Below are 109,213 nucleotides of genomic sequence, written 5' to 3'. Positions count from 1 at the left end.
TACTTTCATTTCAGTTAGCCAGTGTTGCCATTTTAGTGATTTTGTCGACAGATTTGGCAACCTTTCGCTCTGTTTAGCAACAAATTCTTCTATTCAGCGACCGGACACTTTTTCTAATGACGTGGCAGAATAGCTGGCGACATGTTAGCGATGTTGATATTATAAAACTTCCTTCCTTGCCTTCCAACATGCCTTCTAGAGCCCACTTTATTATTCAAAAGCAGCAAACTAGCGGCAAAATAGAATTTACCATGGGTGGGCTCCATGACCATTTTGATGCAACTGTGATCTGTTATACGCATGCCGTTAATCCAACCGATGCAAACAGTTTTCATATTGTGGCACGAACATGCACGTTCTTTTATATATATATTTTAATAAGAACCTCTGGAAGAGATCTTAAAGCCGTGGTGGTACAGTTTCAAAAAGCACAAAGCACATTCGATCGATCAACGATTCACAAGCGTACCATTAAATTAGCATACCATGGTTATCGCAATAAATTTTTGCTAAACTTCGAACGCACCAGGTCAAAAATAGGAACGGTAAACTGCAGAAAGGCGTAGATATCGGACGGGTTGGGCTCCTTCATGTGAATGTGAAGGAAACATCTCCGTTTTTTTCACGGCTTTCGGACGTATCAAATACAGCACGAAGCTTTCAGGTAGTAGATCAGGGGCTGGAAGTGTAGTATTCAACGCGTATAAAGGTCACATAAATCGCATCGTCATGTTAACAACAAGACCAGTATCGTGTCGCATAATTTATTTCTGATATCGCGAGCGCTGAAAACTAGAATATTTTCCGGCTACGGCGGCCGCATTTCGAAGGGGGCGAAATGCGAGAACACCCGTGTACTTAGATATAGGTGCACGTTAAAGAACCCCAGATGGCCAAATTTCCGAGTCCCCACTACGGCGTGCCTCATATTCAGATGCTGGTTTTTACACGTAAAGCCCCGTAATTTAATTTTACGGGGCTTTACATAGCGAGGATAACGAGGGCCAAGGTTGTCTTTGTGCTAGAAAAATTTGGTGACCCGCGTCTTTTTCAGCGCAATAAATTTGTAAGCTTAGACACTGAAGGTAAACGCAGGAATTCAGCTGTTATCATTAATTGATATTTTTAATAGATTAGTAAATTAGAAGACCTCTACACAGCGTTAGTGAATTCCCTGTTTGTTCCTTACCTACATGAAAACCAGACGAACGCGAAATACTCCTTAACATGTCTTAAGTCAAGTTATCCTTTATTATGTTGTTTCAAAAGCGTCTATACTATATAAAATTCAATCAACCCATTTAGCGACATTTCAGCGACTTTTAAGCACACCCTACCAAAATTTTCACATCTTTGTCGCAGTTTAGCGACACCCTCAAAAAAAGTTAGGAAAATTTCAATACCTTAGCTGCTTGTAATAGCTTACTTGTGGTATATATTATTTGTTTATAGGTCAAGGGTCCCAAAGTGACATTGCATCAGTGCTATATTATATTATTGCGTAATTGTATTGTACGTGGGCAAAACTATTATAATATGGCATTATTTAATACTTAATTTGGAAGAGAAGGACATCTAAAAATCCACAAAGCACACCACGTGTTTTTGCCATGCGTGGTGTTTCACGTCCGGCATGTTTATTCCATAATATGGGCCGACTTAAGAAGACGCTCAGTTTCCTTCCGCTGCAACTGCTATCGTTATAGTGCCAATAAAAATCTGAAAATCATGGACTATGTTGTTCTGGAGGAGTGGGAAATAGACAACCCGATATATACTAATGCGTGGGTGCGTTTGTGTGTGTAATGAGTTTGTATCTTTCTAGAAATTTGAATCTTTTTCTGATATCGTTGCTCCCGTGCTTAAGAGTAATTGCCTGTTTTGATCGTACACTCGGTCTCGCTTGTAATTTTTGTGCCAACAAGTTGACGTAAGTGTTTTAATCTCCATAAGCCGGTAAAGTAGGATGACCTACCTTAAGTCATCGAGTTCATGGCTTCGGTTTGCTCCGCCACGTATGTGCTCCTTTCTGATTTACGATGCGCTATTTTATTTAGTGACGTCAAGCTCGCGAAGGTCATTTTGACTTTTTGATATGAAGACAGGCGAGCAGAATTTCCAGATGGAAACATGCAGACTTTTTCAAGTATTTCTCTTGAATAAGATGAGCGATAATTGTTAAAGCGCGCGATGCACCTCAAAGGTCAATGCGGTTAAGGTTAGGTCAAGAGATAAGTAGCAGATGGTAAATGACTCGACTACAGTGTGTGCCTGAACTATAGTGTGAGTTGATCGGTCATTTCTACAGCTGTAGGACCTGCTGGGAAGGAGGGAGAAAAAGACAAATTCTGTCTCTGTGTGTCGCTTCTGTTATGCCAAAAACTCATACTTAAAAGGCAACAACAACAACACAGGAAAATCTGATGTTTGTTCAGCGAATATTTAATAGGGCGTCGTAGTTATTTTACGTTGCCGTGTTCGCATCAGTTCTCACTGCAATCTTTTCATTTGAAGCATTCGATGGGGATTACCGTTGTCACTTAACTGGAAGTGCCGTTGAGACGTCGATGGCAGCAAGAACTGCGTGGTTCATGGCTAGATTAGATGAAGCAGTTCGCGCATCTTGCTTTGTGCGTCTTGTCTACTAGTTATTTTCAGGCTAACGTAATTTCTTCTGTCTCTCGCCCAGGGACTTTTGTTAGTCCCAGCTAAATCACAGGCGAGCGTTTCACCAGATTTTTATTCTATCCCTCGTCCGTTATCTGCGGCTCTACGTTTGCGCTATACCGCCGCCAGTGAACATAATAGACCCCATAGTTTATACGAGTACTACTTCCCAAACCTAATTTGCAGCCTTATTGTTCTTATTGTCCTTTACAATAAAACTAGTTCTTATTGTGTTATTTAACAACTGCTCAGAAACTCGAAGCTATATCCGGCTCCATCATGTGCGGCTATCCCAACTTACAGTCATCAAATTGAGGCTAGCGCTTTCCCCTTAGGCAGCGCAAACACATACCGCAGACACAGAAACGTACTAAGCCGTAAGTGTGGTAAAAAAAAGATGTAAGTATCGGCAAGGCAAAAAAAAGTGTTTAAAGCATCCCACACGCATACGCGTTAGTTAATGAAAGTTCAAGTTCAATGCCCAATAAAAACAGTATTCTACGCACCCCGACGCATGTCACGTTATTTTAGTAGTCGTAAGAGCAAACACTGAATGTGAGTACATTTCTCTAAAATCTGCAAATCAAACCCAATTATTTAGGTTGCTGTCATCAAGAAAAACCGCTAGGGCTGTTGAGGCACATCTTTGTTTAGCAGGGCGTGATTGAACACTGAGTTTAGGCAAGGTAAAAACCTTTTTGTATTGCGCAATTTGTAGGAAGGAAAGAAGAAAGCGACAGGACCAAATGCACTGAGCTCTGGCTTCTCGCCTCCTTCCTTCCTTCCTTCCTTCTTATGAACTGCGCAATAAAAAGATTGTTTGTTTTTTTCATGTCTAAACAATATCTCACCAACCAGCCCAAACAGCCAGTCTTTTGTACACTGAGTATTTTGGCTGGAAAAAATAAGATCTAGTACCTTCAAGCGGCTCAACTAATTGGGCAAACGGACTCGCTGTTGATGATATTACGGGAATTTCATGAGAAATTGCTCGACAAAAACGTATGAACTGTCACAGGAGGAGCAACTAGACATTGACTGTTTCTGATGTCGTACAAAAAGCGAGGCATGTAGGCCAGTTAGTGTCGTACGTAAGTAGACCTCTAGTAATAATTTGCAAATTCACAGCGCATGTCTGAAATCAAGTAGAGTGACGCACACTATACCGAGGTCTGAAAGAGACTAAAGGTTTCGCACTTGCCGAGGTAACATTTGTCAGTTACCCTTTCCCGGTGTCGTATTCGAATAGCGTAGGAACAGGTCAAATTTTAGAACATTATAGCACACATCTCTCTACTGCCAAAAAAAGAAGAAAAACAACGAGAAGGAGCAAAAGAACATCACTGGAGACACGATACAGGTATTCCCGCGGGATACAAGCCTCATCGAAACTCTGTAAATAACTTTTGCGTTAGTGTATGCGGATGGAATAAAAATTTTAGGCTTTTAATTGCCAAAGCCGCGATCCGATTATGAGGCACACCGTAAGGGACTCCTAAGTAATTTTGAGCACCTGGGGTTCTGTGACGTGCACCTAAATCCAATTACACGAATGATTTTACATTTCATCCCTATCGAAGTGCAGGTCTCAACCATAGCCCCTAAGCTACCGCTGTAGGTTTATGTGTATGTATGCAAGTATGTAGTGCTGTCGTGCCTGTATGTATGTATAGGCCTGTTTATTTCCCTTCACTGTATTTTCTGTCACTATGTTAGCCCCTTACCAAATTTTCTTTATTGGGCCGTTAAAGTACGATAAATACATATCTAGGGCATTCGTGCTTGCGGGCTTTTTTTGTCGTCATTGTTGTCGGTTCTTTTCTTCGTTCTCTTTCTTTCATCCCTCACCAGCTTACCTGGTTAGCGTGTCGCAATACGCTAACCTCTCTACCTATTGTTACAGCGACGCTGTTCGCCTATAGTTGGTCACTATTTTTAGTGTCCGCGCCCATTAGCAAACATGTGGGCCGATCCTGGTGGCAGTGCAGGGCCAGGCGCAGTGGCTCGTACCGCGGTAAGGCTGAGGCTTCAAGCACTTATCAAGGTGGAACGAACAGGGCATACATTCTTTGGTAGAATGCATACAACGTACAGAACAGCGTACGTTTTAATAAAGAACAAGCACAAAACAAGCACCCAAACTACATAACTGACAATAAGGCGCTGCTAAAAACAATGCCACCGTTCACCTTGAAGAAGATCTTGGGACCATGGCCTCGCATATCGCAGCTACAAAAGGCCACAAAAGCTCTGCTACGATACTTGAAGGCCACTGGATTGAGTGAGCGTCTGTGATCCGAACTGAGTGACCGAACGATATACCCAGTAGACTTTCTCTTCTTCTTTTAATCTTTCCGTCCCTTTTTCTCTTTCCCCAGTGTAGGGTAGCCAACCGGGTTCAGTCCTGGTTAACCTCCCTACCTTTCCTTTTATCATTTGCTCTCTCTCTCTCTCAAAACAATGCCAAGCACCTAGCGCTACCCGCATGCGTTTCCCAGTAAAAGTACTGTCGCGAAAGCTGCCGCGGCGACGGCAGCTTGCGACGTGGGGAGTGACGTACTTAGCATTTCGTATATAAAATATCTAGACTAGCATCTGATTTCATTGTTGATGCAGGACCACTATGGGTGACGGTGTGCTGTAAAACATTACCATTAATACCATTACTATGAAGCAATGAAACATTCCATAACCCCCTCAACAATTGTCGTGGTAGTTTTCAACACCTTCGCTGGATATCCACTTTTGAAGGGCCGGGATAGCGAGTAAATTTTTAAACATTTCTAAATCTTTTTCTTGGGAATGCTCGTATAGAGAAATTATCCATAGAACTATTGTGACAAGTGCAGTTGTTCAGCAGGTGCTGATTTAATCACTCGTATGCCTTGCAATACGACATCCAATAACCTTGAAGTGTTTATCTTCATTGCGTAGCTTTTACTTCACTTTCCTATCACACTTTCACTTGACACAACCTTTCGCAAACGAGAGAAAATATGAGTTAGAGTCTCTGCGTATTTAAAAGGGCATGCTTAATGATCGGTGAATAGTTTGACAATTTCTGAACTACTGTATTTTACCATTATCGTAGTACAAATAAAACAGTAGGAATTGAGCATGCAAAGTACAAGAGCTTAGGTTTAACTTTACACACTTACGTTCTGGTCTTAGTTATGCGGATGTCGACGTATACATAGATGTCACTGAAAATGTGAGCCACGTAGTAAACATGTGACAAATATTCAGGCTACTAGAGAAGGCACCCTACTTCCTTCTCAGCCTAACGTTGCAATTGAATGCACCACAGTGACGTCTGCAAACTCCATGCGCCAAAAGGCTATAACCGACACAAGCAAGTTATTGCTTCAGCGAAATAAATAAATAAATAAACAATTAAAAAGAGAAAATTGCAACAGCATTTACTTTAGCAATAACGTTTATTAGAGTGCTTTGTTCCTATTATTTTCGACATTTGTTTACTTTTTTTTGTTACGAGGTCGTTACAAAATAAATGAAGTTTCCTCCGTAGCTCTTTTACTACAGCCCTGATAAGCGTCCCTTTTATTCACCGTACTGCTCAACTCCGTACCTATAAGGAGAAAGGTCAACTGTTATATATTCCGTTAGCCCGTATATTCTTAATATGTTTTGATCACCAGACAGGGTGTGGACCTTTACTATAGCACCACAATTACTCCACTTGAGGCAGTCATCTATCACCATTGCTTGCAGACACCTTCCTTGCATTTCTGAAAAAGTGAAAATAGAAACAGAGCTAACGTGGGCAGGTTAGTGCGCATTATAGATAAAACAAGTCACAGCGCATAATGTAGGGCAAACTCAAGGAACAGACAAGCGTCCACTGTCAAGCAAACTAGATGGCACAGAGTGTACACCAAAATTTACAATTTATTACGTTTGGTCGTAATGTGTAAGTGTGCCGAACGGAGAGAGGGGTAGACAAGCATGCAAAATAGAAAGCACAAACGCAAGAAAAGTAACTAAAGCAACCATGACAAAGCTATACAAACGTCTATGATTAGGGCCTATCTTTCGCTTTTTCTTCTTTCTATTCAATAGATATTTAGAATAGGGGCCCCAAACGATTTGGGGCCCCAAAGAAATAGCGTCGAAGCCACTGCGCATGCGCCACACGCAAACTGCGTTTGGGTTTTGAGTTGGGAACGCTATTTCACCGATTTAGCGGGAGCCCATAATAATAATATTTGGGGTTTTACGTGCCAAAACCACTTTCTGATTATGAGGCACGCCGTAGTGGAGGACTCCGGAAATTTTGACCACCTGGGGTTCTTTAACGTGCACCTAAATCTAAGCACACGGGTGTTTTCGCATTTCGCCCCCATCGAAATGCGGCCGCCGTGGCCGGGATTCGATCCCGCGACCTCGTGCTCAGCAGCCCAACACCATAGCCACTGAGCAACCACGGCGGGTACCGGGAGCCCAAATTGCGGCCCCAAAAGCTTTGCGTCAGCAAACATGGCGGCACCCATCGAAGCGACGGCTCTAACCTAGCACAAAACTGGGTTCGATTCGTGGTAACGCGTGAAGTTCGTAAGCTAGGAGTAGTGACTGCGATCATCGCTTTCTCTCAACTAGCGTGCGTTATGAAGATTGATTCACTAGGCGCCGCTGATTCCAAATTCGATTGTGGATTTTATGGCTCGTAGGCCTAACACGGCTAAGCTTGGCTCGTGAAGGCGCGTAAAGTTGGTTTGCTGAAAACTAAACGCAACTAATCGTTTGCTGCATACAGAATAACCTCTAAATTGTAATTAAATGCGAATACACGCAAGTCAAAATCTATTCCTATCATTAAATGGTATATTTTATTTAATTATTTCTAATAGCTTTCCTTTGACGCCGTAGTGGCGCTGTCAGCGCAAGACGATATCCGCAAACGCAAATCCCTATTCTAAAACTCTTCACTCCTGCGTGCCCCAACGCTAACACCCGCAAAGCTGTTTGGGGCCGCAAACTATTGGGGCCCCTGTTCTAAAACTCCCTAATAAGTATTTATGCATGAACAACGCGGCAAATTCTTTTGAGCTTCTTTGGACGCTGGCAAAGCAATACAAACCTTTTGTGTTACATGTAATAGTTCTGCGGAAACCCGCAAGGTGGAGAGAATTGATTAAGGGAAAATGAGACATCCACCTAATCGTAGCAATTCTCGTAGTAGTTCTGCGGGTTTCCGCAGAACTATTACGTGAAATCCTTACCTTCTCTTCGAGTTGTTGACAGATTCGACTTCGTCCTGCTATCTGCTAGCCGCGTGGTTAACTCAGATGGTAGAGCGGCGGCCCCGGAAAGGCGGTGGTCCCGGGTTCGAGTCCCGGACCAGGACAAATTTTTCTTCAATTGTGAGGCTTTCCTTTCGATGAGCACGTATGGGTTTCCTTTGTAGCAATTGCTACGATTAGGTGGATGTCTTATTTTCCCTTAACCTTTTGTGTTAGTGCGGAAACAAACTGAGACTAAGACAGACAACACTCAAGCGCTGAAAACTGGTTTTGTTTATCGCGTCGCGCGGCAAATAGGCTACATGTAGGTTCCCCGTAAACAAGTTCCGATTAATAACTTCCGTGGAACTTATTCTAATTCTACGGAACCCATCTATTGCGCGACGCTATAAACAAAAGCAGTTGTTATTAATCGCTCATATCGCGTCTGTCTCGGACTTCGTTTCTCTCCCTCTTTTGTCGCTATGGCGAGCAAACAGCGCAACGTCCCCGCTTTTAAGTTTGTGTGTTTGGAAGGCAAGGATGTGGCACTTCGTTGGAATTCCGAGGACAACGCGAAACGCAGTGGAAAGCAGATTTAAAGGTGTAGCGATTTAAAAATAAGTGAAGAAAATGCAACAGGGAACTCGTTGGGGTTTTCTGTATTGCAGCTAAGATTAAACGAGATCGATCATTTTGGACGTGGGTACGCATGTAAGGAAGATGACTGCCGGTTTAGTAAAACAACAGGGTTTTAAAGAAATGCACAGACACACTGCCACTAGCAACATAAATTGAATCTCAAATAGATGAGCCTGGGAAATAGGCCGAACTTGGGTGGGCGGAGCCAGCGTAGAATAGGGTTTTTTTGGCGAGAAAGGCCGAGGTGCCCATGTTTTTTATGTAGTTAAGTTTAGACTGCAGCTGAGATGATTATGATGGTGCTATGTAATTATAAAAGTAGCAGTTAAGGATATGGCACTTGCTAAAGAGCTAGCTTTCAATTTTTTTCTTGAACTGCTCTTATACTGCATATGATTAAACTAACAAAACATTATTATTATTATTATTATTATTATTATTATTATTATTATTATTATTATTATTATTATTATTATTATTATTATTATTATTATTATTATTATTATTATTATTATTATTATTGAAGGCCACAGACACCGAACACATCGTGGAGTGATTTATTATTCTTTTATGAAGTAGTGACGTGTGCGAGTACCACCGCATGGCAGACGGGAATTCCCCAATATTTACAACTTCACTGTGATCTACGTAATTATGAAAAGTAGATGAAACTCGGCGTAATGATCGAGTCGTCTTGCCGGCCAACTTGAGTGCGATTGATCGTTTCTGGATAATTTCGATAAAACACGAGTTACAGCCGTTTTCTGTTACCAGACTCCCTCCGTAGATGGCCATGTACTGACAGCAGATGGGAATTCTGTAACGTTTACAACTTCGCTGGGAACTAACTAATTATGACAAGTAAATGAAACTCGCCGTAATGATAGAGCCGTCCTAGCGGCCAATTACAGCATAATGTCTTTTCAAGATACCTGCACTAGATTGAGAGCTACAGAGCATTCAAGAGAAACTGGAGACGAAAACTTTTTTTCGTGTCGACGCTATGCGAAAACGGGCGGACACCGACTACCGCAGGAGGGTAGCTATGCGCAGTTTGGCTGTAAAAAGAGCTTGTTACCATTTCCGGGCGAGTACTGTCGCAAGGAGTCCCGTCGAGTGCGTCCTTAAATGTCTGAATTCGGGGTCCCAACTGACATCGTAACCTGCATCTACGAAGGTCAGAATCAAGCTGCAGGCAAAAGAGAAGAGGTCTTAACATTTAAAAAGAGAAACGTACGTGCTCGAAGCGGTTAATCTAAGAAAAGTTGTGCTACGAATGCCGTGACGACGAAATGACTATCGAGGCAAATAGTATGTCTTACCTTAACGTAGGCGACGTTCTTATATGTGGAGAAATACTTCTTGCAGAATTCTGCTCCGTTCAACAGCTCTCCCGGCAGTTTCGTATTTTTGCTAGGCAATACAACGACTTCAGGATTTGTATTAGTTTTCAGGCACGCAGAACCATTTAATCTGTGTATAGTTAAAAAGCGAGGCTACGTTATGTATTGGACGACCTCCAGAGTGGAAGTTCCAAATTCATAATAACATTCGAAACGAAGGGCAAACAATGAATTCGTCCTTCGCAAAAATTGATATTCAAAGAGCTTTATTTCGCTTGCAAGATGTCGTATACACCGGAACATTTCGTATTGTTTCTTTTTCTGTGTTTCCCCTGTTCAGACAATAGTAGGCGGTGTCGGTTCAAGTATGTTAATGGAAACAGCAGGCATGCGTCGGAAATAGCAATGTCAAGGTGGCTAATAAAAAAAGCTTCACTAATCGCTGATTTGTTCCCTTTAAGACACATCTTTCAAATGCGAAATTGAATCCCGCTTATCTTGATGCTTCCGCCACTTTCAAGATATCAAGCGTCTCCATGGTCTGCGTGAAGAATGCAGCGACGTTCCAGTTAAGATTGTCCGACGCTTCAAAAGGGACACTGTTAGGAAACTCTCACCTGGAGCGGCAGTGTATTTAGTAGAACATTTTAAGGACAAATATGCCGGAAGCGGTGCTACAGAGATTTGCAATTTCTGCCGAGTAGACGTGAAATCATTTCTGCTCAGCTTCGATTACCCGCGAGGGTGGCGACGCAGGCTCGTTGGTCGGTCCTCATTGAATGGTGTCTGAATATTGCAGCAAAACACGGTCTCAAGAAGAAACGAATAGACGAAGAGAAGCGCTAACTATCGACAACGATATTGTATTTGCGGGATTGGTCGTATACTTAAGCACACGCAAAAAAATATCCCTTGTACAGCGATGTCAACCTCGAAGATGCATACATGACGGCATAAAAACCGGTACGCCAAGAAAACACCAAGGAAACCTAAATGATACATTGCAAATGCGGTCAGCTTTCATGGCATGCGAAAATAATCCAGTTCTTTCGCGGGCAATGATGGTGACCGTTTGCTGATGCATTAATCAGCGGCCGAGAGGATTTGCGCAGTTTGTATTATTAATCTTGCACACTATATTGCGCTTATCCCTGTCTGTAATAGCGGTGTCTTTTAAAAGAGGGCGACATGCCCACGTTTTGCAATGAGACGCAAGAAAACCGACACCTGATACACTTTGTACCTTGTTTCCGTGCTCCTCTTAAGCGCTCATTGATGCATCTTCCAGTTTGGCCTATGTAGCATTTACCGCAAAACAGCGGGATACGATAGACCACCCCTGCATAGCGTCCGACAAACTGACCTTTGTGTTTCCTGCCACACACCCGCTTTTTCAGCTCCAAAGTACCTTGTGTAAAACCCCTAACCCAATGAGGGAAAAAGTTTTCATGCCGTCATGTATACGTACATCGAGGTTCATATCGCTGTGCACATGTGTGTGCGTGCGTGTGTGTGTGTGTGTGTGTGTGTGTGTGTGTGTGTGTGTGTGTGTGTGTGTGTGTGTGTGTGTGTGTTTCTCCAAGTACGGGATAGGAAATTAATTCTTGATAGCGCTTGTCTTCGTTCGCTCGTTCCTTCTCATGTCCGCGTTTTGCAGCACTATCTAGAACCACTCGATTTCCAGGTTACAACACCTGCCATAAGGTGAATAAGTGAATTATTTAAATAATGACTTTTTAATAAGCTGCCTAGACACTTGGATTTCTCCTTCAGGCAAGTGCTTTCTCTTGGAGCAGCCGACGGCACAAGCACGGGTAATTGCTAAAAAGATCTGCTCGGACTAAAAAGAAAGCAGGCGGTATACCGAAACGGCTCTGAGGTCACTTACCGCAGAAACGTACTAATTGCGTCCTTGCTGCACTTTGAGAACGAGAAGGAGCGTGCTCCTCCCCCTGTTGGGCTCATCAAGTAACCGTCTGTGGCGCTGCAGTTCCTCGAACTGCCACGCCCGTCGTGTGGTGAACCTAGCCTACGGGAGGAATATTTCTTCAATCCAGAGTTCTGCTATTCTACTACTTATCTTCAAATGTAAGCACTGGTAGCGAGAACCGGGCGAGTTGAAATACGTTCGCGATCTCTCTGCGCAACCACGGACGATGCGCAACCGTCTACGAACTGAAAGTTTAATGTATGCACGCGACCAGTATTCAGCGCGATCATTTTTTAAGCTTTGCGGAATATTTAGAAGTCGTCTGTGGCAGATAGCACTGCTCTTTAGGTGGATAACTCGAAGAGGTGGACATTACTATCGCAAGAATTTGAAAAAGATATTCAAGAAATTGACAAAATTTTCTCATTTTCTTAAATAATTAATATAGGCACGTATGCAATTGGCGAACTGCAGCGGGTGAGTTTCCAAGACGTATCCACTTGAAATGAATTTCAAGGATGACATCAGTTTCGAGATATTATTTCCCAAAGTACGGGGCGAAACACAGGGACGTTCCTGCTACTTTTTCGCTTGAGCGCATGAAAGATCGCTTTGTTAAAAATAAAAGTGGAACAATGCAAGTTTACGGCGAGTTTCAGGGTGCATACCTCCGAACTTGGGTCATCCTGGAAATTTATTCGAAGGGAGTACACCTAGAAAACTCACCGTAGCAAAGTAGGTAATTAAGACGTTAATTATTCAATTCTTGCTAATTCGTAGAAATTGTGTCTTGGTTCAGAATATCAGAAATATGATTAGCGCATTGCATCACCTGCTAAAGCTCTGACATATAACTACCAATCCAGTCAGCTACCGGCGGTTCATGCTGAAGCCAGCATTTTTCTTTTTTACGGGAAGCATAGTCAAACACCTTTGATGAATCCATAAATATTCCGTCACATTGGGACTGTTCATTTTTACTTTGAGTATGATCATGCAGCGTCTACGGAAATTGCACACAGTAGAAAAACAGCTCCAAAATTCATGTAGAACTGGATGAAGTGTACCATAGCTCTAAACAAACTTTGCAAAGAATTTAAGAACAATACGCTAGAGATGTTCCCTGCAGCTGCAGGTTAGTGACATCGGCCAACAAATTCGAGGGGGAGAATATCACTGTATTTGTGCGCTGAGTTTATTTTCTCAACCTTCACAACAAGTAGCTCACAATCGCGGATAGATTTTTTTTTCTTCCAAGGTGAAACTACTCGCTAACTGGCTGCGTATACCATTTGCCAAAACATTTCGGCATTTCATAAATACTACCAATATTTCAGGACAAAGTGTTCTTAATATACGCGGTTTCATAGGAATGTATGTGACAGTGTTACGTATATAGGTACAGATGTGTGGAAGATATGTGCGGAAGGTAAATACGTTGAGAACCTTTCCGAATACCTGTATCTACTGATATCTGGTAATTATCGCAAGATATTTTTTCACACAGAGTGGTTCAGAATCTCTTTCTTCTGGAAAACAACACAGTTGCGGTAGAGACTGCACCAGAATGCTGCAATTTTCAGTGGTCGAAGAAAGATCGAGAGATTCTTTTTAGGCTTTGTTAGACTAATGAGATACTATTGTCTGCTGTAATTTTCCCTGTATGCTAACAGCAAGTTTGCATTTTCTTGCTTTTTTGGGGTGTTTGATATTTCGCTACCTTTTGCACTTTAATGTGTTTGTCATGGTGCACGCATCTACTTTATGTCTGACCTCCCTCTGCAAATATATATATATATATATATATATATATATATATGCATAAATGCCACGCCACATTATTTAACCGTAGTTCCATATATCTAATACACTAAGTGGAACTTCCACCACTGGCAGTCACCTCCGCAAGCGAACCATTTTGCATGCTCGAGGAAGGTCCATCACCTCGTGAAGCAGTGTCAAGGACTCAAGACATTCCGGAATGTGCAACGGGCCAAGGAGGTGACATCGTTTAAGGACTGGGTCCACCACGCCGTAACGTCAGATACACTCAACTCTCTCTGGAGCTTAGCGTGCGGAGCTTCCATAGCCAGCCGAACTCAGCTCCCTTTCATTTTAACCACATGCCCAAATATGCCTAGAGCCATCATTTAAATATATTGTTCTCTCCCTTTCAAAACGTACGAGATTTAAATACAAGCAGCGACGTTCCATATAGAATAACCGATGTTCCGTGCAGCGCATTATGTGTGCCACTTTCTTTCTGTGTCCTTCGTCTGAGCGCAAGTACTCAAAACATTAAGCCATACTACACCGATCGGCCAAGGCTTCTGCCCTACTGCAGTCCATGCAGAAAACCACGATACCTGTTTTAAATAACTTCGTCGTTTGATGCACGTCATTTATACCATCCCATTATAGTTAATTCCGGGGTGACTCACAGATGACCGATCTCGTGAGCGACGTACTGCACTCCCGAAAACATTTCCGGCTTGTCCTCTGCGAGTCCGACCTTGTGACTCTTGCATGCGTAACCCGTGTATGCCAAACCTGCGCATAGACATGGAAACACGTTCCTGAAGCACCGTAATATGTTAGTCGAGGAATTATTTGGCGGAGTAAGTCGAAGCCCCTGGTCAAACTTGTTGTCGCACTAGTATCTATCTTCGCTTGTCCACCTACAACTGCAAGACTCCGCCTTCCAATGAACTTGTTGCCTCCTTTTGAGGCGAGGAATTAGCGACACATGGCTAGAAATTAGTCCCGCAGGACTGGCTAACTACCCGGTAGAAGAATGACGCCTTTTTCTTCCTTTCTTTTTTCTTTTCCTTTTTGTCGATGAATCTAAGGTTCTGGCGGTGGGAGTATTGATCTTGCATAAATACAGTTTCTCATCACGTTTTCGTATAAATTTTATTCACAAGTGCAACACCCTTTTTTCTTTACCTGGCCCACAGCATATGAAATTATTCATAAGAAGAGATCGTAAAATACCGCGTGCTTCAAATGAAGAGAGCAATGCGCCAAATATGGACCCCCGACGAGTTCACGATGAATGACCCAATAACTAATTTTACGTTTTCAATAATATCAGTAGTACAACCAAGCAATCGAACCACGTCCTAATTAATATTTTTAATTAAGTTTCGTAAGTTTATAATATGGTTTCGTAAGTTTAAAGCTTACGAAACTTCAGTGATGTGGTTTCCTTGTGTATCACCTCAGTACTTGCATGTGTTACAATATAATATAGTTTATTATGGGTATCAATATCCCATTACATACGAATGTACTAGACCTGTTGTGATTTTTCTGTTGTACCGACCTTTTACATATCTATGAGGGTTGTTCAATAAACTGAGGCTGAACTCTGAAATCTTGTGGAAATTATTCTTTAGCACCTTTATCTTTCCAGTAAGGGAAATGCACGCGTCCCGCAGTTTCTTCCCGGCCTACGTAACATTAGCCCCTCCATTTCTTGGCACCTACGTCAATATCGCCTATAATGTCTTAACTACACCATTATCAGCCTAAAGTATTTTTATGTCTACCGCAGGACGAAGGCATCTTCCTGCGATCTCCAATTACCCTTGTCTAGCGCCAACTGATTCCAAGTTGCGCCCACGAATTTCCTAATTTCGATGACCCACCTAGTTTTTGCCGTCCTTCTCTTCTCTTGGCACCCATTTTCTAACCCCATTAGCCCACCGGTTATCCATCCTATGCCTTACATGACCTGCCCAGCTCCATTTATTTATCTTAATGCCAATTAGAATATCGGCTATCCTCGTTTGCTCTGATCCACACCACTCTGTTCCTGTCTCTTAACGTTATGCCTAACATTTTTCGTTCCATCACTTTTTGCCCGGTCCTTACCTCTTCCCAAATTTCTTTGATAACGTCGAAGTTCCTGTACTGTATGTTAGCACTGGTAGAATGCAATGATTGTATACCGTTCTTTTCAATGATAGTGGTAAGCTTCCCGTCAGGATATGGCAACGCTTGCCGTATGCACTGCAACACATTTTTATTCTTCTGTAAATTTCCTTCTCATGATCAGGGTCCCTTGTGAGTATGTGACCTAGATAAACGTCCTCCCTTTACATACTCCAGAGGCTGACTGGCGATCCTGAACTCTTCTTCCTTTGCCAGGCTATTGAACATTGTTTTTGTTTTCTGCATATTAATCTTCAACCCTACTCTTATACTTTCTCTGCTAAGCTCCTCAATCATTTGCTGTGATTCTTCCCCAGTGTAGCTGAACAGGACAATGTCACCTGCTAACCGAACGTTGCTCAGATATTCGCCATTGATCCTCACTCATAAGCTTTACCAATTTAACAGTTCATATTTATACTTTTTGTGCGCAAACAAACAGGGACGAAGAATAGGGGCAACACAAGGACGAGCGCTGAATATGTTCCAACTAGGCCGACTCGCAGTTATGCTTCAATTTAACAGCTTGAATACTTCTTCCAAGCATGCCGTGAATAGCATTGGAGAGATTGTGTCTCCTTACCTGGCCCCTGTCTTGATAGGTAACTTTCTATTTGGGGAGAACGAAGGTAGCTATGGAATCTTTGTAGATATTTCCCAAGATTAATAAAGGGAAAATATGTTCTGGTATGTCTCCTGTGCTCCTTGATTACGCAATGCCTCTATAACTGCTGGTATCTCTACTGAATCTAATGCCTTTCCGTAATCTATGAAAGCCATATAGAAAGGTTGATTGTACTCTGCAGATTTCTCGATTACCTGATGGATGGCATGGACGGATCTATTGTAGAATATCCCATCCTGAAGCCAGCCTTATCTCGTGGTTGACTAAAGTGTTGCACTTTTTCTATTGGAAATTATCTTTGTGAATATTTATACAAAACTGAAAACAAGCTAATGGGCCTATCATTTCTCAGTTCTTTAACATCTGCCGTGTGTGGATTAGTATAACGTTGACATTCTTCCAGTTCTCTGGTACACTTGAAGTCGTGAAGCATTGCACATAAAGGGCGGCAAGCTTTTCAACTATAATATCTCCTCCGTCTTTGATTAAATCGACTTTTATTTCACCTTTTCTTGACGCTTTTCCCAGGGTGATGTCTTGCAAGGCCCTTCTAATTTCATCACTAGTTATAAAAGGAGCATCTGTATCCTGTTCATTACAACTTCAAATGAAGGTAGCGTGGCTCCTCTGGGTACTGTACAAGTCAGTATAGAATTCTTCCGCTGCTTTTACTACATCTTCGAGATTGCTGATGATATTACCCTGTCTATGTTTCAGTGCATACATCTTGGTTTGTCCGATGCCCAGTTTCCTTCTCACTCTTTTCAGGCTGCGTCCAATTTTTTACTGATTCCTCAATGTTTCTAACGTTGTTATTTCGAATGTCCCTTATTTTCTTCTTGTTGATTAGTTTTGACTGTTCGGCGAATTCTATCTGGTCTCTTCAATTGGGCACTTTCATGCTTTGTCCTTTTTTCTTAGGTCCTTTGTTGCTTGGGAGAGCTTACCTAATAGGTGCCTTGGTGTCTCACTACCCACTTCAATTGCTGCTTCTGAAATCAGCCTAGTTACGGTTCCATTCATTAGCTCTACGTCATCTTCATCTCTCTGCTTTAAAGCTGCATATTTCTTTGAAAGCACCAGCCTGAATTGGCCTGCTTTTAACTTTACGACGTCTAGGTTGGCCTGTTCTTGGTTAATTTTACGCTTTCTCTCTTCATATTGAGGGAAATCCTAGACATCACTAAGCTGTGATCACTGCCCTTTACCCTACCTAACAATTTCGCTTCCTGCAATATGCTGGGATCGGCAGAGAGTACGAAATCTATTTAATTTCTTGTTTCTCCATTAGGGTTTTTTACAGCTTCACTTCCTGTTGCTACCCTTCTTCAAGAAGGTATTTATTATTGGGAGCTGATTACTTCCCGCGAATTCTACCAACATCTCTCCTCTAGTGTTACTAGAATCGATGCCATAGTTGCGAATTGCTTGTTCACCAACCTGCTTTTTTCCCACTTTTGCATTGAATTGACCCATGACTACAGTATACTGAGTTTGCACTTTTCTCATGTCTAATTCAACGTCTTCATAAAACTGTTCTGTTTTTTCATCGTCGTGACTAGAGGCTGGAGCGTAGGTTTGTACTACCTTTATTCTATACCTGCTATTAAGCTTTATTTCGCCTACTGCTACCCTCTCATTAATGCTGTAGAATTCACCAACGTTGCCCGTTATGTCCTTATGGATTATAAATCCTATGTACCTGTATTGCCTCTTACCTGGCAGCCCTCTATAGCAGAGGACGTGGCCATTAGTCAGCACTGCATAAGCCTCGCGAGTTCTTCTAACCTCACTAAGGCCAATAATATCCCACGCAATCTCTGGTAACTCCTCAAAGAGTCGTGCTAAGTTAGCTCCACTCGAAAGGGTTCGCGTGTTGAACGTTGTATGCTGTCAAATTATTAATCTCTTTTTACCGTGAGATACATAAAGGAGCCGGAGAGTCCACATATGGACTGTAAAACGGGTAAGGGGATTGCTGTGGTGCTGCGGGAACACTAAAATAGGGCATTTCTTTGACATGGAACAAGACATGGAACCAGCCGTAGTTAACACATTGAAGCGGATTTTTAAAAAGCTGGAAGAGGATGACTTCACTCATGTTATCTATGCCTGATAGAAACGGCGCGATGCGTACATTTTACCCATTGAGATGCATCTAGAAGGAAATGAAAGCACCGATGAATAATTTTCATAACTCAAGATTTCAGAGCATCAGTCTCATTCTTTATTGAATCAAATTATGGCCACGTATGTGGACGGACAATTTGAAAGTGATGGTCCATGTGATTGCGTATGTGTGACGGGGCTGAGATGTGAGGCGCGCCATGAAGCGATGGTTAGTAAATATTATGGAACAGCGCCAGACTAGTAATGCGATGGCGATGGGACAGAGATAGGAGGTTAAACCTTGCTTTAAATGACGTAACACTTATATTATGAATCTAGAATATACTTGCGGTGAATCCGGCGGTCTGTGTTCTTTTTACGTGTGGTGGTGCATGCCGTAAATGACCTTTTTGGAACCCAAGCATTTGGTTAGCTGATGAAGTGACGGTACTAACCTGTGCACACCAAGACAAGTCAATATAGAAGATAACACTGAGATATTTAAACAGGCTTACTAGTTTCCCGTGCACGCTAGCAATTGAATAAGAAAATGTAAGAGGACTGTGGCGACGACTAACAAATGTTCACCCTTAGTCAAAGGCAAAAGGGGGACGCCGACCAAAAACATTAAAAGAAAAGGAAACCAAGACGTTTCGGCTCCCATACCGAGGCCGCCGTATGGGATCCGAAACGTCTTTGCTTCCTTTTCTTTTAATGTTTTGGCTCGGCGTCCGTTTTACCCTTCACTATGAGCAATCCCGACCAGACGAGCTTTCGTCAAACTCTAGATTTCAAATGTTAGCTCTATTCCTCTACATGATTAAAATCTGATTGAAGGGTGAAGTTGTCAGAAACATCACTGACAGTAAGGTAGATTACACAATTGCCCGCGAATATACAAATGGAACAAGATAAATCCAGCGCTAAATCGTCGATACAAATTAGCAGAAGAAGAGGACAACGAACAAAACCTTGTGGAACACCTTATGCTACCCGAAGGGAATTAGATGTTTGACCAGTGATCACCTATAACGACAGACTGGGAGCAGCTGGCTAGAATTGTCTTATTCTATTTATTCGGTTTGAAGGTCGCCATCGAGATTGGACTGTAGGTCATGCGTGAAGATGGTGATTTGCACTTCGCAGGACAGACCTTTGCGAAAGCCATGCTGTGATGGATGAAAAAAATAATTTTAATCACATTTGACGAATTGAGAACATATGACATGTTTCCACGATTTCGCAGAGCGCACTTGTTAAAAAAATACGGCGGAAGCTTAATAGGCTTTTCTTTGTTTTTTGTTACCGATTTGAATACTGGTATGGCTTTCTCGGTTGCCCATTCAAATGGAATAACACCATTATGGTTACAGGACGGTGCTCATCCGGTCCACCTATTCTGCACCCAACCCGCTAACAACATACTATACTGAACTATATATAACCAAGATCTGCTCCGTACCCACGTATTCAATGTATTCTAGTCATGCTTACCTGCCAATGAAGAACTTTTGTTGCCATTAACAACGCTAATCATATCTCGCCTGCAAACGTGAAAAGAAAATCCCGTTTATTTGTCTTAAATTGTCACACAGTTTATTTAGTGCATACTTTTGGACATATTATGTCAGATTTCAGGCAGAAAAGGAGCTGGTCAAGTTGTGTGCCAGGCTACGGCAAGCTAAAGGTAAGCAGTTAGATAAAGCCGAAGCGATTTGTCAAAGAGTGACACCGTATAAATTCAATTCAATTCAATTCAATTTATTTCCAGAATTACACTGGTGGATATCAAAGGCTAAAAGCTGTTGGAAAACAGCTTGACTGGGCCGATGGTCCGTTACAAGACATACATGATGGTTGCATCAACATCGTAACATCGTTAGACACTCAGAGTAAATTATTTACATAAATGCACGATAACAAGACTGAAAATAATATAGAGACTAAGAGAAAAAACATATTTGATAGATCAGAAAAATGGAAGTATGTGTGTAAGGGTTACTAACAGAGCTAATGCAATTCGCTCTGATATAGAGACGAGATAATACAGACTAAAAAATGAAGAAACATTCGATACACCAGAAGATAGAAACACATGTGTTTGGATTACAAAATCAGTAACACGTACAGTTGTCTCTGAAGAACGATAAACAATCGCTGATCACATGTTTACAAAATGCATTCGCAGTTCCTTGGATGAAGAAGTATATGTACCTTTATATTTATTTTAAATATGTGGTAGATTATGTTTTAATAACTGTAGGCTATATTTATTACGAAACCACGGAACCATACTACGTATCACTATTTCTTGTATTGGAAGAATTGAATCTTGGTGCCAAAGATGCACTAGACACTAGGAAGTTTTTGAAGGCAGTATTTGAGAAATAAAATGAATTATAGAAGGCGAAAAGTGTAGAAATATTCTATTTTTATAATTTTATTCTTTAAGAACGCAGCCCGCGTTGTTTCCAGATAACCCATGTTGTCAATGTGCCGAATCATTTTCTTTTGCAAAGAAAGGATTTTCGTAATATTTGTCTTTCCTGTAGTCGCCCACACTAATGTGTGGGCGACTACACACAGTAATTTAAATGTGGAAATAATAAGACATAATAAATGTTCAGTTTTGCTGTGGTTGGAAGAAGACGCCGACACCGAGACAGAACGCCTGTGATAGCAGACATTTTTGTGCAGATATTTTCAATATGTTTATCCCAAGTAAGGTGCGAAGAAAAAGTGACGCCTAATATTTTATGTTCATCCACAATTTGCAGTTCTTTACCAGCACACACTAAAGTTTAATTACTAGTAATATTCTTATTTTTTGCCCGACATAACATTGCTTTAGTTTTCGTAGGGTTTATTTTTAGGCAATTAGCGACTGACCATTCAGATAGCTTAGTGAGTAGATAGTTACATTTTTCCATTAATTCTGGTGAATTCGGACCAGAAATGAGAATATTAGTATCATCAAGGTACACGACAAATTTTACAGTTGTATCAATATTAATAATGTCATTAATGTAGAGGTTAAAAAGCATAGGACCTAGTACGCTCCCTTGTGGCACGCCATTTAGTAAAGGAACCCAACTTTACTTCTCGTGTTTTATGCACACTGATTGTTTTCGATTAGTAAAATAAGACTCAAATAATGCTAAAGAAGTAGCTGTAGTGCCGATTCTGTGACAACTTCCATAGCAAAATTTTATGATTTATGCAATCGAATGTCTTACTGAAATCAATGAATAGTGCCAATGTGAAGAGATTTCTTTGTATGTTTTTAGTACATGTTCCTTGAGTGTGAGCAAAGCAGTTTCTGTTGACCTGCCTTTACGAAAGCCGAACAGAGCAGTAGATAGAAGGTTTTGTCTGTCGAAAAAATTTGATAAGCGAAAATAATAATCTTTTCTAATCCTTTGGAAAATACTGGAATGATTGACATGGGTCTGTAATTTGACACGTCGTTTCTATTGCATCCTATAAAAAGTACAGTTACCCTACTCATTTTCATCTTTTCTGGAAACACCCCAGACTATGAGGGCACGTAGCTCGCAGAAAATGTCAAATATGCTGAAAGATAATGACTCGTAATTTTCTGAAAAGCGACGAACGTGATAGTCTGCTAAGCACACTCGAACATTAGGCTTTGTACATGTGTTTTTATACATGCGCAAGCACGCCGCAATGCTTCTGCGGCAGCAGCAGCCTAACTTCAGCTTCCAGGCTGCACGCGCTGTCAGACTGTGTTATGCAAGGTACAGTGAAAAGTATCCACTTACCCCGTCAGCATAAACACTATGTCCGACTGCAGCATTGCTTGGCTACTCTGAATATGCTGTTGTAGCAACTTCGATGTATTCGAGCCAATGAGGTCTTTTGCAAGCAACTGCACGTAGGGTTCCCTCATCTGAAAAGAAAAATTTGCTCAGACGCGGAGCATGGCCCCCTCCCCCCGTTTTTTGCATGGAATGTTTTTAGCTCCCGTCGTTGGTGACCTTCAAGTGACCTTCAGCCAAAAACCAGAGCCGTTATGGGGGCACTCAAACGACATCGTCAGGGCAAGTTGCGAGAACAAAGCAAGATCATCCAGGCAACCAGACACGACCACATTACATACGGCAGTTACTTCCCGAACAAATTACAAAAAATATTGCTTCCGAGTTTTCCCTAATTTTTCTTCACAATATCACTCAAGCTGCAATTTCTAGTACGCCGAAGTTTTATTTGTCATTTCCAATTGCGTCGTTCAAAAGGCCGATACGGTGCATTATACACTTGATTGCCTTCTTTTGTCGCTTAGTGCTCTTTTCAACGCCACCGGTCCGGGAGTTCCGCGGAGTGTCCGGCGCGCCGGCAGCGTGCGGCGCTCCACGAATGGCTGTTTTGCCGTAACAAGACTTGGAATGAGGTTCTGTCAGAGACGGGAAACTATTCGTCCACATGGACCAATGCACGGTATGGAATGTTGCACTGTGGTGCGCTGGTGGGGTGTGCAGTTGCGAACATGCACCACACCCATTTTAAGATTGTGGCTGTAGTATCCTCTCCAATCAATCTGCTTTGCCCGTAGCCATTTCATGCTTACGTCTACTGTCAATTATGGGAGATCCAGATCTTTTTTACTTACGGTAAATGATGCTTGGATCGCCGTTATAATTATGCTGCCAGGCGGATCAAGCTGCTGCATTCGAAGACTTACCTGCGCAAGGAAATTACCTTATGGCAAAATGACGTAATAAAGCGAGAAAAAATAACAGACGGACCAACAGATGGACAGAGAAAAGTGCATGAAGAATGCTTATCTAGTGCTAATGCTAAGAATGCTGATTGCCAGAAAATGCTCATGTACATAGACTTAGGGGGGTGTTAAAGAACCACATGTGAACAAGCTTAATCCGCAGTCAAACACTATGGCGTGCCTTATAATTAGATTTTTGTTTTGGCACGTAAAACTCAGAAATATCTTTTTTAGTCTTCTTGCTGAGGATGAGGCAGAATTAATGTCGCAAAAAAAAAAGAATGTTAAATTCATAGCCAAGAACAAGTCTGCTAATGGCAGTTCCAGCCTTTCATTTCGACATTTCGCTCGTTCAAGAAAATGCAATGACATTTTACTAGTTCACGACGAACATTGATTGTGGTTTCAACACATTTAGTATTTACGCACAAAAATAGCATATACGGTAGTTATAATGAACAAGTTCAAAAATTCCACATCACATTTAGTAAAAATGCAGCTACATTACACCCTCGTTTACTCTTGCATGCAGTATGACCTATTAGTTTTTGAAACCACTTGTGCTGCTACTAACCATTGGCTCATTTATAGTCTGCAGCCACGGGTGTTACATGTAGTTGAAGACAAGTTCTAGTAAGAATGGTAGACATGTATCCAAACAGTACCAATCGGACGTACGGCATACGTATAAAACGAAGCTAATTATTCGTACAATATTTTTTATGTAATAAACAGAAAATAGTGTTTGAACAAAAGTACATAGTCGTGCACGTTGCCTACAGCTTTTGGTACACATATCGTCAACCGTACAGACCACAGACGTGGTACGGCATATAAAAGCTCGCACTTAAAATACACAACTCGCACATAAAAACTACACTCTACACCGTTTTAAGAAGTGTCTTCATGGCATTGTAATTAAGAGCTTTAGCTTTAATGTGGTTCGTCGTAGCGGGGTTGTAAATTGGGCAAGTTGTAACAGGTCAGTCATGATGCCGAATAGCGCACTACGCTAACAATTGACAGAAGAAATACGAGGGTAACGAGGACGCAAGACAGGAAGACGGCACCATGCCCTCGTTCCCTTCGTGTTATTTCTGTCCTTTGCTTGCGCAGTGTACCATTAGCCATCAAGAATTAATGGCTTGCCTGCGTGTTTTTTGCTTGATGTTTCATTTATTTCCAGCTCTCGTTCGTAGTTTATGACACTTTGCCTTGCATGGGGGGGCTTGTACACTGCACTGCAGTCAATAAATGTATTTTTGAATTGATGCAAGCAGCACCGCTGCAAGAGACCTATTCGCCTTGATTTCTTTCTCTCTTTCTTTCTTTTTTTTTTTTTACTAGAAGGCCGGGGTGTTTGGTGGTGTAACACAGTTTGCCTCCTTTCTTCGGTTTGTAACAAAAAAATACAGAAGCAGATCGAAGTAAACCTATCTTTTGCCTTATCGCAGGCGCAGGATAGCAAAACGGACGCTCCTATAGTCAACCTCTCTCACCGTTTCCTCTCCTTGCTTTCTCTTTCTCTCTCTCTTTCGGGTGAACATCTCAAGCGCACCTCTTTATCGATTCCGTGTAATGACGCATCAATACTTGCCGAGTGCATGAGTGCTGCTGCATACCGAACTCTCTGTTTATCTCGTTTTCCAAATGGCCTTGTGTGCACGTAGTCAGTCATGAGGTACAATTCTATAGCAAAGCCTTTAGACAGAGTTCTGGCTTCTGTAATAAAAGCAACAGTTGTCGATAGTTCTCTTTTCCTTTTGCTTTGTGTTTCCTAAGAATAGGTTTCCTCGTTACGTACCTGTGCCAGAGTAGGCCTCCTCATAAAGCCGGCCTCCTAGACAAAACAAAAAATTTGATATTTAGAAAAAGCCTTCAAAAAGGATCTGGTAGCCCCCATTTCATCTGGGCTTAGTCACTTCCTGCAGCTTTGTTCCCAAAATAATCTGTTGTTATCATAAGCTATTTATACAACTATTTCCTATTTACGTGAATACTACCTGTGACCCACCCGAATTGAAAGCTAAAGTGTAATATTTCGTGTCACTCAGGGAGCCAGCCTGTTCAGGCTAAACCGCCAACATTCGGACTCACGAATGAGTCCTAACTTGGCTAATAGGCCGCTTGTTTACTCCTAATGCTCCACTTGTGCTTTTAATGAGCAATGCTTCATAACATGAAGTTTAATGACAGAAACTTGCTAACACTGTAAATGTGTTAGGATGACAAGACCGATGTTGAGAAGGGCATGTTCATTATTCGAAAAGGTTTACGATATTTGATTCGAATCGATTCACTTTTGGCACTGTTTGATTCGCATTTAACTGGGTCTCTACCGTTTTTGTACGCACGGCCTTAATGGCGAATACCTGTCTGCCCTGCAAGGCGCCACTTCTTGCGTAGACTCGCGAACTGCGTGATCCAAACGACCGCGCATTATACTGTCTCCGGTAACGGCTCAGTTTATACTCAGACGCTGGTCCTCTAGATCGATCAGGTCAATAATTTCATCATATCTGTGATAGGCTCAGTTTATGTTACGTCATGCCACCGACACGTCTATTAGATCAGCGTACATATGGCTATACGTCTTAGACATGTCGACCGCCCTGTCGTCAGCTCGGCGGGAAATATTACTTCTTTCCAAGCACCCTTAATTTATTATCACAGAAATTCGCCTAGTGGTAGATTAATATAGATGGTATAAAATCAGTCTGTATATATATATATATATATATATATATATATATATATATATATATATATATATATATATATATATATATATATATATACTTCTTTGATGGTCTATGGTGTTGTTTGCGTGGCAATACGCCTGGTATGAAACTCCAGATTACAAGGGTTGCGTACGAAGTGACTCGTTTATGCGCACATAGTAAACACCCATGCAACGTATACTACCGCACAGTGGGATCCTCACCAACTACGCCAATGGCATCGCATGTCCCATTGTTGCTAGCAAGCTGCGACACCCTGTGTACGGTTCTGCCAGATCTGTCCATTGGTGCTAGAGGTTCTATTCGGTGGGTATAATTCAGTAGGCCAACCTGTATAAAAATGTTTGCATAAAGTGAAACTGGCACAACCGAACAATTTGTCCCGTACAAGTATTTATCAATTCGTCAATGCCAGCGATCTCACTCACAATATGGTAATCTCCTCCTGGTAGAGGTTCAATGAGCAACGAAGCTTGCTTGCTTGTATCTTCGTATAAATTCGCTTCATAGAGGGCGCCATCAACCTTTCGTGAAAAAAAGATTCACGAGGTGCGCTTTTTCATGAGCCATTCTTTGCAACACACGCACGCACGCACGCGCACACACAATAACACACATTTTTGCCTTGAATGAAATCGTTTCATTCCCGTGCAAGCACGCCACACAATTCATACACGAAGACCGCACCGCTATAACGACACCGAAGTACCATACCCGCGACCCACTCTGACGTACGTAGTGCGATAGCTGTGACAGTGGCACAAATAAGTCGCCGTTACATGACGCGCACGAGTAATCACCACTTTAGGTGTCTTTTTAACTGTGCCTTACACCGATGCTTTCCCGCCCTCCACCACTGTGTTACTCTTATGGGAGTTCGTTTCTTCTTCCTGACGATCACCACGAGCCAGAGTACTGGATTAGCCGTGCGCATAAAAATATAACAGATCCAACGCAACAAGCACCACTTCTTAACTAATGGATACGCCCTTTTCAGAAGATGATAGTACGACCCAGTGTAGGTCAAATAACACATTTTTCGAAATGGCATCTTCCGCAGTATTTATTTATTTATTTATTTATTTATTTATTTATTTATTTATTTATTTATTTATTTATTTATATTCAACACTCGAGACCTTTCTCAAGCTCGGGCTTGAGAAAGGTAGCAAGTGGTGGTGCGAGTGGTGTGGAGTGGTGGTGCTTGAACTATGTTTTTTTTTATTTTAGAAACGACCCAGACAAAGCGTACGTAATCTTGAAAGCGCACGTGACATGATGGCATGAACAGAAGTACAGTTGCAAGTGAAGCATCATCACACTCTAAAAGATCTCCGGTGATGTTTAGTGAGATTTTGACAGCTGGTTGCAGACAGATGCTGTTCTAAGGGGAGAAAAAGTTAAAGATGTTAGTTAAAGGGGTAAAATGCATTATGAACGTGTTAACGATCGTGCGTGACGAGGGCCTTTGCTTTACTCGCGTTCTTAGTGGCCCCAGATATGGCTGAGAACTCGTTGAAAACAATTATTTTTAATGTAGAAAGGCGATTAAGCCTTATAACCGAGCTTCACAGACTGGTGTACCTTGCTTGCTCATCAGGGTGGCACTGGAGTGAGTTGTGTCACAATGACTCAGTTTTGTTTCAGCTATCACAACTACACATATTCAGCTGTACTGTATGTCCGTTAGTCACTCCTTTAACCCTAAGCACCTAGTTCATTGGATTGAAGGAAAAAGCTAACTGCATATAGTGTACAAAAGTCTACGAATGTTTACGACAACGCGCAATTTGAAAGAGAGAACTAAGCTACGTCAAAGTGGAATCAAACGATGGCACAAAGCGCTAGATTTATTTATAAATATCTGAAATGAACGCTTCAGTGCTTACATCATTTAGTTGTTCTTACAGAGTCAATGATTAGCACTCAATTAAAACACAAAGGCAGAAAACAAGTAAAGAAAAGTGAAATTGAGCGAAATTTACTTACATATTTGTCGTGAACGCCTTCTTCAGTTATGTCTCGAAGCAGAAGATTCTTAGCTAGCACAGAAGCCTTTCTTAGGTTCAGGGAGTGGCCATGTTCAACTATAAGCATTTTTTCGGGTTCGTCTTGCCTGCCTTCGTAAACTTGAGGGATGACTTCAATGCTGTTCTCAACTAGTTCTTCGTGGATGCAGGCAACTGCATTATTAACAATTCAACGATATAAATACGAGTTCTGGTATAAGCTCTCGTAAATAAAGGTACATCCCTTAAAAATGTTGCAAACTTAAGCAAAACAATTCTATATCATACCTCAGCCGACATATTGAACGTATCGATTCCACGCCTACATGCTAATTATGAATTTAAAACATTGACTTTCTGTCTTGGAACTGCACATAATGTAAATAACAGGGGGAAATAGGTTCCACGTGTCAAAAATTGCTTTACTCATGAGGTCCTCGTGAGTGGACAGTTCTCTTTTACTATTTTTGGCGATATTTTTCTTATATTTCATAATTTCCCATTTTGTATTGTACGTATATTTCATTGCGGTTTCCGCTTACCAACACGCCATCGTCATCATTCTGTCGTCATTTCGTCGCCTTCGTGGCACTGTCATCATTGCTTTGCTGTCATGTTATCGTAATCCTTTCGCCGTCTGCACTCTGTCCCTGTCTCTGCGTTGTCATATCCTCAGCATCACAGCTCAGAGGGCGCCCATTCGAGCTCGTTTACAAAGATAACACCGCGAGTACGCTAGACGTCATGCTGAAGGCTCACTCACCCTAGGCCGACCCAACACCGATTTCGGTCTGCCGACTGTGTCGGCGACAGCGTTTTTTTCCTTCGTGTCGGCGCCTCTGTCTCACTGTACCGACGCCGACCAATCGGCGGAGAGCTCGATGTCGGCACAGTCTGACAGAGACGCCCACACGGAGGTAAAAAACAGTGTCGCCGACAGTCGGCAGACCGAAATTGGTGTCCGGATGGCCTACTTAACGCGCGTGACCAACGCAGACAACCTCGTCGTCGCCGCCTGTCTCCAGCTCGCCCAAAAATCCCGACAGCTCGCCCGCGTGCGCATCATGAACCAGCAGGAAATCCACAACCGTCACGAATACTCTCGACGGCGCTGCGCGGAATGCCTGCCCGGTGACAGTGTTTAGCGTTGGACACCAATACGCCTACGTGGACTTGGCGAGAAACTCACAACGAAAATTTCGGACCGTGCAAGGTACTACGACGTATTAGGGCGCTGGACTATCTGGTCGTGCCCTATGGCATTTGCGCAATCACAGCGGCCCCGCTCTTGACTTTAAGTCAGCCATATTGTGCGCCTTAAGTCATTTTACGAGCGAATGAACTCTCAAATTATCATTCATTGATGACTTTGTTACCTTGTTCTTTTATTCTGTGTTCTTTTTGCAGCAGCGGGACGAAGCTTTTTAAGAGGGGAGCATTAACACGTGTATATTATGTACACTTCTTCCGATGACCGTTTTTCTCCTGCTAACAAATGTTAAAGTTAACGTGGAGGGCAAGGTGCGCTTGCATATATCGGAACTTGCGCGAATGTTGTCGCACCGAGCCTCCAGACTGTGAGCTGTGCAGTGTGAAAGAGACTATAGGTCACGTGCCGTGTGACTGCCTTCAGTGCGTGGAAGAGCGTCAAAAGTTGAACAATGTCCTTAGGCACCTCGGCCGGCCACCTCTGTCGGAGGGCGGTATTTTAGGCCCTGGGACAGACTTTAAACCGAGTTTTAAGGCTATCCGGACCTTACTTGTTTGTTTGAAGAGCACGGGCCTGGACTGTAGCCTTTAAGCTGTCCAAACAGCCTTCTGTGTGCTTTATACTTTTCCTCATCATCGTCACCCATCATGTGTCTTTTTCTTCCCTCTTTCTTTCCCTCTTCCCCTTCCCTAAACGCAGAGTAGCTCGCTAGATGAATGTACTTCAGGCCGACCACTCTGGATTTCGTATCTATAAACCTTTCTCTCTCTCATCATGAAACAATCTTGTCTAAATAGATCGCACGCGCGATGCGAAAAGTCGTGCACCTTCTAGAACCCACGCGATAGCCAGTGATTGCGCGGGAATCTACGACTAATCATACATCAAAGCTTGACGGACGTTTCACACATCGATCAGATTTTCAAGACCGACGATTGTGCTAGCCGCTATCGTTGCGTGCTGAGTGCTGCGTGTTCTTATGGGCACAAATTCGCCTATTAAAAAGGTGACTTCTTACGTCACTTCATTAGCAGCGCCTTATTATTTACAGTGGCTGTAACGTGATAATATTTAAAAAATTTATAGGCATAATATATTATCAACTGGCGCAAGACAAGGGTAATCAGAGATCTCTGGAAAAGGCCTTCGTCATATACATACATGAAACGGTATGTTCATTATTATTGTTGTTGTTGTTATTATTATTATTATTATTATTATTATTATTATTATTATTATTATTATTATTATTATTATTATTATTATTATTATTATTATTATTATTATTATTATTATTATTATTATTATTATTATTATTATTATTATTAGAACAGCTGCTCTCGGTGCTTTGATGATGAGCACATGCATGGGAAACGCTTGTCGTCCTGTCTGTTTATGCGAGTCGTTTGAATTGCGCTGACTATGACTCGTTAAACGTTTAACACATGTCTATTAGTTTGTTCGATTGTCTGTTGATTGTTTGTTTGCTTTGTTCGTTTCTTTGTTTTAAACAATACCTATGCGGCATTTAAAGCTAGCTAAATCAATTCTCACAGGCCCTTCTCGTGTAAAAAGTAAAGTCGGGTATTTCAAGTCTGGTCAGTTGCCTCTGTCAAACTCAGTTGCACATATTCGACGAAAATTCATCATCTCGGACAGGTGCTGAGAATGTAACTGTCCATGTCCAATATTAGGTCACAAAAATAAAGGCAGACAGTAAAAGACTGGAAAGCAAAAATGAAACTAAAATGGTAGTCACCCAAAGGAATGCTCCAAACGAGAACCTTGAGAAAATATTTTCCAATTTTTGTAGCCAGGGATTCTTTCAAAGAACGTTTTTGGGAAGACCTCAAGACATTTGAGTGAACTGCGAGCAGTCGCATCTTCTTGGTAAAACAAGGCAGCAATACTGCACTGACACATAAAGGCGCAAGCCATGAGATCCGTTTATAAATTGCATCCAGTGTATGTTTTTTGTGAATAGCCTGAAAAGGCAATGCCCCATCCCACCTTTCAAGTACAAAAAAAAAACGGCAACGACGCCATTTGTCTTGTCGTGCCATCTTCACGACGCGCTATGTTGTTTTTTCTCTGGTATTTTATGTATGTGGACCAGAATGTCGCACCCGTCGGACGCGACACATCCTCAAAATGTTTGTCGAAATATCACATTATTCCAGGTCGCAGACAATCTGTATACAGTGTGCGTACATTATTTTGTTTTGTTTACCAGTACGGCCCTGCCGAGATACCACTCACGGTTACGCATGGGCTGCCTTTTCATGACTTTTCTTTCTGTTCTCTCTGCCGGTGGTGTTTACCACGAGAGGGCCTGAAATGCCTTAGTAACAAAACCCCGAACACCCTTCTAAATTCAGGCAGGAATCTTCTCTTACGATAGCGCTTATAATTATTGCTACTCGAGTCCAATACTATTCTTCCTTCCAGTTCGCGTAAATAAGCAGCCACAGAACTACTGCCAGTGCACACACTCTCTGAAAAAAAAATTGAGATATGCAGAACCCACGCACTCTGCAAATTGGCGTATGCGCATATCGGTGAATTTTCGACATAGCTCCTGCGTTCATCTGTCCAACTTCTACGCAACGCACCTGCGTAACTGAATGGGCACCCTTTTGAATATTTATAGTTCAAAAGGCGCGGCAATTTCATCAAGTTTCAACTCGCAATGTCGAGAAGGTACGCCCTGCTAATGAGATGCGAACTTAGGGCACTTATTCGTAAGGGTCACGCTGCGTTATAGGAGTTGTTAATTAACCCTGACCAAAACGCTGCTATAACGCAGCAAAGATGCTATGACAAAGTGCCGTAAATACGCACGCTAGTACCCTCTCGACGTTACTAACTGAAAGTTCTTGAAATTCGGCCGGCCTCCTCAAATACCTTTTTCTTTATGTTGCCCAATGGGTTACGCTGATGTGCTGCGGTAAAGTTTGAGCGGTGTCCGAAGGGCCAGTGTAAAAATTCCTGGACATGAGACTTTCGTGAGCCAGCAAGACAAAATGGTGCATTACGACGTGAGGCGCACTGCAGATTTCAGCGATCAACGCTTCCCTCAGCCGCCATGGTGGGCCTTGTAAGAGCAAGCGGAAGGTTTCTTGTGTATTAAAACGGTGGTGAATCATTATACACTATATGCTCGACCATAGATAAACACACCGCAGTAGTGCAGCACAATTCAAGAAGCGTGGCAAATTTTTGGTAAGGAACGCGTCCGGTAACTTCTATAGAGCTTTTCAACGATAACGCCGCGAGCGTCGCCGCAGTGCCTTCTGAGCTGCGATAATTGCGCATGGGCACCCGCACCAGAGCATTGCAGACACTGCCGCGCGTGCCTGTGTAATCCAGTGCTCCAGTCGAGAGAGAACGCTATCGCTCAAAACTGCTATCTTAGCTGTCGTTTTCATGTTGCAGAAGATAGCGCTAGCTCTTCCTCTTCACAATAGCTATCTTCCTCCGTGTCGTTTTCATCGGTGAGAGCGATAACCTCCTTTCGGCACTTCGCCATACTCTCTCAGAGGTTGCAGAATCAAGCATCATTTCCTTCTTTAGATTGCTATCATAATCTCCTCGCCTGACTGGGGCGTGGTAGCACACATGCACGCGCGGCATACATCTGCAATGCTCAGGTACGGGTGTTCACGCGCGATTATCATAGCTCAGAAGGCGTTGTGGCATCGGCCACGGTGTTCTCATTGAAAAGGCCTATGAGAGGGGCGCGCTGTTTTTTATACATTCATTGTTGCTGTGTGACGCGACTGAAGCGTCAAGCGCCTCACAGCGCTCGCTTACACGAGGGAACTTCGTAGGGGTGTTTCATACCGTCTTTTAACGCGACAGCGTTAAGGAGCTGGTGTCGCAGAAAAGCCGGTGTCGTCGGCGTCGGTGTCCGCGGCGTTGGCCGTGAGCGATAAATCACGGCAGGCACTTCATAAATAAAAATTGGAGGACGCTTAAGCTTCGCCTTCAAGAGTGGAACGCGACAGCGTTCCCGTCGACCCGCCAAGGGGTATTGGGCTACGGTGCAGCGACAACGCGCCCCGCATCGGACGCGGTGAGCGTCAAGCAACGCAGCGTTCGGCGCGACAACGAAATGGGCGCCTCAGCAAGCGACGCACGCCTGAGCCTTCTAAGGTAACACCGCGTTCACTAGAGGCACTTTTGTACCGCTTTGAAGCATCGAACTCGTGGCTCAGTGGTAACGTCTCCGTCTCACACTCCGGAGACCCTGGTTCGATTCCCACCCAGCCCATCTTGGAAGTTGCTTTTTATTTATGAAGTGCCTGCCGTGATTTATCGCTCACGGCCAACGCCGCGGACGCCGACGACACCGGCTTTTCTGCGACACGAGCTCCTTAACGCTATCGCGTTAAAAAGCAACTTCCAAGATGGGCTGGGTGGGAATCGAACCAGGGTCTCCGGAGTGTGAGACGGAGACGTTACCACTGAGCCACGAGTTCAATGCTTCAGAGCGGTACAAAAGCGCCTATAGTGAACGCCGTATTGCCTTAGAAACGAGCTGTTTCTAAGGCTCAGGCGTGCGTCGCTTGCTCAGGCGCACATTTCGTTGTCGCACCGAACGCTGCGTTGCTCGACGCTCACCGCGTCCGATGCGGGGCGCGTAGTCGCTGCGCCGTAGCCCATTGTCTTCCACCCCTTGGCGGGTCGACGGGAACGCTGTCGCGTTCCACTCTTGAAGGCGAAGCTTAAGCGTCCTCCAATTTTTTAGGCATGCAGCCATGGCCTAATTGCTAAAGCATCAGGCTTCCCCGCTATAAGGAAACTGGGATCATAACCAGCCATTGGAATTATGTCGCGGTGCAATTTTCATGAGTTGTGGGGGCGTGGCGTTGTGACGTCAGCGTGCAGGTGCGCAGTCGGTAAAGGTTGGATTATTTACTTCCAAAGTGCAGGAAGGCGCTAAACAAAAATTATGTGTTCAACATCCCAAACTCCATAATGGGTTACGACAGACGTCGTATTGGAGGGCGCAACGCAATATTTTGACTGCCTAAGGTTCTTTAATGTGATCCTAAATATACGGTAAAGTACACTACTTATGTTTGATACTGAGGGACGCGAACACATGTAACAAGTGAACGTAAAGAGGAAGGCTTGTGTCTGTGAAATTTATTGTTAGTCCATGTGTCAACGAGTGCTCTGCTTTGACAGAACAGTAAAGAAGACGCCGGCAAGATTAAGCAACAAATTACCAACTGGCTTCCTTGGTATGTTCGCTAGTGCACGTGAAGATACGAGAGTTTTTGCATTTCACCCTCACATGAATGCAGCCGCCGCTGCTCCGAAACGAACCCACGACCTCGTGCTTAGAGCAGAACGCCATATCCAAGGAGCCACCTCGTCGGTTTGCTCTGAATGGCCCAATTTACTTCAACAACACCAAAGTTCCAGTGTCGAAGAAAAATTGAGAATAAATACGTACGTTTCCTCGCGGACATTTTATTGAACACACAAAAGACAGTACAGTGTCGAAGAGAAATTGAGAATAAATACGTACGTTTCCTCGCGGACATTTTATTGAACACACAAAAGACAGTACACATGCTAGTCTTTTTTTTTTGCAAGCGTGGACAGCAAGCAGCTGTAATGTTCACTCTGATGAAAAACAAAAAAGAAGCACCTAGGGTGGCCAGTTGCGCTATCTATGGCGTATAGCCAACAAAACTCCCGCCTTCTGTAGTGATATTCTGCTTGTGTTCAAAGCAGCACTAAATAATTTGCGTCACTATGATGATCTCGTATGTCATCGTCTGCCGTGAGCTACTGCACTATAGGGATCAAGAAGATGGTGTCATTGGACAGCTAAGATTGCCAACAAATCCTTTTGAGAGGTAGCATATCAATGAGTCCTCGTGTAGAAAAAAAATTAAAACTGGCGAGCTACGTATTTCTTCCGGGTTTGAATGAAATTCAATTATCCTTTTTTTTAATCATTAGTGGTTGCGTACTGTCGACAAAATGTGTCATCGCGAACCTCTTCTTGTCACAGAGGTAGCGGAAGTGTGTTTCGTTTTCTTGCTCAGAAGCCGTGTGTTATCGGTAAAATTGACGTTCTTGGGCATTAGTCTATCAATTTGAGTTCACATAATGTTTTCTTGTAGTTTAGCAATAATTACCTAACTTCATTTGGCACGTTTTGGTTTGAGTGCTCACGGGCTTAACAAAGGGGCTTTTGTACCACTGTTAGAGCTCCTAAATTTGCACCATCAAGAACAGGAAATGTCGCAGATTACGTGGTGGGTACTTCTCACTGCACGCAAATGACCTCTACGACATTACTGTAATCATTATTAGGAAACGCTGACATTCTCATCCGCGAAAAGTCAGCTTGTGCACATGTTCTTGACGTAAGCCCGAAAAGAACAGCACATGATCAATCGGTATATACCTCAGTTGGGAGCATTGCAAGTACATCATATTTGGGAAAACTTTTTGGGAGTGAAACAAACAATAGCAGAAAAGGTGCGTATTTTGCCCAATAAACCGCTGCATTTGACATTTAGCAGCTAGGAGGTGCGTGTCTCTACAAATCTAGAGAAGGGCGGGAAACTTCCGTGATAAAGAGCGACTGCAGTAGAAATTACTGCGAAGAAATAGGGTGATTATAAGGGCGAATATATGCTAAAGTATTGGAAATAACGCACCAAAAGAAAGTAGGGAACGGTAATTATGCACTTCGTCTAAGTAACAAAGCTAGCAATGGCTGCAAGGAGTACCACCAGCGGTCGTTGATTATACAAGGAAGAAAAAGAAGTTTTTCGTGTCTGCACCTTTTTCTAAATGCGTAATAGATGTCCATTCTTACGGTCACCTTTGTTTTTCATGTATCGCGAATTCACGACACTACCACACTGCACTGTGATGTCTGTATTCAAATGAAAGCCAATTATGGCAGCTGAATGGTGCCCCAATTCCCATGCCAGTCACGAATATACTTGCAAAGCAGCGTTGCCGACTGCATTCTCTGGGCGACGACCAAAGAGCATAAACTAAGGCAAAGTGTGCAGCATTTTTGTCCGGTATAGTAACAGGAGCATCAAATGCGCAGTGAATGGAGGAACACGACTAATTGACTGCAATTAAAATTCATATGCTCTTACGCCTGGAAATGGAGTTAGACACAAGGTGGGCCTACTATCGCGCTCAACATGAGCTACAACGGGAAAGCACTTGAGGTTGCTTGTTATAGGTTGCTTGTTATAGTTTCATAGTGAACGCGATGGCACATATTTAAATGTATTTAACACATATAAAATGTATTATAGGGAATTTTTTACATCTTAGCTGCTCTTTTTAACTGCCGTCGAGTCGTGTTCGATCCCTGATGACACGGTGGAAAATTACCTCGTCGTAAGACGTACCAAGTACGACTGAAATTGCGGTCACTAAGGCCGTAATTTCACCAGACGTTTGCCCCTTGACCTGGACAATCCCATTAATGGTTCTCGTGTATAATGGTAGCATTTTTTTCTTTGCCTTTCGCTTTAGCGAGCGTAAACTTACTTTCCGTTCAGTCGGAACCAGGCATGATATAGTGGCAAGAAGCATTTAGTTTCATTGCTCCGGCTTCAAGACAGAATTCGAGTTTAATGACATTGACGTCTGAAACAGAATAAAAGTTTTTGCAAAGGCCAGCGCAGAAGCTATGCAGAAAAAGGAGACGTGAACAGGAAAGACGCTCACTCGCAACTAAGTATATTTTCAGAGACAAACCGCCAGGAACGTTATTGCGCTTGCACTGCCATCGAGAATTTTGAAAAAGTTTACAATTTGTATTACATAATAAGTCGCCTAACAACAGGGCATGCATCACTACATCAATAATGGCACCTAGTGTAGGTGATGGCAACAACGGCACGTGCAAGTGGCCTGACAGAAATCATTCCAAAAAACCTTCGGGGGGGGAGGGGGGGCGACGGAGGAGGGGGCGTAGAAACTTTAGCGTGGCTGAAGTTTTCAGCCCAGCTGTTCAGCCAACTGTCCAAGCTGTCCTCCCCTGTCCTCAGCTTTTTCTCAACTTGATCTTATTTGTTTTAGGCGTTTTCCTCTTGCTTTACCTTCAAGCCTTCTTCACTTTCGTGAAATTCGTCGCGGAAAAGCTTTCTCTGCCTTTGTTTCATCCGCTTTGCATGACCCGCCTCCTGTGCGCGTGACCTTCAACATTCTTGGCTGCCAGAAGTAGTACTGGTCACATATTCAAACCCGAATATAACGGACCCCGATGGAGCAAATTATTCTCTATATCTAACACGCGAAACTTACTGAACGATACTCGCGTAAAATACATCCCTGATGAGAAACTGCGGGTTCCGTGAAATTAATTCGGTGCGTCCACTGCCAGCGCCATAAAGACACTTTCATGCCGCGAAGTTCAGGGAAGTTCTTCTAATTGATTTCTTCTTTATTTTATTTTTTATCATTCTTTTATATTTCTAGCACTGGTGTGATGCGTGCCGGTGCTGCCCCGACCTTTAGAGAAATTGATTGGAGAAGGTCTACACAGTCTCAGGCATCGTGAATACCATTTTGACTGACGCTGAGACAGTTCCGTTCGCAGGCGAAAATTACTGCATATACTATACGCGCAGTTTTATTTTCAGTAGGCGGAATCTTTCCTTCCTGCTTCCAGTGGAGATAACGTATCCCATTGGACGAATGCATCAGAGAAATTCGTTTTATTTTATTATAGGCGGCGCACATTTAGCGCATTAGACCGTTCGCTGAAACCACGTGCGAGTGTAGTTGTGGATACTGACTGCACATTTTTCAGCTTTCTGTTCATCATAGTCACAGATCTCCTTTGACACTTCTATTGCAGCGAAAATAATGGTTTATTCTGTCAAGCACTAGTCTAAACAATAGAAGTGCAAACATCAACAAGATCACAGCTCGGGTACTTGTGGCAGTTCATGTTATAGTTTATCTGTTGTAGAAGATACAATATTGTTCATAAGATGCCCGTAGAAGACTTGCAGTAAGCTCCGTGAATGTAAAAGACTCTTAATTTTTCACTTCACATCGTTTACTTCTGTTTCTTACCACAAATTCCTCGGATGCAAACCTGCGTAAATAAAACAAAATAAAACAATTAAGAACATACCATTCATCTATTCAGAAAGTTTTCATTCGAACACAATATCTTTTTACAATTTATTGATATGCCATAGTATATAATTTCTACATGTGCCAATAAAGTAAAGAAAAGAGTGGTGAACGATACGAGCTCGGGAAATGAGGCTAATTTTTTGCAGTACCATGGTGTAAAAACGCTTAACAATTTTTTACCGGTCCTTAAGTAATCAGCAGAATATGTGCAAGATACATTGCGTCAAACCAAGCTTTATAGAAATTCATATCGACGTTTATCAAGATGTGATGCCCCCACAGCAACCACTGCTTCATGAGCCAATTCCGCGTTTATATATCCTACTTGTTCATGGTCTTCGGGCCACAGGATCAGGGCTAGAGCTCTCTTAGACATATTACAAGTGCTGTGACTCAAATAAAAGTTAAGCACTACGTTTCCAACAGGTACTAGACAAAAAACGTACACACAATGCAGACCACATACTTGCTATGGCCAGACGCGAGAACTCCTTTGTAACAATCCATAAATAATTGACTCGCCATCCTGGCCCTGCACAAGTGGATACTGGCGAAGCTGTTGAATACCACTTTCTAGAACTGCTGAGGTCGTTATTCAATCTTTGATTGTATTAGAGTAATATTAGTAACGGTAATTTAGAGTAATTGTACGAATAGGAGCAGTTGTAATTTCGACAGCACGCCGCCGCCTATGCGGTGCTGTAACATTGAAATCAGTTGATATGCTGGTTTTTGTGTACAAAAGGCTAGGGACGTCACTCTTCACGTCGCAAGCTGCCGTCGCTGCAACAGCGGCGGTACGAGCCATTGCTCTTGGCCTGCACTGCCGCCGGGATCGGCCCATACTTTTGCTAACGGGCGGGAACACGAAAAATGCTGACCACCGAGAGGCCAAAAGCTTCGCTGTAATAAAGCGTGATATTAAAGAAGCTGTTAATCTGAATAACAATTTTCAGAATTGGAGGTGTCAGGTTCGATACCAGATTAGTTTTCTTTTCTTCTGGACTCAACATTATAATTTTAGCCGCGGCGCGGCCGCATTTTGATGAGGGTGAAATGCAAGAACGCCGGTGTCCTGGTGATCTCCTGCACACCGGCTCTCCTGGTGGGCAAAATTAATTCGGAGTCCCCAGCATGGCGTGCCTCATAATCAAGTCCTAGTTTTTGCGCGTAGAACTCCAGAATTCAATTCAATATTATAATTTTCATTGAAAATGTGAATAAACTAGGAGGGAGCATTACGTCATGCAGCCAGATTTTAAAAGCAAGCCCTTCCCTTTTACCTGCGACTGCAGCTTCGCGCGCGGCTTCAAAGGTCAGCCACTTTAACATCATCCTACCTTAGAGAACACGGACTTCGTATATCATACGAAAAGTGCGCAGCGGTGGCATTTACCAGGAAATCAATGTCTCCATACATGATATCCGTCGACAGACACATGATCTCGTACAACACGAGTCACAGATTTTTGGGGGTGGTCCTTGATAAAAATCTCTCCTGGACCCCTCATGTGAATTATGTGAAAAAGCGCCTGACAGGAATTTGTCATATGTTTAAGTTCCTTGCAGGAAAGACCTGGGGAGTACCAGTACACTCTATGCTGCAACTGTACAGGGTCCTCTTTATTGGATTCCTACGGTACAGTCTACCGGTCATGTCCAACACCTGCAGAACTAACCTGAATATAATTCAAAGCATCCAAGCCCAAGCCCTCAAGATATGTCTCGGTCTACCGCGGAGTGCGTCAACGACTGAGGTTATTGCAGTCGCTCAAGATTTCACTATTAAAACGCACATTATCATTGATACAATGCGTGTGCACATACGACACTTGGCCCGGACCCCTACCCACCACCTAGCAAGTCTCCCAGTAGATAGGCCCCACACGACATTCAGTGCGACTGTCTTCGCGCACTGTGCCTCTTTCAGGTCAGGTTACACACCTGCGGCAAGGCCTTCCATTCCTCCATGGTGTATGCGCCGTACTCAAGTGAACCTTACAATCCCAGGCCTTCAGAAGAAGTCGGACTTGTCATCATCAGCGCTCAAGCAACTAACTTTACTTCTCTTGTACGAGAAATACAGCGACTGCACACACGTCTACACTGATGGATCAACTACATCAACCAGTTCCGGCGGCGCTCTAGTTATACCAGCAATGAGAATAACCAAGCGGTTCAAGACTTCCCATGTCACTACGTCCACAGCTGCAGAGCTCGCGGCTCTCCGCGACGCGCTTCAAGTGATAAACGCTGAAAGTCCTAGAAAATGGGCAGTCTTCTGCGATTCAAGGCGGGCCTTGCAATGTGTGCAGTCGTTTCTCCGACATGGAACTCACGATCAGCTCACGTGCGAAGTCGCGGAACTTGTTCATCACTTAATAGCAAAAGGACATGATATCTCTTTTCAGTGGATACCAGGTCATTGCGGTATCCTTGGAAATGATGACGCCGATAAGGCAGCTCGGACGTCAAACCAAGAAGACCGCAGCGTCCCCATTCCTCTCTCAAGGACCGACGCCGCGAGGCAACTTGGCATTCTAGCACGCACGATCTCCTTGGCAGAGTGGAACACCGCACATACAAGGCGCACAAGACTGCACAGACTAAACCCGTCACTTCAACTCAAACCTCCAGCGGGTCTACACCGACGTGAAGCGTCTCTTCTGTGTCGGTTATGGCTTGGAGTTGCCTTCACGAATGCCTACTCAGCACTAATTGGCATGGCTAATACTCCTGCATGTGATGTTTGCGGATGCGAGGAGAACATTGCCCACTTATTGTGCCATTGTCCACAATTTCAAGCACAAAGACAGTTTTTGTCCAACACATTGAGGAAACTAGACGATCGCCCTCTGAGTGAACAGACCATATTAGAGCACCGTCCCGACCGATCATCGGCTCAGAAGGGAGTGAAGGCACTTTTGTGTTTTCTCAGAACTTCTGGTTTGCTCGAGCGACTCTAACTGAAGTGCTGTCCGTACGCGTATCTACACCTTCTCTCTCCCTTCTTTCTCTTCCCCTTCTCCCATCCCCCAGTGTAGGGTAGCCAACCAGACTATTGACTGGTTAACATCCCTGCCTTTCCTGATTTCTCCTCTCTCTCTCTCTCTCTCTCCCTTTTACCTCTTTTCCTTCTCAATATGTCAGGTCAGCACGTGACCCTGTGGTCGATAAGATCAGCACAGCGTGCTCAGTTTTTGGTAGGCTTTATTCAACGCGCCCTTGTTCGGCAGGTCGTTGCAATTTTGATCGTTGGTTGAAACGTACACATTTACCGCCTTCGTTGCAAAACGCCAGTGCGGCAGCTCCACGCTGTTGTCGCACCTGCTGCCTGTACAGAAAGGCGTGCGCCTAGCGCTTCTAATGCGGCGATGGTGGATACTAAAACTTGCCGCACCATGATCACGTGTTGTACCAACTTTCTAGGTTTCAATTTCGTTACGTAATGCCCATTTCTCGCTATTTCCTTCATCCGTGAGTACTGACGCGGCTCCGTGACGATGGCCGTTGTCGGGCGAGTTAGAAACGGCAGCAGCTACCTACTGCGATCACGCACGCAGCAAATGTCGCTGGAAACTTTCAATGAGACTTACCGCTGAAAATATGAAGTGATTGACTCATGCTCAGAAAGTTAGCACAACGGATGATAGCAAGGAGGAAATAATAAAAATGAAAGCAGCGTCAGCTTGTTCCAATGACGGAGCAGCACGCTGACATCTACCGCGGCGTCCACATTTCCTTCTCGTCGGCCGTCTCTTAAGCATGCTCCTTGAAGACAAATGCGTAGTAACTCGCCTTTTTATAGGACAAGTCACTCATATCAGCGCTTAGCGTCAAGCCACGGGGCTTTGCGCGTGGCCAGCAAGCTGACGGCGTCTTCATTGCACTTTAGCAGCCGCACGCTTGGGGCCAGTCATGTGGTTTTTAAAACCTACTGCTCACATGCACGTCGCTTATCAATGTTTTCCTCGGGCGCCTTTATTTGCGGAGCAAAGATTCGCACTATAGAGGGCTGTTCGGAGCAGCGAAAATTCCTTACCGTTCCGTTCCCGCAACTTGCATAGTCTGGTGCTTCGAACTCCAAATGCTCACGGGTCGCGTAGATTCTGCCGAAGAAGCCGCGCTGAGCTTTCGAGTACACGCACCGCACTTTGCAGCGCTTAACGACAGCAGGCGACTGAAAAAGAGAGCACAGAAAAGGGATCACGTTGTGCGCACCTAACCAGGCACAATTATCCCTTCGCTGTTTCGTCAACAGACATTGCTGATTTGAAAACTGATTAGAAACAAAACTTGATGCGCGTATGTCTGACGAACGATCATATAGCTATTAGTCATATCTCGTAGTTGCACGGTTCGCTGATTTGGCAATAAAAATAATTGTCTAAGCCAAGCTGTTCAGTTTCGTCTCTACTCTTCCTTAATTTTACAGATGTAAGCCAACACACTGTCTCTTCAGTTGCATAATCTATTAATGATTGGCATTTATTATTTCATGGTCACAAGCTTTAATTATCGTGTAACTCAAGAAAATGTCTGCATTTCAACTACCCACGTAGGTGAAGTTGTTTCGTATGCCGGTCAAGTGTTCCCGACAGCTGTGACCTTAGCGTACGTGTTGAAGTTATATTTTTTATTGATGTGCTATACTCTTGATCCTTAAGAACGCGCACTGAACGAAACAAGTAGAAATAAGGGCAAAATGTTACTGAGTGAAGCTTTAACAAAATCCAAAATAAAACACATCGCCTACCGTGTCTGCTGTCACGCTTGCTTGGCCAGCAAGTTTATATTTGCAGATATCCTGTGGTTTAACCAGCATTCCGGGATAGTAGCCATCCAATTTGTGCCCCTGCGACTTAAGCCACCAGCAGGACGGTCCTCTCAATCTGGTCAATGTTGTGGGGAAAAAATAACAGGACGGAGCTTTGTGAAAACTTGACGTAACCATTATGTACAACATTTTTTTGTATGGAGGCCTTGACGGTTAACTCCACAACCACAACGTCGAATCCCTTTTTCCCTGACAGCAATAAGAAACATTCCTATTGCTTAAACGCGGTGCACGGACCCCTTGCATGTTCATGGAGAGTGCTCACATCGTAAGTCTTCAAACTGCTCCATATAAGCTTATACTCAAACTCAGTTATTATGAATTTATTGAAGCTTGAGCTACACCTCCAACTCGTGTGCCTTCCTCAAGGGATGAATAAGGATTCCTTCGTCACTTCGTGGTGTGCGTTCTCTTTTCTTGTGTCGCCGTTTTATGCGCTGTTTTTGTCCCCTTTACCATGTTAAACCGACTAACCCAGCAATGCACACTTCTGCGATTTTTTCATTCTTTCATACAGTCATTGAAAGTGAATATCATATGCGTTAACTACCCAAGAATCCTCATCGACTTATGGTCCGTGATTATTTTCTGCGACTAGTATAAATAAATCACTTCCGCTTTCCTGACTGCCTAACGACCTCTTTATGTCTGCTCCAAGATCGCCATCCGACCACTCGCGGTAGCACAGCGACTCTGTCATTCCGCTGCACAGTACGAGGTCGCATGCAGGTTCTGCTCCCGTCAGCGACTACCGCACTTCGATTAGAGATAAATGAAAAATACAACAGTGGTATAGCCGTTTTGAGAGTTCACAAAACCGCCTCGTGTTGTCAAAATTAATCTAGTGCTACTCCACCTCACCCCCCAAACACACACTCAATTCCAGCGTCTAACGTAGCCATGTTGAGCCAGTTGATACGTCGACAGCTGCGTAATGTCGCCTACAAGAGATTAACTTCACCGTCAAGACCATCGCAACGTAAAGTACAAGAAGCGTGCGCTCGTGACAGTGACAAATATTAACCTCATGACGTATTGCATCTGAGTGACGCTGCACGGGGAAAAACGGTGGTAGTTTGGTCCGGTGTTGAGGTAACTCATGATGTACCCCTGGCTGAACGGGCACCCCGAGGCCCCTGGGTGACCCGGCACGATGTTAGTCATGGGCGGGTCCCCATCGTGCGCAGCTCCCAACCTGCAAGGGAGTGTACAACAGGCTTGCATGGACTGATGCATAGGAGAATGCATACATTCTATGCATACAGAGAGAGAGAGAGGGAGAGAAGCAATCGGAGGCAGGGAGATTAACCAGACGCGCGTCTGATTTGCTAGCCTGCACTAGGGAAATGAGCAGAGCGGTCAAAAGAGAGAGAAAAGGGAATAGATAGAGCAATAGTCACGCGCACACTTGAAGGAGCCCACCAAATCTACAAATGGTCGCAAGGACCTGTCGACTTCAAATACACGCTATAACGCCTTCGTTGGTTTCTGTGCCAGCGACGCTCACAGCCATGGTCCAAGGATATCGGCGTAGGAAATCGGTCTTTTGTGTTTCAATGCTCCTCTATTGACCCTGTTTGTCACGTCAACACGCATGCAACGACACCTGAGCATTTAAACTGAGATTCTTTGGCCATATCATTTCAAGGAGTCGAATATTCTCTACCAGTTTAACCGCTACGCGAACAAACACTCTCCCAGGAATTAGGAGGTCATGGCTTCAGTGAAAAGTTGGTTCAGGCTTAACGCCGCGTAGGCGAAGGCTGCAAAATACAAACTTGAAAACTTCGTGCAAAATTCATCACGATCACAGTTTGCCTAAAGTATTAGAAATTACCTCCTTCCACACAGCAACTATGAACTCCGGATTTAAAATGAAAGACGCAGCTCGATGGTACGCTTCGGTTGTTGCATTCACACTTTTATGACATTTTTACTTGATGAAGAGGTTCCATTTTTTAACACGTAGACGTTTGCGAGACTTAAACTCAGACAAAAAAACTTTCCTGTAATGTGATATTTACGTACTACCCAAAATTTGTTGTATGAAGGCAGTGCGCTATCTCTGAGAACAAAACGTACAAGTGATGTCTATATAAAGCCTTACAAGTGTGCCACTTCATGCGTCAGAGCGTGCATTCCGTCGTAGGAGCCAGGATTGTCTTCACCGATGCCCACAAGCGAACTGGTGCACACGCCACCTACGAAGGCCAGTCCTGAAAAATAAAATAGCAATGCAACAGTTTTAGTCAGTTGTAAATTTCGAAATTTTTTTGTACGCATATCCAGAAACTTCTGTCACTGTGCACAGTTCTTTTCCACGTGTTCTTCGGTGCTACTTGTACGGTGCTAAGTCTCAGTTCTGTACAACACCTGGTGCCTGTGTGCACTTGTCATCTTCACTGTATGTATTTTGTCACTTTGTGATGCTCTCCTGGAGCCTGAGGTAACATGAACAAATAAGTCGTAACAACAAGCTTCCCTTAAAATGCTAACGTAAGAAGACCTCCATATATATATTGGTGTACTTTCTCCACTCTTATTTCGTGCTGCACCCAATAAATGTATTCAGTTGTAAACAGGTCTGCTGAGACCGACGTGGCGGGTACAATACTCGGTCGCAGCGGCCGCGTTGCGATAAGGGCTAAATGCAAAAACGCTCGTGTTCTTAAATTTAGGTGCACTTTTAATTATCCTGAGTTATCAAAATTAATCCGGAATGCTGCCCTACTGTGTTTCTCATGATGTGCTATGCAGTTCCGGGACGTTAAACCCTGTGGCAGCTCCAACGCAGTCCTCTGTTAATGGTTCACCCGTACTTTCTACACTTCTTTGCTGTGTTTGTACTCTTGTACGCTCAATCCTTTCTAACATAGCCAGGCACCAACTAGCTAAGCTAGAAATTCTCCTAGACATCTTTTCTCCAATCTCATATATTGTGCCCCATTTTCTCCTGACCCAGTACAGGGTAGCCAGTCGGAGATTACCTCTGGTTAACCTCCACGTCTTTAATTTGCTTTTATCTATTATCCCTGAACACATTGAACGATGAACGCTTCATTATGTGATGTACCCGTGCAAAGTGTGAACTTCGCTCCTCCTTCTCATCTTTCCGTACCCTTTCACCCAGCGCAGGGTAGCCAACCGGACTCAGTCTGGCTAACCTCCGCACCCGTGCCATATACGGCTTCTCTCTCTTTGTCGGGGAGTCAAACACATATTGGTTGTCGCTGATGTCAACAGGTACACAGTTTCTAAAAGCTGCGGAGGAAACCACATGTTGCATTGTTAACCGGTTTTTAGACTATGTTGTTTTATTGTTGTTGTTGTTGTTATCATGACAATTCCGCACAGTTCAAGCCACGCGGCAATTTTGAATCCGCAGTCTTAGATGAAGTCGTCCCTTTGCCGTGCTCTCCTAATCTGCCTTGCTGGGCTTATTTTCACTTCGCGTAGTTATAGATGCCCGACTAAAGGATATGCTCCTGGTCAGATTCCGGATGTCTATGAGGTTCACTTCCTTTTTACAAGAAGTTAAAATTGGGGAAAACAATTTCATAAAGTGTTTTGGGTAGTCCTGCATTTGGATCTTACTTATTACGCTCTATAGCTATGATAAAAATCTAAACATATGCTTCAAAAACCTACCTCTGGAACCGGTGTACTTTTTCTTGCACAGAATAATATTGCCAAGGATTATAATTGCAGAAGCTAATGCTATTACGTGTACTTATGTACTTATCTATATACTAAATTTCCGCACTCTTTCCAAGAAGCGCAAGTTGCGAAATAACTAAAGCTCTAGAGATGCTGATGATAATGTAACTGCAGCAGTGACGGAAAAACAAAAGTTTAAGCCATGCATTCCACCATTCCTTCTTTCTTGTTCTTCTCATTGTTGATGGGCTATTTATTATTTTTTTCTTTCAGAGAATTTTTCCGGCCAGCTCGGCGCCTGTATTTCAACATTTTCCGCAACTTTTTACTTTTTCTCGGGAACTCTGACTCAGTAATGTCTTTATCCTATAGTCCAGGTACATAAACAAAATTATTCCTTTAATTTCCCTATTCACGTATCCTTTATTTCTTTTATTTATTTTTATGCTTGTGTGTTCTCAGTTATGACTGTTTGTCTATGCGAGAGACGCGCTGTGACAGCCTCAGACCATTATTGCGTCAGCTGAAGCCGTTTCGAATCCTTTTAAAAATTGCTGCAGGAATAACGTACATTCAGTACGCTCCAAAAGTACTGTGATTACCATCGGTTAGTTCAGCGCGTGGCGTAGCTTACGCGCCTATTAAAGGTTAAGGTCTTCGCTACATTTTCTCGCGCTCTATCTGCAGAGTCTGTACGAACAAAACCTGGTACGTGCCTTCAATTGCAGCATTGCGGTTCTTAACCAGAACAGCAACTTGGATATGTTAAGTCCATGAGTACAAACGGCGAAAACGCTCAAAATGCGCGGTGGAATGGAAATAACTAATCAAATACGCAAGCGCTGACTTTTAACTAGAACATCATCAAAGAAGGAACACCTTTAAATAAAAATAAATGCTGAGGGCATCATCAAACAAACATTTCATATGGTTTAGCCTGTGTAGGCTCGTCTAATTACTTCTTCTGGTGAAGACCACTTCTGCTGGTGACATGCACCCGCAAAGCAATGTTTGATAATCAAATCACGGTTTGAGTACAAATAAGTACGCTCCTCAGACGATAATATTCTGGTTTGGTTATCAGCGCCCGCGCCTGTAATTCCTTTGTTTTACTCTTCTTTTCTGCACTGCATGTTCTTTTTTAACATGGACCTATAAAGTTATCTGCTTTTAATATTTCTGTTAATAGTTTCGCATATCAGGCTTTTGCCTCTGGAATCCGTGAGACGTACAACTGCCAAATCATATCGCAACAGAAGTACCCGTCGCGGTAGCTCTGTGCCCATAGAATCCTGCTCCTGAGCTAGAGGTCGCGGGCTGGACTCACGGATGAGGTGGTCACATTTCGACGGGGGCGAAGTACAAAACTCTTGTGCACTGAGGGGCACGATAAAAAAAAACCAAGTGGTCAAAATTACTCCGGAGCCCTCCAGTACAATCTCTGTCACAGCCTGAAAGTTAGTTTGGACGTTCGAGCCTCTCAATTAGTCACTCAATAAATAAATAAATAAATAAATAAATAAATAAATAAATAAATAAATAAATAAATAAATAAATAAATCTATCAATCAACAAGAGCAACGCAATCTCACGCTATATGGACATGAATGTGCAGCAGTATTGAACACATTCTTTAGCTGCGTAAAATACGTTATTTGTGAAACCTCTGGCTTCACTGTCAGTTTGGAACAAGCGTCTCAGCGTTACCTTTACGCCTAGTATCTGGCACACCACTGTCCATACCATACATGTCACGTCTGAAAAAAAGAAAAGCAACCTTGTTCAACACTTCTTCTTAAACCAAAAATAGCGCTTGTGAACAGGCTTCTTTTCAAGATCGAGATATAATGCGTACATACCCCGTGGCTACGTAGACAACGTCGGGATCCCCGAATTGTCGCCTTTTCACTTTGACGTAGTTGACCAGTCGCGTGATCGTTGTTGTGTCGTCCATGTACTTGTCGTCTCCTTTAAAGTAGGGTTCGTCCCGCGCGCTCTGTAGAAAGCACGATGAACAAATTGCTTAAACTTCAACTCTATTTATTTTCCGAAAAATTGTTGAGGAACCTCCGCGCGAGAAAAGCAGGCAGCTTGGACGAACCCTGAAGGCAAGTACGTACTTCAGTGTTCATGCCAGCTCAACAAAACTGGACTGCATTTAACATTATTAATTAAGAAGTTACCTTGTATTAAATGTGAGTCGCAGATTTCTTTAAATCGACGAGGAATGTTGATTACACTCGCATAGCGTGCTTTCTTCTATTAAGTCCGCATATATTGGTCAGTTGCCTGATTCTAAGCTCACCTACTACGTGATGCGTGTGGTTAAATAGAGCGTTCCGCTCCTGCCGCCTTGACCGTGGACGGCGCTGGCTAACACTCCCAGGGCCAGTCTTGCCCACAAACACCTAATAAAATGGGCGAGATGATGGCCGCGGCGGTAGCTGCATCGGTAAAGCACCGCATGCGTGATGCGGAGAGTGTGTTTGCGACTCCCTCCCACCTGCTGCATGTTATCTTTCCGTCCACTTTCGTTTCGCTTCACCTGGTTATTTCTACATTTTAGTTAAACATAACAATTAGCTTAGCCGCCGTGTTGGCTTCGCGGTTATGGAGTTGCGCTGCTAAGCACAGGTCGCGGGACCAAAGCCCGGCCTCGCTGGCCGCGTTTCGATGGGGGCGAAATGCAAGAACGCTCGTATACCATGCAGTGGGTGCAGGGGAAAAAACCCCACATGGTCAAAATTATTTCGTTGTCTCCAACTATGGCGTGCCTCGTAATAAGATCGTGGTTTTGTCCCTTAAAGTCCCGAATTTAAATTTTACAAGAGTACTCAATTGAAATTAGGTGACAGGGCCTTAGTATCCTGCGTCCTATCTATCTATCTATCTATCTATCTATCTATCTATCTATCTATCTATCTATCTATCTATCTATCTATCTATCTATCTATCTGTCTATCTGTCTATCTATCTATCTATCTATCTATCTATCTATCTATCTATCTATCTATCTAATATTTCTGTATTTCAGTCTGCCTATCTGTGTGTCTGAAACCTGGCTGAATCTCAAAACCTCCCTCATTGCTGATACTTGCGACTTCGACATCATCTGGATACGGCTTTTGCAACTAGAGAACTTCCAACATGTGGCCTTGTTCGCAGCAAGGAATATCTTGCGGCTAAGACACCGCCGCGAATAAATAAACGTGCACGTACACGCGCGATGAATATACAAATTCGTGACAATCACCAGAACTCGCTCGAGTCCCGTCAGGAGCAGTTTTATCCTTGGAGCACTCGTGTCCTTGAAGCGTAAGTTGGCCTGAAAGAAAAGGACAACTTCAGAAGAGGATGTCCTTGCGACGATTGCAAATTAAATCATAGTTCGTCTCCTCTGAACTTGCTCGAGCCCTCACTGCGTAACTTTCCGCGCGTGTGCACCACGGAAAATGCGAAACACCAGTGAAATTAACCTACTGTCAGCTTGCTTATCAAGCGAAGTCTTATATACCAGCATCGCCTTCCGTACTTAAGCACTGGCCGTAAAATCCCGTTGTCCTTCTTTTTATATTCCAGAATTTTTTTTTTCATAATCGATAATTAACGCGCACAACTCACAAAAAACTTAGCAGTTACTCATAGCCTGTTTCTGTCGCTATAATTACTTACACCTCTGTCGTGCCTTATGTTCACAATGCCTTCAGTGTCCATGCCATTTACCGGTCGCGCCTCTGACATGTTTATAATGCTATTTCTTTTTTTTTCATGGGTACTGTGGTTATTCGTGTCCATTCTTCCTCTTTATAATAACCCGCAATGAAATTTTTATGGGGGGTAATAAACGATGATAGCGATATTGCAATCTTGCGAAAACTACCATTTTATTTACCAGATCGCCAATGTGCACCCATTGGTTTACTTTAGAGTCACCTTAGCCTCCCATGGCTTGGTCGGTGCAGGCATAGTTTTCTTTCACCCATGACATGACAAGAACTTTACTTGAGCCCTGAGAGACTGAGATCTAGGGGAGCCGAAGGCTCCCCAAGATCAAGTTGGTGGCTCCGCCCATGATGGGACCAGGAGACGAAGTCTCGCCGCAATGTCGTGGGCCCTCTGGACAGCCTGGAGATGAATTTGGAGATTGCTGCTCTTGATGGATTCCTCTCATTGTCCGTTCGTGATGGTTGGAGAGGCGTTAAGTGCTAGGCACAGCCAGAGCATGTGTTCAAAAGAGCGTGAGTCATGACCACATTTGGGGCACGACTGTGAGTGGTCAGGGACTACCCTGTTAAGGGACCGAGGAGTGGGATACAAACTGGTTTGCAGGAGTCTGAGTGTGGTAGCCTGAGGTTTGCTTAATCTGGGGTTGGGGGGGGGATGTCTTGATACTCAGTTGATAATGGGAAACAATTTCGTGGAAAGTACATAATGGATCTTTGTGGATGTTGACCTCATTCCAAGCCTAGCTACCCGCGACAGCGGGGTACGGGAAATAGCGCGTACTCCGGTGGGCTTGCTCGTTGAGATTATATCCGAACGGGTTATAAGCCATCTAGATGTGCTGGGAACTACGAGGTGTGGTATCCTTCACCCACTCCCCATTTTTTAGATATTTTTTATGAAGTTGTACGTTTGAAGTAAGTCAGTGCGGCCTGGCCTCGCCGCTGAATTGAGTGTAAAATCTGTTTGAGTGAATTAGTGCAGACTCTGCTTGAGATTTATCCTCATATTCTAGACGCCAGTTTACGATCATGGACTACAGGTATTCGGGCCACCGATTACACAAAGTACAATTTTTTTTCTGTCGTATATGCACATTCGTTTCCGACTGACTACGACTGAAGCAGTGCACAGCGTCAAAGCAAGGCAGTATGATAACTGAAATTCTGGCTCATTAGGGTTTGGCATTCTGGTACCGCCGTAAAGAAAGGCACTAGGGCGTTCGGCCATAATGTGATACGGCAATCCAGTGCCTCGCGCGTGCTACCTTTTTCCAGGCGGCTTCATTATCATCGTCATCACCTTCATCTTCATACTATTTATGCCTACTAGGGCCACTACAGTACGAAGGCCTATCCCAGCGATCTCCAATTGTGGTTTCATAAATGGTGTCTTATGATAAACTTCAAAAAGACATCAGTAAAACCTATTCGAACACATAGTTGGCTTATTTGGTGCATGCTTCTGACCAGGACTGTTGCGCGCCAATAGGGGCACCGACCATAAGTACGACGCGAATAGACGCACACATGGACAGACAACTGTGGTATAAAGTTTGTAAACAGGGATGAAGTGCCTCAGACAGGCTGGCCAACGTTTCGATAGGAGGACCTATCTTCGTCAAAGGCGGCCTCGTCATCCTCGGCGTGTCAGTTTTAAAGGGTTAGTGCAGTGACGTCACGTGCGGGTGTTGTCGCTGGCGGCTGGTTTTAAAGAGAGGGATTACAAGAGGAAACAAGCGGTGTCGTCCGACGTCTGTGAGCTTCATTCTCAAGACGAGGGGACAAGAGCGTGAGAGTGGGCACGCGGGGAGAAAAGAAAAGAAATAGAAGCAGAAAAAAAGGAAAAAAAAGGGAAAAAAAGGGGGGGGGGGAACCAGGGCGGCACCAAGACAGACAAAAAAGGGGGGAGTGAAAGAAAAAGAAAGAGAAAAGTGAAATCTTTAAGAAATACAGGGGCTTGGGAGCGTGTTGGGGATGCGAAAGGTTAAGAGGTATTCAGGGGGAGTCGTTGGCGGCATGTTTTTGAGGCATTAAAACGGTCAGTGTGAAGCCAGCCACTGCACAAGTGAAACAGTCAACACAAGAACAGTTGGAACACAGACAGTGGAATGTGAAAAGAACCAGAAGGCACACACAGCACCAAAAATGACATCAACCACCGTGCAAACCGACACAATGGCAACAGACAACAGAAAACCCACCACCGAAGTCTACACACAGACCCCCACACGCCTGCCTGCACACACACAAACTCAAACAGAGACCGAGATCGAATTAAGCCAGGCATACGATAATAAACCGGCCGAACAGAAAAACACCCCACGCAAATCTGCCCGCAAGAAGACAAGTAAATGACAGACATCGCAAAACAATAACTCTTCAATGCCACGAAGCACCGAATTCCTACAGGCTAGAAAACTTACCAAAAAACATGTGAGCTACACCTCCCATCTGAAAACCTACACAAGCTGCACAGAGAAAAATATAATTCCTAAAGGCCTAACACTCAAGGCTGTACCAGCTCTAGGAACACTCCCACCACACCATCGCGCAAACTGGCAAACAACATTACATAATGCCTCACTTTCACTTTTGAATATCCTCAAAGAACACTGCGAAGAGCAAATCGAAACTTTTAACCACAGACTTAGGAACATAACCCTGACACCAGATGAGAAGAGAGATTTAGAACATTACGGCGAAAAACAATCTAGAAAATTGGTTCAAAAACAAAGGAAAAAAGCAAATTTTAATCAAAAAACAACCTTCCAGCCAAACAGCCACCACTCCCAGACAAGAGGGACCTCGAGCTTAGAAGTACCAGACAGGAAGGAAATTTCCACAGAACTAAACCGCTCCAATGTTATAGACATTTCTAAAACATTAAGTCAAAAAGAAATAGCCGTACTCAGCAAGGGCTTAAACTTTTGCCCCACGAACAACACAATAAATGAATTCGAGCTTCACAAGGACCTCTCAGAATTCTCCCGACGAATGCGTATCCGACACTTTTTTGCAGACACACCAGACACCGGGACGACACCACTTAGAGCCCAATCCACTTGGACTCCCGAACCAGAACAAGCCATAGAACTTGACATATACCTTAAAACTATCACTAAAGAAATTATAAGCCAATCCAAGACATCTAAGCGACCTAAAAACATAACTGCGTCGGAGAGTCATATCATTTCAAATCTGAGCTGCCGGAATGACATTGTTATTAAGGAAGCAGATAAGGGTGGAAGTATAGTTATTTGGCCAACAGAAAAATACAAGCACGAGGCTTACAGACAACTAAACAACCCAGAACATTACCGCAAACTAGATAACGACCCGACATTGTCCTACACAGTGACAATTACCAACAGGCTGAAATCACTTTTGGCTGATGAATTGATAACACCATCAGAATACAAATTTCTTAAACCAAGCAACAAAACTGCCGGACGTTTTTACCTCCTTCCGAAAATTCATAAAATTCCATCCGCTGAACTATACACTGCTATTATCCCAGGCCGTCCGATAGTATCAAACAACAACACCCCGACAGAGAGTATCTCCACATTCCTTAACCACTACCTTGGTGACTTGCCAAAAGCACTTCCGTCATTTGTACAAGATACGCCCCACCTCCTGAGAATTATAGAAGACATTAATACTAAAGGCACACTACCCCACAACACAATTCTCGCAACACTAGACGTCACGGCGCTGTACACCAACATTCCAATCCCTGATGGTTTATCTTCGATAAAACAAACGCTGTCTAAACACAGTGCACAACACTCTACTGAAGTCTACCTGTCTCTCCTTGAATTAGTTCTCACACATAACTACTTCGAATTTGAAGAGAATTACTACCTACAGATACATGGTACAAGCATGGGTACGCCTTTTGCACCAACCTACGCGAACATATTTATGGGGATTCTAGAAACAGATTTCCTATCGCGCTGCACTACTAAGCCCCACACATACCTAAGATACATAGACGACATACTCATAATCTGGGGACATGGTCAAGACAGTCTAGATAAATATGTAGCCTTTCTAAATTCTGTTCACCCAACAATAAAATTCACATCAGTATCCTCAACTGAGCGCATAAACTTTCTGGACACAACAATATACATTGACAATGGTGAACTAAAGACAACGCTGTATAGGAAACCTTTCGACAAACAACAGTACCTAGAATATACCAGCCACCATCCCAGACATTGCAAACAAGGCATCTTTAAAGGCCAAGCCACACGACTACGTCGCATTTGCGTTGAAAACCAAGACTACATAGATAGACTCGATCACCTTAAAGAAACACTATCAAACAGGAACCACCCAAACAGTGACCTTCAAACAGCTTACATCGCTGCAACCAAACTTGATCGAGCCGAGGTCCTCAAGCCCCGCCCGAGGATCACAAGAACAACAACGCCTATTCTTACTACTAAATTCTCAAACGCACTCCCAAACGTGAATAACATCCTAAGTAAATACTACCCGATTCTCACCAGCAACCAGAAACTTAAGAAGATTTTTCCCGACCCTCCCAGAGTGGCCTACAGACGCAACACTAATTTTAAAGATGTTCTTGTGCACGCCAAACTACAGAAAAAGAAGAAGTTGGGAACCAATCCCTGTGGCCGCCCCAGGTGCTCTACATGCAAACACATTCAATCTACTACTACAGTAAAAAGTACAGCGTCGAATTACACACACAAGGTAACTTCGGCTTTCACCTGCACATCAAGCAACGTAGTCTACTGTCTAGAATGCGCCGCTTGTAGCAAACAATACATAGGTGAGACTGGACAACAAATTAATACAAGACTCAATGGTCACCGCGCGGACACAAAACACAATTTACCCAAAGCAGTAGCCAGCCACTTTAATGAACATGGACATATGTTTGACAAAGCAAGGCTCTATATACTACAAACAAATTTCCGTTCCCCTCGCGAAAGGAAGTATACGGAATCATACCTCATACACAAGTTTAATTGCCTACACCCGACAGGAATTAATTTGGCACGCGGCAACTTAGAATCTTTAAAAGCTGTAACTTAAATCTGAAACTCTCATATCATCAACCAATACACAAAACACATGTGGCCACCAGCCAACTTTAATTCTTTACCTCACCTACTCTTCCATTCCGAAAGAATTTTTTCCTGCCTACTACTCAATTTAATGTACTCTTTCAGGTTTTTACGTCTATACCAACTGTACGATCCCCTTCTTCCATGTACACTTGCCCCCTTCTGCGCGCGTCACCCTCCTGTTTGTTATACCGGTTTCAGCCCCCTCTCCCTTCCCTCCCCCCCTTTTTCTTTAATCTTTTTTTTTTCTTGAAATCCCCTCGACAACACATTCCGAAGTCAATATGCCTTTTTCGGCGCCTCAACACAGAGTATCGCCATCTCTGGATGCCGCCGTAACGACACCTACGTTAAGCGCGTGGGGCAGTGCCCCTTGAAAGACGATGCCGCTGCCTTTCAGTCACCCCATACATTGCACCGCAGACTCCTCGTCGCCACCTTAACTATTTCAAAGTTACTCGACGTATTACTACTATGCTACTCAAGTCACTTTCAACTCATGTTTTTTTTTTTTTGTGTCTGGGTTTTTCTCCTTTCTCTTTTTTTTGTTTTTTTGTCTTTTGTGTTACTCGCGCGCTGACCGCTTGACTGACCGTTTTAATGCCTCAAAAACATGCCGCCAACGACTCCCCCTGAATACCTCTTAACCTTTCGCATCCCCAACACGCTCCCAAGCCCCTGTATTTCTTAAAGATTTCACTTTTCTCTTTCTTTTTCTTTCACTCCCCCCTTTTTTGTCTGTCTTGGTGCCGCCCTGGTTCCCCCCCCCCTTTTTTTCCCTTTTTTTTCCTTTTTTTCTGCTTCTATTTCTTTTCTTTTCTCCCCGCGTGCCCACTCTCACGCTCTTGTCCCCTCGTCTTGAGAATGAAGCTCACAGACGTCGGACGACACCGCTTGTTTCCTCTTGTAATCCCTCTCTTTAAAACCAGCCGCCAGCGACAACACCCGCACGTGACGTCACTGCACTAACCCTTTAAAACTGACACGCCGAGGATGACGAGGCCGCCTTTGACGAAGATAGGTCCTCCTATCGAAACGTTGGCCAGCCTGTCTGAGGCACTTCATCCCTGTTTACAAACTTTATACCACAGTGTGCTCTTCCATCTGTCAGCCCCTTTCTTGTTTTTGGACTTACATGGACAGACAAGGATGTGTCCCTGTCCGTATTGTTTCTATATCGTTGTTATCCTCATTGCCGCGCCACAATTCTGGTCGGAAAAATAGCTCAGCTTTTAGCGAACCCATTCTACGGCTCATTCGACCTTCATTAAGAAACAATCCGACGATGAGAACGAATGAACTCACGCTGTTGATCATAACGCACATGTACCCAAGCAGGTGTTGCGTCTTAGCGAAGCGCCGCTGATGTATCTTATCGGAGATGACAAACACCTCTACGGTGACCTCCGTTGGAACCGTTTGGTAAAAGTTGTACTGCCTCTCGGTGAGTAGCGTGGCATTGTCTGAAAAATAAAAATTATGGGTAACCAGCGACGATGATGATCAATGTAAGAGAATAGCCGAACGTCTCTGGAAACCTACATTCGCTTTATTAAATGAGTAACGCACTTTTAGGCGTACATTTCCCGCAGGCAGAATATGGAGATAGCGTTTGTTGTTTCATTGTGTAACAGAGCCATTAGCAAGCGCACAACTGTCATACGTAGAAGCCAATTCGTCATACGCGTGACGTGTCCAGCGGCGCGAGCGCCGTTGTGCAAGGCGACTATCCTCCTTTCCCGCCACCCAAGCCCTCTCCCGCAGCTGAGGCGAGGGTGGCGGGAGAAGCGGAGGGATGTGCTACAGTGCAGCTGTACTCTCGATCGCGCTGCCACCGCAGCATTTGGACTTTCAGACGTCCCAAAGCTCTCGCGCGATAGCCACGTGCGTCTCAAAACAGCTGCGCAGCCGTTGGCGTTCGACTACGAACACGCCCCGCAATGCGGGCGCCCTTTCCATTGGCTCCTTTGTACCGCCGGTGAAAGTCCGACCTCCAGAAGAATGCACGCAAGAGCCAAAAAATGAATCAATTTGCTCTACAAGAAGCTGCATAAGCGTGGGTTTGCATATAGGTGCGGGTGTATGCCGCCCGCTTTCAGAGCGGACAGTCCTAGAGTGCCGGCCTATAAGGTCGTAAAATCAGTAGTCGGTCAAGGCGCTGTTAAGCTTTCTTCGTTCGAGTAGGCTATTACCATTGCTTCTTTTTATTTATTTCTTCGTTTCTTGCGGGCGTTTGCATTGTTTCTGCGCTTTTCCTTCCATCTTTATTTCCCCACTTGCCTTCCCTCCGTGTAGGGTAGGAAACCAAATCGTTCGCTCCCGTTTAAGCTCGCTGACTTTCCCATTTCATTTCATTTCTCTCTCTCTCTCTCTCTCTCTCTCTCTCTCTCTCTCTCTCTCTCTCTCTCTCTCTCTCTCTCGCTCTCGCTCTCATAATACCCAGGCTTAAAATTCGCGATCTGGACTTTGAAGGGCAGGGACGAACGCTTCAAATACTGCATCACCGTGAAACGAGACCTGCTTTCACATTGCAATGTTTGGCTGTGAATATTGGATATTTCATTAATGACAATATGAAACCGCTTCTTGCTGAGCCGGTAATGCTTGCCACACTCATGACTAATAAGCTGAAGCTGAAGACAAAAAATTCACAAAAAATATCTCATTTTGCATGGTTCGATGGCGTTTTCGTTTAATATGATTCACAGCTTCTCTTGGCAACATCAAGGTGTCGTAGTAAATTTTAAACATACTGACAGACATGTCGTGAACTTTAGGACTTAAATTGTACCCAACAGAAGACGCACGAAGCCGGTTCCATTACCGGCCACGGCTGCCACTTTCTAGGCAGGATGAAATGCAAGGACACTTTTGTGTGTCGTACTTTTGCGCGAACGTTAAAACGATCCAGATAGTCCAACTTACTATGGAGCCACTCCAGTGTGTCTTCTCTTGTTGCCCTTCATTGCTTTAGGATTTTAAGCCTATTCAATCAATCAACAGGAACACTATCACATTCCATCACAGTTCGCTGACATCATCGATCTACCGATGTCCCGTGGTATCTAATTTGCTTAGGTCACGTGCACAGCTGATTCATGCACTTCATTTTCGTGGCGGGCTAGTGGGCTAGTGTTTCTCTGCGTTTCACGGCGTCATCTGTTATCTAACACAAGCTAGTGTGCACACACACTCCAATAGACGTGACGCAGATTTAGTGTAAATATCGAACAGTGTTCGGCTAAATCCTAAAAGCCCTAAATTATGCCGAAAGTGGCAGTAACTGTGTTACCTGTGGCAATCTCTGAGAGTGAATGCAATATTTTCGAAGTATTGCCGCAGAGAGGCTAAAAAAACGGACTGGTCGAAATTCCATACTTGTCTGTGTTGATAGGAGGTCTGCTTTCGCTTTGGTTTCTATGAACGGAAATTTATTAATTAATAAATATACAGATATCCTTTAAATAGTTCCTGAGGCGCTTTTAAGATGATCGAATCTATTATTAAATGATCAAGCATTATTACAGTAAGCTATTCTTGAGCAAATTAACACAACGAACATCACGTGATATCTATTAGGGAAGTCATTAAGACTGCAGAAAAAAATTCAAATATTAAATAACGACGCTCACTGAAGTGCAACAAGAACGAAGTATCACGTCACGCGAGTTTTTCGGCAACAGCGATCGAGACAGCGCGACGAGGGGGATTTTCGTCACTTACAGTATCCCTGTTTTATTTTTATTTATTTGTTTTTCTTGTTCCGGGAGATTCACGGGGGACAAAGCCACGTCATTTCTCGCATTCCGTACAGTGCAGTAATGATGTGAGCAGTCAACACAAAGATGCTTATATGAACAAATGGCAAGACTCTCACCCGTTCCTCCTGGAATGAGAGTGTCGAACATGCCACTTGGCTCCTCTTTGATTTCGTAGATCATGTGAGCAACACTGCCATCCTTGGACCTTTCCGTCGCCGGCACTGGCGAAATCTTGTGCCGTGGTCCTACGACACCTTCCTGCAGTTTGAGCGACGAGGAATTAGAAGCCAGGACTTCATCTTACGCGGACAATGTACAACTCTCGTCACGTTGCACATCGCACAGTATATAGTTACAAACATGCAGCATTTGCACGGCTGGACTGAAAGAGCATAAGGTATGTTTTCATCTTCAAGCTATTTCCCCCAGTTATATTAGATTATGTTCCTAAACACTGCAAAGCATGCACGCAGCCATGGAATTCCCTGTGACCTTTTGCCTAGTTAGCGATGCATTACACCTAGCCATTTCCTGAATTCGTGCAAAAATCGTCTGGTGTACATGCGCCAGCAGCGAGGTTTTCAGCACATATGTGACCGTCATGCCTTAAGCTAGAGCGCATTACGTTTGAGAGAACCAATTAAAAGGCGAGGACTTCCCAATGGGAAAAACTTGCTCAGCCCAATGTCGGGCAAGTATATGGGTGCCAATCGTGACACCTGTGGCCCATGCTTGGCCATTTCAGTTGGGCCGTTCTTGGGGATTGACATCGGCCTTGCCTTACATCGGCCAATTATTAGGGTGCCGACCTAGGGCCGATCACTTCTGCCAACCTGGCCGGCTTCAAACCTAGCAAGTCCCATGACAATTTGTGGGTGGGCTCACTTCTGAGCCTACATCGAATGTAGCACGGCCCAGGGCAAGCTAAAGGCTGGCCCATGTCTGGGCCTACATGGAACCTACCATGTCCCATGAAAATTTGTAGGTCGGCTTACGTCTAGGCCTACATTGGACTTACATGGATTTCTAGCAAGGCTTATACTTTGGAAGCTGCCTATCCCTGGCCGATAACAAGCAGGCATGCATCCTTAATGTACACTATGCACAGTACAAAATGTGCTGCGCACCACTGAAATCATATTCATTTAAACATTTATTACAAAACAGTTATCTTACAAAAATCACAAAATGCTGAAGCTTGTGCTACATAATCCCGTGCACATAGACGAGAACAAATGGATCACTGAGACCACGTTATCAAAATATGAATACCATTTTAAAGAGACTGCGGTTGTGTCTGCCTTGCATTAAAAGGCCATTCTTGGTGTCATTAAAAATATCACAGTAGAGAATCAACAATACGAACTGAAAAATGACATGCAGAAAAAATATTTAAGAAAGAAGAATGTAGATACTTTTTGTGACACACTGGTTTCGGGAAGGCAATTCACTCAACTAAGCAAAGAAGAAAGTGCTTAGTCGTGTAAGAAAGTAGCAAAAAGCCCTTGTCGTTCCGCAAAAAAATTTCACAATAATTATTCACTCAAATTTTAAAGTTAGGCACTTGCGATAAAACCTTATGCTGGGGTCGAAAGGCACGAAATTTCTTTTGAATGCACCTGACATAGTACGTTGGCAACGTACTTCGGCACGACGTAGTTCACAATTCACTGTATACCAAACTGTCACAGGCGGCCCCCTCAGCAGTTTTCTTAACATCGGCCGTCAGCCATTTCCACTTGGACTTGGTTGTAAAAAAGAATGAAGAGATGAAACTGCTCGGCTTTCGTCCCTTTTGCCGTTTTTTTACTCAAATATGTGTGTAGCATTACTTTCAAACATTACGAAAAAGCCTGACGTACATTAAGCTCACGGTGGTAATAATGGCAGTCGGAAATCAAATCAACACTTTTTTTTTATTTGCGAACAAATTGGCAGCCATGTATTCTTACCTTCGCGTCTGCGGCCTACCTTCTAGTAGGGTCCTTCACTTCAAATAATATATACGTATATGTTGCAATGCTTGGAATTTCCTGTTATCGCTTAACTGAACATCAGTGTCAAATGCGGATGCATCAAGCTCTCAGTGGTATTTCAAGACTATAATAATCCTCGCGAGAACTCCCTCAGCTTGATAGAGCGTACTTGTTACACAGAACAACCCTTTAATTAGCTTTTAGTGTGTCTACGTCAAACGTAGTCCTCCGAAGCAAAACGGGTTCTGTATCGCCTGCTCTCTCATGACTGCAGCTTTCAAATAGGCAAGTTGTGTGCTCTTAAATATGGTTGCGGTGATGCATTGACACAGTGATGTTGACATAATGAGTACCGCACGAAAGCTGAATTGACGCATACCAGCTCAAGGCCGTTGTTGGTCTCTGTAACCATTACAGTGGCCAGCCGCCTTTCATCCTCGTAGAGGTTTCCGTCGATGTCATCTCCTCTGTACTGCAGATGAATCCAAACACGAGAGTTAGTATACACTTCTTTGAGTAAGCGGTCGTCATGGCTGTACATGAAACACAGTTCTAAGGGCATTTGCACACGTCAGTTAAAGTACTGCGCTAAGATCCATCCAAGACAAGCGCTCATCCTGCGCTTTGTAGCTCTCCGTGAAGCCTTATTCTTGAAAGAATCCTAACTCGACTGTCTCAAACAGTTCCGCTTCGTTTCGCTTTGGGCCATTTCATGTTAAAATTATGTGAACTCCTACATTTTGGCATTGCGTGATCGCAGATAGATAGTAATGAACAAACGCGATTACATTATCGTTGCTTTCGTCACTACCTGACTACGTCAGTGCTTGACGTAAACGCTTACCCTGAGCTGTCAAGTGACCCACGTGAACTTCAAGTTCTGAGTGCTTGTGTCTCCGACAATTGTTATGGCATGTATCGCTAAGTGCAGTGTTCGTCCGATATTACAGCGCTGTGTCGTTTTCGTTATCAAGTCTACAATTCTTTTCACACGTTAACATTTTGTAAAATTTTTATCAGGCTACACGGACTCACTTCAAATGTGCACTGTTTCCGGCTCTTTCTTCGCCGTATATTTCTTCGCCGTATAATTATACTTGGGAGGCGAAAAATAAAACGCAATTATTCCAAATTGCATAGTTAAGAGCATCGCTCTGCATGAGCGCGTTGTTCAGGTTTTCGCGACTGCTTTAGTGCTTTGCATCCATACAGTTACTCTAACGTCCCCCTTAAAACTTAAGACGTTCGTAGTTCGAGCTGCAAGCTTTTTTAGTACCTTGATGCAATGTTGACCGTCCACCATGCGCTGCAAAAGTGTTGATTATTTTCCTGCTGAACACTGGCCTCAACCGAAGGTTGTGCCTTACTTTTTGAGAGACGGTCTGTCTTGATCGTTTGATATGTGGACATGTTTTGTGCGTATGTGCGTCTTAGTTCATACGTCTCTGGATGTCTATAGCGAAGGCTAGACTTTAGTGATACGACCAACCTAGTGGCTAGCCTAGTAGTTAGTATAATCTAGTCTAGTCCAAATAGCTCTCTAGTAAAGACTAGCCTAGTGGCATGCTGGAATAGCATTCAGGTAAATCTCGCGACCATTTCATTAAAGTCTCACGGCTCTCTGTCTCTCTATGCTTGCTTTTGTATTAAAGGCTCTTGCAAAAGAAACAGAGCAAAAGCGCAAGAACTCCTCTTGGAATGTACTTACGAAATGAACAGTCGGTTTCCCGTTTTCGTGTTCATGGACTGCAAGCGTCGACGCTGCGACTGACGTCTTTCGCAAGTTGAGAACTAGGCCTTCGTGTACGCGAACGAGCTTCGCGCCGTCAACCTCGCGTTCTTCCAGCAGATGTGGGTAGACGAGCCTTTTCTCCTGAACGCCTACGTCAAAGACCAGAGAAAAGTGAGGAAATTACATTGACTAGTCTTCTGCACGCCGGTACATATTCAAATACGTATCTACGCGGAAACCTTTCCGGCATATTTTGTTCTGACACCTCCTGATGAAGGTGTCTTGCTGAATTGAGAGCAAGGGCAACTGACGCAAAGCAAGGGCATCGATATGATGTAAACAGCGTGATAAGTTGCAAACACATCTACTTTCTCACAAGGAAGAATGACTTTTCAGAGCTTTGATTGCTGCGAGGCTGTTCTTTTGCGGAAAACAAAGCAAATTATCTTTTTTTTTTTTTGTGGGCACAATTTCATTGTGTAAGTCGCTAAAAACTAGGCCCTGATCTATAGCTCGCAGGCACATGATAAGTGAGCTGTAGAGCCAACGTTGGTGGACGCAACCTATTCTTATGCGTATGCAAGATGCCCGCCGCCTCTTTGCTGAACTAATACTAAGGCGCGTTGTTCGCATTCCGTGAAAATAGGAAGGTAATGGGTAGGCAATGTTTAAAGTATATGTGCTTATTTATTGCGGCCTTTGTAGTTAAATTTACCAATACAGGAGCTGCAAACCGTTATAAGATGGCTTAACGAACGGCGCAGAACATAGCCAGCCGTCCTGGGAGCACCATAACACGGCGGAAATTAAATGTTGTGGAACTTGGGTGAGCATTACGTCTGATGGGCATGCGAAAGTAAATGAGTGTGAATAAATTACGGTGTTTGCAAAAAATATTTTAAGCAAATAGTCGAAAGCGTCGTGTGGCAGTTATCCTCAATGTTTCACAATGTCCCGAGGGAAGTATTCGTGACACCGAGTTAACGCTCTGTGAAATAGGGAATCAAGGAGAGGGACAGGGTTATGTTTAGGATAATTTGGTGAAAAAGTTCGTGACGTATTTATGCGATTTGGAAATAATTGCTTGAGTACTCTCCCTATTCTTCGTATTTTCACGTGTTCATACGAAGTGCTTACAAACACGAGACTGTCATCGAGTTCACATTTCATGGGGATACTGGGGCACTCTGTGTCATATGCGCGTGCGAAGTTTGATGTGCGCGCATTTTTCTCTACGTGTTTTCTGCGCCCCAGTTCTCAGGTGTTTTCTTTTACCGTTTAAGCAGTGTTGTAAACACAACTCTCTTGAATCACGTTATGACTGTAGCGCGTACAGCCACCACGTGGGTATGCTTGCGGCAAGGCCATTCTTCAGCAAGGCTTCCTCAGGCAATGTGGTATGAGACGTTATGGAACACTAATGTATTTCGTACCACGCCTTGAACGCGATTATTTCAAAACTGCTGGTACTCTCCCTATGCTGTTTAATTAGTAAGCTGTGGTCACTTATGTAGTTTACAATTATCGCACATGTTTATATCCCACCATAGCAATAGTGCCAGCAAAAGGATGTCTTGCTGGATATACGACATTGTTTTATTTCTTCAAATTACCTTAAAATGATTTCTGAAACACCTAATGCGCATGTTAGACAGGCAAAGGTACTGCATGAGCGTGCAGTAAGTATTGATTACACTCGCTGCAAGCCTTCGCTTGACTCAAAGGAGGGGACTGCACAGTAGTATGTGCTTAAGTACAAAAAAAACTTCGATCAAGCACCAGAACTGCGTGTCAACTCGATAAAGGGTTTAGCGCAAAATATTCGTGCGGTAGCGAATTTGCCTTACCTGTTACAACACTTGCCAACACGAGAAAGAGCAAACCGACTTGTACTGGCGAGTGCCTCATGGTGAGCGCTCTAGGCGGTACGCTGATCGTACACCAAGACGCCAAGGTGATGAGATGATGCGGGTACAGTATGGCAGTTATTTAAATGTACCACTCCGGTCAATGCACGTAGAACGACATCACGACGCTGACGTCGGGACGCATAGAGCGACTGTCTGCTTTCGTCATGTCGTTTCGTCGCCTGAACGCAATATCAGTGTCCCCGAAGAAATCACAGCATGTATGCTTTACTCGTGAGACGCCCGACTTAAATGTCGCCATAAGATGGGTTTCGCATTTTCCTTCACTGGACAGGCTATCAGACAACTACAACTCGGGAATCCATCTTAAGTCCGCACAAACGTCAGGCGGGCATCGTTCGGAAAAATAAGCACACTGCTGCGTGATTGAAGTCGTGGAAATTGTCGTGTGTTTCACGTGTTCTGCTAAAATAAATTAAATGTGCGGCAGCAACGTCTCTGACCAACATAAGTGGATAACCAGCACGCATTTCAAAGTTTAACGATCGTCTTCACAGATAAACTTTACGGTCACTGCAAGTAAAAAAGAGTTAAGGATATGTATATATTTTTTTTAATTCAACGTCATTCACTGCACGTCATAGGAGCAACGACCCCGTTTCAGTTAGAGCTGGCATGCCAGTTAAGCTGGGGCAGTGGCTAAACTGAAGCCTTGGCTGTGGACATTGGTCTTTCTCTATTGTTCTGTCGTTAAGATAATATTGATGTGTGAAACATATCTTAACGAACTGCCTTGACCGAAACGTCACGTTCTCCCAACACGTCAGTACTATACGTAGGTAGCAAAGTTATAGTCAACAAAAACGTGATGGCAGCGTAGGTTACACGGGTAAATTACGTGCTTCAAAACAGGAGCTCTTCAAAACTACGTCAGCAGAGCAGACGTAAGTAATCAAAGAGTTTCAGGTGTTTTCAGATACAAGGTTTTCTATACTCTGGCCAAATTTGTGGCAGAGAAAACTTCGCCGTCAAAGTCATTTCTTTCCTTGCAGAATCGCACAATTTCATTGGCAGCTGACGACTTATAAACTTATTTTGTTTTGTTGGTACGGCACCTTTAGGGCCGTTGGCATTACCAAGGGGATTGAATTATGAAAAAAGAAAAGCAAAATATGCAGCTTATACTAAGTTCTTGATCATACGATTCTAGGTTAAAAAAGTATGAGTCAAAAACAATAGAATAGTAAAGGTTCTGCAAAATGGGTAGGTTTAAGTTCTTGATCATATGATTCTTGATAAATAATCATGAGTTAAAAAACAATGAGATAGAATGTTTTGTTTCCCATGTGCAGTAACTGACAAGATGCAGATGAGGTTTGTAAAATGAAAAAGAAGAATACAACAGCAGTCAGAGTAGTCACCGGGTATACAATATTAGCAAAGGCTGCCCGGAAACCTGTATGGTATTAGCAGTCGATTTACTCGATTCTGAAGTGCGGCTACGAGGTATGTGAGATCAAAGTCTGCCGAGCGGTTTTTCTTTGGTATAATATTAGTAATTCCTGTTTCTTTCATATGATGTAACTTTATTCTTTATTTCATAAGGTGTTGTTTCCAATTACGATTGCATGACTCCACTGTGTCTAACTATACTATCAGTTATTTTGTATGATGTGCGATAGGATATAACGCTTCTATATGTATATATAAGAAGTATGAGTTAAAAACAATAAGATATAAAGTTTTGTTCTCTATATGCGGTAACTGGTAAGATTTAGATGACGTTTGCAAATCCGAGAGGCCTCCGAATCAATCATATACGGTCACGTGGAGTTCTTTAATGGGCACCTAGATCTGAGTACACGAACTTTTTTGCTTCCGACTTAGACTGGTGGTCACTGCGAGGCGAGTCACACGAAGCAAAAAAAGATTGCAGTGTTTCTTTGGGACTAGGTGGTGACATACTTTACGAAATAAACATATTCGGTAAAATGTATGACGAGTGACAACCGGGGTTTAGTTGTAACGACGTAGTTTGACGTCCCGAAGAAACGCTAGTGCTATGCGGGATTCCGTAACCGAAAGCTCCTGATTTCTGCTTAGTCATCGTGACAAGTTATTTGCAGATGGCTGCAGGCGCTACAAAAATGTTGCATATGTCTATCATCAAGCCAATGGCATAGATGGAAGCCTCTGATGATCACACTTTTTTGTTCTCAGTTTGACTTAAGGCGAAGGCATCATCAAGCTACTTTGTTTTTAAATGCTGTAGCATTTTCTCACATGCTTGTGCGGGAATATAGTTAGCTCCATTTATTTTCTAGAGCATTACCTATTCTGGTTCCGCTACCAAAACTTGCTGAGAAAAAAATAATACTATTATACAGGTTCTGACAATTCTGTGCAATGATAACTTCATTATGCCCGAGCTGTTTCTTCAATTCAAAGAGCCGGTTTTAAGGGCACATTCTCTGAATGATAACTTGCGCTGGTTCCGCGCTATTTTCGGACAAGCCATACAAATTTTTCTGTGCTCGTTTTCAAGCATTCCAATCGGCCAGTCATATTGCATTTAAGCTGTAATCATCTCAGAATGTAACTTTTTTATGTTTTCAACAGTACTTATTTATGTGGTAGCGTATCGAACCTGTGACCTTGCACTCAACAGCAGAACGTCATGGCCACACTGCGCCACAGCGGCGGGTAATTTAATATTCCTCCTTAATTTACCTTTAACATTCGAGGTTGTGTAGCAGTAATCATCTTGATCGTTCACATTACTAAGTTGCAGTCGGCATTACATACGAAAGTTGCAAACGATATCCTGTCAGAGTAGTCCATGAGTTAAAGCCAAGCGTTCGCCTCACTTGTAAAGAATATTTAAAACACTTTATACAAAGCATAGTCGCCTTAAAGGAAGTTAAATGTGGCCATTATGCATAAAATATTAAAGCTTGTCCGCTGGGCCAACGCTCTTAAATGGCCCGCCGTACTCCGGCTGGCCGTAACACCGGGAAAATATGGAAGAGAATTGAAGCCACGCTCGAAGCAACAGAAAACGCTACTTGCCGTCATCAATAAAGCCAGCACAAAAATAAAAGTGCATTAACATATAGCAGGTGTCCGTTGGCAGACCATCAGAATTTAGAAAGACACATGTCCAACAGGTGCTTTAACTCGCCCCAAAGTTTCTCCTGAGTAAAGCCGTACACAATAGGCATTGTGTATACCGGTCAAAGTCCTATAGGTTCACATTCTAAGATCTTCAAAGTTTTCCATGGATTTTTCCCGCGCAGATGATCAAGGAAAACTGGTCATGCACAAATGTAACTGTCTCTTCTTCGTGCCACTTAGCCGCAAAGGCAAGTCATACTGCCTCCTCTGCTTTAATGCGTTTTATCCAAGCACATTACAGCAACAAAGTGTGTTCTGACTTCCCTAAGATTCCTTTCCTTGCTCTCTATCTATTTCTCTCTCTCTCCCACTCAAACCTGAACACCTTAATAAAAAGTTTTCAACACTTCTTCTCTACGCACACTTACTTCTTAAGTAGTCATCAGTGAGCATGCATTTTACGGGAAAAACAGTACCGAAAAACCGATTGAAAAGCCAAGAGACGCGGCAAACTCAAGCATGTGGTAAATAGTTAACAATTAGACAAGCACATAGTTACAGCCTTTCTCAGAAATTACAAATAATGAAATAGGAGAATACACGAAATTGTAAAAAAAAAAGAAAGAGGAGACATGGGCATGCGATGCATCGCACGCGTAATGCGAAGACGTGGGATTGTTCCCCACCTGCAGCAAGTTATTTTTTCATCCACTTTCATTGCCTCTAATTTATTATTTCTTTACTTCTATTATTAAGTACAAGTCATTTCCCCTATGTTTTCCTTTGTGCCTTTGTTGTCTTCTCATGATAGGATTAATAAAAATCGGGCCCCTCGGTTAATCCCCTTTCTGCTTGTTCGTATACTTCACGGGTGATTTTCGTCGTCCGTGACGACGCAGTGTAGTCTAGTTCAAATGAGAATCTATGCTCGCAAAAGCTGACGGGAAGAACATGCTTAAAGCACGTCGAAACAGCTGCGTATGTATCCGGCTTCACATCCCAGATGAATATTTTACGTAATCACTTACGGGTTCGTTGGTAAGGGGGGTTTAAAGGCAATGTGGGCATTATAATGTCGCACGAGAATATACACAAATAAACTCCTTTAGCGTTCCCTAGGAACCCATGAAAACCAGTTTTAATAAATATTTCGTATCACTGTCCCATACAATATACGCCCCTTGATTGCGGTAGGCGTGACGACCTTCTCGTTCAATACAGATTGTGTTTGTCTCACACCACGCATCGGCTGGATCGGTCAGCGGGCCATGTCTACTTCGCAAGTCCGAACAGCTGTCACAAACGCTTCTGCGAGACAGGGTAAAGCTGTGACAACGTTGGCAAATACTATAATGCTAGATGTCAGCATGAGAACTGCGAATAACACGTCAAGGCGTAAACAAGTCCTCGCGCGGTTCGCTTTATTTGAAACGCCTGCTTGGAAAGCGCAGGGAGAAGTTTTCGGCGCCCAGGCAGGGCCCGATCATACGCGCAGCCATTTCTAATAATCCAAACAAAAGAGAAGTTTACAGAAAGATAGAGGCCTGAAGTCAACAGTGGTAGAACAAGGGAATGTCGTTCAAGCGAACGTTTCTGCAAATTGGAAGCGATTATCTTCATAGTTCTTGCTTTCTTAAAAATCCGGGCAGAGTGGATTGACAGCGCCTACATATACACGTAGATATTTTTCCGTGTTTGTTACCCCACTTCTTGGAAGGAGCCAACGACCCTACCGGCACCTGTTCGCCTTTACGTCACAACACCAAACCTCCGTCTTCCTTCCCCTTCTTTACCCGTCCTTTTTTTTTGAACGCTTTGACTTCAGAGGTAATACTCTATACGCACCGTCTTATTCTACTCCTCGTGCCCCGTTGAGGCACTAACGCAGGGACATATTCACAAAGGTACGATATGTGCGCGATGCAACTATAATGACACCGATTGTCGGTGCTGTTCCTATCACGTAGCGCAGAGCGAACGCAGACACAAAAAGGACCTATATACGACAGCACAAAGCGTTAACCTCCAACAAAGTTTTACTTCCACAGGCATGCATATAGGGTCGCTCAATATCACATGAGATGCGCGACAATGAATATTTCATGAGAAATGCAAGTTCCTTTTCACTGAGGTTACAGCACTCGAGGCCTATAGGCTAGAAATAGCTTCGGCTTCATTGATATGTCTAGTTAGCTTGTCATGCGTTTTTATAGCAGCGCAGGTGCTAAGCAGTGCTTCGCAACCATAGGACTTGCAATAATTAAACAGCAAGCCACGCGAAGCGCGCATATTTTAAATTGTAGCAACGCCCCCAACATTGCTGCCATAGAGCAAGTCCAATTTTCCACCATATAGTACCAAGGCTATACCCCACTCAGTGTCTATATCGTCACCACAATCAATGGCTGTATGACGACAGCCAGTTGTCGAAGAGAGTGATTTCCGTGTCATACAGCGTAACAGAAGGTATACCATCAAGAAGCCTCCTCGTAAGCTCACTTGGTACGTGACGCCAGCGGTTAGAATAATGTTATTACACTTCCGCCGCTCTGGCCGCCATCAGCGCTGGCTGACTCTCCCAGTGCTATAATCTTGCAGACGTGCACAAATACCCAAAAAAGTGGACGGGAGGAGGACCGCCAGGGTAGCTGAAAGACCTGCACGTGTAAAGCCGGAGGTATGGGCTTTGCTTCCACCGGCAGCAAGTCAACTTTTCGTCTACTTTCATTTCTTTTTCGTGTTGTTATTTCTGTATTTCAATTAAACATGAATAATTTCTTCAATGCCTTTTCCGGCTTCGTTGTCTGCTTCTGTTCACAATAGGACACGCATTTCACCCACGGTTTCCTAATTCTCAGTGAGGACGAACCTGTGTGCCGATAATGTGGAAGTATATCAAGTGTTCTACATATTTTGGTATCACGTCTCCGACTAAAAACAAAAAGAAAAGAAGAAAAGGTACTTGTATTTTCACAAGGTAAATAGAAAATATTGCGTTTATTTAGATGAAAATGGAGATGACAATGTCTTGTTATTCGAAAACAAAGAGAAGGTTGCGACAGTGAAAAGCCTATAGGGAAAGTAGGAGACGGAAAATTGCGCGTCGACGTTGGCACAAAGGCCCTACCCTTTCGCTTACATGGCTATGTCACTGCTTGTGTGTGGCTGACCGCAATGGCACAAATAGTTTTATGCATCGCAGTGCTGTGTGCTCCTACTTATAACGACCTGTCCGCATTTGCCATAACTTCAACCCATGATTTATGGACACCCTACTGCTGACAATCAATTTAATAGAGTGGCTTGGAATTTCTAGTCATATCATAAGAAGCCAACAAACACTGATACCAAGGACAACATAGGGGAAATTACTTGTGCTTAATATATGAAAATAAAGAAACTATAAGTTAATGAAAATTAAAGTGGATGAAAAAACAACTTGCCGCAGGTGGGAACCGAACCCACAACCTTCGCATTTCAAGGCACTTGTTCTCCAGCACACACCTACTCCCGATACTCGTTTTTTTTTTGGCATAATAGGAAATAGGAACTTAACTGACGCACCTGCAGAGTGCCCTTGGAGTTAACAGTATGAACCAGTTCGTGTGAACTGATTGTTCGAATTCGTTCAGGTTTGAAGGCCCGCGCGAAAATACAGGACGAAAGAAAGACAGTACGGCAGAAATTTCCAGAGTCGCCCACTACGGCGTGTCTCATAATCAGATCGCTGTACTGACGCGTAAAACTGTTCTCTTTTTTTTTTTTTTTTTTTTTTTACTGCAGGACTATAAGCCAAGTTTATTGTTCTATCACAGGTCGGGAAACTCGCGCTTGAGTCGACGCAGACTCGCCTATGCTGACACCAACCGGTGAGTACGAGTTTGAGTGAGTCTGAGTGCAGCCTCGATAGTTATGATTTTGGCGAACCTGGGTCCAAGTGAGCTTGGTGACTAGGATTTCCGATGTATCCGAGTCCGAATAAATTTACGCGGTGACCTTTTCCAAATTTTCCGGAATTTTCAAAGATACCCTGTGGCTGATAGCATATGTCTGGTCCTTGAGCAGGATCATTCGAAAATGCGAACATTACTAGCACGAGAAATCGAAACACATGTTTGAAGTTTGTTTATTTGAAGCTTTTTTTCTTTCTTTGTTACAGACAGAGAAAACAAGAGCTAAAGGCCATGTGGCCTGACAAAGGCTCTTGCTCCTAAGCGCGTTCGGCATACATGACAATTCAGTGCAGCAAAAAAGCATATATAGCACAAGAACAGGTGATTACGCTGTACAAAAATACAACTAAACAAGATAGTTTGTACACTATCCAATTACTACACAAAAAGACATCCTACGCTTCAAAATTTTTTCTTGTACATTCACCATAAAGCGTAGATTAAAACATACATATATAGTGCATAAAAATGTTAGTGCAATAGCATTTTATTCATAAGTAATTTAATAATGTAGGAGAAAGGTTTTTATGCATTGTTTAAAATGGAGTGCATAAAAATCAATTTTCTTGTTCAACTACGTGTAGTAGCCTAGGTATTTGATAGTTTAGATCCGGACGTCCGTAGTTAGTGCGCGTAAATAGTATCGTTCTGATTTGAATACGTAATGGCTATCGAGGAGGAGAAGAGGCTAGGCTAACAACATGGAGTGTGTTTTTTATATGTAAGATAATCCATAATAAAAAAAAATTGGTTTGCTCGGATCAATGAATGTTCGCCGAAAAGATTGTGTGTGGGTAAGTCACGTGGCCTACCATGGTAGCTTTCGAAAATTCGGAATACTAGTTTCTTGCGGGTTTAGCTGTCGTTGGTCCCTCAAATCAAGGTACAATAACTTAGCTTCGAGTAAAAAAGGTCATAGTATGTTGCTTTCTTTAGCCATAATGGTATCAGATCACCAATTTTATACATACCGCCGACTACTTTACTAAGATCACTGCTCAGCTTGTTGACATGATCGTCCCAGGAGAAGTTCTCCTGAAACCATACCCCCAAACACTTTTGCGTTGTTACTTGCTCTGGCCTCTTCGCGTGAAATAGAACAGTTACATTAACAGGCAATGGCTTATCTATCGGTTGGAACATTATATACTTGGTTTTTTTACATTCGATTGTAGTTTGTTTATTTACAGTCATTGAGATAATAAATTCAAGTAATAATTTATTTCTTTTTCTAAGCACTGCATGAAAGAATTTGCAAAGATTAGTATCATCCGCTTACATGATGTTATTAGGTGAGGAAGAAACGTTAGGAAGGTCATTAATATAAAGGTTAAATAATACAGGACCAAGTATGGATCCCTGTGGCACGCCAGTCTGTGTTTTGAGAAGTGAGGAAGTCGCCTGATGAAATGAAACATTAAGTTCCTCAATATATCTAATGCCGCACCACGTATACCGTAGCCATAAAGTATGGACTGAAGTACAACATGCTTTACACTGTCAAACGTCTTACGCAGGTCAGAAATAAGTGAATTTTTGTTAATTCCAAAAGGCGAATTGTTAATTGGAAACGATAATTCAGTGAATTACCAAAAGCTCAGTAATTACTGTCTTAATTAATTACTTTACGGCAAATATTGCAATATACGCATTGTAGCCGGTGAGTCTGGGTGACGTACACACTTCTGTTGAACCTTCAGGAAGACACCAATCCCGAGATATTGTTTCCCAAAGTGTGGGAAGAAGTCACTCTAGTGCTTCATGCATAAACGAGCGTTTTCTTTAAAGAGTAAGCTGAACAAAGTGCAGTTTTATGACGAGCTTCATGGTGCACATCTCCAAACTTGTGCCGTTATGGAAATTCATTCCAAGTGCATTTGCCTGGCAAGCTTACCGCCTAAAATTCGTAAATTGCAATATGTTCCGTAAAGTAATTAATTAAGAAGGTAATTAGTTAATTATTTTCATTAGTTGAATATGTGCTTCGTTTTCTCGAGCAAGTAATCTCCGCCTCTCGGAATAATCAATGTGAAGGACTAGGATTATCTGCAACAGGCTATCTTTAAAAATTCTGGGAAAACCTAAAAATTATTACCCCGTATATTTTGTGAGTCGTAGTGAGTCTGTTTTGCCGGCATGTGAGTCCAATACATTTGTATTACCTGCAGGTGGGCTTTCCTCTGATAGAGGAAGAATTTAAATTACATAACTTGCGTCCCGCGTAGCCGACCGGCAGCGACGGAAAAACCCGGACTCAAATTTCGCGCCGTTTTCGGTATTCCATGCTAACGATTAATTTGATTAACTGCAAAGCGATATCAAGTAGATCGGTTTAAGCAAAGACGGTTTATTGGCACTGTTCTGACCCTTATTTGCTGCTTTCGGCTTTCTTTTCGCGGAATGAGGCATTTTGCGGAAAACATGGTTTCATGATATGGCGACAGGCGTCACCATAGTCGTTTGCGAGTGGCGCGGGACAATGTAAACACAAGCTGGCAGCATGCGGCTACAGTTGCTGTACGTTCTACCTGTGGTTCTACTTCTTTAGATGCTCATTCGTGTGTCATTCGTTGCTTACGCAATGTAAAGTTAGTGGCTATAGTCCAGTGCCACCAATTTTTATGGCACAGCTTTTATTGTGGTAGTGCGATCATTGTAGCGGCGACGTTCGCGCCAACAACAGCCAGTACCGTCACGCGTCGTATGCACCATGGGGACGTCTAGCACGGACTGTCAGAGCTGCCGGAGTATGCTAAGCTTCAGGGACCTGAAAGAGTGCGGTCGCTCGTGCCGACCTGGCGTACCGAGCGGCGCGACGTTTTACTGCGGCCTTCGTGTCACTAAGGTCGTCTCCGTGGCCACGATACGATGTCGTAGGTACCTGGCGCACACAGACACTTGGCTCGTATCCCTAGACGACGACACCGACTCGATGGAGGCATATCTCGAGAATGGAGTGGCGAAAGCGGGCGGACTGTCGACGCTGGAATCCGGAATACGCGTAGTGGCTACTGGCGTCCTGCGTTGGACGCGTGCTGGGTTTCGATTGTCACTGAATGCCATCAGTTGCCTGACGGACTTGACCGAAGAGATACGACTGAGGCGGGCGCAGGTGGCGGCATACCGTCACTGTCTACTGGCCGCCAAGGAACGGTGGGCGCGCGAAGCGGCCAGAGTGATGTTGTCCACAGTGCTGTCGTACGGCAACCGCCATCGTTTCGAAATCACCGAACAGCACGTCAAGCTTGCCGTCGAGGCCGCCCTTACGCACCGGCGGCCTGATGAATTTCGGTCCTGTGCTGACACAATGTGACCGTGCATCAGTGACTTATTTCGGCTTTAACACACCTCGCCTGCCTTCCCGCCTTGCTGAAAAGGGGACATCGTATCTGCTACCATTGCAACGCACAGGTCGAGCCTGTCATAACGTAGATATTTACAGAATCTCTATTGCGTTATTGGCAGTTGTGCGGTTGCCTTGCCATCATTGAAGAGACGTGTATTAGTTTAGCTGCTTGATGCCAACTGTACCCTGTGTCAGGAAAGTCCAAGAACTGATTTGTAAGTTATGTTTCTATGATATTCAAGCGCAATAAATGGGCGTTATAGAGCAGCTTCGTGTGTGCTCAGAGTAGACGTAGACTTGCAAGAGCTATGTAAGCTCACCAGGCAGGAGAGAGCTGTGTTTAGCATCCCACTCTTCAATTTTAGGTACATTTAGTTAGATGTTGCATGATTGTAGTAACAGTCACAAATTCTAAGCAGAGGGTTGAGTTGTGCATGAGGCTAGCAACAACCCTGAGTACTACTTAAAAAGTAACTCAGCAAGTATGTACCGACAAAGCATCATCGAAAAGTTGTGCCTTTAAATGGCACCAAAGTTTTGGGGGTGCAGAAATTCCGTGAAAGACAATCTCGGAGTCAGTAGCCCGCTAACACCACATAAAGCCCAAACCCCATGAGAGCAATTTTGTGCACGACGGCGCAACGAAACGGGCCGTTGCTCGATCACTCAGTTCTGGAAACCTAGAATTCATAGCTTGTCGCCCGGCAGTGCTGGGAGCAACTAGTCAATAGTGTGAAGCTGGAACTGGATGTATGTGCTACCGATTGTCACACGGAACAAGAAAATGACTAAGTTTTGATACATGCAAGGATGAAAACCTACTTAAATATTTTATGGTGTTCTCTATACTAAGACACATCAACCTAACTAATAAAGCACGCATTACACCAGTTTCAACGTGTATCTGCTGCCCTCATACTGGCAACACCAGGGACACGTTGCTAAAAATTATCGCTCACGTGGGGTTTGACTAATAGGCGACGAGCCATCTCCAGTGCTTTGCTTGTCGTCATCATGTGCAAGGTCTCTCGTATGGGGTTTATACTTAACACTGCAAATTGGGAATGTGGGATGCAGTTACTGCGTGAAAATTACCATATTTCGGTGCACATGATATCAGAAGATGTTAAATTTAATGGGCATGTGTATTCCAGGTCTTGCATGATGATTTAAATAATGCAAACTGAACACAAAAGTTTTCCTTCACATATGAGCAAACAAACAGAAAGAAATGAAGCAAATGCTGGTAAACTTTTAAGAAGGGACAGAAGTGATTCTACATATGTGTGAAGCATCACTGTCGGAGATGAAACTTGATGCGCATGACCCTCGAATAAAGTGACAAAGAACCAAATATCGAGTTTGCTGTTCACCTCCCTCTAATATAGCATTTAGAATAGACAACGTTGATGGCATTTTTTATGCTGGATGCTTAGTGCACCAAGATATGTGTCTGAAAAACAAACACCAAGCCAAACTTTACATGTGTGCTAGAACATTTGTGCTAAGTAGTTCAGCAGTGCCAATCTGATGTGTTGTTGTCTAGACAGTGTTTATTGTTGCAAAGGCAATGCAGTGGTCCACAATGTGGCATCTGGGCAGGAATATTTGTCTAAGTGCTATATTGCTGCTCTACTACCTCTGCCATATTCACTCACCCAAGCTATTGCTCTCGATTTTTTTTTTTTTTTTTTTTTTTTGCTTATGTGAAATTGCTGCTAAATGGGAGTATCGTGAAGTGGCAGCAGTCGAAACGTCTGCAAATAATGTGCTGAGGAGCATTCCGGATGAAGCTTGTCCTGCTTGTTTCCATGGCGTCCATAAATGGTAACAGCTACATGTGGATAGCCAAAGGGGCTATCTACGTGCAGTCTCATTGGTTCTTTCTCTCTGTGTGTGTATTCAGACCGCATTGCAAACATGAACACAAGCTACCTACTTTGACAATACCTTGACTCATTAGTTTGTAAGTTGTGTAAATTATTCTTTATCAGATCAGCCATGCAACCTTTCTGACAAAGGTTGTGAAAGCCAAAGAAGGCCATCTAGCAGCAATGCTAAATGCTTTATCAGATGAAATCGATGATTAGACTAGGAGGGGCGTTCTGAAAGTAAGTTTCGTCATTTTTTTTTTAAGAGAATATGGTACACCACATGAGACAAGCAATCGCCACAAGAATCCATGCCCGTTGTTGGAGCATCAGCGGAGGAGGAATGATGCATGCGCAGAGTGGCGAAGAAATAGTAGCAGCAGACCGGCGTGCCCGAGGTTATTCGAGTACGAATCAAGATGGCAGACAGACGTGTGCTGACAGCATGGTCGCCAATGGGCGTACATGTTGTTATCTGGTACGAATGGGCAAGAGGGACTAGTGTGTCCATCATCTGTGAACGCCTACAGATCATGTATGGTGAATAGGTCATGTCTCAGGCCTTGCATCGCAGGGCACCAGGTTTTACCAGAATGGTTTCTTTAAACTGATTGCACACTATGACAAATGTCTCAGTGTCGGTGGCAACTATGTAAAAAAATAGTGCAAGGTGTATAGTTCATGATGCCACAGTATATTTTTCTTTTTCAGTAATGTTTCCATCTGAAAATAAATTCCGAAACTTACTTTTGGAATGTCCCTCGTACATCTCATTGGTCAGGAAGTATTCATACTAAGAAGAAAGGGGAGCAGAGCGCACCAGCCAAAATGGTGTGGTTGAAGGGATTAGAAGACTTCCACATGAAAGTCAAAATGTCTTCCAGCCCTTTTTACTACTCCACTTTGGTCAGTGTTCCACCTTTCTTAAAGGGTCCCTAAAGCAATTTTTGCCCTGCATAAAAGTTGTGTTTAAATATAGTCTCTGTCACGGAATGGAACCTCACATGAATTTTATGCCTGCGCGCTTTAGTAAAATAGCTACAACTGGTTAAGCATTGCCATCCTCTCAAGCCTGTGGTGTTCCTGCTCAACTTGTATTCCCTGTGGCCATGGCTATGCCCTGCCTTTTTGTTCACAACATCATGTGGCAATGTGCTGCCTACTTCTGGTTGATTTGAACCAAGTGTATTCCCGTGTCTATTTCCAATGCAGTTCTTTTCATTACTGTAGTGATTGGGTCCTGAAAGTGAAGTTTACATGCAGCGTTTGCGTCTTCTACTGAGCATTAAGAACAGTAGTTTACTCCTTGCAGGCAGCTTCAGTGCAAAAATACAAATGCTATATTACTAGCGAGTATAGCACTGATACCATTCATGTCTCTGCAGCCATGAGAAAACCCTTCCAAGTTGTGCTGTCAGCTTTTGCCAAATGCACTATTGATGGCCTTCCTCACATTCCTCTTCATCTTGTGTGTTACTTCATGCAGCCTTACAAGTCTACCACAAAGACCGGCTTTCTTTCCTTGCACATATGGCATAAGTGCCTTTGTACAGATGACAGCTACCGCAGATATATGCAATCTCAAGCCAAAGTATGCCATTGGCCTAAAGGAATGTTTGCATCTCTCACGTTTGTGTTCTTTTTTTAATTTATACAGGTATAGAAATGACTATATATTACATGTTTTAATAAGCTCAGTGGAGCGGCATGGTGGAAGTATACACAGTGATGTTACATAGGAAGCCACTCATGTTGCTCAATCAAGGTTACATCGGTCTCCTGTTTTAATTATAATGGGCAAAGGTGGTTGAAAACATGCGGAGTATCGCATTGCAATATGGTAGTGATGAAGATATTTGAAACCTCCTAGTAAAGTACATTCTCTATGCAGAGCACTTAAATTTGTTTCCTGACAATCCAAAGCACCTACCCTACCAACTCAGTGCATTTCTACACAACTGTCAAATTCATTTTTGGGCCCCTAAATGTTCTGTTGAATGATTCAAATAGAAAAAAAATGAAATCTTGTTGCAAAGTGTGAGTGAAATCAAGGCTGCTGTTAGTGCTAAATCCTCTTAAATGTTGCTGGACTGAAGACCCCTGAAGTCACTGTACCTTTCAAGTGCTTGATAAAACGTGTTGCACTTGAGTTGCCGATTGTAATTGAGGTGCAGGGGACAGCAACCTGAATCAAGGTACTTTCTTCGATGCTCTTGAATGGTAAAACAGCATTGCTTTCCATCAATTCTACTAAGTGCCATGGCATTTCAAGCGTGGCATTTTCTTAAAAATATTTAGCTAGCTTGTGCTATAAGATAACTTTTTGAATTTCTTTGTTCTGTCTTTATCATTTCCTTTATTCAGCATTATTATCGTATCACTATAAGAAGACTATAAAAAAGAGTTTTGGAGTTTTAAGTTCCACATCCACAATCTGATATGAGGGTCACCATAAGGGGGGTCACCGGAATATTAACCACCTGGAGTTCTTTGATGGGCACTCAATGCACTGCACACAGGCATTCTTGCATTTTGCCCCTGTTTAAATGTGGCCGCCATGGCTGGGATTTGATCCCGCAACTTCATGCATAGCAGCGCAACACCATAGCTACGCCACCACAGCGGCTATATCAGAAGCCCATGAATTTGCAAAAAGCCCCTGCTTTGTGACGTTAGGTATGTTGCTTCTTGCCACTACATCTGGTATGCATAAATGTGCCAAAAAATCAATGCGTTGGGCAGTTTCTCATGAAGGGCGAAACATTGAAAGCGATAGCAAGGTTTAGCACTGCACTGGATCTCCTTGCATACTGTTGAAACAATACGCAGAGGGGACATCTTGGCACAATGCAGCACGGAAGGCAACTTTTGTTGCTCAGCAGAAATGGGGCCCTGGCAGCTACCCAGCATCGCACAAAGCTACCCGGCATCGCATCCACTCAAACACTATGTGCATGCAGCTGCACTGCAAGGGCACATATGCTTGTCTGCAAAATGCTCATGCCAGCAGCAGAAGACGGAATGCTGCCCTGGCTCCAATGAAGAGCCAATTGAGTAGAATGTGGCTGTGCATCCACTTGGCTTAGTCACTTTCACAGCCCAACGCACTGTGCATCTGTTGCATCTCTGGGGGCCTCCTAACTGTCCACACTCAAGCCACACAACGACCATGACAGCACACCAATGGCAAAGGTGCACCTTGACCATCTGTATAATTTCTATTACAATAATTTGTATTGGGCTGTGCCAGTCAGCACAAAGCTCTCGAACCTTCCTAAATGCACAAACACACTCTGTTACAAGGTTGAAGAACGAAAAGGCACACATTAGCTCATGATTACAGCCACTTGACAAAGTGGCACAACCCAAACCTTGGCTATTTTAAGACAGTAGCATTACCATCTTTTCCTAGTGCTCTTACCAAGTGCAATAATCAAACAAAAGCGAAACTGCTGGCTTTTGATTTGCTTCGAAAGGTTAAATCAACTCTATGCTTCCAAATGCTGCTACCTGCCCTACCAGCTACAGTGAGAAGTACTTAGCAGTTAGAATTTCAATTATTAAATGCGACAACTGCTTAAGAAGATAGATCAACTCGAAGGCAAATTTTCTTTAGCAAACATGTGATTATGCCAGTTGTGCTTTAAGTGTGAATTGACGAACATCCAAACAGATATCACCATGACACTCTGAAGAGGGATCCTGTTGGAGGTTGGTTTTCATGTGGCATGCCTTGTTTTATATCTGCGTATTATGATGTCGGAAAATGAATTTTTCCACCAAGTGCGGTGCTATTTCACTGATAAAGAATGGGCAGAGAGGCCAGAGTTTACGAAGGTGCGGTAGCCAACATAGAGTGCAACTACGATGCTGTGTTTGAGATGGGCAAGAAAGCTGTAAAAGCTTCTTCTCCATTCCATGCGATGTCCGTGTCGCTAGGCTTGTCCATTTTTCTTTTTTTTTTTTACTTTTAACATTTCACATTTCAGGTCTTATACCGGTCATGCAGGAGCTTATGAAGCCCAAGCCAGTGGCACTGAAACCTGTGACCAAGAACGTTAATGCTTGTGAGTATTTTCTCTTATTCATGTACTTTGGAAATATGCATGAGCACCATCTAATTTCGTGCGGGTGATTACAGTTTGGCGCAAGTGCCTTCCAAGGATGATGGCACAATAATGCCTGTGGGGTATTATTAAATTTGTCCGCTGTGATTATAGGTTAATTTTTCTTTGCCAAGGCATTTTATTTTTGTTTATTTTGTTTCATGGAGAAAGCCGTATGGTATTGCATAGATTATTGCACTGCAATCTTGTTGGTGGCAGCCTATTGTCTCTCAAGTCAAGCACTACCATGCATATATATCCCCAGCACATGCACGTGCTTATAATATGGGTGCATATAGAAAAAAACGTTAAGCTATCCAACAAGACATGGCGAGGAATGGATAGTACTGACACCTCGACTTAAACTTGGACAAGAACGCCTTCACTATATTGTTCCATCTCTTCTTAATGGTTATAGTCTCATTAATTTCGATTTGTTTTCTTGTTCGCGCGAAGAGCTTCATACTATGTGTTTAAATAACATGGCTTGAGTTTACTTGTGTGTACGTATTGCTGTTTCGTGTATACTTTAGCGATTACTTGTTATGCTTATCTGTTTGTGTGTTTTTTAATTGTACAAGTTCCAGTACTGCCTCCCTGCTGAACATTAGGTTTGTAGACTTGTCAAGCTGCCCTGGTGTAGCTTTTTTCTGCAACTCCTCCCTCTGTATCATAAAATGGGAAAATAAAATTGAAATTGAAATATTTCGAACAGGTTGCAGCTTTAACCATTTGCACCATATTTCAAGAGAGTTCTAAGCTGGTCTACAGTTAGCTTTCGTTCAGTATGTGTTCTGCTCTATATCTATTGTCCTGTCAGCTGTGCTGTTCTCGATGTTACATCACATTCTGTTTACAGGGCGAATTTTGTGCAGGAAATGTCTGCAAGAATTTCAGTTGTTGTTTACTGCAGTATGCAAGTTTGATGCTTATTTGCAATAAAAGGGAGCAGACCTGGACCACATCATACCAAATTTTGTAATGTCACAAGGACGAAATGCAGAAATTTATTGGAACTTATCATCCCCATTTACGCTGCTTTCTGGCGTTCCAAGGACTGGCTGATAGGATGAGCAAATGGGCATGCCAGTAATCCATGATTGAAGACATGCAGTTCACGGTATAAACAACACAAGAACGAGACAGGATAAGTGCAGCTTTCAACAATGTTTAATATGTAGAGTAGATATATTAAAAGAGCCACGGAACATGCGATCCTGTGATAAGACCAAGTAACAGGAGCCAGAAATAAAACCAAGATGATATGTAAAAATGCCTGTGTAACATGCACACGTTAAAGAACCCTAGATGGTCAAAATTTATCCAAGGCTTTATGTAATCAGATTGTGGTTTTAGCATATAAAACCTCAGAATTACATTTTTTCAAATCAAGCTGGTACGTGTGAGTTTACAAATTGCCACCCTGAAAGCCATGCTGCCATGCACAATTAAAAGAATCATAAGCTTATTATCTGACATTTCAATGGAGGGCACACGCGATTCCAAAACATGGCGAACTCTGCGGCTTCAGTAATTTTCCTGGTGACCTTCCGAGTTGCTTCTGCCAATTACGATGCACGCTGGCATGCACTCACAGTTTCTGTAATAAAAACTGAGATGTCCAGGGGCAGTGTTGAGAGAATTAGTTGAATATTCACTAAGCTCCTTCCCTAAATGTTCCCTGCACTTGTTCAGACTTGTTTTTCTGTGTCCTTTCCCTATTGCACTGAATATATTCGATTAATACGGCTATCGGCCAGATCAAGTCACTTTTATATTATTCAGCCTCATGTAAACAACCAATCCAACAAATTTAACCTCTTTTTGTTTACGCTGTGGGTACACCTCACATATCTCCAGGTGCCCACACGTAAGTACAAAATTAACAAAAGAAAATTTGCGGCGTTATACCCAGCACAAATACCATCTGTGCTTTGTTGTGTCGTAAAACTGTTGTTAAGTCTTTTTTTTTTTTTGTGGCCTTTTGCAATTAACTGTTTGTGAGAACCTGGGTGTCAGCAGCCCTGTAAACTTTGTCCCTTTCCAAAAATATGCTCTTTCAACTTCATCACTAGAGAAAGCACTGGAAGCTGTGGAGATGGGTTCGCACAAGGCTCACCCTACAAGCGACGGTCAGGAAAGGGCACGACACTCCACAACGGCACTACGGCAGGGTTCGTCGACTCTCCGACACGGTGCAGAGAAGGCTCCAGAGTCAGATTGCCTACAAACACAGGTTTATTCACCCAAGATACACCACAGTGCAACAGTCACGGCGCTTACAGGCAAAGCCTCACCACAAGACCGATCGAGCATGCGCGCCTGCTGCGCTAGGGCTAACCGGTAAGCAGTCCACCAAGTGCAAGAACGAGGAGTCGTGGGAGCAAAGGTCCCATATAACGAACTTGTTGCGGGCCTGTGAACATCTGCCACGGTGATAAATCGCTCAGCAGAAGAGAGCTCGGGTGGAGAGGGCACCCAGGGGCCGCCACTTGGGAGGCCAATCAGGGCGCATCCCAGTGACACTAGCTCATGCGGTGATTTGACCCCGGGAGGGGGAAGCACGGTTTGCGTGGGAAATTAGCTCCAGCGCGCTAGCCATATCCGCCATGTTGCCGTTACGGCGGCGGTTCCCAGAGATCGAGCTGAGCACAACGCACGAGCTGGGGACGAGGTGTGGGAAGGCACCTCGATCCCCACAAAGGTTGAAAGGACAAGCTAAGGATGTATTCTCGGGTGGTAATTTTTGGAGATATCACTATCCAAGTGTGCTGATTGGCTGGTTAAGCAAAAGTGGTTGAGCTAAGTGGCTGGCTGAACAAAGCCAGTTTACTAATGCAACACACTGTGTGCTACATCACACGAAAGTTACAGTAGTGCCGATCAGTGATCATGCGAGATTATGCTCCCTCATTGACTTCCTCAGAAAAACCGAAAGCGGTACAGTAGAGTCATACGCATAGAATAAAAGGTGTATTTCATTGTTTATTTCACATCGCATGCATACTTTCGAGCCTCGTTGGTAGCTCAGGTGGCAGCGCAACTGCCACACAAAGGCGATGGTCTAACGTTTGCTGTTCAAAGTTGAGTGCGAACCAAAGTTCTTTGATAAGATGAAGAACACTTTGAAATAATTGTGCTGTTAGGTGGATGGCCATTCTCAGCTTGTAAGTTTCTGCAATATTATCATTCTTCAAATTTATTTAAATAATGGCTATAAACCAGGACAGACCAAACTGCAAGCTATGGGTAGCGTCAGCCAAGTAGAAGAAAGAACCATGCAGAAGAAGAGCACTGTTTCGTTGTCTGCACCCTTCGTGCGATGCCGACTGAATGCAAGCATGACAGCACGATTAGTAGCACACAATGGGCGAGCGCTTCTTTTCCTTCCTCCGAGACACGCAGCTGGCTCTCATTGCTGATAGGCTGGCAGGAGAGCTCTTGCATTAACTGTAGTGCATGGAGTTACTTGCTCAGGCAGCAGTGCACTGCCCACTACAACATAAACACATGCAATATTGTGTTTATTCACGCTGGGAATGGTGCATCTTTAGTTCTTGGCAACTAAAACAGTGCTTAGCGGGCAGGACAAGCAGTCAGAAGGCAGCCAGCAGTGTCATAATCTTGGAGACTGAACAAACTTTATTGAAAGAAAGGCACGGAAAGCTCCAGCAAAAGGAGCTTTGGCTCTTGCCTGCGCTATTCTGCTATTGCGATAAAAGGAAGTAGGAAAATGAAAGAGATTTACTTATTTGTTTATGTATTTATTTTTACAATACTGTATATCTCATTGACTGAGACAGGAGAGGGGAAAAAATTTGTATTTCAGCATACATAACAAATGGAAATCAGACTAAACTGGAACACATGCAAATGTAATAAGCTCACCAAGAATGTACACATTCTTTGGGTCAATGCTTGTTCGGCAAAACTGTACAGAGTGCAAAACAATAAGCTACACCAACATGTCATGTGGGCACACATGCCTTGCGGATTACCTAAATGCATACACTTGGCAACCGCCTCTCCTATGAGAGCTATACTTGGACATACCCATAATCAGTGCTAGACTGTAGATGCAACAGCATGAGAGCTTATATTACAGGATCTTTCTGTAATGAATATGAATATGACTGTCTTGCACCGCTACTGGCCTGTATTTTTCTTTCCATTTTAGGAAGACATCATGCATATACATTAATATGCAATACTGATGCTACTGTCAGTGTTTCTTCTCTCTGTTATTATAATAGTTCTTTTTTGCACTTGCAAACAGGAACACAAAGCGGGCAGAAAGAGCAAAGACAGCAGTGGTGAGGTGCAACTCCATGCAGGAAGACGAGGACAGCTCCCATCAAAAACTATGCCAATCCCCATGGAGAAGAAGCAGTTCGCCGATGGCGGCACTACTAACCGCAAGGGTACGTGTTCCCTTACCAACGGGTACATATTGGCACTTCTAAATGCCTTGTGTAGAGCGTTGCTTGCTGCGAAAGCACTTCGGGTATTATTAAATCCTTGAGGACCTAATGACAGTTTGCAAATACAGAGTGTGTTTCTACATGTCTATGGGCATATAGACTCGTGTGCTCGGGTACATGGTGTATGGGCTATATGTGTGTACACAAATAGTCCATACACCAGGTGACCCCGCAGGGGCCTCTGCGTAAGCAGGCGTTTGGTGTGCTGGGACACCATGTACCCGAGCACACGAGGGTTGGGCCCTCCCGCATGTAGCTATGCGTGGCTTAGCCATGTCTGGGGAAAGGGTGATCCTGGGGGTCGAGCCAATGCCAGGTGTTCGGACCTTTAAGGCCCCCCAGCGGAGACAACAGACCTCTTTGGCCTCTGCTTCACATAGACAGCACCTCCAGACCGATCCACCTGGAGAAAATAGGCAGTCACCTTTTCCTGTCTTCCTCTCCAATCTTAGTCATTCTCTCTCGCATTTTCGTCCTTCCTGTCTTCTTTTCACTTCTTCTTACTTCCGAATTTCCTGGTGGCAAGGGTCAACCATGTGTAAAATATTCAGTCTTGGGTATATACATTAGGTTATAGTGGCGGTATTATGGCAGTGCGTAGCTGGCATTTGCAGGTTTCTTGGAAGCTGTAGCGTCCCCTTGTTGGGCTCGGTGTGAGGTGGCTGCCACCGCCACCGAATTCTGAAACCATGTTACGGCAGAAGTGTTCCCCCAACTTCCAGATCGGCCTCTGAAAAACGGTCACACCGATGCACCTCTTCAATTTACCCGGCGAACTAGCCTAGACAACTTCCCACGATATCAATGTCCCACGATATCCCATGATGTCTTACATAGTGAAGGAACAACAAGTATGCGTAAGCTATCCCCTTTCTTAGTGGCGAAATGCCTTATAGAAAAAAATTGATAAATACAGAGCCTCGAAGCAACCAGTGGAGACCTCCTAATAGAATTGAGAAACAGAGAACAAGTGCAAAAGCTATATGATCTCGCCAGTATTGGTGAAATCAGTCACAATTTCCCTCCATTGCTCTCTAAACACCTGCAGGTGCATTACCTCAGAGGAAGATTTTCTCAGCTTGAGTGTCAAGAAACTCCTCAAGGGGTTCCAAGAACAAAATGTGATCAAAGTTCAAAAAACTACAATCCGAAAAAATGATGAACGACTCCCTGCCAAACATGTTTACTTTTGGTATTAGCATCCTTCCCTATCTTTCTACACAGGATATCTAATGATCAATGTCAGACCATACATACTGAACCCAATTTTTAATGTTCCAGAGGTTCAGCCATGCACCACAATCATGTAGAGGCAAAGAAATATGCGCGAAGTGCAGTGCCAATGACCAGCCGTCTGAAAACTGTAACACTCCCCCACGCTGTGTAAACTGCATAGGGGGTCATCCAGCATATTCACAATTGTGTCCCTGATGGAAGAAGGGGGTGATTGCCCTCACAGTAAAAGAAAAGATTTAATTTTTTGAAGCGAGGAAGAGGCTTTCACTGTTACCTCAATTAAGCTATGCCAATATGATGCAGCAGGAGGCAGCACCAAATCAGTCTCACGAGTCTACAGGGGTCGCAGTCAGTGGTCCCACAGCAACTCCATCCGCCCCCTTGGTGGCAGCAGCCAGTGCTGCTCCACCATCATCCAAGACGGCCCTGCAGCAGCTGTTCCGCAGGTCTCAAGACTAAACCGAACGGCAAGGCCCAAGACACATGTCTCGGCGCCCGGCTCTCGATCATCCAGCACCTCGGAGAAGGCGATGGAGGTCGATCCCAAAACCCTGGCGTCATCAACGCCAGAGGAACAGCATTCTTTTGAGCTCTCTAAGAAAGACAAGCTCCTTATAACTGTGCTGAAAAGGGGACTGAATGGTTACCGCCCATCAAACGAGTATTGTTCCCTAATACATGTCACCTTTAATTTTTAAGTTCACACACATCAGTACATGTTTCATTTTACAACCATGTCTTTTATTGTACACTGGAATTGCAGAGGTCTCATACACAACATACGTGGCATCAAAGACATCATCAACATCTTTTTGCCAGTTGCAGTGTGTCTTCAGGAAACGAATCTCGATCCAAAAAATAGTCAAATTCTCAAAGGTTTCGCCGTTGTCCAAAGGGACCATGAATACTCCAGCGGCTTGTCAGGAGTCGCTATAGTCATGCAGGGCGCCAATCCTACGCGAAATGTCCAATTGAATGCATTCTTTCGAGGCTGTAGCCGTCACCATTCTTTCTCACAAAACCATCACCACTTGTTTGCTGTATATCCCACCCCACACCCATTTTACTACTAAACACTTAGAAAATTTAACAGATCAATTAACGGAGCTATTTGTTTTAGTAGGGTATTTTAATGCTCATTGTACTCTTTGGGCGCAGTGTCAAAACTGACCAAACAGGGCAGCACATTGAAGATTTTATTCTGTCCAATGATATCTGCCTTTTAAACTCAGGTGCACCAACCTACTTTTCACTCACTTCCCGTACTTTTAGTTGTTTAGAGTTAGCTTTTTGCTCACCATCTTTTTTTAATGATCTTAAATGGGAAGCCCTCGACACGTCATATGGTAGTGATCACTTACTTGCAGTCATCAAACTCTTATCATCACCACCAACCTTAGGCACTAGGCCATGCCTCTGGAAATTACAGCTCACTGACTGGCCGGTTTTTATGGAGAATGCGAAACTGGAAGTTGTCTTTTCACCAGAACTAAGTGTTCACGAACTTAACAAAAAATTCACTGAGGTCAGAAAAGGCAATACCCCAGTCATCCGGTATTGTGCACAAGAATTTAAATCCCTGGTGAACAAACGAGTCTACTGAAGCTAAAAGATAACAAAGTAAGACCTGCAGAATCCTATGGAGATACCCCATCTATAGTAACCTATTAAACTTCAAGCAAGCAAAAGCAAAAGCACGGTTTATTCGACGACAGGAGGAGAAATCATCACGGCAAAAATACATGTCTTCATTTATTAGTAGAGGTGCATCAAAATGAATGTGGAACCAGGTGAGGATACTTAAAGGAGAGTACTCATCATACACAATGCCACTACTTACATGTCCAGGCACACAGACAACACTGCAAGACCCGGCCAAATTGTTAGGCAGACACTTTTGCAATGTCTCCAGCTCAGCAAACGACTCAAATACATTCTTAAAATATAAAGAGTCGGCGGAGAAACAGAGACTGCCCACCACTGGAGCTTCAATCAACTGTATAACCCCCTAACAATACAGGAATTGAACAGAGTTCTTTCTGCCACAAAAAAAAAAAAAATGGCAACAGCTCTTGACCATGTCCACTACACAATACTGGCACACCTATCTCAAGCATCGGTAGAGGCACTTTTTAAATTCCTAAACAATATATGGGAGTCTGGGGTAATGCCTACAGATTGGAAAAATGCAGTACAGTGAAAGCTCGTTAATTCGAACTGTATGATTTGGTCCGGCCAAGCTCCACAGAAGTCTGTGCATAAAAAAGCCCGTTAATTCGAACGCGAGAAGGTTCCGCCATGGATAATTCGAACTACGCGCCCGGCGGCTTGGCGCCTGGCACACGGCCAGAGAAACGCGCATACTGCCTACACACAAGGCTGCATCGCCTCTGTAACGGAGAGAACGGCGAGAGAAGGCAAAATCGGGAAAAATCGAACCGGCGCGGTGTCGGCCCGAAGGCAGCGGCGGCTGCCTTCTCTCCGTTCTACGTTGACCTCCGAGACTTCTTGCCCATCGCGAATCTCGGGGGCTTTGTAAATCTCCTTTGCTTACTATGTCGACGTGGACGAGGGTGCAGTGGTGTGTGGTGCACTGAAAGATGAGGACATCATTTCTCAGGTCAGAAGCGCTGAACCTGTCGCTGCCAGTGATGACGAGGAGGAGGAAGACGAAGCGCCAGTGTGGCCCTCCGCTGTGGAGGTCATGGCTGGATTGAATGCTGCTCGTCTCTTCTTCATTTTTGAAGAAGGCGAAGAGGAGGCCTTCCACCACATTCGCCCGTTAGAGCAAGAAGTGCTAGCTGTCGTCTTCAAGGAAAAAAGGCAGACTACGATCACGGACGTTTTCAAGCATTAAATTTCTGACATGCCCTACTGCTTCCAAATTGCAGTGTACTGTTGTTCTCTTTCACTTTCGTTAGTTTGAACTTTCGTTAATTCGAACTGAAGCGGCTTCCCCTTGCAGTTTGAATTAACGAGCTTTTACTGTAATAGTGCCTTTTCTAAAATCTTGTAAACCTACAACATCCCCTAGCAGCTACAGATCCAGTGCACTAACTAGTTGTCTAGCCAAATCCGATGAGAGCATCATAAACATAAGACTCACATTGATCGTTAAATCAAGAGGCCTAATAGATATGCACCAGTGTGGATGCAAAAAGGGCTGCTCCACCACTGACCATCTCATCTGACTAGAACATGAAATATGTGACGCGTTTCTACACAAACAACACTGTCTCGAAGTTTTCTTCAATTTAGAAATAGTGTGTGATATAACGTGGCGATATGGAATTTTGAGAGACGTGGCTGTCTTGGGAATCTGTGGCAGAGTGCTAAACTGTCTATCTGATTTCATGCCAAATAGAAGATTTCAGATGGGTCTCGGCACAATACTTTCATGCACAATTTCGCGAGAAGATGGCGTTCCACAAAGTTGCTTTCTGAGCACGACTCTCTTCATAGTGAAAATTAACCCTATTAATAATATCATCCCATCGTCTCTTATGCACTCTATATATGTCGACGATTTGCAAGTGGCTTGCTGTGCCTCAAATGTACCCACCTGTGAAAGACAACTACAAATAACAATAAATAATCTCACATAATGGGCTCGCAAATATGGTTTTCGTTTTTCAAACCACAAAACTGTTACAGTTCGGTTTTCACAGAAGTGAGGGTTACACTGTGATCCAGTTCTGACATTGGATGGCACAGCACTGCCGGTCAAAGAAGACTACAAATTTTTAGTCGTCAATTTTGACAAAAAACTTTACTTCCTGGCCCACATTAACACAACAAAAATTAAGGCAAATGAAGCAGTAAATATTCTCAAAGTATTATCGCGCAAGCACTGGGGATCTGACCGAACATGCCTACTACGTATGTACCGGTCCCTTGTACGTAGCATTCTGGATGACGGTAGTGTAGTTTATGGTGCATCAAGGCAATCTTACATTAAAAGACTTGATCTAATTCATAATCTCGGCCTACGACTGGCGAGCGGTGCCTACAGACTATCGTCTGTCCAAAGTTTGTAGGTTGACTGCAATGATCCTTCCTTATAGCACCGCAGAGCACTACTTACACTTTCCTATGTACTGAGAATTTGGTCGTTACCACAACATATATGCTACATTGTAACACAATGCAAATCATGAGTACACTGCACAAATAAAAGGAACATGATTCAGCCACTTATCTTACGACATGAGTAATATTGTCAGACTTGTGATATTCCTCATGGCGTCCTGCAGATTGCTGAGAGGCCACAAAGAGTGTGACCTTACACAGCTATGTGACTGGACACTAACACATCTAAAGAAAAAAGACACCCCACAAGAACACATCATGCAAGAGTTCTGCACTATTCGTGGCAAATATGAAAATCACGCAGAATTTGCACAGATGGTTCTAAAACACAAGAATACGTGGGTGTCGGAACCGTAACGAAAAATTGGGAAAATAGCATTCGGATAAATCATTTTGCTTCAGTCTTTACCGCCGAAGTTTATGCGATATAAACAGCAGTAAAAAAAAATTACCACCGACAAGCAGAAGAATGCTATCATTTGTACTGACTCGTTAAGTGCACTCAGAGCACTAAACTTGGACTCCACGTGTGAACTTCTGCTTGGCGATATCCTAAACATGGTGGCCTGTAATAAATACGGAAGAACCATACGATTCTGCTGGGTCCCAAGCCATGTTGGGATACCAGGGAATGAAGCAGCAGATAGATGCGCATCCATGGCAGCACACAAAGGCATAACGCACACAACACTTCCATACAAAGACAGTATCCCAGCAGTTTGTAAGGCCCTAGCATCAAAATGGCAACTAAAGTGGTATTCTTGGACAAAAACAAGTTACACGCAACAAAACCCCTGCTTGGCAAATGGAAGTAGTGCAGTCACCAGCAACGCTTCTATGAGGTGATTCTATGGCGACTCCAAATTGGGCATACACACCTGGATGCACAATTTTCTATTTAGAAAACAAAACCTGCCAACCTACAAGAAATGCCATGAACCACTTACAGTAATGCACATTATTATGACATGCCCACTAATTGAAACACAGAGACGGAATCTTTTACAAAATCTCTATAACTTACACATACCTTTACACCCCACCTCAGTATCGGGAGATATTCCACTAGTGCCTTTCACTGATTTGTCCAACCTTTTAGATGAAACAGTTTTTTTTTTTTCACAGACTATAAAGTAACGCAGCTTTCGCTGCCTTAGCATTTGATTTCTTAATATCTTGTGGCTGGCGCAGCATGGTCTTAGTTGTTTTGGGCCATTAAACCCGAATTAACTAACCATACACCAGGCGAGTGGCAAGAAAGACCACTTACATCACTAGCACCACGTGTCTGAGAGACATGGACTTACTTTGCACACTCTTTCACATGTGTACGCAAAGCACCCTCAATGGTCTGTCTAGTTTGATTATTTGGGTCATGTTTGGTCAGTCTGCATGCTAGCAGGGTTGGGATTTCATTCTCTCAACCTTATTTTCACATAACTTGTATATAGCAGTATACATTAGACCTCTGACTCAACTCTCAGGTGTATTGGGTTCAACGTGATTATGGCTGCAACCAGCAGCCAGAGATATCAGCAGTCACATAATGAGTTATCTCTGTGCAACGTTCTCAGAGGACAAACAGATGGAAATAAAAATTGTGCCAGAATCATTGACGCTGGCAGGCCACAGAAATGGATTGGACATGCTGTCAATAATTCCAACGTAGGCTGCTGATGTTGATTAGAGTGTTTTGTGATGGCAGCACAAGTTATCATCAACGTGTTTTGGCAGATGACATGAAAGCATCCAGACAAGGTTGTGGTGAGCCGGCAGCATGAAACAATGCACCTCAACAGATGGCGTCAAGCAAACTTTAGCAAGGAACATGCCTTGACACCATCACCTTAGGTGGTGGGAAAACAAAACACAGCACCATCATTAATCACAGCATATAAACCTTCTCACACAAAATAGCTCCTGTGCAAACAGCACGCATACATATGTATATCAAAGAGCCAGTTGGCATTCTGCTCTGAACACCAACTAGCTTTCTGGCCAACCTGTGAGCTCCAGAGACGTGGGAGCCTTTCCCTCTTCCCCGGTGATCTGCTTTTTGTCTGCTGGCTGCACTTCCATGGCAGCCCTCTCCTCTACCCTATGGCACTAACCTCTACTAATTCTATCACTGGAGAAGTTCTGATTGACTATGAAAATGGTAGAAAAGCCAACAAAAGCTATTCACTCTGAGTGTTGCAAAATCCACCTTTCATGACACCCATGCACGACTGCCCTGACAGAAACAAGTCCCTTTGTCGAAATTTGGCCTCCGGCCTGGGACATACCTTGTCCAACCACTTTTGAAAATTTCAAATTTGCATTCTTCTTGGGAACACTACGCCTGTAGTTGGAGGTTATAATGTGCGACGGTCCGCTCTGTACTAACACTACCTAAAGGTATTCTAGCAGACTGCTACCATCTCTGTCACCCATCAGGCTTGCGCAGCTAAACCTGCTACAAGTGCATCCTCAGTGCAACTAAGCTGGCATGCACAAAGCTGGCGTGCGGATGCTAGATGGTACCTGTAAAGGAAGAATCGTATATTGCCATGTTAAACCACTTTAAGTTTACCAGCAGTAAATCATTGCAAGTGTGCATGCTGTTTTAGGTGCCGACGCAAGCCATGCACACTACATCATCATCATCATCAGCCTGGTTACGCCCACTGCAGGGCAAAGGCCTCTCCCATACATCTCCAACTTAAACACTTACAACACTTAAACAACTCCAACACTTAAAAGAAGGTAAACTATGCTGAGTGCGATGGCAGTGAGCAAGAGTCGGCCAACAAACTATTCTGTGAGTGTGTGTGCTGAAGCGATACAACTTTGATGCCATATAATTGAATGATTAGTGGATTGGTTGATAGATTTAGCCTTACATCACAAAGCATCGCTATAAGCTACATGGGACGTCATTGTGGAGGGCTTCAGATTAATTTTGGCCACCTGGAGTTCATTAATGAGCCCCTAAAGCTATAAATAATCATTTTTTTTGCATTTTGTCTCAATCAGAATGCAGTGGCCTCAGCTGGTATTTAAATGCACAAACTGCTGTTCGATGTCTGTGAAGGACAGCTCATTACGTTGTGTGGGATGAAGAAAGATCACAGATACACAAGCCAGAAAGCTGTCATACCAGCTGCTTATTCTGGCATTTTAGGCAATAGAGGTAGTCCACATTTTGTCTGCGGCAAATACTGTATGGGAATGTAATCAATTCAATAAAATTAATTGAGACGAATGCCAGTTGAGGAACAAATAACAAGCAGTTGTTATGTAACAAGATATTTGCTAAGTCATCTACAAAGAATTAAGATACATATACCTACTGCAAATGTTGGCTTTAAGTCACTTTAAGACCTGTTAAATTTGAATAAATCTTTAGAATACCACGAATCATAGTTTTCAGCCACACGTGTGCAAAATGTTAGGCAAATACATTAGCGTCTCACACATTACTTTCCAGAAGAAGGCCCAACTTATGGACAAAGCTATGTGGAACGCCAACTTAATCCGTGGTAAATTGTGTGACAGATAGTTCAAATCGAGTGCTACACTGAAGATTCCTACTAAAATGAATATCTCTCTAGTCTGATTGGTTTCAACTGCATAGTTACAGCATAACATGCACCCTGAACCAATAAATTCAGCAGCTAGTTAGCAAGACTCTGCAAACTTACATTAGTTAACTCAAAGTGTGGTTTATTGTGGGAACAATGTGCATAAAAAACAATGAGAGCCTTCTCTTCGTATCGTTTACGTGTTTCCAAAAGTGATTCTTGATGTACACGTAGCTTAAGTTAGTAGTCTCATCGTAACCTGTTTCTACGTTCACGAGTGTCGCGGACTTCATTGCTGAACAGCGCAGCTGCCTGATGAGAGTCAGTATCGACGTGATACAATGGAAGGCTAGTGACATTGCTCGAGATATGGGAACACCCCGGGCAACGTTCACAGTGTCTCGTGGCTGGGCGCAAAGGTTTATGCAGAGGAATGGCATTTCCCTCCGGCAAACAACGTCTATACGACAGAAGCTGTTAGGAGATTTCGAATCAAAGCTACTAGAATTGCAGCGCTATGTGATTGACCTGTGCCGTTCGTCAAGCATGCCACTGGGGCATATTGGCAATGCAGGTCAAACGGCTGCGTACTTCAATATGCCGATGGCCAGGACTGTACATAGCATTGGTACCCCAGAAGTCTGCATTAAAACTACTGGTAATGAAAAGACAAGATTGACGGTAATGCTGGCATGCCTGCCGGATTTCTCATCGAAAGACAATTACGAAAGAAACCTTCCCCTGGAATGTGGTTGTCCGCTGCCAGGAAAAGGAGTGGATAGATGCATTAGCAGTTCTTATTGGGTTAAGACGGTGTGGTGTTGGCAACCAGGCACTCTTCACCCTGCTACAATTTTGGTATTGGACTTGTTTCGGCGGCACCTTACCTTTGAAGAGAAGAAGCAGGCGGAGACAAGGAGGCATCTTGTCGTCATTTCTGGTGGAATGAGATCCATTCGTCAATCACTGGACATGTGCCTAAACAAGCCTTTTAAGGACAGGATGCAGAAGATGTACACTGATTGGATCCATGTAGATCAAGCCCAGACACCATAGGGAATTCTCAAGTGCCCGACTGCATTGCGGATTGTTGAGTGTGCATCTGCCACATACGTGGTACGACCTCCCTCATGGTATGGTTGCTCGCGTGTTTCAAAAATGCTCCATATCAAACATGCTTGATGGCACCAGGGATGTCTGAAAGGGTGATAGCGATAAGGAGGATTCGATTTCGTCGAACTCACCCTCCAAAGATGATGACAATTAGCAAAAGCACCGCGTTTTACGAAAAGTGATAATCACTAGTTACATTGTTTACTGAATAAATGTTCCTTTGCCTTGGATGGCCTCATGTTCCTTTCATAGATTTATTTTTTTTTTTATGCTGCACACAATGAGGTCACCCCTCTTGTTACGGTTGCTGTCACATTACAATCGAGTAAATACGGTATGCGAAAACCCTATAAGATTAGTGAGATCATCATGTCCTCATCAGTGACCTGAGGTGGAAAATTCAGAATGACAGTTTGGCTTTCATTCTCTTGGTTAACAAGAACTTTTTCTCAGCCAAAGGCATTACAAGTACACTTTTTGATGAGATAAACAATCTGCTCTCCTGCTGAATTAGTGTGCCTGTTTAGTGTCCCTTTGATAATGGCACTGATGGGCTTCCCTTCAGGCCTCTCCGCGTAGTCGTATTGATCTGTCACCTTTTTCGAGTATTTAGATATCTGTAACACATTTGTACATGTTGTAGTATGCATCAATATCATTGACTATGTTGTAACAATAATTTTATTTGTATATGGACATCGCAGCTGATTAAAAAAAAAGGAGGATCCCATATGATGAAAAAAAAAATGTTGACATTGCCCAGGTGTAGGTAGTTTGATTTCACTGATGCCCTGCTCTGGCCTTATTAAATGCTTACAAATTTGGGTAGTACTTTTCTTAATAGAAACATATTTGTCAAATTAAACTGTTTACGAAATGGCTGCTCTTAAAGTGCCAAAAATGCATCCTGTGTGTAGTGTTAGCTCAGCATCACTTTGAAATTTTATTGCCAGTCTGCAATCACCATCACGGAGACTTCCTTGTGCACAGACCGTTGACGCATGTCAACTGGGGAGTGAAGCACGACTGTTGTAGAATCTTATTCCTGAATACCAGAGTTGGACGTCCATGAATTCCTATATGTACTCATGGTATTCTTGTCTTTAACATGTAAAATGGTGTGCCTGATGAATTGCTGTTGGAGTGTGAAGTAGAGTGCCATCCTGGGCATTCACCTGGGCCCACACTTACCACTATAGATAAAAGGTGGCAGCTATAGTTTCGATCCCATGAACTCCTGCAGTTAAATTGGGCGTTCAACTACAAAGCCACGACTGCAGTATAAGCAGTTGTTGAAGGAAAATGACATACGGGTACATTCCCTATACTTTGATTTTTCCCTTGCCGCGTATATATACTACTACATTGAAGGCGTAATTACCTCATTTTCTTGTTTTAGATTAATACTAAAAAACCCTCATGACAGCAAGAGTACACATTATAGTATATCTTTTTAATAGTGCTAAAGAGCTGTAAAAAAGACTCCAAGCGTCTGACATGTTACAGTTCATACTGACGATTTATGGGACCTAGATACATTCAAGCAATCTCATGTACACAGGTTCTCACTTCAGCATACACGTTAGCTTCGAATAGCATTTGATTCAGCATTATGATCATCATTCTCTTGAGCCTATTTTTTCTGCAATGCTGCCAGGAGGCAGCTATGTCCGGTACTATGTCCTATGGTACTATGTCCGGTACTATGTCCTACTATGGCAGCTATGTCCGGTCCGGTACGGTACTACTCATTATGTAGTAAAGCAGTGCTGTCTGGTGAAATCACATATCCAATGCAGGTTCCTATGGAAGTCCCCCAGCACACCAACAAGACAGTGCCTGGGAGTTTGTCTGTCTGCCATTCAACTATTGAGGATGCCCAGTACTGTGTTTTCACCCTGAAGCTGCTGCCGAAGAGGCTCTGCTTCAAGACATACAAGGGAGTTGGGCTGTACAACAGCATAGAAGATGGCTACATCTGAGAAGTGAGTGTTATTTGCGATCACAGGTCAACAGCGTACTGGGCCAATTACAGGCACCTGAAGGACTATGGTGCAGCGAGCTTGTCAACCATATATAAGAATTCATGACTGCGAAACAAGAAACATTATGAAAGGACAACACATATCACGAAGTGCCTCGTCCCTTCATGCTGTCTCTTGTCCAGCAATTCAGTCGTCAGTTGATAATAACTTGGTTGTGCTAAGTGGCTTGTATTCAGACACCCTTGTGCTATGCTACCTATCCCAGATCCGCCGTGGATGTGACATGTTCCTAGTCGACGGCCGCCTGCAGAACTGCTCATATTGGATGTGGTACATGAACTGTGCGACTGATGACACCTAGGAGAACATGGTTACCTTCTAATGCAAGGGGGCCATCTCCTACCTCATGTCCAGGGGGGTGAAAGCCAGAGAGCACCAGGAGGCCAACCTGAGAGTGGTGCAAGACATAGGACCAAGGTGTGTAGGAGTTTGTTAACATAGTATTACTTGATGTCAGGCTAGTTTGTGCTTGTCAAACAGTAATGATTTTAGTGCGAAAAGCACTATCACAGAAAGGGAAATACATTAAGATAGGATTAGTGCTTATATTCAACTGTTTATTTTTGCACACAGTGAGCTTTCTTCATTCTCTTAACATGTGCACACTGCACATGTGCTTGCATCTTGCTTCACATTAACAAAAACTTCCCAGATAACGCATTTCTTATTCACTTCACCGTTCTTTTTTGATGAAAAATGGCTTCCATGATTTTGCGAGTTACTTTGTTTTTTGCTCCTTCCTAGGATCCACATCTCAACAAACCATGGCTCCCAACCACATGAAGCCACATGCGTGCTTCAGTGTGCTCTCCTTATTCTTGACATTAAGCATATGGTCCCTTATTCAATTGTTGACGCAGCGCCTCATCTGGCCAGCATAGCTCCTTTTGCACGCTAACATTATTTCATAGACTACCTCTGTGGCACACTTTGTGGATGGCCGGGCATGCTTCCTTTTACAGCCTTTTGGCTGCTGAGCAAGTTTCTCCTTAAAGCGAGGACACAACTTTGTCAGTTTGTTTGGTGCCGTGAAAGCCATCAGTACACATGCCATCGTGCACCACTTTGTGAATATTAAGTCACCACTTTATGAATATCCAGACACCACTTCATGAATATTAAGGTGCCACTTCAGGCCGTTCTCTCACCCTTTGTGCTTGAGCCGTGCCATTTCTAACCTTCTGAAGAAGGCTTTCTGCCACTGCAGGCAATGAAGGAAGGAACTCGGGGCCCTTTCCTGAAGGGGGTCCCCAAGTTAGCATAAAAATTAGGAATGTGCTTGAGCATTTTCATGTTTACACACCCATCGTCATCCCTGGCGTTATTATTTATGCAAAGCACTGGCGCATTGTTATTGGAATAAAGCTCTTTGTAGCTCCATCGACCTACTGTAAACTTGTCTGCTAATATGGCAACATGTGCCACTTACAGATTTAATAAAAGCACAAGAAAGGTTTTCTTTAAGAAACGTGCAACGCTGCAATTTTTTATAAAGCTGTTACTTAGCAGGGCAGGTAGGAAACGTGTTAAGGAAAAAAAAGAGGAGAAAAAAGAAAAAAGAGCAAGAACACCAAGGGCAAAATTCACAAAGTACAACCGTACACAGTCAAGATCCCAGAAACACTTCACGCAGATTTTTTGCAGAACAAGTGAGCACATCGATATTGCATCTGGTGAGATCATTGAGTAAACTGGGCAGCCAGTGGCATAACATTTGCTGGCCATAATTAATATGAAGTTGAGGAACACACCAACACGATTAAAATAAACATGGTTAAGGTGATTTACCATGAATATGTTTTTCTTATGTATTTCTGAAGGGACAGGTAAGGACATTTCCACACCGCACGTGGTCTTCTCCTGTGAGAACTGCGTGCGATATGTTCTCTGGGCAAGAATTGCTCAATGACCACTGGCTATGAAAGCACCTGCAACGGTCTCAGAGAAAGCACATATGTATCCACTGCCTTTACTGCGGCAACAGAAAGTTAGCGAAGGTGAAGCACTTGCTTACTGCTTGTTTTGTGTTGCTCACCAGTTATTTGCTAGCTAATGAGAAAGGACTATTTGTTTCATTGTTCTTACATGTTTAGAATGCACAAATGTCATAAGCTGAAATTGTAGGATTGTTCTGGCATATGAAAGCAAAAAAAAGTATGCTTACGGATGGAATTAGTTAGGGAGTGCGAGGAACCAAAGTGAACTTGGAAACAATATTTGCATGTAGTTGAACAGAGACTGAGAAGTGGTGACAGTAATGCCTGAACAGGAACACTGGCATTTCTGCACACTACACATAATATTTGAGCAGAAGCTTTTGGAGCATTCCATGCATCAATAATTTCACACTGTGTTGTGAAATTTATGCACTGTCACATATTGTGCCTTAATTATGAAAACAGATATCTTTTCATATCAGCTTAGCTGCCGTAACACTTTTACTTGGAGGGAAATCCAAGAAACATATTTTGTTTGCTTTAAATAAAACTACAGTATTTAAACCTGGCACTTTACAATTTCGCACTGCCGTTAAATTTTGTGGTTTTCATACACGAAACGGAAATTAAACTTCTATTATACCCTTTATGGGAAACGACATATATCATCATGTAGATGCAGCAAATTTTGTTTGATTGGCTTAGATGTTCATAGAACAGAGGTATTTCTGAGTTTGAGCCTGAATAGACAAATCAAAGCTTGTCCGTATACTCACACACATTAAGTCTTGAACAGTTATACATACATTGGTTTTATGTTGTCATTTGTTCAACGATGCCCCCCTTACTCAATGCACCTCTTTGGGCCTGTAAGGTACTTTGAAATAAAATAAATTAATAATACATTATAGATAGGTGGCTCTCATTACCAGTCTTTCAGGCTTAGGTGTTTTGGTTATTTCTTCATTCGTTATAAAGGTAGCATTGATCATATTAAAGTTTGCTGAAGCAATATACACAGCTTCAGCACCAGGTGCCATTTTAACATGCTGTAGCGGGACACCTTGTGCCACAGTTACATACACTCCGGTAACTCTATTCCGATTGATGTACACTTTACACCTTACATTACTTTTCAAATGTTTACCTATTTAAATGTAATTGTGTGTATCTTTCTGAAAGCTACAACTTACTTAAAGTGTACTTGGAATAAAATATCTGTGTGCTACACTGTTCTACCTTTTCGACTTTGCAACAATTTTCTCTATGAAAGAAAGCTGTTAGGCTGTTTAGAATTTCCTGTTCTACATAACGGTTTAGTTTATTTATTTTTTTTCGACTGCGTAAAAGCCGGCGCACCTGTTGTAAAGTAGTAACATCTACATCTAATTGATGTCACCTTAAACGGTAATGTGAAATCTGGGGCAAAGGTGGCAGGATAACACCAGTGCCAGTGCTAAAACATTGTCCGTTTCTTTCCTCTAGTGCCTCCATCTTTGCAGAACTCATGTCACTGAGTACAAGAGGATTTACATGGGCAAGCAGCTGATTGCGCCCGTCTGCAACTACGGCTTCACACACTGGCCAAACCTCGACAGACACTAGTTCTCCACACAGCGGAGGGACCTCACAAGTGTCTAGGCAAGCAGCTAGCACTTTACTGATGTGTGACACATGGCGCGTGACTGGAGTCTGCACTCAGGCAGAAGCGTGCAATCCCACATGTGCCCCGACCATGCTAAGGGATTCACGTGGAGGTCTGGTCTCACCACACACCTGCCGATTCACACGGGTGAGAAACCGCATGGCAGCTGGGTCTGCTGGAAGATGTTCACACACTGCGTCAATGCCACGAAGCACAAGCTGGTCGTGCATGGCCGTCAGTATACCTGCTCCTCTGCCCACACTGCGGCAAAGGGCGCGAGAAAGTGAGCACCATAAGAAACCACACGCGCGCTTGTCACCGCGGCCACGACATTGAGAAAGAGAATGATGGTGATTGGAAGGAAAGCACCCACGTAGGAAAGGTTGGACAGCAAGCAACCTTGCGTTGGACAAAATCTAAAGAAACCATAAAACATGGTGAAGCTTGTGGGCATTCTTTGTAGTTTTTACGAAATTACTACAGCAATAATTTGCGAAGGGGAGGAATTGTTTTATAAATGGGAAAGATTGGCCACAAAATCAGCGCTGAAGGCATTTCCCCATTGTCAGATAAGGTTGACGCACTTCTCCAGGCACCAGAGCCGAAATCAAAGAAGCAGCTTCAATCTTTGTTGGGGGCTGTCTACTATTACAGCAAGTTCATGCCCCAGTTAGCAACAATAGCTCAACCATTTTCCAGACTTCTGCAAAAAAATGTAGCGTGGCACTGGGACGAGCATGCTAGAAAGGCCTTCAACCAAGGGAAAGCTGTATTGGCGCAACCACCTACGCTCGCACACATGACCCTGAAAGACAACTTAGGCTGTCGTGTGACGTGTCGCAGTATAGTGTAGGAGCACTCCTATTTCATGTCTATGATGACGGAAGGGCACGGCCCATTGCTTATGCTTCGAGAATGCTATCTGAAGTGGAAAATAAGTACGGTCAACTGGAGAAGGAAGCGTTAGCTATCATTTTCGGTGTAAAGAAGTTCTACTTCTATCTTTATGGGTGCTCATTCACCTTGGTCACAGACCATAAGCCTCCTCAAACAATATTGGGCGCGACAACCGGGATTCCCACCATCATGGCTGCTCCTTTGCAACGCTGGGTAATTACGTTGGCAGCGTACTCATACAATATTATCTCCAAGAAATCGAGCGAGGACGCAGAAGCCAATTTGTGCTCACGTCTGCTGCTGCCAGATCTTAAAGTGGAAACCAAAGAAACAGAAGAAGCATTTTATTCATTGCGGTTGGACTTGTTGCCTGTTTCTAGGCGAGATATCGCAGCTGCCACGAGTAAAGACCGAATTCTTTGTCAAATGAAGGAATTCACAAATGTGGGATGGCCCACGTCGATCACGGGTGAGCAGTTGAAACCTTTTTTTTCACAGGTGCAACGAACTGATGGTGCATCAGGGATGCGTCATGCTGGGCGCAAGAGCAGTTGTTCCTGCAAAGTTGCAAGGGTTCGTTCTGGATGAACTCCATGACGGCCATCCCGGCATCATGCGCAGCAAGGAACTAGCACGCAGCTACGTGTGGTGGCCAACTCTTGAGGCGAACCTCGAACTTCACATCAGAAGCTCCACTAGTTGTCAACACACATTCTAAATGGCCGGAGGTTTTTGAAATGCGATCGATAACTACAGAAAGCACGATTCATATTTTGACGGAGCTCTTTGCACGTTTTGATTTCCCTGAAACAATTGTTTCTGATTATGGACCGCAATTTGTTTCGCAGGAGTTCAAGCACTTCATGCAGGCAATGGGGGCGCGGCACATCTTCACGGCTCCCTACCACCCCAGCTCCAGTGGACTGGCAGAGCATTTCATTCAGACCTTAAAGAATGCGCTCCACAAAGACGGCACAGGAGAAACACTGCAGGTAAAGCAGCATAAATTTTTGCTGTTGTATCGCAACACGCCACATGTGATGACTCATGAATAACAAGCGGCATTGCTCCTGGGACGACGCTTACGCAGTCGGCTAGATGCCGTAAAGCCTTCCGTGGGAGAAAGAGTAGCACACAGACAGTGTACTCAGGCACTAAGTCCTTGTCGCGAACGTCATTTCTTGGTAGGCGACAGTGTGTTAGCACGTAATTATTCTGGAAAACCAAAGTGGGCTCCCACTGTGATTGTTGCTCAAACAGGACCTGTCTCTTTCCAAGTATTTGCAACCACCCCAAGGGGCACCTTCACCTGGCATCGCCACCAGGATCAGCTGCTACAGAGGCCTGCAGAGGACGTTACCCCTAGGCATGGAACAGCTGGCGAAGTTACGACCAGCAAGTTCCTGGTTTATCTTGAGACTGGCGGCGCACCAATTCGTTCCAGTCCACAACCATCCAGGGTAACTCCGGTTATACGACAGGCAACACCAGCACACGCTGAGGCAAGACGCTACCCCATGCGACATCGTCGCCCACCACACAGATTCTAAGCTGGACTCTGAATGACTGTGTGCTTTAATAAAAGGGAAGGTGGTGTTGTGTCGACTGGCGCTCATGTTGATAAGAGCACTCTGTGAAGTGCGCATGCGCCAGTAAGTGTTAAAAGCAGAGTGCCGCTTGCTAGTGGTGCCCTTTTTCTTGCCCGAGCCTGAACCCACAAGCATGGGCTAATAAACACCATTCACCCGGAACTTGTCTGCTCCTTTTGGCACGTTTGGCGCAAAACATAACAGTAGTACATACGACTACGACTACTATGCAGTCGGTGCGATTTCTCTAGAGCTCTTGGGTATGTTTGAAATCTTGGTCCAAGTTAGCTAGGACGCCCTGCATATACAATAGACTTCCATTAATTCGGCTCTGGTTAATTCGATCTTTAGGTTATCTTGATCCCAATCTAAAGTCTCGGCCAGTGTCTATGCATTTCTGTGGCCCAAACTTTTGTTTTTTGGATCCTACGTCCTTCTCCGGATAATTTAAACGTGACCAGTCAGCACACACGCGCAGAGCCCTATCCCTTATGGTGCCATATCCCTTATGGTGCCATATCCCTTATGGTGACCCCGATAGTGACCCCTTTGCAGTCAACGTCTGTCTCGACAGAGCTTAGGGCACAGAGAATGCATTGAAAATGCCTATTCTTGGTCTTCCTTAGGAAGACTTTCAAGCATTAATAGTAGCTCACAATGTCTCATTACGGTATTTACCCGATTCTAACATGTATCTTTCTTTTATTTTATCAATATAATTGGGTGGAAAACTTCCTGTTCAGTGCAGTGGAATAAAAACCACAGCCACCGAAGCTAACTTTAGAAAACCGGCCACCATCGAGCACCATGTATTAGACTCTTGCCCATTTTTTTTTGCATAAAGGATTGGATGCCCATTAATTAGATTTATGCTCTGATTACGAGGTTTAATGTCATTCCTCCATTACTTTTCTACTTTAGATACATACAAAGTGGACATGTGTTTGATTTGAGGGCATGTTAGAATCGAGCAAGTACTGCCAAATAAATCAGCATTGTGTCCTGGCGTTCTTTCTGCATTGCATAATACAACGTATCGTATAATTCTATCTATTTCACCAGTGCCGTCAGCGTCAAGTAACGGAACTGGACGATATAATGAAATGGTGAAATATGTTGGGGTGTCGAAATATTGATCGTTTCCAATTTCTGAAAAAAATATAAAGTATAAATGTTCCTTGAAATCGGCTTGGCAGCAAAAGGCTTATTCATGTTATTTGAATGCGTCTAATACTGTTCACTGGATGTCGGGTCAACTGAGAAGCATTTCAATGTGAAACAAAGGAAAGGTTATTCTATATTGTGCTCTGTACTATGACAGTAATGAGGTCACCAGATGCATGTAGTAGAGTGTAGTGCTCAGTGATCAAGTAAAGACAACACTTCAAAATAACATATTGTTTTGAAGAAACACAAACATGGTTAGACGGGCTACATGTAATAAATTTATTTGCATAAATCAAGACAACCATTTCTTAGGCAACTTAAGGGGCTACCTGCTTATTTAGCAACTGGTAACTACTGTGCATAAATGATACCGCCTACGCATTTGCTCAGGGACTGTTTCATCTGCACAATAACGGCTATTCTGCTATGGAATCATTTGGAAGAGTCTCCGCTTGCATCGGACCCTATAGAATGCAAGAACTGTTATCCCTATGCTATTCAAATTGAATGGCAATTCGACAACTTTGAGTAGTGAATCCTCAAATGAAATAGCAAGAGATTTGATTCGTATGTGACATTTGGAATATTTGCACACTCTGGGAAATACGTTTGCATAATGACAGAGTTCAACCCTCTTGAAGCTAATCAATTTTTCTCCTTGTTTTTTTCAGAAACTGTGAACTTTAAGGTAAAATTGTGTGTCTTACAGTTGGTAGGATTCAGCTTTCCTTCTTAAATAGAACAAATTTTATTCACATCTGTTCAGTGGTTTAATGAGTGTGTTGGTGTGTTCCACATGCATCTGGTTATGAAAGGCAGGGTTGGTAAAGCTTTCTTTTGAATAAACCAAAAAGAAAGCATGTGTGATACACATGCTAGGCTTTCCTGACCTTGCTGCCTGTTGCATACTTTCCAACGAAAGCGTGATTCGGCGTAGGTCAAACTCGATTTCTGTCAGCTCTTACAATATTTCCTCTACAGAGGGCTTGCAATACTGATCGTCCCGGAAGATTAAAAAGTATTACAAGATAACATGCAGGTGCAAGTGTTTATTTGGTGGCACTGCGTTTTACGTGCCAAAGATAAGACCTCATAATGTTACGATGTTTAAAACATGTTGCATACATTCTAACGGGCAACATCAACACAATTTTGGGTCAACTAAAACGCCTAAATTCTAATAGTACTGCAGCCACAAACCACATGCCACGCAAAATTTTATGTGTGAAATATGAATGGATGCATCACAGAAAGCATGCAACAATCAACAAGAAATGTCATTGCCACAAGCAGAAAATTATGAAGACCCAGGACATGGAGAATTCACATCCACCTTAGTACTATGTGGGCAGGTGAGACAGTGAGAATGGCACATGTGTGTGTTTTTACATTTTGCATCTGCTTACCACCACATTTTCATGTGCAGTTGGCAATGATGAATAACTGTAAATGTTGAATGCAAAGACCAACACACAGAGCACAGTGTTGTGTTTTGTCTTCATGTTGTTTCATCTGTGCTCAACAACATCCACAATGAAGATCACCAACTGCACCAATATGCAATGTCATACTAGCCATAACCAATGCTGCAACAAAGAACACCATACTGATTTTGTCTGCTCAAGGTTCTTTGTGTGTACCTAAATCTTAGTACACATACTTCATTCCTGTTCTTCCAAAAGGAGTCATCATGGTAGCTACAAGGGTTTAGAAACAGCAAGGCTGGGGAGCAGAGTGTGGCATAAGGTAACATTACTGCACACTGCATTGTTTGCAGTCCAAAGCCCAGCTGTAAGTTAATCCAAACACACTAAATATAAGTATCCTTAGTTTACACTTTGTTTTTTCAATGCGTACTACTTTCCAGTTGGTCTTATCTCAAACGCTTTGTTGCAATGTAATGTTAGCCTAACAAGACATGAACTTGCTTGCGAGCGCCTTCTATAACATGATAACAAAGTGCTACAAGTTTCTACCTTAGATTGGAGATGTGTCACAGTATTACAACTCCTTCTGTGCCCCCCAGAGTTTGTCTCCTATGTGCTGTGCAGTACTCCTGCGCCTTTGAAGTAACACATCTTGATGTTACAAAGAAGTGCATTGTTTCTTTTAGAGAAAAAGAAAAGACACTTTTAGGTCTCGGAACAAAAGTTATTTCAGTGTTTTTGCATGGCATTGACATACAAGTTCAGTGGAAAATGGCAGTCGCATCTCGTGAGGCGCTGTTCAAACAACTTTTTGCAAATTTATGACATCATATGTTCGGCTGCTGACAGGTTCCTGAAATAACTTGCACTTGTAAAGCATGATGTCCGGTTGCCCTCACGGATATTAAATGCAGGGAAATGAAGCTGACCGAGCAAGATCCCTGGCAAGGCTGAATAATTTTTTTTTTGTAGAATGGTTTTTTGATGCAATGAAGCTACTCTTTATTATGCAAATGCAAGTTGCTTGGTTTCTTTGCCTGTGCCTCGTGTCCTTGTGTAGCAAGTTGTCTTTTGCAGTCGGCCATGACTTCCTGCGTCTTCTGTGCATATTTGCTGCGAAGACAAAAGAGAGCAATTCATTTTTCCAACGTAATGTAATGTTGCTGCACATCTTAGAAATATATTACTAATAGATTCTTGCTTGAAAAGCTAGTCTAAATCAGTAGCTTCTTTATGCTGATAAAATAGGTATTCTCAAGATTAGTTGCTGCCGGAACGGATCTGGTATTATTGTTAGTTCAACAATGTGCCATAGGCAAATCAGTAACACTATACAGTCAACTCAGAAATTCTAGGCACAGTGGGTTGTTTGAAAACCCACACAGCGCACAGCCAATATTGAATACCATAATTACTGAATACAGTCAAGTACCTTTGTAATTAAGTTCTCGGGACCTCCAAAATTCTTTGGTTTACAGTCAATGCATTGTAAAGGTCTCACATTGTACCTCTCACAACAGTGCAGCCTAAGGATGTTCTAACATAAGAAAATTTTTATTTAACAGGAATTCGAGAGAGATTTAGTGAAATACTATATGTTGCTATTTTTCTTTGCACATTTTCTCTGACAAAATGTGCGACTGCAGCCAACATTATTGTGCCAAGGTTTACAGCATGCCCCGCAGCAAAACCCAGAAGCTATGCAAATTAGGACTGCAGATCACGGAACGCCTCTATTGCATCCCTTGCCTTTGAAATTCTCTGCTTGGTTATGACTGTTGACTTCATTGACTTTCGTATCTTCTCCACCTTAGATGGCTTCGAAGGTGTCGGGTCCTCAGTTATGATTACATGATCACGTCATCAGCTGAAATGTATTCGTCAGATGTCATACTCGTAGACACGTTGCATTAGCATCGTACCTATAAATTTGTTGCATTTGAGAGAGAAAGTTCAAATCTAGTGATTGTTTGAAGCCAAATTGTGATTAAGGGCCTGGATTTTTTAAAATTCAGCCCCTAAGTGGCTGTATACACACTTCAGGGCGGTTGTAAACACATGCCGCTTTGAGACCCGTTTTTTTGTTGTACGCGTAGGGACGGTCTTTCTATACAGAGACATCCCCCATGGCATTCAGAGCTGTGCGCTTTTATTTTCAGAACAAACGAACATTGTGGAAGGGATCAAGCAGTTTCGTTTCTTTTTGTTCTTTCTTTTCTAGTGTACAATGATTGCAGGTTAAGTTTGCAATCAACTTCACATTTCCTAATTGAATAAAATAATTCGTCTACAAGAAAAGACAATTTCTGCTGGTGGAACTAAAGATAAGCAAGCACTTTCTATGAACGCCGATTTGCACGCTTATTCTCACAAGAAACACTCTCACGTTCGAGTGCAGCTCATGCACACTTCGGTGAATCACAAACTCCTCTGAACACCTTAACTGAGTGATGCACAAGAGGAGGCTCTAGCTCGGGGCCTCCTAAAGACTTGAAAAAGGATAAATTGTTTTTCTCGGCAACCGCAGCACTAAATTTGGGGAGGTTTGTTACATTTAAGAATTTAAGATCTACCTAGTGACTGTTGGTTGCAAATTTTTTATTTAGGTTGTCATTGTTTCAATAAAAATTGACAGA

The 109,213-nt window shown here is 43.3% G+C and overlaps 3 protein-coding genes across 8 annotated transcripts; 1 reads left to right on the top strand and 2 right to left on the bottom strand.

Annotated features, from left to right (window-relative positions):
• Positions 1-6,101: 6,101 nt before the first annotated feature.
• LOC142564979 (venom metalloproteinase antarease TserMP_A-like) lies at positions 6,102-31,122 on the bottom strand. Of its 3 annotated transcripts, XM_075676213.1 has the most exons (15): positions 30,953-31,122; positions 27,964-28,157; positions 26,403-26,498; positions 26,178-26,304; positions 25,038-25,073; positions 24,831-24,955; positions 23,123-23,194; positions 22,275-22,402; positions 19,987-20,036; positions 14,264-14,372; positions 11,781-11,921; positions 9,872-10,022; positions 9,628-9,738; positions 6,340-6,416; positions 6,102-6,256 (listed from the first exon to the last, which is right to left on the bottom strand). In XM_075676213.1, the coding sequence occupies exons 1-14, from the start codon at positions 31,074-31,076 to the stop codon at positions 6,384-6,386; spliced, it is 1,497 nt and encodes a 498-aa protein (XP_075532328.1). In that variant the 5' UTR covers positions 31,077-31,122; the 3' UTR covers positions 6,102-6,256; positions 6,340-6,383. The 3 variants fall into 3 exon arrangements, with proteins under 3 accessions (XP_075532328.1, XP_075532327.1, XP_075532329.1); XM_075676212.1 differs by having other exon boundaries at positions 6,102-6,416; XM_075676214.1 differs by lacking the exon at positions 11,781-11,921 and having other exon boundaries at positions 6,102-6,416.
• A 6,895-nt stretch (positions 31,123-38,017) lies between these two features.
• On the bottom strand, positions 38,018-65,229 carry LOC142563105 (venom metalloproteinase antarease-like TtrivMP_A). The gene is made up of 13 exons (XM_075673632.1): positions 64,978-65,229; positions 63,107-63,279; positions 61,778-61,870; positions 59,539-59,680; positions 56,967-57,124; positions 50,088-50,159; positions 48,694-48,830; positions 48,542-48,591; positions 45,285-45,393; positions 44,202-44,372; positions 43,097-43,232; positions 42,383-42,520; positions 38,018-38,296 (listed from the first exon to the last, which is right to left on the bottom strand). Exons 1-13 carry the CDS (start codon positions 65,036-65,038, stop codon positions 38,258-38,260), a joined length of 1,479 nt encoding a protein of 492 aa, XP_075529747.1. The 5' UTR covers positions 65,039-65,229; the 3' UTR covers positions 38,018-38,257.
• A 6,680-nt stretch (positions 65,230-71,909) lies between these two features.
• On the top strand, positions 71,910-104,245 carry LOC142564721 (uncharacterized). Of its 4 annotated transcripts, XM_075675857.1 has the most exons (8): positions 71,923-71,981; positions 77,151-77,238; positions 81,272-81,349; positions 85,665-85,809; positions 97,670-97,855; positions 98,121-98,332; positions 103,243-103,386; positions 103,655-104,245. In XM_075675857.1, the coding sequence occupies exons 6-8, from the start codon at positions 98,237-98,239 to the stop codon at positions 103,856-103,858; spliced, it is 444 nt and encodes a 147-aa protein (XP_075531972.1). In that variant the 5' UTR covers positions 71,923-71,981; positions 77,151-77,238; positions 81,272-81,349; positions 85,665-85,809; positions 97,670-97,855; positions 98,121-98,236; the 3' UTR covers positions 103,859-104,245. The 4 variants fall into 4 exon arrangements, 2 of the variants coding, with proteins under 2 accessions (XP_075531972.1, XP_075531973.1); XR_012824661.1 differs by lacking the exon at positions 77,151-77,238 and having other exon boundaries at positions 71,910-71,981; positions 103,673-104,230; XR_012824660.1 differs by lacking the exons at positions 71,923-71,981; positions 77,151-77,238 and adding an exon at positions 74,541-75,626 and having other exon boundaries at positions 103,673-104,162.
• Positions 104,246-109,213: the final 4,968 nt, after the last annotated feature.

The sequence above is a fragment of the Dermacentor variabilis genome, chromosome 11, assembly GCF_050947875.1.
Source record: "Dermacentor variabilis isolate Ectoservices chromosome 11, ASM5094787v1, whole genome shotgun sequence".
Lineage (NCBI taxonomy): Eukaryota > Metazoa > Arthropoda > Arachnida > Ixodida > Ixodidae > Dermacentor > Dermacentor variabilis.
The sequence above is the reverse complement of the archived record's forward strand: the minus strand, read 5'-3'. Positions and strand labels throughout refer to the sequence as shown.

Bases quoted from the DNA above. Each gene is read 5' to 3' on its own strand.
- LOC142564979 (XM_075676212.1), bottom strand. From the start codon at position 31,076: ATGCGACTGCTCGCAGTTCACTCAAATGTCTTGAGGTCTTCCCAAAAA. The intron at 20,037-22,274 runs GTAAGTGGATAC...TCACGTTTGCAG, and splicing joins ATAGTGTTTATGCTGACGGG to GCGAGATATGATTAGCGTTG. The intron at 9,739-9,871 runs GTAAGACATACT...TTTTGCCTGCAG, and splicing joins AGAACGTCGCCTACGTTAAG to CTTGATTCTGACCTTCGTAG.
- LOC142563105 (XM_075673632.1), bottom strand. From the start codon at position 65,038: ATGAGGCACTCGCCAGTACAAGTCGGTTTGCTCTTTCTCGTGTTGGCA. The intron at 50,160-56,966 runs GTGAGTTCATTC...CTTTTCTTTCAG, and splicing joins TGTGCGTTATGATCAACAGC to GCCAACTTACGCTTCAAGGA. The intron at 38,297-42,382 runs GTAAGGAATTTT...TTATTTACGCAG, and splicing joins CAAGTTGCGGGAACGGAACG to GTTTGCATCCGAGGAATTTG.
- LOC142564721 (XM_075675857.1), top strand. From the start codon at position 98,237: ATGCAAGGGGGCCATCTCCTACCTCATGTCCAGGGGGGTGAAAGCCAG. The intron at 98,333-103,242 runs GTGTGTAGGAGT...TTTGTTTCGCAG, and splicing joins GTGCAAGACATAGGACCAAG to GAGTTCAAGCACTTCATGCA. The intron at 103,387-103,654 runs GTAAAGCAGCAT...TTGCTCAAACAG, and splicing joins GCACAGGAGAAACACTGCAG to GACCTGTCTCTTTCCAAGTA.